Source organism: Pelodiscus sinensis, chromosome 9 (assembly GCF_049634645.1).
Source record: "Pelodiscus sinensis isolate JC-2024 chromosome 9, ASM4963464v1, whole genome shotgun sequence".
Lineage (NCBI taxonomy): Eukaryota > Metazoa > Chordata > Testudines > Trionychidae > Pelodiscus > Pelodiscus sinensis.
In genome coordinates, this window is record NC_134719.1 from 46,629,967 (window position 1) to 46,759,166 (window position 129,200).

General features: G+C 43.5%; 2 protein-coding genes and 1 long non-coding RNA gene across 11 annotated transcripts; 2 read left to right on the plus strand and 1 right to left on the minus strand.

The window, feature by feature from the left end:
• Positions 1-580: 580 nt before the first annotated feature.
• On the minus strand, positions 581-13,117 carry LOC112547032 (uncharacterized). 7 transcript variants are annotated; one of them, XR_012905995.1, is made up of 4 exons: positions 8,274-13,117; positions 6,211-6,255; positions 5,904-5,933; positions 585-2,354 (listed from the first exon to the last, which is right to left on the minus strand). It is a non-coding gene; the product is annotated as an uncharacterized LOC112547032 (long non-coding RNA). The 7 variants fall into 7 exon arrangements; XR_012905997.1 differs by having other exon boundaries at positions 595-1,162; XR_012905996.1 differs by having other exon boundaries at positions 581-6,255; positions 8,274-9,575; positions 10,505-13,117.
• Positions 13,118-13,509: 392 nt separating this feature from the next.
• Positions 13,510-43,857, plus strand: ZBTB41 (zinc finger and BTB domain containing 41). 2 transcript variants are annotated; one of them, XM_006130666.4, is made up of 11 exons: positions 13,510-13,848; positions 15,087-16,316; positions 18,295-18,502; positions 21,654-21,723; positions 27,876-28,023; positions 29,280-29,409; positions 32,218-32,313; positions 32,915-33,021; positions 34,709-34,814; positions 37,807-37,895; positions 39,195-43,857. In XM_006130666.4, exons 2-11 carry the CDS (start codon positions 15,200-15,202, stop codon positions 39,845-39,847), a joined length of 2,724 nt encoding a protein of 907 aa, XP_006130728.2. In that variant the 5' UTR covers positions 13,510-13,848; positions 15,087-15,199; the 3' UTR covers positions 39,848-43,857. The 2 variants fall into 2 exon arrangements, with proteins under 2 accessions (XP_006130728.2, XP_025044234.2); XM_025188449.2 differs by lacking the exon at positions 13,510-13,848 and adding an exon at positions 13,865-15,004.
• Positions 43,858-49,399: 5,542 nt separating this feature from the next.
• ASPM (assembly factor for spindle microtubules) lies at positions 49,400-111,180 on the plus strand. 2 transcript variants are annotated; one of them, XM_006130667.3, is made up of 28 exons: positions 49,407-49,784; positions 57,950-58,093; positions 59,071-60,424; positions 66,279-66,368; positions 67,619-67,765; positions 68,381-68,626; positions 68,793-68,860; positions 70,181-70,322; positions 70,411-70,541; positions 72,732-72,907; positions 73,000-73,145; positions 73,234-73,319; positions 79,596-79,814; positions 83,548-83,752; positions 83,841-83,986; positions 84,080-84,208; positions 88,751-88,945; positions 94,290-98,912; positions 100,908-101,074; positions 101,582-101,741; positions 103,930-104,139; positions 104,567-104,716; positions 105,721-105,912; positions 106,286-106,478; positions 106,987-107,141; positions 108,266-108,442; positions 110,589-110,761; positions 110,842-111,180. In XM_006130667.3, the coding sequence occupies exons 1-28, from the start codon at positions 49,485-49,487 to the stop codon at positions 110,945-110,947; spliced, it is 10,230 nt and encodes a 3,409-aa protein (XP_006130729.3). In that variant the 5' UTR covers positions 49,407-49,484; the 3' UTR covers positions 110,948-111,180. The 2 variants fall into 2 exon arrangements, 1 of the variants encoding a protein (XP_006130729.3); XR_012905991.1 differs by lacking the exons at positions 106,286-106,478; positions 106,987-107,141; positions 108,266-108,442; positions 110,589-110,761; positions 110,842-111,180 and having other exon boundaries at positions 49,400-49,784; positions 103,930-104,138; positions 104,565-104,716; positions 105,721-105,858.
• Positions 111,181-129,200: the final 18,020 nt, after the last annotated feature.

Below are 129,200 nucleotides of genomic sequence, written 5' to 3' on the forward strand. Positions count from 1 at the left end.
AGAGCCCAGTTTCTATTTTTTATTATTCAACTGTGATGGGGTGAGGTCACAGAAGACTCCTTGGGGGGTGCCTCCCGGAGGGCTGGCAAAGCCACTGACACTTACCTTCCTGGTCTTTGGGGCACCTCATTGCCTGGTCCTGCTGGGTCAGCTCCTCTGGTCTCCCCCAGCCAAGTCCCCAAGCGGAGTTCAATGTTCCTCTCCCGCTTCCCCCCAAGAAGCAGTGCAGACACTCAATCTCTTTGGACATGTCTAAACTACATCCCTCTTTCGAAAGAGGGATGTAAATTAGACAGATCGAAATTGCAAATGAAGCCAGGATTTGAATTTCCTGTGCTTCATTTGCATAATGGCGGCCATGCAGACTTTCAAAAAAGGGATTTTCAGAAGTAAAACCGCCGTCTAGATGCAGGTCTTTAAAAAAACCCTTTTTCAAAAGATCCCGTACTCCTAAGAGTATTTTTTTTAAGAATCGCATCTAGATGGTGGTCTTGTGCCTCATTCCTCCCTCACGTCCTTCCACTTACCCCTCCCTAGCCCCCCTTCCTAATGTCAAATAAAATACATGTATTTTCATAAACACATACTCTTTTTATTTCACAAAACCAGGGGGGGGGGGAGATGGAGAATGAAACCCTGGTGAGACTTGGGAAAGGAGGCAGGAGATGGGAGGAGAGAGGGTGGGAGAGGGGAGGGGGACACCTGGGAGGAAGGACCTGGAAGGGGGAGGCAAGGGGAGAAAAGGGGAGGAGAAGCTCAGGGTTGGGGGTGTTGCCCACCCTCCTGTCACAGCACTGCGTGTGCGGGGGCATCGGCGTCCCCGGGGGGAAGTGGGTATGGCAGGTGGGGAGGGAGGAGCAGGGGAGGAGCAGGAGTGAGAGGAGGAGTGATAGCTGGGGTGGCCACGGGGGCTGCAGCAATCTCTGCACCAGGGTCTGCAGGTGATCCCATATGGCACAGCCCTGGGCAAGCAGCTCCCGCAAGCCATCCCGCCACAGCTGCAGGTCTTCCTCCACCCAACGCTCCTGGCAGCAGACCTGCCTAACATATAGTGCCAGATGCTGCTGGTGGTACTCCTCCAGGTGGCAGGTCATCCTGCTGGCCCGGGTGCGGGAGGCTGTCCTGGGCGGGGTTGTGCGCCCTGCACTCGCAGCTGGTGTGGCTGTGGAGAAACCAGAGACATGCTCTGTTATCCCTGGGGACACAGTGGTTGAAAACCAGCCCCCCTCTGCAAGGCGAGGATGGCAGGTCTCCGCACCATCATGTCCTGCTGTACCCGGGAGTGTGAGCTGGCCCAGGACTGCACCCATGCCCCTGTGCTGTATATAGTGTGGGTGTGTATGAGGGAGGGGAGATGTACTCTGCCTCTGAATAGAGGAGGCTTCTGGAGGGAAAGCATTGTGCAGTGTCTCTCCCCGGGGTCAGGAGCATGTCATGTGCCTTCATACATACATGCGTGTGGGTAAGAGGCCAGGGCCCCTGTGTGGCAGGCAGCTGGGGCCACATGCCCCACCTGACGCGGCACATGCACAGGTTCCTGCATGATCCGTGGTCAGCAAGGCCCATGCTCGCAGTCCCTGGGCTCCCTCTCTCCCCTCACCCACCGCATAAGGCAGGGGTGTCCAAACTTTTTTCAAAGAGGGCCAGATTTGATGAAGTGAACATGTGTGAGGGCCGACCATTTTGCTTGACATTCTTTGAACCATTAAAATTAAACGCAAATTAACTATTTTATGCAAAGTTTATTGCAAACGGCATACTTTTCATTTCGTCACATGGATGCCAAATCTAAACAGGTGTTAAATCACTCTGCCTTTCATATCTGAAGGCCAGATGAAAAAAAAAATCCAGGAAGCTGAAATATATGTCAGGAACATTGTAAAGTACATTACATATTATTGGTAATAAAGGTTGTCTGTCAACTTTTAAGTTCAAAAAATATGAACAGGAACATAACACCAAGTATACATGTTGTGTCCAAATATATTTATAACTGATTTAGACCAACTGACATTAACTGAGATTTTACAATGTATTCATCTCAATACATATGGATTCGTTGGGGGCCATAAAAGATAGATATTGCCAAATTACCTGGGGGGCCGTTTTAAACCAGAACGCGGGCCGCAATTGGCCTGCGGGCCGGACTTTGGACATGCCTGGCATAAGGGGACAGTGATGGCACTCACGTGTTGAGGCCTCCCCGGTGTCGGATGACATAGGCGACAGGCTTGCTGGCAGGGCTCTGGGGTGCACAGCACACTTCCTCCAGGCTCCTGGGACTCCTGACCATCGTCCTCCTCCTCCTCCTCTGTGCCCTGGTCAGGGCCCTTGGCCCCAGGGTCGATGACCACCTGGGGGGCATGGACCATCTGATTCCCCCAGGATGCGGTCCAGAGCATCAAAATATGGGAAGAGGTCTGGGTCTGCCCCTGGTTGGGAGCTGCCCACTCTGGCACAGGCCTGCTGCAGCTCTTTAATTTTAGTGCGCACATACTCCCGGTTGCGCACATAGCCTTTGGTGACCAGGGTGTCAGCCATTCGTCGGTAGATGGCCGTGTTCCTACATCCAGTGCAGAGATTATGGACGTTGGAGGCATCCCCACAAACCTCAATCAGGTCCATGATCTCCGCACTGGACCAGGATGGCGCCCACCTTTTCCGTCCCCTGGGAGCTGCTAGACTGGTCCCGGGGAGTGGTGGAGGGCTGGCTGGCACTGGATTGCTGACTCATGCTGGCACCTGGGTCAGGGGCAGCGTCTGCGGGCTCTGAGCTGATAGGCCTGCAGCTTGCACAGGCCCTGTGGCCGAAAAGACTCTGCCCCTTGAAAGGGTCCGGGGCTGGGAAGAGGGAGCTGTAGAGTTTTCCTGGTTTGGCCCAGAATGGCCATCAGAGGGAACTGGGAAGGGCTGGAGGCCAGCTAATTCAGACTAAGCGTCTACACAGCGCTTATTCCAAATTAGCTAATTAGAGTTTGGCATTACTCCTTGTCATGGCTGAGGATGTTAGGGAGATTCCCAAATCTGCACCGTCCTTTGTGGGTGATGAATCTGAGGAACTGTCCCAGATTGAAATGTCATTAGAGGAGGTTTTGGAACAAATAAAAAAACTTAATGTTAACAAAACTCCGGGACCGGATGGCATTCATCCAAGGGTTCTAAAAGAACTCAAATGGGAAACTGCTAAACTATTATCTGTGGTTTGTAACCTATCCTTTAAATGGGCTTCCGTACCTAATGGCTACGTCTACACTGGCCCCGTTTCCGAAAGGGGCATGTTAATTTCAGAGATCGTAATAGGGAAAAGCGCTTTTTCCGGAGGATTGGGGCCAGTGTAGATGCTCTTTTCCGGCTTTTCTAAAAGCCGGAAAAAAGCGGCGGACATTTTTATTTAAATGCCGCGGGGGATATTTAAATCCCCCGCGGATTTCCCTATTACGATCTCTGAAATTAACATGCCCCTTCCGGAAACGGGGCCAGTGTAGACGAGCCCAATGACTGGACGGTAGCTAACGTGACACCAATATTTTAAAAGGGTGCTAGAGGCGATCATGGCAATTACAGACCGATAAGTAAGACCGATAAGTCTAACTTCAGTCCCGGGCAAATTAGTCAAAACAATAGTAAAGAATAAAATTGTGAGGCATGTAGAAGAACATAATTTGTTGGACAAAAGTCAACATGGTTTCTGTAAAGGGAAATCATGTCTTACTAATCTATTAGAGTTCTTTGAAGGGGTTAACAAACATGCAGACAAGGGAGATCCAGTAGATATAGTATACTTAGATTTTCAGAAAACCTTTGACAAGGTCCCTCACCAAAGGCTCTTGTGTAAATTACATTGCCATGAGATAAGAGGGAAGGTCCTTTCATGGATGAGAACTGGTTAAAAGGCAGGAAACAAAGGGTAGGAATAAATGGTAAATTTTCAGAATGGAGAGGGGTAACTACTGGTGTCCCCAAGGGTCAGTCCTGGGGCCAATCCTGTTCAATATATTCATAAATGATCTGGAGAAAGGGGTAAGCAGTGAGGTGGTGAAGTTTGCGAATGATACCAAACTGTTTAGTATAGTCAAGACTGAAGCAGACTGTGAGGGACTCCAAAAAGATCTCACCAAACTGAGTGACTGGGCAACAAAATGGCAAATGAAATTTAATGTGGATAAGTGTAAAGTAATGTACTTGAGGAAAAATAACCCCAACTATACGTACAGTATGATGGGGGCTAATTTGGCTATGACAAATCAGGAAAGGGATCTTGGAGTTATCGTGGATAGTTCTCTGAAAACTTCCACACAGTGTGCAGCGGCGGTCAAAAAAGGCAAATAGGATGCTAGGAATTATTAAGAAAGGGATAGAAAATAAGACACAGAATATCTTACTGACCCTGTATAAAACTATGATACGCCCACATCTGGAATACTGTGTACAGATGTGGTCTCCTCACCTCAGAAAAGATATTTTGGCCTTGGAAAGGGTTCAGAAAAGGGCAACTAAAATGATTAGGGGTTTGGAATGGGTCCCATATGAAAAGAGGTTAAAATGACTGGGACTTTTCAGTTTAGACAAGAGGATATGATAGAGGTATATAAAATCATGGGTGCTATGAAGAGGGTGAATAAAGAAAAGTTATTTATTAGTTCCCCTAATAGAATAACTAGAGGACACCAATTGAATTTAATGGGTAGCAGGTTTAAAATTAATAAAAGAAAGTTCTTCTTCACACAGCGTGTAGTCAACCTATGGAACTACTTGCCAGAGGAGGCTGTGAAGGCTAGGACTATAAGAGAGTTTAAAGAGAAGCTAGAAAATTTCATGGAGGTTAGGGTCCATAAAAGGCTATTAGCCAGGGGATAGAAATGGTGTTCCTGGCCTCTGTTTGTCAGAGGCTGAAGAAAGATGGCAGGAAAAAAAAATCGCTTGATCATTGTCTTCGGTCCACCCTCTCTGGGGCACCTGGTGCTGGCCACTGTTGGCAGACAGGATACTGGGCTAGATGGACCTTTGGTCTGACCCAGTACGGCCGTTCTTATGAAGTTACCTGCTGGTTTCAGTTTGGTAGGGCTAAGTGTATTAAAGATGGCTTATTGTCATGCTTGCTGCACCTGTTCCAAAATACCACTCCTTCTCTTGAGGAGAAAAGCTAAATATGTACAGTAGGAGGAGTGGGGAAGGGTAGGAAGGCCTTCACATTTTATATCCCAATGGGCAATACCAAGGGCGATTGCAATGAAATGCCAATTACCTAAATCTAAGGGGCTGAGAGATGGCATAATACCCCACTAGCCATTGATATAATTGGACCTGTCAGCCAGGGATAATTGGTTTCTGGTTGACTGAATGAAGTAACAATGGCATCACCTCTCTGTTACCCTTTATTACTGGAAATGTGTTGTCTTATAATAGGGCCTCAATAAATAGTTCACTTCTGTAAAACCATTTGTGGGTTTCTTGGTGTGCAGTTCGGTGGGGTGCCCAGCTATGCTGAGGCTTTTGGAGAGCCAAAGATTGTACAGTTTTGTTTCCATTATTAGAAAATGACCTCTTTGATACTAGGAGTATTTTCTCATAAAGAGCTGAAATCCCCATTGTGTTTGTGCCTCCTCCTTTCTGCTCTGCACCCCCAATGCTAGTTACAGCTGCAGGGGGTAGCTACAACATATAGTTCTAATAAAACATCATGAAGGGACATTAGCCTCGGTTTGCCATGTACACACTCTTTCCCAACCTGTTTCCTAACTCACCATTCCAAGGAGGTAGTAGCAGAATGTGCTGGAGTAGGCACCTTACACAGGATGAGTTCTCTATGAAGTGTGTCCTGACACAGTGTGTGTGTAGCACAATGAGAACTCAGCAGATACAAGAATCCAACCTGAGGACTGAGCTCAGCATTCATTACTCACCTTCACTTTTCAATGGTCTCTTGTGTAGATCTTTGAAAAGAAATGAATAATTATGGAGCGTCAGACCAGCATAACATGTGATAATGAAAAGGAAGAAGGTCTGAAGGGCATGTAAGCAAGCACAGGATTGCCACTGTTCCACACATGGAACTTCCATTGATGTCCAGGGGAGTTCTGAGTATTCACTAATGACAGGATTACCCCCAAATAAGCACCGCACACAGTATTAGTACAGTAATACAACACTGGGGTTTAATACAACACCAGCAGAGAGTCAGGCCTACAGAATTAGAGATTAATTGTTTACCTTGTCTAGTGACTGAATCTGTACAATGTACATTCGAGACACATACTGAAAAGACAGAGATGAGACTAGTTTCAGTTAGAGATATAAACGGGCACGCAGCAGGCAGTAACCAGCTGAATATATAGTTTAACCAGTTAACATTGTAAATGCTATTTTACATCCCTAGTTTGGTTTATTTTTCTGTAGGGGATTTTTACATTTTAAATTATACTTTCTGCTGTTTTTTATGGTCATTTTGGGGGCCATAACACTGGACTATTTCAACAGAAGAACGGCCTTAATAAAAAATATCATACACCAAGAGAAATCTACATCTATTGGGAGCGAGGGAGCAGAATACTGCTCAACTACCTCACTCTTTCCAGGCTCTTAGAATAGAAGAAGGTTTTTCTGAATGGAAATTAGCTGCTACACAAAGCACAGACAATTTATATAGGGTACATCTAGACTACATGCTTCTTTCAAAAAAGCTTCTTTCAAAAGAGATCGTCTAGACAGCCACAACTTTTTTCGAAAAAGCTATTTGCTTTTCCAAAAGAGAGCACCCAGGCAATCTGGATGCTTTCTTTTGAAATAGCCCAGTTTGCATTCAAGAACGCCTTTTTTCAAAAGAGCTCTTTCGAAAAAAGGTGTTCTTCCTCGTAAAATGAGGTTTACCGCTGTAGAAAAAAACACCGTATTCTTTCAATTTAATTTCAAAAGAACGCAGCAGCAGTCTAGATGCAGGTGACTTTTTTTTAAGAAAGAAACTTTCTTTCAAAAAACCCTGTAGTCTAGACATAGCCATAAAAAGAGGCCTGATATTTTCCAAGAGACTTTGTCAGGCTTTGATAAAGAGCAATAATGTCAAGGAGTAGGAAAAGTGTAGGAATCTTAAAACTATTGGCTAGAATCACTTAATGTCTGCAATGGCATGGGTACCAGCAGAAGAAAGTGTGTTTTCAGTGAGTCTGCAGTAGTGCAAAGCACCTGTAACTTCCTTTCTGACTGGAAGACTCCCTTGCTGGTCAGTGCAGCCTCAGGGGAGGACAGTTTCAGCTGAGGTTGTGCTTATTCAGCAAACAGCCAGGGCAGCCTCTGCCAGCTCTCTGAACTACTCTCTTTAGAAGAAATCCTGTGGGAGCACAAGCAGCAGTACTACTGTTAGTGCTCTCTTGATCACTTTGGGGGCTGAAATAGGCCAGGCTGGCGCTGAGAGAAAGAATCTGACCCTCATGTCTGCACACTGCTGTGGTTGTTGTGAAATAGGTGAGGCTTGGTCCACAGGGCGCACATGCCAGGAACTAACATTAGTATTCCAAACCTTCAGCTGATTAGTGACCCTCAAAGAACTGAATTGGAAGACCTAGGTTGCCTAGTTGAAATTGCATGTAGATAGCATTTTCCCCAGTAGGTTTAATTTAACACAGTTTGCTAGACAATTTGTTTAAGCCTCCAGCTTCAATTCTCTTTCTCTATGGCCTAGTTTAAAAGTTTTGTGTGAATGTGGGTATTAGAAATAGAAATCTTAGAAAAGATGACAATCCAAATTTCAGAGCTTTTTTCCTCACTCATTCCTCACTACTGAAAAGAAAGAATCATAAAACAAATGTACAAAAGAAAGTATGGGTCATTTAGAGACGTTAGGAAAAGCGTGACCATCAGAAGTTGTATATACTATGTATCTTCAAGATTTATAGGGATGAGAATACTTATATCAGATAAGATAGAAGCTATGGTTGAGGTGAAGACTCTTCATCAGATGTGGACCTGGACTTTTATTCTAGTGGTTTGTCATAGGGGCACGTGAGCTGCTGGAGAAAATATTAGTTTTCCCACAAATTAATGAAACTTGCTATTAACTTTTAAAAGTTTCATGCTATTTTTGTGTAATTTTGCTTCTCTTAAATTATAGTTAGATCTTACGACTAAGTGGAGTGCAGCACCTAACCGCTGTCCCCCACGGCAGATGGGGCTGGTGCCCGCAACTCGTCTGCCCACGGGCGCCAGAAGGGTCCCGCTCCAGGCTGCTTCCACTCCCCGCTGGTCGGCCCCCGCGGCCGAGCCGGTGCCAGTTCGCTTACCCCGCCGAAGACGTCGGGTCCGTCCCAAGGCAAGTCGCCAGCTGCTTGTGCCGTCTTTTCTCGCTGCCCGGGGTGCTGGATGTCGGGCACCCCTGAAAGCCAGGGTGACGGCTCCCTGTCCTTCCCCCTTCCGTGCGGGCCGCCACCGCCTTTGTAGGCGCCGGGGAATGATGCTGTGGGGGTAAGCCCCGCCTCCCCGGCGTCCTGCCCACGGCCCCGCCCTGCGAGGCAAAGCGTGGTGCTCTGGTTGGGCGCGGCGTTGCGGCTTGAGCCCCCCTCCTTGTCCCGCGGCGCGTGCCTACCCACTTCCTCCGGCGGGTCTGGACTGTCCGCACGCCGCTCTGCTGGCTGCCGACCTCCGCGGCAGCCGCCTTCCTGTGGGCCGTGGGGGGTCTCTCCCCCGCGGTCAGTGCGGACCCGGCCGGGTCTGTCACAGGGGGCACTCTAGCTCAGACAGGCAGATGTGATTTGTCGGGGAGCAACCCCCCACTCTATTTAATCAGTTCACTGGTTAAATTTGATATTTAACCAGTTAATGAACTAAACAGGATTTTACATCCCTAGTGTTTAGAGTTCTTTGTGGCTGATACACAAATGCAAATATTGAGCTCCATGATGCAAAATAAAAACAAGTTGAACTTTATCTAACTGTAGTGATGCATTTTAGTTTGACCTCAGTAGCATTTTTTTGCCTAAAGTCTTCAAGAGTTATATTGAGAGCTATACTAAGTTCAACTTCCACTTTCACTCTCGTTCATATCAATGCTTATCTGACATTAATCTCATTACTCTGTTTATTATTTTAGGATATATTTTGCTATTACTCATGAAGAGATGTTACCAGACTCGATGTCAAAAGGACTTATTATTTTTTATCAACAAATAACTGATTGTTCCTTAGTGTAGCAGAAGGCTTGGAGACCTGTTCCATGTACTCGCAGCTTGGCAGTGACAGATTATTCTCCTTTCATGATGATGATGTTAATAGTAATATGGCTGTAATGTTGATATATTATTGTGCTGTATATAGACCTGGTCAAACAATTTGTTTAAATAGTTTTTCAACTATTCAATGCAATATTGAAGTTTTGACTAAACAGTTTTTTGTTTGTGCAATGTTCCTGATTGCATGGAAAAATCAACATTTAATTGAAAAGTCAAACATTTTGCTATTGGAATGCCAGTATGGTGTTTCATTGAAGTTGTAGTACAGGTTCCACATGGGTTCATCTGGCTTTGTTGGCTGGGCTCCCTACGCAGACTGTATTTCTCATGATGTATGGGTGCCATCAGACTACTATGCTGTACCACAGTGGCTCACCAAGAGGGCAGAATGATGCAACACGGAAGATGTGTTGAACAGGGGGGGAGAGAGAGAGAGAATGTATTTTGCATGGACTGTCTCTTGATTCTAGATCTAGAGATAACTTTCAAAAGTCAAATAAATATCTGGTTGGCTGTATTACAGTAGTTTAAAAACAGATGTTTGTGACTATATTACTTTTTATTATACATAATGGACTTTGCAATACGCCTGACTGTGTGAATAGTGAAGATTTATGGCATACTCATATCATCTATTCATGTAGAATTTTTGCCTTGTGTTGCCTCCTCTTCTCCCATAAAGGAAATCCTAGACAATCAAGCTGCTAAAGTACAATCTCAATCACTTTGGTCTACTGCCAGCATAGCTGACTAAATTGGTGACTCAGAGGGGAAGCTGTGTTAGTCTGGAATTTAAAAACTTAAGAGTGGTCCTGTAGCACCTTAGAGACTACCAAAAATATATATACATAGTATCATGAGCTTTCATGGGCACCCACTTTTTCAGATGAGTTAAACAAGAGGCACAGAGGGACAAATTTAAAGCAGAAAAAGAGGGGAGGGGGGAAGGAGGAAAACTCCCCCCTGTAAATTAAAGTGTCTGTCCTAAATGAGAATAATAGAGTGGGCTGTAAGTGTCCCATACTTAGCTTTTGATGTCATTTGGGTGTGGAATATAACAGCCCATCCAGGAAAAGTCTTTGTTCAGTCCCTGGGTAAATGTGTCAAATTTGCATATGAAGGCCAGTTCCCAGTCTCTCTCTCTCTAATATGTTTCTCAAACATGAAGAAAAAATCTGCATAACTTGAAAGCTTGTATCTTTCAACAACATAGGTTGGTCCCATAAAAGATATTACCTCTCCCACCTTATGGAATCATAGAAGCATAGGGCCAAAAGAGACCTCACCTTGTCGCTCCAAAATCCTGGGACTGTCACAGCTATACCAACACTGCACACAAAGAAAATTAGATTTTTGCCTTTTGCACAAGCAAATCCACGATAAATAACTGATTATATTGTCATTCATAGGCCATTATTACATTTCAAGGCCCACATTAACAAATGGAAGAAAAGAACTGAGAAATATTTCAAGTATTATTTGAAAATTTAACCCTGTACTTTAAAAATATAATCTTATTTCATGCAATATTAATCAGAGGCTAAACAAAAATAGAACCAAATATAAAAAAGAGAATTTTATCATTATAAATAGAAGGGTTTAAAATATGAAAATGCAAACAGAAAATAAAATAACATAATGGTTAACGAGAGGATATACTGCTGATGAATACAAATGATTTGCCTACCTTTTCCAGTAATTATTCCTGAAAAACCTATTTTTCTAACTATGACTGGTAGAAATAATTAAAATATCATTTACAAATCACATCCATAATTACAGAGAAAGGATCCTATGGAATAAAGCTCATTTTCATTCATGCGATGGTATTTTATGCAGCTTTCATAAATGCATGATTTGTAGTCTAGATCATTTTGTCTAGTTCTTTGTGGAATAGTGAAATGACAATTAACAGAACTATAGACACTCTTGATATGCTGATAAATTGCACCCTCATGTGGCTATATGTTCTATAAAGGCTAGACAGTTATGTTCTTTGCTTTTTTGTCACTAGGAAAGTATTAAAACAATGGCGATTTCATTAATTTATTTTTACAAAGAGCTTTGAAACCCTAAGTGAAATGCACCATAAGGACAAAGAATTATTATGAGTGAAAGTATTTTAACTTTATCAGAAAGAACTTTCTCAACTTTTTTTTTCTTTAAAGCTGTGGTAAGGATCATACAAGTTTGCGCTTATAGGCTATGTCTACACTGGCAGGTTCTTGTGCAAGAATGGCCATTATTGCGCAAGAACCCACAGAGCATCCGCACTGCCCTCCTGCTCTTGCGCAAGATTTACAACGGTATCAGAAGACAGGGCTTCTTGTAAAAGAGCTATGCTCTTTTCTAACAAGTGTAAGTGTAACATGGCAGTGTGGATGCACTTCCGCAAGAAAGCCCTATGACTAAAATGGTCATCAGAGCTTTCTTGCACAAGAGAGCGTCCACACTGCCATGGATGTTCTTGCGCAAGAACCCACCAGTGTAGACAGAGCCACTGAGTATAAAATTAGAGGCCAAATTCTGTCTTTTGGATGCAAGTGACTTTTGTATAAACAAGAGTGCCACATGCATGTAATTCACTGTGGAAATGTGCCCATATACAGAGCATAACTTGAAACAGACATGTTAACTTGACATCTATAAATAAAGTTTTCATAGGACTCTCTTTTAGTAATATTTTTTGCATTGAAATTATACTTCTATCTGTTCCTGCTTCTCCAAAGTTATAGTCACACAATCTGTAATAGCTTTTCTTTTTTCAGTGCTTCATTTTTAATCTAAGCAGGTGTTAGGACTCAAGCAAACTTTTAACACTCATAATTGATGCAGCAAGCTAGATTTTCCCCAGATTATGAACTCTCAATCTTAGAGGCGCTGGGGCACATCCCTGCCACATAGGATGTCACGTTGTGTGTCAGCTGCTGCCATTTTTCGGCTCACTGGAATCAGTGGGATACACTGCTATCCTCATACTGCTTGCTTTGTAGTAGTACTGCACATGTAATTATCTAGATTGGCCCTCAACAGCTAATAGTCATCCAGGGAGCAACAGAGAAAGGCTGCCCCTGGGACTACAGATGGAGCAGGAACCAGAGCGAACCCAGACCTCACATTTTGGGGAGTCCTGCAGCAGCTGCCTCAACCTATGCATGGGGTGGACAGCAGAGGATTTTTTTGGTGCCTGGCAGCTGCAGGTGTTCTCCCTCTACCCCACCGCAGAGGCAGGAGCTGGAGTGATCTGGCAGCCTGCCCCATTTCCCATCTCGCTGTGCTCCACTGTGCGGAGGCAGCGATTACAGCATCTTGGCCGCGGGGTGTGCCACATTGCCGGGGTGAAGTAGAACGTGGCCAGCTAGGAGTTAAGAACTGGAGTGGGGTGGCTGGTCCAATCACTCTGGCTCCTGCAGTGAAAGCAAAACAAAAAGAAAAGAAAAAGCAGCACCAGGAAAAAATTCTGTCAAGGAAAAAAAAAGGAGACACCAAAGTTATTAAGCAAAACAAGTTGCACCACTTCCTTCACTTACCACCAATGCACCCACCCCTCCCCCGGAGCCAGGCCCCCCCAGTCTCCCCATCCCAATGCACTCACCCCTGCCTCAAACCCAGGCCCCTCTAGGGTCCCACCAGGGGCGGCCCGTCCATATAGGCGAACTAGGCAGTCGCTTAGAGCGCCAAGTTAAATGGGGTGTCAAATAGTGGCACAATATCTTCGAGGGGTTTTGAGGTGGGGCCGCCAATTGAATGGTTCGCCTAGGGCGCCAGTTGCTGGCAGCTAGTGTAGGACCGCCCCTGGGTCCCACCATCCCTGTGCACTCCCCCCCTCCTCCTGAGGCAGGAATCCCAAGCATGGGGAACCCCTCTCCACCACTTCAGAGCCAGGCAGGGAGGACCAATCTTACTTTTAAAATGGCTGCTCCTGCCCTGGCTTGCACTGTAGAGAGGGAGGCATCGCGTGGCCAGCTCCCGGTCTTTGCTGGTCATGTGGGCCAGAGCAGCATGCGCCCCATTCCCACCTCAGCCTGACGCCCCCTCCCCCCAGCTTAGCACCCAGCAACTGCCCCTTTCTGCCCCCTTCGCTAGACTCTGCCGCGCTCCCCACTCCCGCCCGTACGCCCTGGCTCACAGTCACAGGGCGCGCGGGGCGTGGCGGGAGCTGCTGCAGCCCCCAGGACGCCGCGGCGAGGGTCCGCTCGCGATGCTCTTTGTGACGTGAAGCCTTTGCCCCCGCAGGGGCAGCAGGCAAGGGGCGGGGCGAGGGCCGGAGGCTTGGTGCTGGCTAGGGAGCACGAGCCCCACAGCCAATCCGAACGCCGCACCCGAGGCCTGAGCAGGCTGGCTTCGCCCTGACCCCTGGGCGGGGCTCTCCCGCAAGGCGGGCAGCTAAGCGCAGCGCCCGAAGCACCACGTGCCTCAAGCCGCAGTGACGCATAAACGCCGCTCTCACTGCCAGCGCGTGCTCAGAAGGGCGACGTTAGCCCCGCCTCCCGGATGTTGCGTTTTTCTTCCTGAGAGCGAGGCTGCGTCTGACACAGGGGCGCCGGAACCCGGACATGGGGGGGAGGTGGCTCTGGTTGCGAGCGCAGCGGCGGAGGGGGAGCCCCGGGGAGCGGCCGGCCCGGGGCAGGTGTGTGCGGGCGGCTTGGGGGCGTGGCGAACGCTTTTCACCCCCTGTAGCTGGGCTGTCACACTGCGTGGCGGCCGGGGGCGCCCGACAGCCGCTGCAGGGTGGGGAGACGGTTCCCTGCCATTGGGACCCTTCCCTTAGTCCTGGGCGGGAATATTGGGGCGTCCGGGCCCCGGAGCGGGAGGAAGGGCGCGCCAGTCCCTCCCTGGGGGCTGTGAGGGCCGCCTGTCCTTGGCGACCGTGCGTCTGTGGCCGCAGCCTGTCTCTTGGGGGTAGGGAGTCAAAAGACTCCAGCGGGCGAGGTTGCTCCCCTCATCCTGGGCCGAAGCAGGGAGGTGAGGGGCTGGGGATTTGACAAGTGGAGGCAAAATGATCTGCCACCCGAAATCTCACCCAGGCTGTCTGACGCTGCTCTGCTGCAGGAGCACAAAACTCCCTAGTGGGATGTTAGTCGGAGAATAGAGTATTGCCCTCACAGGTGTCGAGTTCAGTGACTTAAGTCAACTAGGGAGGAAGATTCTGACTAATCAATTAACCAGTTAAACATTAGGGTGACCTGACTTAGTAGAGTGCTGGGTGGGCTTGCCTCCAAGACTTGGTCCTCCCAACCCCTATGCTGGGGCTACCTCCAGCTCCTGCCTAGGGCTGGGGCTGTTGCTGGCTCCTGACTACCCTGGGACTGGGGCTAATACCAGCTTCTTCCTCCTCTTCCCGCATGCACACTGGGGCTGCCACAGTGCATGGGGGCCAGGCAGGGTTGGAAGAGCCGTCTGCCCACAGTCTCTGTGAGGCTACTCCTGGGTGCTGATTAACCGGTTACCCATGTATTTTCCCCACTACTAACATCTGTGTGGAAAGTGCTGTTAATCTTAATATTGGGTTTTAATATTTAATCTTGACATTGGGGTTTGTTTTTTAACAAGATTTCTGTTCTGAAAAGATTTTGGAAAGAGCAAAACTAATCTATGTAAGGATAATATCTTCCATCTGTCTCAGTGTATTTCACAAACTATAGCAGCACACTCTTCTGCATATTAAACAAATGTGCCACATTTCTTCTGTTTGTACACCTCAATGTTACATGATAAGCTAGAATGAGAAGAGCCTAGGTTTTAAGTATTTAGTAAATGCTTAAAGTATGCAAACCCAATTAAAAGTAAGTAGAAGTTGTGTATAGTGTTAGTAAGTAATTGAGCTACTGTTGGCGAGAGTGTAATTTTTATTAATATCTTTTGCAGATTGATCAGAATATTTTCATAATCTGTTGAAAATTTCAGAACTGAATTCTGGCTTCACCGTAAATCTTTTCAGTTCCTTATGAAGTTTCTGATATTAAAGCTGCACTACTGAAATGAAGAAAAGGAGAAAGCTCCCTGGAAATCTAAATGAGAAGATACATCTTAGCCATGAGAAAAATATTTCAGATGGGATTTTTGTAGTAGATTCTGACCAAGAACCTGCCACCAAATCTGCAGAAGTACCTGTTGTAGACCAGGTTGAATGTTCCCAAGAACTTCCTCCATCACCAGAAGAAAGGAAACTCTTAAGTTCGCTGCAGTATAATAAAAATCTACTTAAATATTTAAATGATGATAGACAGAAGCAACCATCTTTTTGTGACTTACTCATAATAGTAGAAGGAAAAGAATTTAATGCACATAAAGTTGTTGTAGCTGTTGGCAGTAGTTATTTTCATGCTTGTTTGAGCAAAAACCCAAGTACGGATGTTGTCACACTGGATCATGTAACTCCCTCTGTTTTTCAGCATTTGCTTGAATTTTTGTATACTTCTGAGTTTTTTGTGTATAAAAATGAAATCCCTTCAGTGTTGGAAGCAGCAAAATTTTTAGACATTATAGATGCAGTCAAACTGCTCAATAATGAAAATATCTCCAGCTTACAATCTGAAGTAGTAACTGAAAACCCAATACCAGCTGAAACTGTCAATGAATTGACTGGTAAACTATCAAATAGTAATCAGTGCACTTTTTGTAGTCGAAGCTTCTGTTACAAGAAATCCTTAGAAAACCACTTGGCAAAAGCACACAGATCCCTTCCACAGGAAAAAAACCATGGACTAAAAATGGTTGAGAGAGAAGACTTTTCTACCAGAAGATCTACAAGGAACCGTAAATGTCCAGCTAAGTTTGATAACAGTGATAATGAAAGCAGTGATGTATCTGACAGCAACTTAGATAAAGTCTCTTCTGAGAGAGAAACATCTGTTAAAAATGAATTTGAAGATAGTGGAAGTGAGTGCAATGCAGAAGAAGAGGGTCAGGAAGAAGAAATATCAGATGAAGATTCTGAGACTGAAGAGCAAAGTAAAAAAGATGCTACTGAAGCGAGTCCTGAGCCAGTTGAGTCGGTAGGAAATATTCCTGAAGGCTTAGCTCCAATTATCATTCAGAGTAGTAGCAAAAAACTGTTGCAGTGTCCCAAGTGTGACAAAACATTTGATAGAACAGGTAAGAGCAATTAAAATTTAGTCTCCTTCACGGCATGATATTTTTAAGTGGAAAGAGTTTTCTGACTTTTATAGAAAATTAGTGTTTGTGTCTGCTAAAATTTAGTATTAAGTGCTAATTCATATAGATCTTGAAAATTATAAATTATCACTGTAGCACTAAAATTAGCAGTGAATTAAAAATGCTATTTTTTTTAAAAAAAATTTGCAAATGATAAATCTTTCTTTTCACTCAGTTTTGGTTCCAATGCTTAGTGTACTGAAGATGCTTGAAGAGAAAGTAGTAGTAACTTAGTAGAGTGTAAGGCATATTGAGATTTTTTTTTACAAACATAGGCTTGACTTTCCGCTGAGCAGTCCAATTTTAGCAGATTAAGGTAGCTGATTTTTTTCTCTTGAGGTTATCGTATAGTAAAGGCTATAGTGTATATAAGCATTGTCTCTTCAGCAATATGTAAACATATTGAATGTGGTAATAGCACATTGCTAACTTAACTGTAAACAAGGGTTGCCAGATACTTTCACAAAAAAAACCAAATATGGCAGGGGAAAAAATTGGTTGAGCAACCAAAAAAAGGAGGGAAGACCAAACTTGTTGAGCCCCTCCTCTTCTCCCCCCGCCCCCAAAAAAGAGGTTGCTGTGCCTTTAAATTCCTGTGCTCCCTGCTCCCCCTGCCAGCTTCCCGGGATTGGGGCTGCAGGTGGAAGCCAGCTGTTGCCTTGCGTTGCTGGCTCTGATATAAACCCTGGTTTATTGGTTAACCATTTAAACGATTATACTTTTACATCCTGTGGTGCTGCCTTGGATTCATCCAGCTCCCTGGGTGAAGGGCAGCAGGCAGGAGCAAGTGTGTGCTGATTTCTGAGGAGCTGGCTGCTGCCCTGCCTTGCTATCCCTGTGTCAGAGGCAACACTGCGGGGCAGCAATCGGCTCCCTGGATGCGGATCTGGCAGGCAGCAGCTGGTGTGCCCCCAGAGCTGCCTGCTGCCCCATACTGCAAGTGTATATAGCTGTGTGACAACCGAGATTTTCAGTGGTTACATTGTTACACAATTACTTGTTTTTAACATCCTCAGTATGTGTGTACAAATGTAGTAACTATTTTAAAAGATGTTTTTACATGTCTGCATGTCAGAATAATACTAAACTCAATTCTAGATTTATACTAAGTCTGATGGAGATTTTAACTGGTCTTGCCATTAAGTTTAAATTTGGTTGATCTGAAAACATACACTTTCTTGTGTTGGTCTCTTTACATTTTTACTTACAAGTCATGATGCACTGAGATTTTATTATAAAATTTAATTTTTATATTGTTGAGGGATGTGATACATTAAGATTAGCCTTTACAAAGAGAGGTTAAGTCCTTTAATCACATATTGTATTCTGGCTTAGATGAGAGAAATGTTCCTTGAAGTATCAAGACATTGCTTCAGTCTGTACTCCAAGCTTTCCCACTATCTTTCTAAGCTGACGTTCAACTCTTACCTGTTTTTTCACACAAATGGTCCCACTGACCTCATAAATTGGGTGTGTTTTTTTTTTTTTTGTCATTGGTATTTTTCATTTCAACTGGAATAGTTAATGCATTTCTAGGCTTCAGAGGTGAAGTGCTGAGCCTCTTTGGCTGATTGTGGAAGTCACAGAGCTTATTAGAGCAGCGCCTGCTTCAGTCCCCACTCACCTCGTGTTCCTTGAAGCACTTCTGCTTTTGAAATGTAGCAAGAGCCCCACGGAACTCTTGCTACATTTCAAAGGCTGAAGCACTGCAGCTGGAACATGCTTGCCCCGTGTTCCCCATGGTGGCTCTTCTACCTTTTTAATATAAGAGCCGTGGGTGGCTCTTACTACTATTTAAAAGGCTAAGGTGTAGCAGGATAGTGAGCCCCCCACTTCCTCCTTACTGACTGACTAATCGACATTTAACATCCCTAGCATGTATGATCATTCTAAGTTAAACTAATATTTTATTTTGTAGGGAAGCTTGAGATCCATACCCGTGTGCACACAGGTGAGAAGCCATTCGAGTGTGATATTTGTCATCAGCGGTATTCCACAAAATCTAACCTGACAGTTCACAGAAAAAAACACAATAATGAAACAGAATTTCATAAGAAGGAGCACAAATGTCCATACTGTAATAAATTGCATGCAAGCAAAAAGACCCTAGCAAAACATGTGAAGAGGTAAGTATGAGCGGGATTGTCTGTTACACTTCTGCATAATGTATTTTCCGGCCCCAAAGCTTGTATAGCACTTTGAAAATAGAAAAAGTTTTATATACAGGCAGTCCCCGGGTTACGTACAAGATAGGGACTGTAGGTTTGTTTTTAAGTTGAATTTGTATGTAAGTCGGAACTGGTACATATTGTAGGGGAAACTCTAGCCAAACATTTCTCCAGAGCTCAGTTTTATTCTCCCACACCTCACTTCCCTCAGTCCTTTATTCTCAAGCTGAGGTGTCTGCTGAGAAAAGCTGCTCCGCGTCTCCCTGGTCTGCTGGCGGGGGCACTAGCTTCGCGTCTCCCTGGTCTGCTGGGGGGAAGCAGCTAGTGCGGGGTTGCCTCACCCCGTTTGTAAGTAGGGATCCGATGTAAGTCGGATCCATGTAACCCGGGGACTGCCTGTAGATGCAACATAATAGGGTACTGTGTCAACATAGCTTTCTGCTATAAATTTTAACTACAGCTTGAACCTCTCTAATCCAGAAACATATGTCATCCAGAATGACTTTAGTTACCTGGATGTCCACTTTTGATGGTTGTGGCCAAGTTTCCCATGGTTCCATAAAGTTTGTTTAAAGGCAGCAGTTGTAGCTCCCAGTGTTTTGTGCTGTTATTTAGCTCTAATTTACCCCTAAATGTCCTTTAACAGCACAGTGAGTAGTGGAAGTATTGGTAATGCTGCTAGACAATATTGACCTCCCGTGGTCCAGAAAATTCTCTCATTTGGAACTGGTCAGGTCTTAAGGGTTCTGGACTAGAGAGGTTCAACCTGTAGTTCAAGAAAGCTACTTATTGAAGTTGTTGCTCTCAGCAATTATCACTCTCACTTAAGGAAGAATATGAGTTTTTGTGGCAAGGTATAGCTGATGATATCTGGAGTCCTTTTGCTTCCACGGTCCAGTTCAGTGTGTTTTTAGGGCTCGGCTTAATGCAGGGACAGCAGTGGTTTGGTGGCATAGGTGTATCTAGTGAATGAAGACAGACAAATGTGAATACAAAGTTTGGGATCTACTAGTGAACATTTAATTCGTTTAACAGTGAAGTATTTTTATTTACCTACAGGCCTTAGCAGGAGGGCCTGTGAGGTCTGGGAGGGAGTTTGAGTAAAGGAGGCAGTTGTGACCTGGGGCATGAGATTGGGATACAGGGGTTTGGGTTCTGACCTAAGGCAGGAGGCGGTTGTGACCTAGGGCAGGGGGCTGAGATACAGTAGGGGGTGTAGAGATTTGGGTAGTGCCAAAGGGCAAGGAATTGGGGTGCAAGATCTGAAGGCGGCATGGGCTTAGGAGAGGGGCAGAGGGTTTGGCTTATGTGGGGTAGGGGGACAGGAGTGGGGGGGGCAGAGGACTGAGGGGGAGAGGCAGGGACTCAGGTGCCAGAGGCAGGCTCGGGCCGGGAGACTTACCTGTGATATTCTCGGCCAGCAGCGTAGCATATTTCTCGGGCAGGAGCCTGCCCAGCCGCTGCACAGGCTGCAGAGCCTAAGGGGAGAGGGAATGGTGCTTCTCACACTGCCTGTTATTGAAACAGGCAGCTCCCATTGGCCAGAACCTGGCCAGTGGGATTGTAGTGGGTGTGGAAGCAGCCATGAAGTACCACTTCTCTCCGCCCTCCCCCCCCCACACCCGCCCTGGTTTATGAAACAAACAGCCCTGCATCCACTTTTCTGAGTGGGTGGAGAAAGCAGGGGAGACTGCCTGAGCTCCCTGTTACATCTGCATCCTGGATCTGGTGGCTTGACGGGGTGGATTTGGCTCGTGGAAGGTGTTTTGCCCAGTCTTGTTTTAAGATAATCCGTAGTGTAATTTAGCCTATGAACTAACGTGGGGGGGTATTGCAGGATTCCTTAGTCCATTTTTTATATGCTAGGCCTTCAAGAATCCAGTGTCATCAGTATACTGTTGACAGCTTTATCTGTCTTTTTGTTGGATTGGAATGACATGATTTGATGGCTTTAGCACTGTACAGCTAAATGTGATGCCTGCAATTTAGATACAAATGGTAGTATTAGAAGGTTGTATTTATTTGTAGGGGAAAAGGGAATAATGTGAACTAGGTCTATCTGTAAATTATATTTCTAGTTTCATTTTTGGCAGATAAAAATATATTTGAAGGTATACCTATATTTACTTGATCTTAATTTACATCTGGGTGGGCAAAATACGACCCAGATCTGGCCTGCCAAACTGCCCAGTCTGGCCTATAGACTGCCCGATCTAGGATCCCTAGTCACAGAGCAGCTTCATGCTGTTTTAAGTGACTGACTGCTCCCTGTGTGTGTGTCAGCTCCAGGTGCTGAGAGGAGAGGGGAGGCTTCATGGAAACTGTCCAATGGGAGCTGAGAGATTTTGCTGTGGGTGGGGGCAGTGCATGAAACCTTCCCTCCTCCGGTGTGCAGAGAGCCTGCTTCAAGGTCCTGCAGGGCTGCTGGCTTGGAGCCCTCTAGATAAGCGCCTCTGAGCCACAGTCTGCCTCTGGAACCCTAGCCCCTCCATCTACCCAACACTCTGCCCCAGGCCACCATTCAAACCCTCAGCAACACATCTCTCCTCCTCCTCCAAGTCACAGCTCCCTCCCAGACCATGCACATGTTTCTATATCCCTTCCCCAGGCTAGAATCCTCTTCTGCCCTTATAATTCCTCCGACTGCATCCCAAGGACCCTGCCCCAGATCACAACCCCCTCCTTTGACCCAAACTCCCTCTCAGATGCCACACCCCATCTTGCACCCTCAGTCCCCGACCCCGAACTCCCTTCTGCACCCAACCTCCATCCCAGACCCTGTCCCTTCTCCATAGGAAAGTGCAGCCCTTATCAAAATCTTGGCGTGGTCCCCCCCAGTCAAAAATTGCCTATCCCTGATTTATATGGTTGAATGCATATAACTTCAGAATTTGTCATCTCAAGCAATACATATTTCATATGTTGCATATTTGAACAAAGGCTATGAGAAAAATATTTGTTAAAAATGTGGAGCTAAGTAGACTTTGAAATGACAAGAGAACAGCATGCTAACACTGCTTACTATGCTGACAGTTGTTAATATAAATAACAAAGTAGCTACGAAACTTGTATCTTAACATTATTCATTTTCACTGATCTTTCCTCCTAGGTTTCATCCAGAGAATGTACAAGAATTTCTTTCACTTAAAAAGACAAAAAGTGAAGGCTGGAAATGTGATGTAAGCATTACTTTGATTTTTAGCAAAAAATCATACAACTTGTTTAGGTTCTCTTCTCTCCCCCCCCCCCCCCCGGGGGGGGGGGATTTTTTTAAAGTTTATACAGAAATTACTTGTTTAATGATTTAATGAAAAATTTATTTTCATTGCACTCTTCATCGTGATGTCTCAAACTGTAAAGGATCATATTTGTGCTGATCACGTGGATATAAATATTATATTTTACTGTGTGCATAAGGCTTTCTGCCAGTATAGAAAGTACCAGATGTCATTTTACAAAATAGCTGTGGCTATTTGTATATTTGCATATATTTTATTTAAATGGGAGTTTGAATATTGTAACTAGCAAAAAGACAAAAATAAAGCCAATGCTGAGAAATTAGTGGAATATTTTATTTTTAGAAAGGGGAATAAAGAGAAAATTGGGAAATTATAGACCAGTCAATTAAACTTCCTTTTGGATCGATCCTGGAACAAGTTGTTAGCCCAGTTTGCAAGCACCTAGAGCAGGCACCCTATTGAATAGTTAATAGTTGATGCAAAATGCATTGACTATTTGATTAGTCAATTACTTTCAATTTAACATCCCTTAAATCTAAGTCTGGGTCCCCCATGGCTTTGATATGCGAGGGGAATGTGGGGAGTCTTTGTCTTTCTCTACATCAGTGAGAAGTTTTTGGGTTTTTTTTCTTCTTGTGTGTGTGTGTGGCCTGTGACTGATTTTTTTTTTCCTGAGTCAGCAGCCCCCAACCCAAAAAATGTTCATCACCCCGACCTAGGATAAGAGGTCACAAGAATAGCCAGTCATTCCAGAAAAACCATACCAAGTCAACCTATTATAATGTTTGATAGGATTACTGACCTACTGGATAGGAGGAAATCTGTGGACATGATGTATCTTTATAGCCCTGCAGATTTGCAAATATCTACATATAATTTTTGCCCCTGCAGATACAAATTTTGTATCTGCGCAGGGCTCTATATCTTATTTTATTTTAGTAAGAGTTATGACACCATTTCAACTGATATTCATATGAACTAATGAAATGTTGGGTAGATGATGTTACCATAAGGAGGATACAAAACTAGTTGAAAGACTATACTCAGAATATTTATCATGATTGCCTGTCAAACAGGGAGACTGTATCTAGTGGAGTCCCACAGGGATTAGGAATGTAAATGGGTAACTAGATAATCGGCTACTCAGCAAGCATTTGCCCCTCCTACCTGTAACATGATGTGGTGAGCAGTTAACTGGTCAAACATATAGTTCAGCTTAGAAAAGAGGAGACTAAGGGTGGATATGATAGAGGTGTATAAAATTATGACTGGTGTGAAAAGTGAGCAAGGAAAAGTTTACTTATTCCCATAATATAAGAACTACAGGTCACCAAATGAAATTAACAAGCAGCAGGTTTAAAACAAACAAAAGGAAGTTTTTCTTTGCTGAGTGCACAGTCAACCTCTGGAACTCCTTTCCAGAAGATGGTGTGAAGACTAGGACTTTAACAGGATTCAAAAAAAGAGCTAGACTGATTCATAGACATTAGGTCTATCAATGGCTATTAGCCAGGATGGGTAGGAATGGTCTTCCTAATCTCGATTTGTCTAGAAATAGATGACATGAGAGAGATCACGTGAGATTATCTGTTGTGTTCCCTCCCTCTGGGGCATCTGGTATTGGCCACTGTACATTGACAGTATACTAGGCTAGGTGGACCTTTGGTCTGATCCAGTATGGCCATTCTTATATTCTTATTAAACGGTTAAAATTTTAAACACAGTTATACATGCCTAGCAGGGATAAGTTTTTAGTCTGGTACTGTTCAGTATTTTTTATAAATTACTTGGCTATTGGAATAAAGAGTGTGCCTAAGCTTTGCACATGAAAGCAGGTTAGGAAGAGTTGCAAGAATTAAAATTAAAAATGACTGAGAAATTGGAGCATTGTTCTGAAATCTACAAGATGCAGAAGTTCAATAAAGACAAGTACAAAGTACTATTTTTAGGAAAGAAAAAAAACAAATGCACAACTGCAAAATGGGGAATAATTAGCTATGCAGCAGTACTCCTGAAAAGGAGTCAGAGCGGATAGTAAACTACAAATTGAATGAGAGTCAATGTGATGCAGTTTTAAAAAAGGCTAATATCTTTCCAGAGTGTCTTAACCGGAGTGTCCTATGTAAGACATACAAGGAAATTGTCCTGCTCAGTTCTGCATTGGTGAGACCTCTGCTGGAATACTGTGTCCAATTCTGAGCACCATACTTAAAGAAACATGTAGACAAATTAGAGAGCAACAAAAATGATAAAAGGTTTAAACAAATCTGATATATGAAGAAAGTTCTTTTTTTTTTTTTAAATGGGCATATTTAGTCTTGAGAAAAGAAGACTGAGGGGGACCAGATAAGTATCAGGGATGTAAAATCCTCTTTAATATGTTAAACATAACTGGCTAACAGCTTAAATAGGGGGCAGGTGGGCTGTAACACCTATGGCGTGCTGGAGTAGCCTCCTGCCCTGGCCACTGGTTAACTAACTGGTAAGCATTGCTTGGTAAGGGTGATGCTTACCATGTACCTATTTACATCCCTAATAAATAGTCAGATAAGTTAAGGGCTGGTTATAAAGAGTATAGTGATCAGTTGTTCTCCATGTCAACTGGAGGCAGGACAAGAAGAACTTCTCATTTGTTTTATCACAATCCAACACTCCATATGCTGCCCATAATATAAATTTTTGGATATCTGCAGGGGAAAACAAAAAATGTAATTTAATATGGATGAAATCCTCCCGCCAAATACTTTCTCATTAGGCTCTATACTGATACCAAATGAACAATAATCAGATGCCAGTATAGGCTTTTAGTGCCCTAAAAGATTGTTCAGACCTCACAAATCTAATTCTAGATATAAAATCATAGGTTCCTTTTTTAGGCCTAGTAGGTATCAATAAAGAGTCTTTTTGACAATAAAGTGACAATTAGTAAGAGGGTTTTGACTGTGACTTTTTCTCCCTCCACTTCACTGCTGTCTCCACTTCTCTAGTGTCAGTGGAATCAGATTTTTTAATTTTCAAGTTGTGTTTTTACAAGAGGTGCTATATTTTAAGCAATCAAAATATTTATGCCAACAACACAGTGGTTGTACCTATACTAACTCTAACTTATGTCCAAAAGTTCATATCATCGCAAGCCATAACATGTTATCTTGCTAAGGCTTTAAGCAAGTATAGGCTTGGCTAGTAGTTGGATGGGAGACTCCTAGATGCTATAAGAAGCAGAAGTGTCTATTCTGTAGTTTTTGCTTTGAGTCTGTTATAACCCAGTGCATATCTTGGTGAGGGGCATTCTGTGAGAGGAGATATGTGATAGCTTTTAGATTAGATATACAGCTCTTTACAAATCCCATAGCAATAGCTAACTGTGAAACTTAAAAAAGAGAGCTTTGATTCTAATGGAAGCTGCTTGGAAAGCTTGATGAAGTAGATTTTATAAGTTCTATCTAAAAACCAAAAACCTTTGTGTTACTTAAAATTTCATTAACTTCTCTGTAGAGATGCACATTGGAAATATTGTTAGGAAAAACTTGGGAGCAGGAATGTGATTTTTATCTTGTATAACAGAACAAGAAAATGCGATGAAGTCCTGAAGTTGTGGCCTTGCTTGAAATAGCTCCTCCAGCCAATTGCACTAAATCATTCGGCTCCCTGATGTTGCTTGATTTGTACTAGCAGTCAGTGTTTGAACATAGGACTCTGTACATTTATGCTTTTTGGTTATGCAGTAATACTAGATAAATTCACAGACACACTTGAATACTAAAAATGGGAGCAGCACCAGTTATAAGTAGGCTTGAAAGGATTAGACCAGGGCAGGCAAAATACAGCCTGTGGTCTGGATCTGGTCTGTCATGATGCTCTGAGCCACCAGTGTCCTGCAGCCCAGTGGGAACCTCAGGCAGGCTTCCTTCCTGCTGCAGCCCCACATGCCGCTTAAAGTGGCCGGCTGCTGGAGCCAGTGTATGCAGCTGTATGGTGTGTCAACGGGGAAGGAGGGCTCCGCAAGCTGCTTGCATCTGCAAGCACAGCCCAGAAAATTCCCATTGGCCAGTTTCCATTTTGAGCAGTGTGTTGGGATGCAGCAGGCAGGAACCTAATTTAGGCTCCCAGAGGGCTGCTGGCCAGGAGCTGCCTAAGGTAAGTGCTTCCTGGCCAGAGTCTGCACCTGGTGCTCCACCCTTTCCTCCTTCCCTAGGCCACAATCCAAACCCCTGCAGCCCCTCCTGCATCTCAAACTCCAGGTTACAATAAATTTGTTCACTCAAACTCACTCCCAGATTCTATACATACTCCTGCATCCCAGTCCCCTACCCCGTGCTCCTTTCTGCACCCAGTCTGTCCCAGAGCCCATGCTCCTTCTGTTAATGTCATAGAGAAATACAGCCCTTGATTACTTACTAAATTCTTGGTGTGGTTCCCCCCAACAAAAATTATTGCTCGCCCCTGGATTAGACTATTGGTAAATGTTGATTTCACCATAGAATGCAAATGGAGAAAATATATTTCCTTTGATAATTGAAATTTACAGACCAGCAAAGTAAGACTTCTGTTGCACAGTCCAATGACCTGGACCAAGGGTGTGCAGTAATTTGTGATGAAGGGTCCACTCCAAGATTTTTGTAAGTGGTCAAAGGCCACACTTTTCTATGACGGTAGTGAGGGATCTCGGATGGAGGTTGGATGCAGACAGGAGCTCGGGGTAGGGAACTGTGGTGTAGGAGAGAGAGGTGGGGGTCTAAGAGGTAGTTTGGGTGAAGGAGAGGGTTGTGATCTGGGGCAGGGGATTAGGGTCTGGGAGGCAGTATAGGTGCAAGAGAGGATATAGGGTCTGGGAGGGAGTTAGGGGTTTGGAGAGGGTGGAGACAAGCTTTGGTCAGGAGGCGCTTACCTAAGCATTTCCCATCCAGCTGCACTCAGGTAGCCCCCCTGCTCACCAGCAGCCCCAGACTACTGGCCAATGGGAGCTGAGAGATTGTGCTGCACTGCCCCCATTCCCTGCAAAATCTGTCAGCTCCCATTGGCCGTTTTCCAGCCAGTAGGAGCTCAGAGATGTTGCTGGCGGATGGGGGCAGTGTGCAAAACCTCTTCCCCTTTCCCCCCACCTTCTCCACAGCACAAAGAGCCACAGGGAACAGCCAGCTTCTTTGAGTGGTGCTGCTCCCTGTTGCATGGATAGGCCTTGGCCCGGATTAAAAAGCTTAAATAGCCATATTTTGCCTGCCTCGATCTAGACTTCTGAATTAGGTTTGTTACAAATGGACTAGCAAATACATATTAAAAATGTTGATTTAAGGATTTTTACTTAACTTATTTGATGTGTGATAGTGTCAGCTTGTATTGATGATTTATAAAACTGAGTTTCAGCATCTACTACACTTGAACCCCTTTAATCCAGTAACCCTGGGAAATAGAGTATGCTGGATTAAAAAATTTGTTGAGACAGAGACAAGGCTCCATGCCCTCCACTGCTATGGGAGTGGCAGGGAAAAACCTAAGGGAAAGTGCATCTCTGTGCTGCTGTTCCTCCAGCTGGAATGGAAGGAGGAGCAGGAGCACACATGGACGCTTCCTTCTCCCCCTGCTAGAGTTTGTACCATAGGTATTTCTGGATTATGAACACCCAGAGCATAGCAGTTCAGGTGCATCATTAAATAATTGTCTGACAGCCACCCATAATTTCCTATATTTGTGAAAATAAGTTGATAAAAATATAACTTCTTAATACCCATAATTTTGTGTAACTGTGAAAACTTGATAATTTAAATACTTAAAAGTAAACCTTTATTAGCTATTAACATATTCAAATATAAATTTAATTTTTTTCAAGTCTAAGTATAAGCAAGCTGAGTTTTTTCATTTTCTCAACTACTGAGGTTTCTTGCCCTAGGATTTGAGTTGAGTTATTTGGATATCAATAAAGTGAAAATGAGCCTAAAAGTATAGTCTGTGGGGTTACACACACACCTGCCCCCCCCCCCCCCCCCCCCCCACCAATGATTTGAGTGTCTTTTTTTAAAGATGCTATAGAAAATTTTTAAAAATGTTTTGTTTGTTTCTGGCTAATGTTTGACCAAGTATTTTTGTCATTTTAGATTTGTAAGAAATCTTTTGCTCGAAGACCCCATTTGGAAGAACATATGATTCTTCACACTCAGGATAAACCCTTCAAGTGTACCTATTGTGATGAGCACTTTAAATCCCGGTTTGCAAGATTGAAGCATCAAGAAAAATTCCATCTTGGTATAAAACCTCTTTCTGACATGCAAACAATAGATTTGAAGTAGTACAGACTTCTTCCAATGAGCACCGAATTTGATATTTAACAGGAGCAAGGGAAAATATTTTATTTGATTTCTTAAGCTTTTGAAAGGTTTCAAAGAACAATAGCTTGGTTTATTTTATTTTATTTCATTAAACTGCAATAATATCTTAAAGGTATGAATCCAAATAACTATCATGTACAAAAGCCACATTTAGGCTAGCTGACTGGGAAATTCTGGTTATGGTTAAAAGCGTGGGTATGTTAATCACCTACAAAGTATATGTATTCACTTAATGATTGGTAGCCAGCACTATTACACAAATAATGGATAATCTTATGAGGGATAAATATTCCATCAGTATGGAAACTTTAATAAAACAAAATTCAAAATATAAGATTAATATAAAAGTCTATAGATATTCAAATTATTATGAACTGTTAAGTCTCTTGCACTAATTTTCTCATACCACAGCAACTGAGATGTAAGGGTATTCTTACACTTTGAGCTGCAGCTGTGATTCCCAACTTGGTGAAATACTTGCGCTAGATCTGATTAAGTTTTATAGATTAGAGGAAATAGTGTGTAGTCACAACAGCACAAAGGATAGGAGAGGCTAGCCACCTCAAATATATACCATCCAAGACCATAGCATATATTTGTGCCAGCTAGCACCTGCTGCAGCGATCAGAGCTAGTGTGGATACATCTCTTTAAGCTAGGAATTGTTGTTAGATATGGTAAAGCAATTGCTATAACAGGCCCCTAATTTAGCAAAGCGATGTCATCTTCAATAAATTGGTCATTAAGTATGAAGTCTAATTAACATTGTGGGTTGTGAAATACTATATTTGTTAACTTCTTGGGCATGCTGAAGAGCTGTGGATTCTTCCAGGCTTTTCCTAGAAAGGAGAGATGGTGGTGGTAGCTTTGATGGTCAGAATTTGGTTTTAGAAGAATCCAGATAGGTTCATGTCATATTACTGCTAAAATATGTCTTTGATAGCTATACATAAGTTCAGAGCATTAGACTATCAGACTTAAATTAGTTGATAGGCTGTAAAAAATTCAAATGTTTAAATTTTACATACTGAAGGAATGTGTAGTAATTATCAATAATTCATTAAACTGGCCTTTTCGTTTTGCAGCTTAAGGAATCTATCAGTGACCCACAATATACATGTTTGACTCAACATAATTACTCACAACTAATAGTAGTTCTGATTATTTCCTTTAGGCCCTTTCCCATGTGATATTTGCGGTCGTCAGTTCAATGACACTAGAAATCTAAAACGCCATATAGAATGTACTCATGGGGGAAAGAGAAAATGGGTGTGTTTTATATGTGGAAAATCAGTCAGAGAAAGGTAAGAAGGAATATTTCAATCATGGTCTGACATAATGTGAGATGTTGATAAGAAAGTAAATAAATTAACTGATTTTTATAAACTCAAAGCTAAGAGAAATAGTAAACCAGTGTATCAAAGAAATTGTATCTCTGATACAAACATACATTTATGATTTAAATATGAGAGTGGAGAGAGAAGGTGATTAACTGCAAAATACTAAATATAAAGTTTCTATTGAGGAAGTCTGTTGGCTGTATTGGAATTCACTACATCCTTTACTGTCTGTGTAACTGAGGAGGAAACAAGATTTTTTTTTTTTTCTGCAAAAAGTACATTGCTGAGAATAACAGGAAAAAGAGGAACAATATATTGGAGTGGCCAGGGAAAACTTGGAGAAGTTCTGGACTTCTTAAAATATACATCACCTGCTATTCCTGCCTACTTCAAAATTAAAAAAAAAAAAAGTGAAGGATTTTAGAAAATTGTTTGGGGGGGGGGGGGGGGGAAACTCTCTTCCTTCTCTTCCTTTTCATTTCCTAAATGGAACAAAACTTAATCAAATAATAGCTTTTGCTCTTATTATTAGAGCCCTGCAGGGATGCAAAATTTGTATCCCCATCAATATCCGCAAAAATGAGTTGAGGATATCTGCTTTATATCCACAAATCTGCAGGATTCTAGATGCAAAATTTGTATGTGCAGCTATATCTACCGACATCAAAAGGATATCTGAAGATTTGCATAGCTCTAGTTATGGTCATATATCTTTACCTTGTATTTAGTGCCTGGAATGGCAGATACTAACTTTCAGTGCAGAGCACAAAATAAGTGCTTTGATATAGCTGGGGAAGTGGACACTCTCATAGAAAATGTATAAATCTGTACAAAAGTAGGATTTTTGTTCTTCAGGAGTTAATGCTTAACTGTGTGTATGAGAAACCTGATGAGAGTTCTGAAACAGACTTTCACATAGGTTCAGAACAGATGCTTTGTAAAGCTATCTTTATTTTTTAAACAGTGATTGAAACATCTTACACTAAATCTGACATTAATTTATATTTCAACCTCGTGTTAAAAGGTATTCTTCCTACAAAAGGAAAAAAGTAATAAAAATCCTTCTTCTGACATGACATAAATCAGATCAGATTTTAGTCATTGAGCCGGATATGTTCCAAATATTTTAAGAGATCATACATCGAAAATTTCTGAGCTTACATATGTTTTCCATGGATTTATTCCAAATAACTTAACAGCTCCCACTGAGTACTGTAGGAAGAGGATTTTGGCCCCAGTAGAAATAATTTTGTTATAGTTTTTATGCAGATAGAAGGGTTAAGCAGAATATAGTGTGTAACAGCAGTCTCTCTTAAAATTTATAAAACTGATAGGCACGTATATACTTAAATACAATGTACAAATATAACAACAAGCCAGTACATAAGATACAAGAACACAGCACATTTTTTTCAATGTCCTGTAATTCATTTTTACTTTGTAACAAGCTGCTAGTAAAAATAAAACACAAAATCCTGTCCTAAAGTTTCAAAATAGTTGAATATGTGCACGGAAGTAAATATATTTGGAGTTACTGGTTTCAATAGCAGACTTAAAAACCACAGTACAACAAAATCTCTTATCTGGCATGTTGGGAGATTACAGGGTGCCGGTTAATTGAATATTATGGTTAACTGGGAGCTCAGCTTTACCAATGAAATACCAATCTTCAAAGACTGCAATAAAATAAAGTATAAAATATTATACATGTACTTACCAATCTATTAGTGTTGCACTGAAGAGTGGTTGGTTTCTTGAACCACTTAACTTTACCCTGTATATGCTTTTCTTTTGTGTATACCTATGTAATTAAACATATATAAATTCAGAAATGAGGCACTACATATCACTGTGGGCAACGCATGGTGTACACCCAGATCACTAAAAATACACTTAACACTAAAACTATACTGAATGTAATTTAATTTCATTCAGAAGACACTTAAGGATCTTGCAGTACTTCAGAGTCATCATCAGCATCAGTTATCACTGTAAATGCAGATGATCCAGGAGATTGGGCTGAATCAGTTATGACCCTATGATATACCCTGGTAGATTTTATTTTCAATAAATCCTAGATATTAGCTTCCTTATTTGTCTTCTGACACTTTCTATAAAAGCAAAGTGCAGAATATGCAGTTGCATAATATACTTGCCAGTATACTAGTCTTGGTTACTAGATTCAAGATTTGTATTGAGAGATGTCAGAAATACTGGTTAATTGAACTTTTGGGTTAATTTAGTGCTGGATAACAGAACTTTTACTGTCCTTCAAATATTTTTAGTTAAACTTAGTAATTCTAGATGTTACCAATAATAACTGAGAGGTTTCAGAGGTAGCCATGTTAGTGTGTTTCAGTGAAAACAAGGAGGCCAGAGATACCTTAAAGACTAACAATCTTGTTATGGCATAAGCTTTCAGGAGTTATAAATCTTTTGATTAGATGCAGGAAGGGAAAGAAAAAAAACAGATAGTAGGGGTACAGAGAGGGGAGTGTTGCATCAGAGCTAATTCAGTCAGGGTGGCTGTGGATAAGAAGGTGAGAGTACCTAAAGTGGAAAATTAATTATGGTAATGAACAAGCCATTCCCAATCTCTATTCTGACCCATTCCAATGCTGTCTGCTTGTGTGTCCAGGCTGTTTAAAATGTTCTCTCACTGTTTCTTGTATGTTACCATTCTTGATGTCTGCTTTGTGTCCACTTAATGGGAGTAGTAGTAATGCTGAGTTTCTAAAATATTTCTGGTTTTTTTTTTTTTTTTAAACCCAGGACAACTTTGAAAGAACATATGAGAATTCATAGTGGGGAGAAGCCTCATCTTTGTAGTATTTGTGGGCAGAGTTTTCGCCATGGAAGCTCCTACAGGTAATGAAGCAGATTTTGATTCTGTTTAAAGAGATTAAGCTACTACCTTCTTGATGGTGATCTAGATATCATCTTTGCCAACACACCTTGAAAAATTATATTGATAATGTTTTATTTGGGTTTTCAACACTAGTAAACAATTTTCCAAACTTTTTTAACATAAACATTTTTTGGGCATTTAGATTGATATTGATGTGTAAAAATCCTTTTTATTTTTAATTATCTAAATTTGGGGCTTTGATTCCTGGCAGCAAAATGTCTTTCTAAAAGGGAAGCCACAATAATAGTCATGCAGTCTTCCCCAGCAGTATGTTTTGGGTGTCCAAAGCAGTTGGCAGAGAAGTAAATCACTGGAATAGGGTAGGGGGTGGGACTAGGGAGGATGCAGCTGGTGGCTCCTCTGTTGTGCTGGGCTCAGCTGCTAGACCCAGCTGGGTTGGGGAGGATGGGGTTTCCTCTCCCCCTGCACAGTATCCAGGGCCATGTCCAATGCACCCCCAGATTTCTCCCCTGACTATAGGAAGCTCTGTACACTTCCCCTCTCCCACAGCCAAACATGTTAAACTTCAACAGTGACATAAATTTCTCTGTGTTAATATAGACTTCATCTGCGTGTTCACCATAATGACAAGAGGTATGAATGTGAAGAATGTGGGAAAACATTTATTCGGCATGACCATCTAACAAAACACAAAAAAATACACTCAGGTAGGCAATATTTTTGGAAGTGTGATCAAAGTAGTTAAGAAAAAGTGAGTAGAAAAATAGTGCTTATGTAACCACTACCAGTCGGATTTGAACATGGGACCTCTGGAATTTAGTACAGGCGCCTCTACCTTCTGGTTCTCAGCTCATGCTGTAGAGGTCTCTTATTCTTATCTGTTACTGTGGTCTAGGTGCTACTGCAAGGGACAGTGAACGACACTAGGTGTGTGGGTTACACTTATACTTTTTTAAAGGTTTTTAATGAGTGTTGTGTAAGCCTATTACCAATGTTAGTCTATTGCTTTGTGTCCTAAGGTAGAGCTTGTTTATCTTTTTAATCACTTGCAAAGTTTAAGAGCCGAATGTTTCCTCTCTTAATAGAGAGCTGAGGGACAGTCAAATGGTGTAACTTTTTATTTATGAATTTGTTTAACGAGCAAATGTGATAAGAGGATTTTTTGAGTTAAGATTTCTTTTTTAATAGCAACTGTTTGAAACATTAATACCATAATGACAAAACTGTCATTCACACAATCTCTGTCCAAGTTTGCACCCCGATCACTTTAATGTAGAATACAAATATAGAGAAGTAACACTTAACTGTCTGAGTTTATAGAGTTCCCCATTGTGGATTGGTAATTGCGAAATCCTAAATATGGAGAGAATCAAATCTGAGAGAACCAAAGCAAATGGAAGAACACAAATGTTTTTAACCTTATTCTCCCCACCTGTTTTTCATCTTGAGGCAAATAGGAAGGGGATCATATCTGTAGAAAAAAGAAAGCTTGGAACCATTGGGATTCCTTTATTCCTCCAGCATAGGCTCCAAAAGGAATATAAGATTCCCCAGAGGGTGGAAATTACTTTCCAAAATAGTATGAAGATATGAAAGTGATCCAAGGACTAAACTTTTTGAGCCCTTGTTTGTATAAGACAGCTTATTATTTAGTGTTTGAAACTCTAACACCCACTATAAAACCAAGAAATCAGAACTTTTAAAGATTAAAAAAAAATCCCCTTTTCTACTATATTTGCCTCTTTTCCTCTAGAAAGTTACATATTTTGACTGTTCAAACTCACTCTACTTACATCAGAAGAAATATTCTGCTACTTTGTGAAAGATCTCAAGATGACTCAAAAGAAACTTCAAGACTTTTAAACATCATAAAAGATAAAAGGTAACTATTGAAAATTAGGGGAAAAAAAGATGAACATTTGGATGTAGCGCTATGTTCTTAAAACTGATTGTTGACCTGGTATTGCAAAAGAAAGGTGGCCAACATTTATTCCAAAACTAAGGCTTTTTCAAGGCTCTTGGAGCTTAGATTTTTAAAGGTGACATTTCAAGTCTTATGAAAGAGTGAACTTTCAGTCATTCTGTTGATTCTCCTCTTCATAACTCTGTGGCTCTGTGGGGTCAGGTACCCCAGCCATGAAGAATAGTTAGCATGTAGGAGGAAAAACAAGCCAGGGAATGAGGAACTAAAAAATGAAGTGATGGGTAAAAACATCATCTCTGCTTGGATCAACCCAAAATCATATAAACAATATGGGTGATATTATCCTTTAAGATATGGAAGAGCTTTTGGTTGCCTGGAACCTTTGTATTAAATATGGTTGTCTTTTTTTTTTTTTTTCTGAAACTTGAATTCTTAAACTTAATTTATATTTGTTGTTGTTTTCTTTTAAGGTGAAAAAGCACATCAGTGTGAGGAGTGTGGAAAGTGTTTTGGCCGCAGAGACCATCTAACTGTCCATTACAAAAGTGTTCATCTAGGCGAGAAAGTGTGGCAAAAGTAGGGTGTTTTTTAAGTTAAATGTGTAAATATTTCCATAGTGTAAATGAAGTTGGACACTTTCTTAAATTGCTATGATAACATATGAAGTGTTAGGGTTGTTTTTCTCTGTAATTCCATTATGCCAAGGTCTCTAGGTGTCCCTAAAGCCAGTGCTAAGACCTGTGTTTTGAAATGGCCACATGGAAATCATAGCCATCTTGGCAATCCAAACAAGACCTTTTTCATACCATAGGCTGAATAACTTTGCGCTTCAAAAGCGGTCCAGTTCAGTTCTTCTGTCAATCTGTAATGTGTTGGTAGCCTGTTGTTTCCTACAATTTAATCTAATTACCATCTACAGACTGGGCAAATGACTGAATGATGTGGAATCCATTTAATAGTCTCTGATCTCTCCCAAAGTCCTTATACTTGACAATGGAAAACCAGAACTAGATTTCAAGAGAAAGGCATTGTTTTCAATATTTGTTCATATTTTGAGTAATGGTCTAGAAATCTTAACTTACAGAAGTGCATAAAAGCAATTAAAATGTTTAGCTTTTATTTTTTTCAGTTCTTAAAGAACTGAAAGTTGCTTCAGTCAACACATTTCATTGTCACTTCTTTCATCTTGGGAGGAAAGGAACGTCGTAAACTAGTCTTATGGCTTGTTTGGCAGCATAACTTGCTGCCAAACTGAAGAACGATTTTTGGATGTTGGTCCAGGGTGCTGGAACAATTTTTTTTTTTTTTTTTTTTTGTGCAAGCTGAACTTCTCTTAACCAGGGCTCGCTGGTCCAGCAACATCCCTGGTCCAGAAGGACCACGGATGTTCAGGACCAGAGAGTCCTGCGGAGGGCTCATGGCTGGGAGCCCTGCAATGGAGGTGGAGCCCAGTCACAGGGCTACTCTGTGGCAACGAAACCAACAGCCCAGCAGCAGCAGGGCTGCTACCCGGGGGCAAAATTACTGCTCCATGGCAAAAGCATCTAGGGAGGCAGTGGGGGTTATCTGGCAGTGGGGTCGGGAGCCGGCAGCGGGGCCGCCCTGCAACACAGCCAGTGCCTGGCAGCCCCATTACCATCCAGTGGTGTAGTTGCACGACAGGACCGGGAGGCAGCGGGACTAGTGGTGGAGCCAGGAATCCTGGAATGGGGCTGCCCAGTGGCACAGCAAATAGCTTGGCAGCCCCACTACCGGTTAGCAGAGCTGCCTGGTAAAACCAGGAGGTATCAGGGCTGCCAGTAAGGCTGAACCCCAGGCAGGGCTGCTACCTGGCAGTACAGCTTCCCAACAAGGGAGATGCCTGGCAGTGGGGCTGTACATGTACCTGGGGGACTGCCACAGTAGGGCCAGGAGGTCTGTGTGCAGAGACACTGGGAACAGGGGTTGGCTGGGAGGCTGACAGGCAGGCCATGGCTGGGAGCACCGGTGGTGGGGGAAGATGTAGGGGACAGAAATGACCTTCCCTGATCTGGCAAAGTCCCTGAACCAGGACCAGTCATGTCCCGCGAGTGCTGGACCAGGGATGTCCAACCTGCAGCGAGGGTGATGAGAGCTGTTGAACCCAACTGGAGACACTGTATATAATAGAGAACACTTCGGCTGTGTCTACACTGGCACCCTTTTCCGTAAAAGGGATGCTAATGAGACACTTCGGAATTGCAAATTCCGCGGGGCATTTAACTATCCCCCGTGGCATTTCCATGAACATGGCTGCTGCTTTTTTCTGGCTCTGGGTTTTGCCGGAGAAAAGCGCCAGTCTAGACGGGATCTTGCAGAAAATAAGCCCTTTTCCAGAAGATCCCTTATTCCTACTTGAAAAGGGCTTATTTTCCGCAAGATCCCGTCTAGACTGGCGCTTTTCTCCGGCAAAACCCTGAGCCGGAAAAAAGCGGCAGCCATGTTCATGCAAATGCCGCGGGGGATATTTAAATCCCCTGCGGAATTTGCAATTCCGAAGTGTCTCATTAGCATCCCTTTTACGGAAAAAGGTTCCAGTGTAGACACAGCCTTCAAGTCGGGGGGCGCTGCAACACCCCGTGCAACCTTAGTTCCAGCACCTATGTTTTGGAGAAGATTGCTCCGATCAGGACATATTTGGGTTTCAGTTATTCCCTCACACCCACACAAAGTACTAGACTATTCAGTTTGCAGTGAACAAAATGAAATAAACTAGATGGCCCTCTTGTTTTCTCCAGAGATGTTTTTTTTCTCTCTCTCTCTATATCTATATATATATCTATATATATCTATATATATATCTATATATATATATATATATATTAAAACTTTTCCTGCGGGATGACAGTGACATCATCCTGTAACTCTGCTTCCTCCCTCCCCCAAGCTTGAGCCCGACCTCGCTGTTTCCCCTTGCCATTTGGAGTTGCTATTTTAAACCAAGCCTCTACTCCCCTTTCTCAACCCCCACCCCAGAGGGTTTTCAGTGCCAAGAAACATGGCACAGTAGCCAGCAGACTCCACAGTCGGCAGGTGGGGAGGGGGAGAGGAGGTGGCAGAAAGGGTATGGTGCTCAGGACAGCAGCTCAAGGACAGGGGCTAGGAGCAGGGCTCCCAGCTGGTCTTATGTGCCAGCAGAGGGCTCTTGGCACAGCGGGTGAGGGAGAAGAGACCCAGGCTGCCATAGCATGGACGAGAGGGAGTAGGGGTCTGGGCTGGCTCCAGGGGAGAGGGAGAAGGGGCATGGGTTGGCATGGGGGGTGGAGAGAGAAAAGGAGCCTGGGTTGGTGCCGGTGGTGGGGAGAGGGAAGAAGAGGCTTGGGCTGGTGCAGCCGCAGCCCAGCTCTCAGGGTTACCTACCCCCGTGAGAAGGGAGTTAGCAAGTGAAGTGAGTGGGGGGCACAGCTCTCTAGTATATTGTAATATAAATGAGAAGGGAGACACAAAGAAATAATTTGACTCTTGTGCAGTTTGTGGAATCTTTAAAGGCTATGTACATATTTGAGACTGTAGAAAACCTGATCTTCTAAACCAGTTTACTTCTTTACAGATATAAAACAACATTTCATCAGTGTGATGTCTGCAAGAAAGTTGTTAAAGGGAAATCAAGTTTGGAAATGCATTTTAGGACACATTCAGGTAAAACTACAGGTTGCCCGGCCCATGGCTCAGCTGGACAGGGTGGGGATTCAGGAGCTGGCAGTGTCTCAGCTGGGGGGGGGGGGGGGGGGGAAGGAAGCTTAGTGCAGGACTGGGAAGGGGGTTGGATCGGCAGCAGAGGGCCAGAAATGACCTCCCCTGGTCTGGCAAAATTCTCATCTGGGACCAGTCAGGTCTGGAGGGTGCCGGATGAGGGAGGTCCTACCTTATTATTCTGTTACTGCCAAATTGGAGTAAAGCCAGATAACATTATCATAAGACTGATAGACTTCTAACTTTTCAGGCTTTATGACCCTTTAGGGCACAGGTGGGGAACCTTTTTTGGATCGGGGCCACTGACCCCGAGACAAGTAGACTTTGTGTGCTCCAGCCCCACGGTGGGATGTTGGGGGTGGGAGTGCCAACACAGGCTCCCCAATGCTGGCAGGGGGGAAGGTCCCAAGCCTCAGGAGCTGGATCCAGACAAGCTGGGGGCTGCAGATTTCCCACTCCTGCTTAATGCAGAAGTAGCAAGATAGGATAAATTGAGTTCTGTATTGATTGTTGTATGTCATGCCTTGTTGAGTGTGAATACTGCTATGTGAATGTACTAATTGGTTCCTTCTTGACTTCCCTAAGCAAAGGAGCTCCTGGTTTAGCATATGTTCTAGTGACACTGTGTATTCTTACCGATTTTACTTCTGCCTTCCATACAGGCTGGAGATTTAGGGAATGCTTAATTTCAGTTTGTAAATCAGGTTGCAACATAGATACCCAGCAGAGTCTTAAAACACTCAGCTTTGTATTTTCCGCAAGAAAGTAATTGTTCACTAAAAAGATCCAAAACAAATGACAAATTTAGCTTCTTTAACAATAGTACAACAACTTGAATGTTATTTCCCTGTTAGGTTTTTGGGATTGTGAGTGGTTAACTGGTTGACCAGTAACCCTCACCTTTACTGGGTGATGCGTATAGTTTACGGTTAACTGGCAGATCCAGCCTGTCCCGAGAAGCCCCCGCTGTGCTTCTGGCGAGACCAAAGGGTGGGGAAGGGTGCAGGCCTGACTCGAATTAACTGGTATCCACACAAGGCTGGGAGCCGGTAGCCTGCTTTTCTCCCCTGAGCTGGAGCCCCCATTTACATTTAACCAGTTAACTAATTAAACAGGATTTTATATCCCTATTGGGAACCATGTTTTTATATAAAATATCCCCCCACATCCAATCATATCACTTCTACATAGTAATACTTGACTTTATATTTTAATCTATAAATGCTGACTCTTTTTCCTCTACAGGTGAGAAACCATATGAATGTCAAATTTGTAGTCAGTCCTTCAGAATTAAGAAGACATTAACAAAACACATGGTTATTCATTCAGAGGCTCGACCTTTTAACTGCCAGCATTGCAATGCAACATTTAAACGAAAAGACAAATTGAAATACCATATTGACCATGTGCATGGAACAAAGGCTGCAGAAGAAATAGTAACCACATCTGAGGAAAAAGTAATCTCCTTACCGGTACAATATAGCTCTGATGACAAACTTTTCCAAACTGATTCTAAACCATATATGGAGCAGCCTGAAGTTTATGAAACAGAAGCGAAGCCTATGCTACAGAATGTACCAACAGAAGTATGTGTGCCGGTAACACTGGTGCCAGTTCAAATGCGAGAACCTCAAGCTGATCTAATACAACATACCACTACTCTCTCACCCCAGTCTCATGGCATTCTTCCCCCACAGGCTCAGCAGCCAGATTATCAACGAGCAACAGATCTGGCATTTCTGGAAAAATATACTCTCACTCCCCAGCCTGCAAATATAGTTCATCCTGTCAGACCTGAGCAACTGTTGGATCCTAGAGACCAGTCTTACCTTGGAACTTTATTAGGGCTTGATACTGCTCCAGCTGTTACCAATATATCAAATAACGAACATTCATGATCAGGTTGTAACATTCCACCTAATTTACTAAGCCATTGGTCACCAGAAAGTCAATATGGCTATTGAGTTTTTTAGTTTATTTGGACTTCTAGTCTTCTGAACAATTTTGTGTAGTGCAAGGAAAAAAATTGATTTGTTTACATATATGACCATTAAGACTATTTTATGTATATTTATAGTGTTTCCTGTGGTTTTAAAGACTTTTAAATCATATAAAAGGTCTTTTGAAAATAGGTTCTCGAATATCATTTAAGAATACTAGCTGCAGCAAACATTAATCCCTTACCTGGCCATTAATGAAAATAACTGTTCACTTTCCAAATAAATGTTTCTGTGGGTAATGGAAAGCATACTAGAAGACTTAAGGTTATGGCCAATTCATTAAAGTCATGATTGGAAAGGAACATGAAATTAAACCTCTTAATACCTCACCTTAAATTAAAATTTAATGTAATCCTAGGCAAACTTAGTAAAAAAAAATGTAATCATAATTCATATCTGTTTAGTGGAATTTGATTATAAACGATATTCGTGGTCTCTTAACCTTGGTTGTCTTCTAGAACATTTCCAACATTTGGGCCTTTAAAAGGTTGAGAAATTTCACCCTCAGGCAGTAATTAAAGATAGGAATAGTTCAATTGTTAAGGAGCACGGAGTCAAACCAAGCTGAAGCCCTTACAAATATACTGATTTCCACATTACTGCTGTGTAAAGTAATTGGGGGGAAAAAAACCTTTTCAGAAAATTAATGTATTTAAATTTATTAAGAGATTAATGAAATTGGCAATTATCAGTCTTCATTTGGCTTCTGGGAAGAATGTGAAAGGAAGTAATTTGCTTTTTCATGTTATGTGATATACATAATATATGTGACAAATAATTAAGAAGAAGAAAGGAGATTAGAACATGTAAGGGGTCTAACTATTCTTTTAGTGTTTCCTTACTGTTTTCTTAATGTAGAACCATATCTCATCCACTATCTAGAAATTTTAAATTAAATCCTGCAAATTCTCTTCTAAGTAGACGTGTGCAAATCTATGGATCATTTTTGCGTATTATGGATTGGATGCACATACAAACTTTGTATTTATATAAGGCTCTACTTCTAACCTCATTCTCAAAACAATACTTTCATTTTTGTAGACTCAGTCTTACGCCAAAGGAAATACACAAGTATGATTCTATTATATCTTAATTATGTCTCATTAGGAATTCTTTTTTAAATTAAACTTTCCCTGCATTCCTTAAAAATCTGGATCTCTCACTTATATTACTGTAAGTTATGTTTATCCAATTTCTAAATCGTGAAACTGGAAGTTCATTTGCTATGGTCAGTTACTGTTAAACGTTTTCATTTGGTAGGAGCATAAGTAATCTCTGAAAAAAATCATACTGTTACTACAAATTCTTAATGAACCTATCCTGTAAAATGGTAATTAACTTCGCATGAGGAATTTGAATGCTTTGCAGGACTGGGGCTAGAGCTGGGTGTCTGGTAATGTTGAAAAGCTTTTCAACTTGAGTCTCACCTAAGTGCACCAAAGATTTTCTATTTGCAGTTGCATTATAGTAGGATGCATAGAATTTAATGTATTATTTAAATAAGGACTTGTCCAAAGAAGCACAATAGAAGTCCTAGACATACAGATCTTTAAAATTCAGTACCTATAATAGAACTAAGAGTATGTTTAACTGTTTTGTGTTATATGTACAAAGCAAGATTAGAGATAAATACTTGGAGAATGTTCATACTGAGATGCTGTGCATATACGTCAAGTAAAAAGATGAGTACTAATTAATATACAAAAATATTCAAGCTATTGAATGCCACCTTCTAAAAAGACACTCTCAAGCACTGTACTCCCTGCTTGTCCTCTGAAAAAAATAAAGTTACGACCACCATGTTTACACCTCAATGGACAAAAATATAGTTGAATTTCAAATTTTCAAGTTGACAAGCACTGGATTATTTTACTCCTTTGAACATTGATATTGTGTATGCAACACAAGTCAATGTGCTTTCCAACGTTTATGTTCATATCTTTAAAGACTAGCTAACTGATAAACTAACATCAGTGCTGTGAGCACAGTTCTGAGACTGATAGTCTAACTGCATCATTTACTGACTCTTTGTCTGCAATGAGGAGAGGATTGCAATTAAATAGGTATACAAATATTTGTAGTTACGTTTTTTGTTTTTTTTAATTCGATCAGTCTGTAACACACTTAACATTATTTAAATGTTGAGATTGAATTTGGGGCATATATTACTTAGTGCTCTTTTAAGTCTGTTAGGATTGTGCCTATTTATACATGTACTGTTCACTTTAGTTGATTAATAATTAAATAAAACAAAGTCAATATTTTCAAAAGTGCCTAGTGACTTTGGGTGCTCAACTTGAGACACTTTAGAAGTGTTTAAGTTGAGTACCCCAAATCATTAATTCTCTTTAAAATGTTGGCCTAATAGTTCTTTAGTGCAGTTTTACAATTAGCCAGTTTGCCTCTTCACCATGTAGTCAGGCTCAATTATTTCCAGTGAAGGAAAAATAGTTCAGGCAGGAAAACTTACATAAAAGTGCTAGATTAAAATAGTTTGTTTTATATATGCTGGGTTTTGATTCTTATGGTGTATGGGTATAGTGAATTTGCATATGAGTTAAGTAAATCTCCATGGACTAGTACTTCATTGTGTAAGGAGGAATGGATGATCTTCAACCTGACAGAATAAAACGTCCGGGCCCCGAGAGAAGTATGAACCATCTTGACTGCATAGACCAGAACTCCTTTGGTCATGGTACTTTCGTATCAATAAACACATCTTTGTACCTATTTAACAAGAACATGTTCAGTAAGCATTGAAAGAGTTTTCAAAATTAAGGCTGTTTTAATTTGGTAGCATAGACTCAGCTCACCACTTAGAGCTGAAAGAGGAAGTGGATGTCTTTAAAAATGTCACTTTCTGATCGGTGCCAAAGGTTTTAAAGTTGTTTTTGTGGGTGGGGAAAAATTTTTTTTGGAGGAAAATTTGTGCTCTAAGTCTTTCTGTAAAATTTTCTTTATCTTACACGCTTGGCTGTAATTCTGTATAAATCACTGCATTTATATCTGTTTGAATATTGCATATCTTTCAAAAATTAACTTCCCTCATATTTACTTTGTCACTGGTTATTCCAGCATATCAAACCTTTCAATGGGTTTTATATATATATTTTTAATTTTTAAGAAATCCTTCCTGATCATTGCTACTTTTTCTACAATACTATCAATTTCCCTGGCTGTCCTCATTCTGAACAGCAGCAGCAATAGTGTACACAACAATATAATCCCTTTAAACATAAAATAATTACCCTACTTTTAAATTTGCATAATTTTTAGAGACTAATCATGTCACACATACCCTTCAGAAATAAAGGTCTTAAAATGTAAAGAAAAGACACTGTAGTCATCATTCCTGGTGAGAAACATGTTGAGAACTAGATTTTCCAGGCAGGTCATTTGTTCCAGTATCCAAATCATAATGTTCCAGAGCAAGTCAACAGTCTCTTTAGAATGTGTTTGTTGGAGTTTAAAATTCATTATTTTTTCCCCTTTTAAAAATGGAACTTGCTTGTAAAGCAGACGTGAACTGTGAGAATCTAGTTGCTGGAGAAGGGAAAGGCAGGTACTTTGATAAAAACCATAACTATCCTTTCTATTTCATAACTTTTCTGATGCATTATAGGAGACTGTTTTCAAACTGACGTTCCCCATAACAAACCATGTTTTAAAACGTTAAACTTTTTTATATCAAAAGCAAAATAAAAATATAATGGCAATACTTTGCCACTGTTGTATGAAATACTGCGTTTTGAGTGTGAGCTGTATAGGTTGATATTTTAGGTGGAAGTCTTTTTAAGTACAACTTGCCATTTTTTAGTGAAATCTCTGCTCTAAAACATTGTGATTGTAGTCTGTATAATTGTCTGTGTAATTCTGTTCAATATTAAATATCTAAAATTCCTTTGTGATATTGCTTTCATTTCAACATTTCTTGCGGAGTGATTGTTGCTCTAGATTTGTACTGACTTTAACACCATGAAAATGCACTAATTCTGCATGGTTTTTAAAATTAAAAACAATGGAAGATAAACTTTTTTTAATTGTCAGATTTGTGACTGTCTCATGATCTTATTTTATTTTGTAAATTTAATTTACGAGACCCCTTAGTTTGATCTTGTCTCTGAATGTGATAAGTCTTTTAAAAAAAAAATCTTAAGACTTACCAAAACAATTTATAAATTGATGAAGTTGACAATTGCAAAAAATATATTCTCTACCTAGTAAAAACTAGTATGTTCTGATGATATATTTTTCAGAATTGATAAGTATTCAATAGTTCCTAAGACAAGTGGATGGATATGTTGAATACTTAGTATTTGACAAACAGTTTTGACTAGGAATTACTGAGTGCTTTTGGAGTGCACTTGGTTTAGATGTCTTAAGGGGAGCAGAGCTCATCTGATAATCTGGCTTCAAGTATAGGTTCCAAATATTTCTGCGTATCTAGTCTGTATTCTATAAACAAACTACATAGTAGCTCTGTTCTCATCTCTCTCCCTTCTCTCCCCCGCCCCCATTAGCCTATTGTATAAGCCTAGCAGATATTAATCAATTTCTTTTGAAAGTTGAAATCAACAAAAACCTACCAGAGATATATAGAGCATTCTTAAAACTAAAATACCCACTCGAAGAACTTGAACCCCTTCCAGACAGACCCAAAGGAGAAAACAGAATTTCACTTGTCATCACCTACAGTCAACAACTTAAACCCCTCCAACACATTATCAAAAATCTACAACCTATCCTGGAAAATGACCCCTCACTCTCAGAGGCCTTGGGGGAGAGGCCAATTCTCTCTTACAGACAATCCCCTAACCTGAAACAACTTATTTCTGGTAACCATGCAACACAGCTACATCATAAGTATCCAGGAAATCACCCTTGCAATCAGCCCCGGTGCCAACTCTGCCCACACATCAACACAAGTGTTTTCATCACTGGACCCAATCATATCAGCCACCAAATCAGAGGCTCATTTAACTACACATCCAGTAATGTGATCTATGCCAGTAATGCCCCACTGCAATGTATGCTGGCCAAACTGGACAGTCTCTATGGGGAAGAATTAATAGACACAAATCAGATATCCAAAAAGGCAACACAAAAATGTGTTGGAGAACACTTTAATCTTCCTGGACTCTCTTTAATGGATCTCCAGGTCGCTGTTTTGTTTCAGACCAATTCCACAAGCCAAATACACAGAAAAGGATTGGACCTTAACCTCATTCATAAGTTTAATTTTTATGCTAATGGCTTGAAGTGGGATATTGGATGGCTGAACATTATCAACCAACCAACCAATTAAGGTGCTTGATACTTGTATAGCATCTGGTGTTGATCATCTTTCTTTCCAGGTGCAAACTAATGGTTCTTATCAGCCTCCTGTAATTTTTAGTCTGTGAGATGCTGCTAGATTAATTGTTTTTCTTGTTACAGACAAACTTGGCTACCCCTTTGAACACCTGGCTCATGGGCTGCATTTGCCCCACTGCTTTGTTTCCTCTAGTCCATGTTGCAGGCCAGAAGCCTTGAGCCTTGACCCCTCTGCATGGCTCGAGCCTCAAGTGCTGTTTCTCCAGCATGACCCTATGGCCCCTAGGCAGAATGACATTCAGGCAAGTTCAATATGCTGCTACCACTCCCAGCACCGTCCCTGCAGCACCCATTGGGTGGAAATAGGTCCTGTGAGTGTCACGTTTAACCAGTCAACCGATTAAATGTCAGGGCAGCATGCCCCTGCCTCAGACAAAACTGCTTTAGCCATCTGCATGGAGCAGCCCTGGTCTGTGGCACGCCGCTTGAGCGAGGCCCATCATGGACAGGGGCTGCGGTGGGCCCTGCAGAGCTGGAGCAGCTCCTTGCTTGTGTGTCCCCTCTACTAACCCGCCACAGTTAGGAAAGCCCTTTTCAGCAAAGTCAGCCACTAAGCATACTTGCCACACAGCCTTGCAGCAATACTGCTCCAACAGTAGACTTTACTCCAAACTGGCTCGCAACTGAGCAGTAGCCATTTGGAGTGGCCATCTTTCCCCAAAGCTTCTCTACTGAGAGAGCAGCTCTCATTCGGGTGTCCTTGTTCAGGGGCCAGTTCATTACAAAGGTCCAGGAAGGTTGCTTTATGCATCCTAAAGTTCTGGAGCTGCTGCTCTTCACCCCATACTTGCATGACAACCCTCAGAGTTGGTTTCCCTAACCCAAAAGCAATGAACCACTGAGTATATTGGATCTGCTATAGCTCAGTGATAGATCAATTCATCATCCTCTGAATCTGAGGAGTAATTGTCATTCGCTAGCAGGTTCATAATTAGGTATGCTGCAACACCATAAGGGCCAGAAGGCTGGAATCCATGTTTTCTTGCTGCAGTTACTCAAGTTGGTGCAAAAACCATGTCTGGGAAGAAAAGAGATGGCTGACAGGATGTTTTTCACATTCCCAACATGCCCAGCACTACGTTGCCCTTTCCTCGGGTTGAGTGAGTGAAGGTGATGCCAAGGCACTGAGATGCATACCCACAATACTTTAGTCTTCCTGTTGATGAGGGAGCTGCAGACCTGGCCTGAGTTGTCAACAATGGGTACCACAGAAAATCTGGTTTGGTGAGTTTTCAGTTTTGGTGACTTTTGCCTGTTGATAGTAGGGATGTTAGCTGTAGTTCCCACTAAGGTGTGCGCCTGCATGTCCACACACAAAGAATTCTTCCTCCACCCACCTCCTTTGGAGAGCTCCTCAGTAGAACTTATGTGGCAGGCAGCTGCTCCGGCGAGCAGGGCTTGCTGAGATGGTGTGGTGAGGGAACTGCCAGGACCTACCATAACTGTGTTGGGGGAGGAGAGGGGAGGCCTGCTACAGTGGCTGGGGCTGCCACATAGCAGGTGGGCGGGGTTCTGTCCTGGCAGCTGGGGCTGGGAATGGAACATGCCACATGGTGGGGGGAGGCGGGAACAGGGTCTGCTCTGGCAGCCATGACCAGGACATGCCACATGGCCAGGGGAGAGCAGGGTCTGCTTGGAAGGCTGGGAATGGAATCTACCGCATGGTGGGGCCAAGGGGTTTATGCTTTGGTGGCCAGAAATGTGTGTTAATAAATTAGGTGCTACGGTGGCACACATCCAGACCAGCACACATCAACTCAATATTGGTGCATAAGCCAAAACTCATTCTGCTCATGGTTGGAAAATCTTAGAGGGAACACTAATGTATTTGTGTATATGTATAACCACTGCATGTTTTAGCTTCCCACAGGCACTAGCTTCTCCCTCCTCCGCTTACTACCTCTGACAGAGGCAGCAAGGGAAGGGTGGGGGGCACGTGTAGTTGTTTGATAACCCTGGACTTTATTGGCTAATCCTGTTAATTGTGTAAAGGACTACATGCTAATATCCCTACTTGACAACACTTTCATTGCTAAAACTTGCAACTGCGGATATAGCCTCAGAATCTTCTTCGTTGAAAAGTTGAAAAGTAGCTCTGGTGCAATGCATGATGTCATAAGCACATTGAACACTGCATAGTGGAGAAGTCTGGAGTCCCTGATTTCTCAAGGCAGATGCTGGAGTGCACAGTAAGGACTGCCAGTTTAAAAAAGCACAAAATAAGCTGGAAGCCTGGGAAGGGCTGTGAAGCAAAGACCTGGCTGAAGGGATGTTTTTCACATTCCCAAAAGGCATTGCTCTACATTGCACATTCCATAGCGCTTAGCATTTGAATCTGACTCCAGGCACTGTTGGATGTATACTCACAGGCTGTGTCTAGACTGGCCAGTTTTTACAGAAAAACTTGTCAGCTGTCTACACTGTCTACTTGAATTTCCAAAAAAGCACTGATGATCTCATGTAAGATTGTCAGTGCTTCTTGCGGAAATACTATGCTGCTCCCGTTCGGGCAAAAGTCCTTTTGTGCAAAAGGGCCAGTGTAGACAGCTCAGATTTGTTTTCAGCAAAAAAGCCCTGATCGTAAAAATGGCGATCGGGGCTTTTTTGCAGAAAAGCGCATCTAGCTTGGCACAGACGCTTTTCTGCAAAAAGTGCTTTTGCGGAAAAGCGTTCGTGCCAATCTAGACGCTCTGTTCCGAAAATGCTTGTAACGAAAAACTTTTCCATTAAAAGCATTTCCGGAAAATCATGGCAGTCTAGACATAGCCACCTTGCTTTGCTCTGTCAATGAGGATCTAACAATGTGGTCATGAGATATCGACAAAGTATGGCAGTGTAAATGTGATTTGATGACTTTTGCAAGTTGACATTACTTTTGTTGCCAAAACTTCCTGGTGTAGACATAAGATTAGTTATATAAATATGGTAATGTTTAGTGTAGAATCGTAAGCAGTGTTGTAGCTATATTGGCTATAGGATATTAGAGCGTAAAAATAGGTAAGGTAATATCTGTTATTGGAACCAACTTCTCTTCGTTATCTCCTTCCCTAAAAGAGCTAAAAAATCTTGCCTCACCCAGAAGTTGGTCTGCTCACCCCGGTTTTAATGTGCAATTGATAGCACACTTTACACCTTATTTCATAACATTAACAGATCTGTATTTTGATCAATGTACAACATAAGTGATGTTTATTAACTGGGAGGGGAGGGGCAGAGTGCAGCAGCAACCATCAATACATAAACTGTAGCTGTCAAGGCCAGTTATTTACATTCGATATGTCTATACAGTAGTGTTATTTTGGAATAACTGATGCTATTCTGAAATAACAAAATGCACCCCTACAGAGCAAACTATTATTTTGAAATAATGTTGAGATGGAGGACTTCTTATGCTGACTCTTGTAACCCTCATTTCAGGAGGAGCAAGGGAAGTGGAAGGAAGTGTACAGGCATCAAAAGCCAAATTAAGCTATTCCGACTTCAGCTGTGCAATTGACTGTGCTGAAGTCGCCTACCTTAATTGGATTTTTGCCCTGCTGTGTAGACATGCCCATCCCTAGTTGTCAATTTCACAGCTCCCTGCCAACCGGAGCCAGACAGGAGTTGGGTTTTCTTGCCGACCCAGTCTCAGCTAGGACGCTGTCTGGACGGTCCCCCTGCCCAGGCCGAGAAGCTCGGGGTCTGCCCTCTGGCGAGAAGCCTGAGGGAGGGGGTTCGGCGGCGCTGGACAGGAGCGCAGGGCCGATCAGCCTCAGGCTGCGAGCAGCCCTGCCGGTAGCCGAGGCTGCCCGCCCGGGAAACACCCCGCCCCGCTAGCGCGTCCCTTACGGAGCGGACTCGGGCCGGTTCTCCCAAGACGCAACGGGAACGCCCCGCCACTGGGGCCGAGGGGACTCTGCCCGGCTGCTCAGGCGAACTCGCCTGCAACCGCCGCTCTTGAGCTGCTGTTTAAATAACGCGCCGGGCTGCGATTGGTGCAGGAATTAGGGGTGGGCGCTGGATGGCTGGGGAGCGCCGCTGATTGGCGGGCGAGCGGCCCGACGATTGGCTGGCCGGAGTGGCGCTAGGGATTGGCGGGGCGCTGGGTTTGAACTGGGGCGGGGCGGCCGGGCCGCTCAGTCCCGTGCTGTCTGTCTGGGCTCGCGGCGGGGGGACGGAGCCGATGGCCGCGGGGCTGCTGCACGGGGGGCCCGCCGCGGCCTGGGAGCTGAGCCCGGCGCCGGGCTCTGGACGGCGCAGGCGGCGCTGGGCTGAGCGGGACGAGGAGGACCCCGCGGTGCTGACTCTCACCCACTTCTCCCGCCCGCCCTTCGTCAGCTTCGGCAGCCTCCGGCCCGGCGCCTCCCGCACCCGCCTCCTGGCCGTGGACAACCCCAACCCCGAGGAGGCCGATGTGGCCGTCGAACGCTTCCCGGCTCCCTCCACGGGCTTCAGCTTGGAGCGCCGGCGCTTCCTCGTCCAGGTAGGGGCGGGGCGAGCCCGTGCGGCTCCCGGCTCCGCTCTCCGCGCTGAATGCCCCGATCACCGACCCCCAGCCCCGCGCCCGGTGCCGTGTGGGGGCAGCCAGACCTCGCTGGGGGCACCCCCGCGTGACGTGCTGCCGCTGCCTGTAACGCGGTGGCCACTGGCCAGTCGGGATCTACCGTAGATCGTGGGGCCCCTGACGGGATCCTGACTGGCTTGGGGTGGAAGCTAACAAGTGCTGGCACTTCAGTCCCTTCCCCACCATGCTGCTCCTGCCCTCTGCCTCGGCGCTGCCCCCCAGGAGCCTCCTGCTGCTGTGTGTGGGAGGGAGACGAAGGGGGGCGCTGGTGTCAAGGTGTCCTTCCTCCTCCCACTGGAGTACCCTGTCTCTGCATCTCCACACACACAGCAGAGGATGGAGGGAGCTTGACAAGGCAAATCTCTGTCCTTTTCATACCAGGTGTGTGTTTGTGTCTGTCATTCTCACAAACACACACGGTCCTTCGCTCTCATCTCCCCACCCAACAGTACTTGGTGGTTGTTACTACTTTTACTGCTTACAAAGTATGTTGTTTTTGGTTTTCAATGGTCTGTGCATTTCATAGCTTTCATTTCTCTCTTATGCTTAAATGTAATTCTTTGAGTAGTGAGTTCTAAAATGCCTAATTACTTGTGGCTGGAGTCATTATCCTCCTGGTAACTGCTGCTCCTGGAAGTGGCTGGCATGTCGCTGTATCCCCTGAGAAAGGCAGAGCAGGGGAACCCTGGCCAGTAGATCCTGTGGGCTCAGTTCCTTTAGATGAGGGGCAGCACATGGCACCATGGAACCATTGCTGTACATGCCAGCTGCTTTCAGGAGTGGTGCAGGGCCAGAGCAGGAATAAGCCTGCCTTAACTCCACTGCTTCACCACCTGGAAGCTGTCTCAGTTAAACAGTGCCCAGCCAGAGCCCGCTTCCTGAACCCCTGTCCAGCCCTGAACCTATTCCTGAGGGTAGCTCATATAATATTTAGGGAGAATCTTCCTGGAATTCAGGCATTAGCTCAACAAATTTATTCCAATGCCCTGTACCATCCTAAAGCTGAGCTAATGGAATATGAGGACACAAGTCAATTGACAAATAATGAAGATGATTGGTCTATCTTCTCCAAATACAAAACTTGGATACTTGAGGTAAATGAGAATCAAATTACATAGAAAATCTAAATATGGCTTGTTTTAACTCTTGCTTATGTTCTGTTCATTATTTAGGATGCTTAACAATATTAGGGTATGTCTACACTGGAAAGTTTTGGAGATTAAAGTACAGGTTGGACCTCCCTCGTCTGGCAGTCTTGGGGCATGACCCATCCTGAATGAAGAAATTTGCTGGATCAGGGAAGGTCCCCTGCCACCAGCCTCCCAGGACACTGCGTCTCCTTGTGCTGGCTCCGCTCTAGGCCCACTGACACTGGCTGGCTGGTATTCTCCAGGGATGGGGACCCCCCCCCCCCCAGCTACTACTGCCCTACTTTTCCCCTTCCCCGCCACGGCTAACATGCTTCTGGCATGCCTGGCCAGAGCTTCACAGGAACTGGGCTCTTGGCACTGGGGCTCTCTGGTCCAGGAACATCTGTAGTCCAGGAGGACCATAGGATATTATTGGACCAGAAAGTCCCGGATTTAGGGGGTTCAACCAGTATTGTTGACATGCAAAAGTTGCCAAAAAGAAAGTTGCCAAATCATTTTTCTACTACCATTTTCTGCCAACATATGGCCACACTGTTCTTTCTGTCAATGGTGGAGTTAACAATGCAATGTGCACATGCATTGCACAGTGCCTGGCATCACCTTCAGTCGCTAAGCACTGTGGGAGTGCACAACATAGTGCAAGGCATTTTAGGAATGTTGAAAAATATCTCATCGGCCACCTCTTTGCTTCACAGCCCTCCTGAGGGTTATGGCTTACTTCCATGCCACTTAAAACTGACAGTCCTGACTGCACTCCAGCATCTGCTGTGAGAAATCTTGGATCACAGACTTCTCTTCAATGTGGTGTTCAATGGGATTAGTGCATCCTGCAGTCTACCAGAGCTACTTTTGAACTTACTCTGATGAAGAAGACTCTGATATGGATAGCAGTATGAGTGACACTGATAGCAGTGACTTGGCATTGCATTTGGAAGGGATACTCCTCGATGGTGTCTGGACAGCAATAAGGAGCAGTTAAGCCGATGCCTCATGGTTGTTGAATGTTCCTTTGGCAGATTGAAAGGGAGATGGAGGCATCTTTAGGGCAGGCTGGACCTTATGGAGGATCATATAATAGCTGCATGCTGTTGCTTACATCATTTGTGTGTGAGTGAGGGTGAAGTGTTTGCCCATGGGTGGAGCACTGAGGCACCATGCCTTGGTGCATAGTTTGAACAGACTGACTCTTGGGCTGCCATCAACACCAGGGAAGCTCTGAGGAACCAATTCAACAGTAAGGGGGGTTGACACTTCTGTGTGTTGGGGTTGCTTCCCTGCCTTGACCCACTACTTACCTTATTTTCATGGGAATATCTTGCTCTGGATATGTTACAGGCATCCACAGGGACCAGAGCAATTCAAATGGGTTGTCACACAAACTCATTGACCCCTTCATCAGCTTTGTATTTATTGATCCCTTTCAATCATGGTCTCACACATTTGAATGATTGCTGGTAAGTGAGACAAGAGCTATTGGAAAACCTATCAATTGTGTTAACGGCCAGCTTTTAAAGTCACAGCTGCTATGGCAGAGAGAGGTGAAAAATCATTACTAGACAGTGAAAGGGAGTGTGTGGGCATAGTGGGAGTGTTGCTGGGTAAAGAATTCTGGATGTGCTACCAGAGAGGCCTTTGGTTCTGTTTGCTCTGCATCTTAGGCACTTCAGCTTCTTGGTTTGCTTCTTCTGTGAGCTTTAGCATGTAACCAGTTGCTTCTGTTCTGGCTTTCATCTCCCTGGCCTGCCTTTCTTTTCCTTTTTGTTTTCTCTTCCCCAGTGTACTGATCATGTTGCTGACACTTGCCTTTCTCTCCGAGATTCCCCACTACTCTGGCCTGCTAGGTAAGGGCCTCTGGTCTTCCCCTGACAAAGCACAGTGTTGAGATTACCACCACCCTGAACAGCAATGCAGACACTGAACCACTTCAACCCTGGGAGAATGGAGTTGTAGGGCACAGCATCTGGGAAATCAATCCCCAAAAGGGATCAACCCCCCAAATCAATCTTTGTTAAAAAGCTTTAAACAGGGAATACTCATTTGGGTGAGTCCCCCTTATCAATGAAAGGAACATTCACACTGGTTGCTCTGGCAGAGGTAACAATTATTTATACCAGGTTCCATTGTAAAATAAGTGTTTTTATTAAGCACAAACAGTAGGATTTCAATGGTTGCAAGTGAAAACAGATCCAAGTAAATTACAAAATTAAAATGAAAACACATAGCTAGTTCAAATTCACCAAAAAACTTGCTGCAAGCAGATCCTTACCCTAAAAGGCATTCTTATTTCAGGCAAGCCTTCAAGTCAGAGATAATCTTTTACTCTGACTTGGGTCTCCAGATTTCTTTGTTCCTATGCCAGACGAACCAAAGACCTGATAACTTCTTGCTTAAATAGTCTTTCTTCTGGGGTGGGAGCCCTTTGTTCTCCATTTCCACTTCCATGGAAAATTACCTATTCAAATGGAATCCCAGTGTCAGGTGGTATGGTTACATGTCTTCCTGGGTCCAACAACAGCTTGGAATTAGAGGACAAATAAGACTGTTGACAAATCATCAAATTGATTGCCCAGTCCTTAAGGGTTCCAGATCACCGTTGATGGGCCTCATTAGCACATGTAGAACTATAAACCAGGGGTGGGGAAACTTTTTTGGGTTGGGCCACTGACCCACAGAAAATCGGTGGGGGGGTGGGGAGGAGCACACAAGTGAGACGCACCAAAAACCAACATTGCCCTTGCACACCAGAGCCTAGATCAGTGGTCCCCAACGTGGTGCCAGCAGGCACCAAGGCACCCACCAGGCCATTTCAGTGTGCCCGCCAAGTGATCAGGGCTGGCCCTGCCCCCGGGTGCGCGGAGCATGGGCTGCCCCGCCGCTGGGTGCGCAGCGCATGGGTGGCCCTGCCTCATGGTCCACGGCAGAGGAGCGGTGCCAGCCCCGGGCGTGCGGCGCATGGGATGTTCCAGACTAGGGCGCCGTGGCGTATGGGTGCGCAGCGCAGGAGTGGTGCCGGCCCCAGGTGCATAGTGCATGGGTGGCCCTGACCCTGTGCGTGTGTGCATCCCTGCCCCCGTGCGCCCAGCGCATGAGCGGCCAGGCGCCCGGCAACCCCAAAAGGTTGGGGACCACTGGCTTAGATAGATTCAGGCTAGTATATTTTGTGTGTTCCAGCCCCACAGGAGGTTAGCAGTGGGAAGGGGGAGGGCTGGAATACTAACGTGGGCTCCCCAATGCTGAAGGAGAGCCCCACGTCTTGGGGACCAGATTCAGGCACGCTGGGGGCTGCATCCGGCCCTTGGGCCTTAGGTATCCCACCACTGCTATCAACAGTCAGCTACTTTATATTTCTAACTTTATGTACAAGAATGATAAGTGCACCATATTAATAACAGATCCAGTAGAGTGTAACATTCAAATTGATAGGTTTCATGAGGTATTTTGTCCAAAGGATATCCAAGTTTTGCATACTTATATTCATAAGACAATTTCATAAAGCATGGGAGTGGGAGGAGAACCATCACAGACAGAGCCTGTGGCGTGTGGGGGGGATGTTTACCGCCTTAAGGTCTGGTCTGGAAAAGTAACCATTAACAACAGAGTGACTGTACTGTTCCTGATAAAGATTGAAACATTGAACCAACATACACTTCTCTGAACAAAACTGGCCACTTTTCCTGTTACCCAGGATGCATGCAGATCTCTCCAAACATTCTGGTCCTGGTGAATTTAAAAAGGGAAGAGTGGGGAAGGACAGTTGGACACGGGGGCACAAGAAAGCACAGTCTGCGTTTGTGCAGGAGGTGTACATGTACACCATCTGTAATAATCCTACACTTGTCCAGAGGTTACCATTAATTCAGCTGATCTCTCCCTACTGAAGGTTAACAGGCAACCCAGGCCTTTGACCCTGGATGAGAAAGGGGAGGTGGAAGGTGGGCAGCCCAATTCTGTGCAGCCTTGGTTCTGGCAGCACAGATTGAAGAATGGTTTGGGAGAGTGTGTTGTACCACGGGGAAATGACAGGGAATTGTAATCAGAGAAAATTAATAAGTATTTCAGGAAAAGCTACAGCACCATGTCCCTGCAAGAGTCTATTGATATTTCTGTGTAAATCAATGCTCTATTTGGACATGATGCTGCTCAGAGCAGGGCTTAAGCCAGCGCGCGCACACAGTCACCCCGTGCTTCATCCCTCCCTGCTCCAATAGAGCAACTTGCCTTGCATCTCTTCCCTTGCTTCATGTTCCACACACAGCCACTTCTGTGACTCAGCCTGAGCCATGGGAACTGAGAACAGTTCCTGGCTGCCACCTGTACTGCATGACCCCTCTGTGAACCCCTTCTCCTTGTCTGCTTTCACCTCTTCATCGAGAACTTCTGCCTTCAGGTTAAGTCCTGTTTCTGTTGATTCTGGGAAATATCCACCGGGTCCTTGCTAAGGATGTGAAATTGTTATGCCCGTACAAAGCACACGAGATCTTTTATAGGGGAGAAGGCAGCACACCACGTTTGAGAATACAACAGTTAGCATATGCTTTTCACTCACCCACACACACCATGCACACAGTCCTGCCAGTCGATGTTATAGTTACCAGTCCAGAGTCTGGATCAATCTAGTGGCCAGCCAGATTGATTGCAGAGGGGAGCCGGGCTTTGTCGGTCGCGATCTGATGCTCGTGAAGTTGGTGGCAAGACCAACCCAAAGTCCCATGACAAAGCATCCTGTTCTTATAGTTCTTTTTCTCTGTTGAAGTCTATGGATTTTTCTGTAGTTTGTGACTGGTTACTCCTTAACTGGTGTTATCTTTTGATGTTGACATTCCAAAACACCTCTGAGAGGGTCATCCTGTCCTGGAATGAGTTAATCAATTGTCTTTAGGGGTGCCAGCCTCCACCTTAGGGTCATCAGTCTGCCCTTCCTTAATCATGGATGTGTGTTGATGGTTCTCGGCATTAATAAGTCTCATTAAATTTCTTCACTTCTTCCTCTCTTGACCATCTGGTTTTAATAATGGCCTTCACACCTTATCTTTTCTGATACATACATTTTTTTTATTCACACAGTCTTTTACAGAGACCTTCAAAGGTATACAATCAGCAGTGTTTTATATTGAGCAAAAAAACCCAAACATTGTAAATTAAACCTTACTGAATCTTGTAATCAAAACAGTTTACGTTATGGCCCTGGCTTTCAACATTCCTCTAATCTCGCTACCATAGACACAATTCAAGATCCTGTCTCTTACTTACTAAACCTTAAAACAAAGAAATGTATATTTAACTAAGGGGCCTAATGGTCTGTCCCTGCTTTACCATTAGTACAGATGCTGGCAGTCTGTAAAATGCGTTTCTACCAATGCCCCAGAGGGTCACAAAAAAGGGTGGCTGGAAGGATGAAATTAAGTCATACATTACTACATTATTAAACCTGAAATGCAAATATAAAGTCCCACTCCTACAATTGCATTTAATCAGCTAAATGTTGTATTTAACTGGTTAACTGCTTAAATGGGTTGGCAGGAGGCCGCTTCAGTCCAGCTGAGCTGGAGCAGCCCCACTGTGGCCAGGCTTCTTCACCTGGGCTGGATCACCCCTGCCTGTGGTATATCAGACTTGGAGCAGCCCCAGCTCACAGCAAGCTGTCTGGGCTAGAATGCCCCCCTACCTGCACTGGGCTCCGCAGGGTTGGACCAGCCTCCTGTCTGTGGTGGGCAGTATGCTGATCCAGTTTCTGCTGGTGAACTGTCACCGGTAAGCATGACCCTCGTCTTTGCCGGTGGATGTGGGATCTCCTCCAAGAATTGTATCCAGCTCTTGATAAAATGGCCTGTCGGGTGGAGCACCAAGTGGCCGATTGGCATCCTTCACCTTATGGTACTTGCGGAGTTCCTTTATCTTTTCTCTGCATTGCTGGGTGTCTCACTCATAACCTTTCAGGGCTTGAGGAAATGTGGCCATGTATGTCCTAGTTCCTATGGGTCACTTGCAGTTGTATTGCATCAATTCTTCACCCGTCGCACAGATAAGATCCAAAAGCTCTGCAGTGTTCCAAGCATGGGAGAGTCTTGAGCAATAACGACCCTTGTTTTCCTGATATGTTATGAAGAGCACTCCACAGGAAATGGATTTTTTTAAAGTTCTTAGGGCTTACAGGAGGGAGGGGTGCATTTCGGTCTACCTGTTGACCTAACCGCAGAGCAGCAGAGTTCAAAGTGCTGGCCAGAGTGGCTAATTGGGCATTGTGGTAAACATCCTGGAGGTCAATAAACTTGAGAAAAGCCTACCATAGTAAACACTGCATGATTGCAAGGACAGTAAGGGGAGGGGGAGGACAGAAGTCCCTCATGGAGGAGGAAGCTTTTTGTCCCAAAAACCGGGTTCTTTTTTGCAACAATTGTCCTGTTGTAATGTGAAAACTCACAGGGTTTCGTTGCCAAAAGGGATTTTTGGCGAAAAAACTTCCCAGTGTAGACAAGCACTTACTCTTGCATATCTTTAATTTTTCTTCTTGTTTACTGTGCTTATGCTCTCCTCTAGAGCTTTTCACAAATATATATAACACTACAGAACATAAATGTTAAAAAGTTCAGTACGTCAGAGTAGTATAATGAAATAGCTTTAGGTTTTTCTGTCAATGAATATTTCTTTCTTAACTCAGTTCTATCTCCTAACTTCACTATTGTATATTTTTCTACTTTCTCACCTGTCCTCTGCTATAACAACTGTAAACCCGTCAAATAAATCAACATTTTAAAGTTGGATGTGTACATTGAGTCACACAAACCCATATTCATATACTCAGTGGCTGAAAGTGGAAACGTTCACATACCCTAACAGTTCTGTTTGCTGGGTTTTTTAAAATGATTGTTTTCTATTAAGAATAATTGCATTTCCTTACAATGTTTTTGTTTTTAATGCTTCATTCTCTCATAGTCTGGAGAAAGAATCTTTATTTCTATTACATGGACTCCATTAGAAGAAGGAAAAGTTCGAGAGCTGGTAACTTTTATTGTTAATGGCATTGTGAAGCATCAGGCTGTGTTGTTGGGTGATGTTGAGCAGCCTCTGAAGAAAAAGGTAAAAAATGTATTTTTAACAAACACTAATTTCTGTCTTCTTTGTTGTTTGCTTGTAAACATCTGATACAGAGTCAGCAGCATAGGCATAGGGCAGGCGGCTCCCCAAGCATATTGGCTCTTGCTTGCCAGCTTTGCGTGACTCGATATGTGTGGGGAACCAGCTTGAAAGCTGACTTTCTGCATGTATCAGGGCCTACCTGCTCCCCTTCTTCTCTGCTGCCTCTTTATAAGAGAAGCAGCATGGTAGCGGTGGGGAAGGCGGCTCTGCGGAATCCGTTGCTTGTGGGGATCTGGCTTTTAAGCTGACTCCCTTCAGCACCAGTTCCTGTCTGTTCCCCAACTGCTGCATCTGTGGAGGGCAGTGGGGAGGGGGAACAGGCGGCTCTGCAGGAACCAGCACACGTGGGGAGTCGGCTTAAAAGCCAGTTCCCCACGGGCGCTGTCTTCCACCTCCTGATCATTTTGATTAACCGATAAGACTAGGCTTTATGGCTAATTGTTTAAAAGACTGAACACTAAAAATGCAATCCCCCCCTCCCCAATTAAAAACTCTCAATAAATTGGTGGGTGATGCACAAAAATTGTGTTAATCAAGATAGATGTATATTAGGGCGGTGAAAGGTTAACTGGGTAACTGGTAAGCATCACCTTAAACGGACGATGTCGATCAGTTAACCAGTAAACTGTGGGGACTGGAACAGCTCTGTGCCTGCTATAGGCAGGGGGTTGCTCCAGACTTTTATGGGGGCCTGCCACGGTCAGCGGCTGCTCTCATCTGGAGCAGTTCCTGTCTGCGGTGTGTCCAGGCACCCTACGATGCTGGATCCTGATGCAGTCAGGCCAGATAATAGTTATTCAGTTAAACAGGATTTTACATCCCTAATGTATATTGTGTATATAAAAAATAAATAAAAGACTATATTGTCTGGAAGCACTCTTATCTGTTTTCATATGTTTGTTTTTGTGGTTTTTCAGAAGAGTCTTTGGAATGTTATTAAAAAGAAAAACACTTCAGGAGGATCACTTTCTACTAGAGCTCAGAAAAAGCATTCAAATGTTAAAAATGTTAACAAAACCTTTAGTGTCAAAACAACAGATACCGCCAGAAGCCCACTCCAGTGTTGTGAAAATCTGGATATAATAGGAGATAGTGTGTCCCCAAAAAACAACTTGCTTATCATTTCAGAAAACAAACTGCCTATATCACCTATCAGTCCTGTATTGCAAGAACATCACAGTGCTATTTGCACACCACTTTCAATGAGAAGATCTACTACATACTCCGTTCTTGGAACAATGGTAAATGATGAATTATTGCAAGAAATACACTCCTGTAACACTCCTCATAATCCTAATGAGGAAATAAAATCCTCAAATATACAGAGGTCTCCTGGATTAGTACAAGCACACGGATCAAATACACGTTCACCTGTTTATGGTTCGGAATGGGCAGCTGAATTGCATTCTTCTTTAAGTCAAAGAAGAATTTTAAGTCCAGATTCTTTTATAAATGACAGTTATCAACTTAATATAGAAGTTGTAGCAGAGCAGGTTGCTCCAATATTGTCACCTGATCAATTTGTAAAAGACAACTTATCACCTACAGAATCAGTGTCTCAAGTCCATATATCTACTGCACCATCATCATTATCCTCCAGTGTGGAGGCTTGTGTAACAAAGAACTTGACATCCTCAAAATGGAAAGAAAATAAAAAAATACAGTTCATAAATGTATCTGTAGAAGGTGAGATTCCAAATGATGTCCTTGATGAGACACAAATAGTGAAATCTCAGTTACGTCATTGTACTGAACTTGAACAAAATGATCTTAGTTTTCCCTGCTCTGATAAGGATCTTCAGATTTGCAGTCGCTTCCAAAGAGAACAACCAAAAAAATGTCCTGTAGTTTCTGCTACTATCATCAAAAGTAAGGCTGCTCCTGCTGCTGAAAGAAAAGGAAGGGATGCAACCAAGCCAAAATCTAGAAAATGTCTTGATAATGCGATAAGTCAAAGTCTAAGTGTTGTTCCTAGACAATCAAAAGTGGAAATACTTCACAGCCTTCCAGTTATAGATCCCATCTCAGGTGAAACCAAATGTCACAAAGATAAAATACATACATCTTCCATTGGATCTGCTTCATACAATCGCAAGAGGAAGAGTGAGGTATACTTAGAAGATATTAAGGCTACAGTGACACAGTATGTAGAAGAAACAGAAACCAAGAGAATCCTTACATCTTGTGTTGACAATAAAATAAAAACTACTGCAAGACCACCAGTCTCTACGTACCTAAGCAGAGAGAAATTAAACCACAGAAAGAAAGCTGGTGAGCATTTTTATTTGTGTTCTTCAGCAAAAGAAAAATAACTTGTTTTCATATTTAGCCAAAAATGTTCTAAAAGGATTCCTAGAACTCTCAGCATTTCAGTACCACTTGCTGCAGCAGGTATGAAGATACAGAAGCACCTTCTCAAGCTGTCCGGTAGCAGTAAAGCATGGCTATAGAATACACTACCTGCATTCATTTAGTAGAAGCTTCTTAACTGGTATCTGGTAAATAGTCTTGTAATGTGCTGGAAAATGTGCCTTATTTAGTAATGTTGCTGGGGAATTGTTTCCTCTAAACTGTGCGGCTGGCTAATAAGCCCCATGCAGGGATGCCTCACATGAAGGTACTACAGACGGGGAGCGGGATCGCTTCCTTGGCTGCAGTAGCTCCCTGGTAGGTTTGGAGGAGCACACCTCCTCCCCAGCTGCTACAGCTAGGGTGAGAGCATCTCTTCAAAGTTCTGCTCCCCCCCCCCCGCTATCACCAGCCACGTGGATCTGCCGTAGCCAAGAGAAAGGTGCCCCATACCAAGTCTCACCTGAGCTGCTATAGCCATCATAATGGTTCCTCATCTGGCCGGGAGTTGCTGTGGTGAAAGAAGTGTGAGGGGAGCCCTGTCTCTGGGACGGGGGGAAGGAAGTTGGCTCCTGTACACAAAACCCCTCATCCCAATCCCAGATCCAACATGCTAGCTCTGTGCCCTCTCCCATACTCCAAACCTTCCAGCCCCACCCTGCAGCCAGCAGCCTAAGCCAGAGCCCTCATCCCCTCCCCCCACCCTAAGCCCACTTTGAAACCCTCAGTCTCACCCCACCACAGTTTGTCCATGTGCAGAATGAATTTTGTTGTGTGCATCAATATGGAGGTGATGTGTGTCACATCTCTGTGTTGGTACATATAAAGTTTTATGTTCATGTGCAAAACGATCATTAGAGGAAACACTGCTGGGTATGTACTCGATTTGTCTCCTGTGCTTTAGTGGAGCAAAGCCCTGGTTCTGAGCAGTTCATTTTAACAGGCAAGAAATTTGAGTCGAGATGGTGGATGAAGGGTATTTTAAAATGAGGAGAGTGAAAAGCAAGATAAGCTTTGGTGGGGCCGTGGAAAAACTAGCATAAAACGTGACATGCTGTCAATCCATAGAATACTAGAAATGGAAGAGACCTTGAGGGATTATCAAGTCCAGTCCCCTACACTCAGGGCAGAGTCAAGCACCATCTAAATCATCCTTGAGAGATGTTTATCTAACCTCTTCTTAAATGTCTCCAATGATGGAGATTCTACAACCCCTCTAGCCAACTTATTCCTGTGCTTAGTCACCCCTACAGGAAGTTTTTCATTATGTCCAATCTAAATCTCTCTTGTTGCAATGTAAGCCCATTGCTTCTTGTCCTATCATCAGACAAGAGAATCAGTTTTCTCCCTTGTAACACCCTTTTAGGTACCTGAGAGCTATCATGTCCCCTCTCAATCTTCTCTTTTCCAAACTAAAACAATTATTTCAGTTTTCCTTCTTAACTCATGATTAAAGGTCTAGGAAACATATTCTTGTTGCTCTTCTCAGGACCTTCTCCAATTTCTCCACATCTTTCCTGAAATGTGCCCTCCTCCCCACCAACAGAATACAATGTTCCAGTTGAGGCCTAATTGGTGCAGAGTAGAATAGAAGAATTATTTCTCATCTCTTGTTCACAACACTCTTGTTAATCCACCCTGGAATGTATGTATGTTTGTTTTGCAACAGTGTCACACTGACGACTCATTTTTAGCTTGTAACCCACTGTGACTCCTGGATTCTTTTTTGCTGTACTCCTTTCTAAATAGTCACTTCCCATTTCGTATGTGTGAAACTGATTGTTCCTTCCTAAGTGTAGTACTTCGCATCTGCCTGTGTTGAATTTCATCCTGTTTTTTCTCAGACTATTTCTCTAGTTTGTCCAGATCATTTTGAATTACCTCCCTATCCTCCAAAGCACTTGCAACCCTTGCAGCTTGATATCATCCACAAACTTTAGCATACTATCTATGCCATCATCTAAATCTTTGATGAAGATATTGAACAGAAACAGTCCCAAAAGTGATCCTTATAGAACCCCACTTGTGCCCTTTGAACATGACTGTGAATAATTGATAACTGCTCTCTGAGAATGGTTACTCAACCTATAGTAGCTCAATCTAGAAGATTGTATTTCCCTACACCATGTCTTTGCTCTGTGGAAGATCAACACTGCCACTAACAAACTTCCGGAGTTCAATTCAATAGAACTCAGAGGGCGCTCCCACTGGAGGCCAGTTCTCCTGCTCTTGTGAGAAGTAAGGAAAGTTGATGGGAACACTTGCTCATGTTGTCTTCCTGCGGGATGGCACTAAACTTGAATTAAGATAAACTGACTCCAGCTATGTGTTTTACGTAGCTGGAGTTGTATACCTTAGGCCTAGCTTCTGAGTGTAGTATAGATCTGGCCCTAGTTTATAAGAGGGTTGTGTGAGACTAGATCAAGTACTTAACTAAAGTCTAGTTATACCATATCTACTGCTTCCCCCCTCATCCACAGGGCTTGTTATCCTATCAAAGAAAGCTAATCGTTTTACACGATTTGTTCTTTAAAAATCCATGCTAATAGTTCTTTATCACCCTATTGTTTTCTAGATGTTTGCAGATGGATTCCTTAATTACTTGCTCCGTTATCTGTCCTGATACAGAAATTAAGCTGACTGATCTGTGGCTTCCTGGGTTGTCCTTATTTCCCTTTTTATACATGGTCACTATATTTGCCCTTTTCCAATCTTCTGGAAATTCTCACATCGTCCCTTAATTTTTCAGAGATGGCTAATGACTCATATACCTCCTCTATCAGATCCTTGAGTTATTCTAGGATGCATTTCATCATGTCCTGGTGACTTGAAGATGTTTAACTTCTCTAAGTAATTTTTAGCTTGTTCTTTTCCTATTTTAACTTCTGAAAAATGCCTTTTCTCCAGCATTTGCTATTTAGGCATCAAATCATCACCAAATTTCTTGGTGAAAACTGAAACACAGAAATCATTAAGCAACTCTGCCATTTCCAGATTTCTTGTTGTTGCTTTCCCGTCTAGAATGAACAATGACTTACCTGATTTTTGATCTTACATTGGATAGAAGCAAGACTATTTGTTTTCTTGTTACCCTTTATGTCTCCAGCTAGATTGAGCTCACTTTATGCCTTTGCATTTCTATTTTTGCCACTACATACTTGTTTGTATTCTTCCTTTGTACTTTGACCTACTTTTCACTTTTTATAGGACTCTTTTTATGTTAGATCATTCATGATCTCCTGGTTAAGACAGGGTGGCCTCTTGCCATCCTTCCTATCTTTTCTATGTAGTGGAATCATGTGTTTTTGCACCATTAATAAAGCCCCTTTGAAAAATGGCCAAATGTCTTCAATTGTTTTTCCTTAGTTTTGTGTCTCATGGGATCTTACTTACCAGCTTTCTGAGTTTGCTTAAGTATGCCTTTTTAAAATCTGTCTTGATTTTTTTTTCTGTTCTCCCTTACACCATTCTTTAGAATCACTAACTCTCTCATTTCAAGATGATTTTAACCAAGGTGCCTTCTACTTTCAAATTCTCAGACCGTACCTTTCTATTTGTTAAAATCAATTCTAGAATATCCTACTCTGGGTAGATTTCTTCACCTTCTGAAATAAAACATCATCTCCAATATATTCCAATACTTGTTGGATAATATGTACCCTGCTGTTTATTTTCCCAACAGCTGTCTGGACAGTTGAAGTCCCTCATCACTACAGCTCCTGTGCTCTTGATGACTTTTAGTTTTTTCAAAAAAGCCTCATCTACGTCTTCTTCCTGGTTAGATAGTCTGTATTAGACCCCTAGCATGCCATCACCTTTTGGTTTTTTACCACTTTTAATCTTACCCAGAGCCTCTCGACAAGTCTGTCTCCTCCTATGTCTATCTCAACCTCAGTTCAAGAGTAAACATCTTTAATATATAAGGCAACACCTCCTCCCTTCCCCCTCCTTCCTACTCTTCCTGAGCAACTGTACCCTTCTATAACAGTATTTCAATTGTGTATTATCACAGAGACTTGATGGGATACAAACTGTATCATTATTGTGTTTAATTACTAGCATTTCAAATTCTTTCTGCTTGTTCCCAATACTTCTCACATGTATAGAAACAACTAAGATACTGATTTGATAATGCATTTCAAAACATTGAATAGTGTTCGAGACATTTAAGCAATGGCTCACAGATGTGAATGCATTTCTGATACGTGATATAGAATCATTAGCCTTGGTTCTGTGCTGCTGCTGGTGGACCTCTGTCTTCAGAGCTAGGTGCCTGGCTAACAGCCACTTTTTCTGGTCTGACCACCTCTGAAAGCAGCCCAGAAGTAGGGGTGGCAATACCGTGACCCCCTAAAATAGCCATGTGACCCACCTGAAACTGCCTTTTGGGTCAGGACCCCCAGTTTGAGGTCTCCACCATGAAATCTGTAGAGTATAGGGTAAAATCACACAAGACCACATATCACAGAGTAGAAACAGATATCACAGTCCATGAAGCATTTTTCATGGCCAAGAATTGGACAGGTCTCTAGTTTTATCTCTGTTATCTCTTGTCTCAAAGGATGTTCGCCCTTGCCCTCATATGGTTATACAGATATAACAGTTCAGAGGCAGCATAAAGCGGACACAGTTTGTCGCAGCCATAAATATAGTTAAATTTCAATAATGAAATGTAACTTGAAACACTTACACCCAATGTAACTTATTTGAAACCTGGCACTGTTCTGTTTGATCAATGTTTTCACCTAAATATTGAATGGTGCCTGGCTGTGGGTAAATGCCAGTGTTTTAAAATTTTGAACTTTGGAAATTAATACCGTTGTGCTGGGACCAGAATGTACAGTGAACATAAGAATGGCCGTACTGGGTCAGACCAAAGGTCCATCCAGCCCAGTGTCCTGTCTGCCAACAGTGGCCAATACCAGATGCCCCAGAGGAAGGGAACACAACAGGTAATCCTTGCGTGATCCCTCCCCTGTCACCCTCCTCTAGAGAAACAGGCTAGGGACACCATTCCTACCTGTCCTGGCTAATAGCCATTGATGGAACTTACCTCCATGAATCTATCTAGCTCTTCTTTGAACCCTGTGAAAGTCCTAGTCTTTATCCCATCCTCTGGGAGTGGTTGTCCATTAGGGTGTGTATCTTTTGAGAACAATTACAGGTCTTTTCTCAGTGTGGGGAGGAAGCATGGAATGCAGTAATATTTTTTGACAACTTATTTTATTGTTCTTTCACTCTTTTTATAGTAGCCACCAAAGCAATTCATCCACATTATTCTAGTATTCATTAGCTAGAAGATTGTATATAATAGGCTTACATCATAATTAGAGAATTAATGTTTTTCCATCAGAAATGACACTGAAATACTGTTTTTGACTTTTTCCTAAAACAATTAAAGACTTAAAGATAAAAACATACTGCTAATCAACTCTAGGCCAGCTGCTTATGGAATTTTCTATGTCCTATTATATCTCTACACAAATTGACAGGGTTGCTCAAGAATGAATTTATGGCTATAATCAGGGCTCGACAAACCGCGGAGAAATCCACTCGTCAGCCCTGCACTGCGCAAGTGCCAGACCTGCACTTCGCATGCGGCCATCACCAGTAAACGGGGTAACTGGCTGAAATCTACTCGCCACAGGCGAGTAGGTACATGGATTTGTCGAGCCCTGGCTATAATCCTTAACTGTATCTTGTTCGTGGTAGATCTAAGCTTCAGTGATAATTTAGCTTTTGTTGCTGACCTCTAATGTTTTGTTAACATTTTTAGGTTCTTTGTCTAAAACAACAAAGAAATCTGCTAAACCCATTGATGGTGTGGCACAATCTCAGCTGACCTTCGTAAAACCATTAAAAACAGGTATAGAGATTTTTGCTATCCACGAAGTGAGGAATTTTGTTGAATTGAATGTTGTAGTTGAACTGGGCAATTTTTTTGGCTAATAGTTTTTAATGAAAACTGAAGTTCTTGTTGACCCAAAACTGTTTGTGAATTAATGTAGACTGCCAGATAATTATGACTGAACCAAAATGTTTTGGGTAAAAGAAAATGAAACTCTTTGTTTCAACATTATTGAAACAGCTTTTGGGAAGATGTTGGAGCCGCACAATAGTGTGTGTGTGTGGGGGGGGAGGTGAAGGTGATGGTGGTGGTGGTGGTGGTGATGTCTCAGTGCAGTTGTGGGCCACACGCGATCCTAGAGGATAAGAAGCTAGAAAGCCATCAAATAGGTTGTTTCTGTTGCGTTTGCAGTTATGGCTGTGTTCCACATTCCCAACCAATGGACACAGTGGGCAGCAAGTCCCACAGCACCCATTGGGCAGGGAATGGTGAACCCAAGCTAATGGGAGATGTGGGAGGACATACTTACGTACACAAGATAAAGAACATGTCTAGTGGCACGCCAGAGGCTCGTCAGGGTTGCTAGTTGCTCACCACTGGCTAAGTCGTTTGGGTACTGACCTGGGATGCGGAAGACTCAGGTTTAGCTCCAAATTCTAAAGTAGGAACTTGAACCTGAGTCTCCTATATACCAGAACAGTACCCTGCTATGGGGTACTTTGAAATGAGTCTTTCTAAATCTCTCATATTGAGGCTGTTTTACTTGGTATAAAATATTAATTTGGCGCCAGGACTGGAACTTGATTCTCCCACATCCAGCTGAGGAGAGCATTCCACTAAGGAGGAGGGGAGAAGGACCAGGGCAGCTTTGGGCAGTAGTCAGGCAGGGAGACGAAGAGTGGGAGCAGGGATGTAAGTGACTAGTCAACTATCCAATAAATATAAGCTTATTGGATAGTCAAGTAGTGACCTGACTAGTCACTCTTTCTCTCCCCCGCCCCCCCCCCCCATTCTTCCCTCTGCTTCTACTGGAGGCAAAAGTGTAGGGGAAGCAGAAGCTAGTGCTGGGGAAGCTAGCTTTATAAGCTGGTTCCCTGCAGCACCATCTCTGCGGGTGGTAGGGGAGACTGAGGTGTAGTGGGGGACCAGGAGTGAGCCAGGAATCATCTGGTTCCCATCTCGCACCCAGTCCCAGACTAGAGTGACGTAATTTTAATTTGATCTTCGTCCATGTAGATAATCTTTTTTTCCCCTTTTTTCCCTTTAAGTCATTCCTCGGCATCCAATGCCTTTTGCTGCTAAAAACATGTTCTATGATGAACGCTGGAAGGAAAAGCAGCAGCGAGGCTTTACCTGGTGGCTGAATTTTATACTTACGCCTGATGATTTTACTGTAAAAACAGAGAGTTCACAAGGTAAAATAGATAACTTGAAATAGTGCATTCCTGCTAAATCATAGGAATACTTCAATGTCAATATATAAAGCTAAACTTGCTCCATGAGTCTTTTGAATTAAAGTCATAGATGGGGAGTGAAACAGTTTAAAGCTAGTATCGTTTTAAGCTTTCATTACATTACATTACATAAGGTGTTTGTGTAACTTTTCCATAAGGGTAATTTTTATAGCGAGAGATTGCTGATCTATTTTTTTTCCCCTTTCATTTTTTTGGCCATGAGATTGGAATGAAAGGAAGTTCCATTTGCATCCCTGTTTTCAGAGCTGCTTTGATAATTTTAAAGCTAATATTTATTTAGGTTTCTGTTTAGGTAGAGGTGGCACTGAATGGTATTTTGTAGTTTATGTATTTCTCTGGGTTTTTTTTCATATTCTTTAACTGTGGCAGTGTGCTGTCTTCAAAAGTCTGACTTTCTCAAGAAGAGATGTATTGTTATATTACTATGTTGCCTGTCTATTTGTGTGCATTTAAACGAAAAATAAAATTATAGCAAAAATAGTGAATGCCTGTAGAATGGATACTAATTTACATTTGTCAGATTTATAGACATTTTTATTCTCTCTTTTCAATTAGTAAATGCAGCTGCTCTTCTTTTGGGATCAGAAAATCACCATAAAGCCAGTGTTCCTAGAGCACCAACAAAAGAAGAAATGTCCCTAAAAGCTTATACTGCTCGATGCAGGTTGAATAAACTACGACGAGTGGCTTGTCGTTTGTTTACCTCTGAAACAATGGTTAAAGCAATTAAGAAACTGGAGGTTGAGATTGAAACTAGACGTTTGCTAGTTCGGAAAGATAGGCATCTCTGGAAAGATATTGGTAAATATAAAATGTTATGTTTTAGTATTTTTGATAAAATAGAATTGAGAATTAACTATAGCAAGTAAAATAGAAAAACTCTTCTACCAATTGACATTGTAACAATGGAAAATGGTTTTAAAATATTGGTTGAATTTAATTTTTCATCATTTCTCATTAATTGCAGGAGAAAGACAGAAAGTTCTCAACTGGCTTTTATCTTACAACCCTTTGTGGCTACGCATTGGTCTAGAAGTAAGTAATGCTTTGCATGAATTTTCTATTGTTGTAAAGCCTGTGCCGAGAGTGGATCTCAAGTTCAATTGTGGCTGGCAGGCAGCTCTGATTTATTTATTAGAACAAAACAATTCCACATTTTCTTTGTAATTTATAGTTGTCTTGTTACAAAACAGGAAATTTACAAGTGATTTCCTTTGCAGAATACCGTGGAACTAGGCTCATGCTCCTTTGACTTTGCTCAAGTAACTTTACCCTTCAATAGCTAATAGGAAATTGATGCCTAGCACTCTCCTGCACTGCAGGCAGCTGTGCTGGTACTGGTTAGGGAGCTTCTGATGGAAGCAGAGGACAATTTCTAGACCCTGAAGAGCCAGTAGATCACATTAAGACTAATTTTTAACTTTTCAGAAGCTTCAGGGGTTAGCCGAGTTAGTCTGTACGGGTATGTCTACACGTGCACCCTAGTTCGAACTAGGGATGCAAATGTAGGCATTCGAAATAGTCAATGAAGCAGGGATTTAAATATCCCGCATTTCATTAGCATGATCTTGCCGGCGCGTTACTCCGATCAACAGCAGTTTCGAAAGTGAAAGTGTGTGCCAGGACATGTTAGTTCCATCCAAACCCCTTGGTTTGAACTGACTTTACTCCACATTTTTTGAGGAATAACGTTAGTTCGAGCCAAGGGGTTTGGTTCGAACTAACGTTTCCAGGCGCGCACTTTCACTTCCGAAACAGCTGTTGAGTGGAGTAATGCGCCGGCGAGCTCATGCTAATGAAGCGCAGGATATTTAAATCCCCGCTTCATTGACCATTTTGAATGCCTACATTTGCATCCCTAGTTCGAACTAGGGTGCAAGTGAAGATAAACCCTACAGGACAAATTTAAAAAACATCAAATGGTCTGGTAGCACTTTAAAGACTAACAAAATATGTAGATGGTATATGAGCTTTCGTGGGCACAGCCCACTTTATCTGAAGAAGTGGGTTGTGCCCATGAAAGCTCATGATACCATGTACATATTTTGTTATCTTTAAAGTGCTACCAGATCATTTCTTGTTTTTTTTTTTTTTTTTTTTTAAGTTTTAACTTTTCAGATCGGATACATTTGGGGTACCTTCTGGATAAAACTAGGAATGAAACTTTATTCACTGTTTTGCAGATTGATCTATTTTTTAAAGAAATGGGCTCGTTACTAATTATTTTTGCTAGTGAGGAATTCTTAAATACTGTATTGCTCTTTATTTTGAATATATCCTAAAGAAATAAATGATATATTTGTGACAAATTTTTAAATTTTAGAGTTTCCTTTATTTTTTGTTTTTTCTCTTTAGACTGTTTATGGAGAACTGATTGCTTTGGAGAGTAATAGTGATATTATGGGTTTGGCAATGTTTATTCTCAGTCGCCTGCTTTGGAATCCTGATATTGCAGCTGAATATAGACATCCCACAGTACCTCATCTTTATCGAGATGGTAATTCATTTATTATTAAAAAGCCCTTTATTTTCAAATTTTAACATCACACTTGTAAATAACATCTGTATGAACTTAATATTTTTAGGTCATGAAGAAGCTTTGTCTAAATTTACACTGAAAAAATTGCTACTGTTAGTTTGTTTTCTTGATCATGCCAAACGGTCTAGAATCATTGACCATGACCCTTGCCTCTTCTGCAAGGATGCAGAATTCAAGGTAAAGTATAATAGTCATTTCTTTTTAACAATGTTGTTTGATTGAACATGTGACATTGTATGCATGTAATATAAAGTTGCTTTTTCAATGCTAAGAGTTCCATACTGTTCACACTAGGGATGTTAGAGTGTAGATGTATACATGATTAATTGATGAGACTGGGCTTATTGGTTAATCATAATGACTGAATGCTTCGCCCACATCTTGATACCTCTGTATCAGTGCTAGCAAGGGGGAAGGAGGTGGGAGCCAGCTCCCGCAGAGCCTCCTGCTTCAGTCCCCTGCTGCCTCTGATAGAGAGGTAGTAGTACGGAGGGTCAAGGGGGCAGGCAGGAGCCAGCTTTAAAGCCAGCTCCTGTCTTTCCCCTACCCCCCAAGCGTACAAATGTGTGTGCACTGAATATTTCAGCAGATGCGTTTGTGTAAACGTGTATTTTAACAACCCTAATTCATACTTTACAAATCCTAAGGGTAAATCTTACAGCTAGTGACGTCCTGGAAGATTTATTAAGTGCATATAATCTACAGGGAGATCTCAAGAACCTTGTGTTACAAAGGTGCTTTCCTTCTTTTTGTAAGACTAAATTTTGCTCTGCCACAGCACTTGTCACCTGAAGTTAAACTTTTAAAATGCAAGAGTTCATTTAAGGGTTGTCCTACAATATTTATTGCCAGGAAAGCTAGGCTGCATGTCCCATCTGTCATGGCAGATGTTTGATTTGTAAATAGTGTCATTTATGTTGAACTAAAAACTATTTTTACTCTAGTCAGTTGAAGTCTTGGTATAAAAATTGCATGCACTGTTGAATGTGTTGTTACCTGGGGAACTGAGGTAAGCAATTGTTGTGGGAGCTAAAGCTAATGGCAATGACTAAGCCCATGGCCTAAGGGCGTCCCCCCTCCCAGAAGCCAGATTCGGCCTGGTGTTACGTATCTGATCACCGTTGGATTGGGTAACCACAAATCAGGCTAGACCAATGTTTAGGGCCAAACCATATATTTTGAACAGTAGAACATACACCAACAACAACAGTGTAAACCCACCCTATCCCAGAAGAAAAGAAGATAGATAAGTCCTGGATACAACAAAGGGGAATATACTTTACAAATCAGAGGCAGATGGCGATTGATGCCTGCGACCTTCCACCCTGTGGCTAGTGTAAAGCATTAGGGGAGGACAGCAGGGAGTCCTTCGCTGACAGGGAAAGGTAGTCCAGTCGAACAGCCCTCCTGCAGGTGGATCTCTGCCTCCAGTGAGTCGGGTAGATTCCCTCTGGGATTGGTGCTTGGTAGCCCTTCGACTTCCAGTCCAATCCAGCGGGTAAGGATGATGGTAAATGAGTTCAAGTCTATGTGACAGAAGCCAGTAATCTGTAAGTGGGGCGTTCCCACACTCGCGAGGCTCTCTCTCCCACACTCGAACAAATCCTTATACCACAACCCACAAACTAAAATGGATCACCACGGGAGACGAACAGACACTGACAGGACTTGGGAGAGCAGATAGTGACTGACAGGCTACAATACAGACGGACAATGGCGAACCCGAACCCTTCCTTGGTCAGGGCTTATAAGCCCTTCAAGGCGGGAAAAGGGTGGTAAGGGTGGTGTGCAGCAAATGGTGCCGTGTGCAGCACTCCAGTAGGGAGGGGTACACAGTTTCTGAGTGGTGTGCAGCTCATTTTAGTGCCTAGTGCACAGTTTTGGACTGAGTGCAAACGATAGTGCGGGGTGCACCGAGCAGGTGACTGTGTGCACTTAGGTTTTGGCGGGAAAAGGGTAACACAGGGAGAAGAAGGGAAACAAGATGGAATCTAAAGAGGCTCCATTTTGAACATAATAGCTTTAAATGTCTTTTCCCTGGCAACAGTGTCATGCACAAATAAATCAAACAATTTATTTGAACTCATGAGCTGGTATGACTGATTAATGCATAGCAATTTGATAATATTTGTTGACCACTGGAGAAGTTTTGAAAGCAGTCATTAGGAAAGCCGTTCTCTATATATCTATCAGCATTCAAACATTGTGGAAATATCTTAAATGCCATGAAGTGATATTAAGTATTTAAGTGTCTTTTGTATTTTCTGCATAGTACTAAACGGCAAGTAACAAAGCTAAAGGCATTTGGGGAGAAGGGATCAAAATTGTTCACTTGTTCTTAGTTTTTGTACTTTATTTTTTCCTTAGAGTAGTAAAGATGTTCTACTGGCATTTTCACGAGACTTCCTGAGTGGTGAAGGTGACCTTTCCCGTCATCTTGGCTTCCTGGGATTATCTGTTAGTCATGTTCAGACACCTCTAGATGAATTTGACTTTGCTGTTACAAATCTAGCTGTAGACTTGCAGTGTGGCATTCGTCTTGTGTAAGTTGATACAGAATTACTCTCTCTCTATTTTTTTAATCCTTCTGTAAGCTGATCTAAAACACTTAATATGAAATTCCTTTCATTGTTAGGAGAACAGTGGAACTTCTCACAAAAAACTGGAGTCTCTCAAAGAAGCTAAGAGTTCCTGCAATAAGTCGACTTCAGAAGATGCATAATGTTGATATTGCCCTTCATGTTCTTAAAGAGCGTGGAATTCAGTTGAAAGATGAACGTGGTAAGAACAGAAAAGTAACATTAGAATAACTGTGCATTTGAAGAACGGGAATACATGTTGTAGTAAGTTTCTGTATTTTGATTTTTAGGTGCTTCAATCGAGTCTAAGGATATCGTGGACAGGCACAGAGAGCGAACTTTAGCACTGCTGTGGAAAATTGTCTTTGCTTTTCAGGTATAGCATAAAGTTGTGTGTAGTTGTGAAGATTTTTAAGAACAGTTACAAATGAGAGAAGATAATGCATGGCTTTTAATGAAGGGGAGTACCTTGGAAATCTTAGTCTGGATAAATTCTGACCTGGCTGGTGACCCATGGGAATGAACTTTTGTAGATTCTCATGGTTAAACATCATTGTGGTCTTGTATGGTAAAGTGCTTTACAACTACTAAGTACATTGATGACTCTAAATGGAAATACTATTCAGGACACCTTTTAATTTGGCTCTGTACACTTGTTTCTTTGTTAGAATATCTGGCCTAAGTACATCAGGTTAAGCAGCGAAGTGGTCAGATACTTTGGCCACAAACTGACTTCTAGGCACCCACTGAGGAGTTTTTAGAGCTACTAAAAATAGCTTAAATAGATGGGTATATTTAACACCACTTCCAAACCCTTAAAGAATGTTCCCTTTGGTGGGCAATCATAGGAAGTGAATCCCAGAATTATGGCTCTTCCACCTAGTGTTCTCTGTCTTTGGGGTCAAATAGGGAAAAGCTGAAGAAATAAACATTTTTGGACTTAGTCTGGAGCAGCAATGGGCAACCTAGGCTAATGGGATGTGTGAATGGCCCTCCATCTCAGTGGTCCGCAAAATTGTTGTAATCAAAGTGGTCTCCAGGAATAGGGTAATCTTGCTAACTGCGTTTGTGCACCTAGAATTTGTAGGATGTGCCAATTGAACCGTTAGTAGCACTTTGATTGGATGCAGAGGGAGTGCATGGCTCGCAGCCATGCAAATGGGAGTTCTTATATGACTCTTCGTTGACCACTTGTTCTGAATTTTGATGTAATTTGGCTCTTTTGTTTGGAAGGATCGCTGATCCCCTGTTTATATAAAACAAGCAAGGGCTTGGGGCGGGGGGAGGGGGAGACAAGGTCTTCCCATCTTTGCCTCGAAGCCCCAAATCTTTGGCACTATTGTGTAAAGCACAAGATCTACCTGGAGGCCCAGTATCTTCCAGGGTTGCAGAGCACATTGGCATTCTCTCTCAGCAGGACCTTCATGGTTCATAAATAGTTAGTCAGAATAGATGTGATACATTCAATCTTCTGCAGGTGGGAGACTCCTTTTCTAGACCTGTTTGCCAGGTAAGAGAACAAGAAGTGCAGGGACTTCTGTTCCTTTCAGAATCGTTGTCAGGGTTCCAACAGCAGACACATTTGCACTTCATGGGAGAGAGGGGGTGTATGGTGAAGACATTTGCGCTCCTTTGGGGGATGAACTCTACTGTATGCATTTCCCCCAGATCTCCTGCTACATTGTATCTTACTCAGAACCTGCAGGGACAAGGTGTACCTAATTCTACTGGCACAGATGTGGTAGTGCCAACATTGGTTCTCCACTCTTAACCTGGCAACGGAGGTGCTGATGGCCCTTCCCCTGTACCTAGACATCCTAACTCAACAACAGGGATGTCTCAGATGCCTGGACCTGCACTCGCTCCATCTCATGGCATGATTCAATCCGTTAGGCCAAGTGGAAGAGGTTTTTTAGCTGGTGTGCAGAATAGAATCTCTTCCCCAGGAGTGCACCCACCCCAGTGGTATTGGATTAACTGTTGCATTTATGAACACCAGGCTTAGCACACTCCTCTGTCAGGGTTCATCTAGCGGCTTTATCCTCTTTTCACTCATGGTGCTCGTAACGTTCCCTTTTTGGTCATCCTATGGAAACCCACTTTAGAAAAGGGTTGGATGGGTTGTATCCATATTCTTGCTTACCTGTGCCCACATGGAACAGGATTTTAGAACAATATCATTTTGAAGGTCCAAAATCTCCAGTTCCACTTCTTCTGTTCTTACTTGAATGAGACTCGCAATTGATGTAGCCATTTCTGTTACCTCTATTTGGGAAGTAAAAGGATTCACAAGAAAGGCAACTACAGCTCAATGATGGTGAACTGTTGAAATCTCTTTTCAAATTGTTTGAATATGGATAACAAATGGTGATGGGTTAAAATCACTGTCACATACCATTTTCTTTATGCTTGGGAAATGTACGAGAGACTTTGTCTTCATATGTGACATCCACAAGATCAGTTTTGCTTTGAATGATTTTACAGAACTTATCATTTGAGCCACGTTTGTCTTTTCCCTGCAACTCAAGATTTAAAATGTTCAATTTGTCAGTTATGTCAGCAAGAAAAGCCAAATCCACGAACCAGCTGGAGTCTTCTAGTTGCTCGAAGTTCTGATTTGTGGACTTCAGAAATTCTTTGATCTATTCAAGTAGGCTTAAAAACGAGCAAGAACTTTACCTTTGCTCAGCCATCGTACTTCTGCGTGCAAGATAAGATCAGATTGTTTATCATCAATATCTTCCAACAGGGCCTTAAAGTCGGTGTTGCAAAGGTTTCGCTCGAATAGAGTTAATTATTTTAATAACGACATTCATGACATGTTGAAAAGAAAGAACTTTGACACAAAGCTTTTTGGTGGTTAATGCAATGATAAGACATACATTTCGGGAAGGATTCATCCTTCTTGCAGAGTGCCGTGAATCCATTGGTGCTGCCCATCATTGCTGGTGCCCCATCAGTGGTGATTGCAGACAGCTTGTGTAGTGGCATACTAATTGATGTTGCATATGATTTGAATAAATTATAGATGTCCTCACCCTTTGTTCACCTTTCATAGGCAATACTTTTAGTAACTCTTCTTTTACGGTGAAGTCACTAAATACCATCCTCACCATAACTGCCAACTGCGCTGTAGCCGATATATCTATCAACTCATTGAACTGCAGTGAAAACCAGTCACATATTTCCAAATCATCCTTTAGCTGAGTTTGCATGTTGCTTGAAATTACATGTATCTTCCTCATAACTGTGTTGTCTGATAACTGCAAGTCTTGTATTGCCGACAAAATCTCATGCTTGTTAGAAAATCCTTGAAACAGGCAATCGGCACCAGTCAAAAATGCTTCCTTCAACAATTTGCCATCTTGAAAGGATTTTTTCTTCTTTGCGAGCAGATGAGCAATTTTAAAGGAAGATTTAAAGGTGCCTTGATTTTTTTTGGGGGGGACGGACATTTGAGATGTGGTGTTCACATCCATTACAATACCCACCCTTCTTTCCCACTTTTGGTATAGCCGGGATGAAGGAATCAAGGGAGGGGTAGGATCAGCAGCACTATATATGCAATAATATAGTGGTGCTGCTCTAGGGGTCTCCACAACTGACCCTACAGGAGCTACGTGGTGGGCCCGGGAATGTCCAGTGCTCGTGAACGTCATGTGCATACATCTGATTGGAATGGACATAACACACATCAAAGAACACCAGTTACCTGAACAGGTAACTTTCTTTTTTTTCCTGCCTTTTCAACTCCCAGTCAAGTTTCTTAGCTTTCAGTGACTAAAACCAAACAAGGAAAATATTCTCTGTGTTCCTGCAGAGGAAGTCACTTCTGTGAAAATTTGGCTTAACGACCGAAGGAACACTGTTTCAAGGTGCCTGGCTAATGATTTCGACCAGTTCAGGGGAATGACTTTCACAACATCATCAGTAAACGTACTTATTACATTATTTCTCTCCACTTCTGAAACTTATGTCTGGCATAAGTGAGGAATGGTTTTGAGATGACTGTGCTGTTGTGGCAGTATCATTTTCAGAAGTTAGGCACCTACCTTTATATCTGGGATCCAGAATATTTGAAAGGCTGTACAATTAGAGGTTGATCCATTTGCTTCTTTATTGCCCGCAGTTTAACTTTCTGGTGAAGTATTTCTTTTGGCATTGCAGCTCATAGCGTCTTCTAAATTTTAACATGATTAGCAGCGCAGCAGCAATTCCATTGAAGCTTATTTTATCATGGTTTTCTTCAGAATGTTTTGAACAATTTCGTAAGAACTGGCCTATTTCATAAAACAATCAACCACAGAATCCCATGAAACTTCTTGAGGGAGAATAAGTTTGGATCTTCCCGCTCTCTTCAGCGAAACGAAAGCATAATGGTAGTTGTTGAAGTCTCAAAATACTTCCATATTTTCTTTTATTTCTGCATAAGACATACTTAAGTCTTTTGGCTAAAAGATGTATTAAATGTGCACCACTGCCATATATTAAGGAACATTCTTCTGTTTCTTCTAAGTATCAATTCATTTTTGCCACATTTACAGTATTGTCTGACAAAGCTATGCACGTCACAATTGAATTTTTGTTCACAGTTTATTGCAGCTTCCATTGCCACTTTTAAATATTGTTGTATGGGCATGTCCCAATGTGTTTGTCGGCTTCTGTAAGAGATGCAACCCATCTTCTATTGTCACACAGGCTCAAATAACTGGATCATTGTTTACATTGCTCCACCCATCAAAGCTTAAACTGTCAAATTTCCTTTTTGTGTTTCTTGCACATTTTTCCATTTCCTTCTCATACACTATCTAGCAATCTTCCACCAATGTCTTTTCTACTTGGTAGTTGACAAGATTGAGTCCTTATAAAGTTTTTGTTATTATAAAAGAGGAAAGGAGGATTTATGGAGTAAATGAATCAAGGAATCTTTTCATTTATGGTATCTTTCTTGTATTTGCTGGTCAATTACTACAAATCCATCCATGATGGTGGTTTTTGTGGGTGATTGAAATCTTCTGCTTGATACTGATACTTTGTTGTCTGTAATATGTTTAGTTGCAGCACTGCTGCTAAAAGTGCCAAAGGATGACTCTACAGTTGTTGTGGATAGACAGTCTTATTTTCTTATGCTTAAATGGAATCCTGAAACAAAATTCAAAAATTCTTTTGAATAGTCGTTCTTCTCACTCAAATGAAACTGAATGGCAACTGGCAACTCTAGATTTCTCTTACTTTAGCTTTCTATACTATACATTTGGGGGTGTAGATTTTAAGACTTAGCTAAGTTAAACTTTTTTTGTTTTTGTTTTTTTTAGTAACAGCATCCAACATAGCAAACAGCTTGGGAATTTACTTGTTAAATTAGGCTGTGTCCAGACTCAGGGGTTTTTTCGGGAAAAGTAGCCTTTTTCCGAAAAAACTTCCCCTGCGTCCAGACTCAAGCCACGTTCTTTCGAAATTAAATCGAAAGAACGCGGCTTTTCTTTCGATGGCGGTAAACCTCATTTCACGAGGAAGAACGCCTTCTTTTGAAAGTTCCTCTTTCGAAAGAAGGCGTTCTTCAATGTAAATAGGGCTTCTTCGAAAGAGAGCATCCAGACTCACTGGATGCTTTCTTTTGAAAAAGCAAGCCGCTTTTTCGAAAGTTCAACGTGCAGTCTAGACGCTCTCTTTCGAAAGAGGCTCTTTCGAAAGAGGCTTGCAGTCTAGACATAGCCTTAGACTCTTATACTGAAAGAAGAGAGTCTTGAAGACTGATGCATTACAAAGTTAATTTTTTTAAAGTTATTAAGCAATGGTCCACATTGTTCTTCAGACATCTTCCTCCACATCATTTTCTTCCAAAAAGCAGTTTTCCTAGTGATGTTTGATTCTCGCAATTAGGCTACACCTCTCCTTCCTGTACTTGACATGTTTTCCTTTTTTGTTCAGGAACAAATTTCTTCAAAATACTTTTAAATAGGGGCACATAAGCCATGATAGGTTTTTCTTTGGCAAATGTGTGTGGGAATTTGTGCAAGTACTGAATAATGACTTCCCCTTTTCTTTCCAGTCCACTCCACTATTCCTTTCTGCTCTGCCTCCATCCTTTCTTACATATTGTGTCTCTGTTTTAAGACAATATCTTAATTAACATCTCTGCCTTGGTTGGTCCATGTCCATCACCATATAAGCACAGAATACAATAGTCCTATCCAGCCTGCATCTTTCTTTGCGTGAGTGACTTTAGTCTGCTGAGAGATAAAAACTAAAAGCGCAGAACTTTCAAGAACCAAGAGTTGGTAAACTTAAAAAAACAACAAATGGTCTGGTAGCACTTTATCGAGTAACTCGGCTACCCCCTGAAGCTTCCAAGAGTTGGTAGTTAGGCTGGTCAGACTAGAGCTATTAATTCATGTTTATGAGACTGTAAGTGTGAGTTTAGCATTTTTGTGATTTTAATTGCAACTGTTATTTTTAAACCAGAGAAATTTAGTATGATTTTTTTGAAGTGTGTTTTTTTTAAATTAAAGGTTTTTATTTTAAAAAAATCTACTCTGCTCTCCCCACATCATCCCCTCTCTGTTTAACGACATCAAGTTTATAAGATCACTGTAAAGTGTGGTGGTGTTTTTTTTTTTTTAATGTCTTAACATTTTCTTTCCTTTATCAGGTGGAGGTTTCCCTTAATGTGGAGCAGTTGGAAGAAGAAATTTCTTATTTAAAGAATACACTCAATATTAAGACACAAATGGCTGCTCTAGCATCCTGCTCTAATCAAAGTAAAGTGAGAAAAAACAGCAGTACTTGGTCATCGGAACATCATTACAGTGAAAATGTTAAGCTGCTGATGGATTGGGTCAATGCTGTTTGTGGGTTTTACAATACTAAGGTAAGCAGTCCTTTCTTGTGTGCATGCATTTCCAGGATTTGTATATCTGCAAATACATTTTTTTGTAATGGAAAATGTTTATAATTCTATAAATCTTTCAAATCTAACTGTTCTGTCAAGTATATATTAATGCCAAGGTGGCTTGATGTATTTTATGGCAATTTAAATCAACAAGAAAAAATAATTGATTTAAAACAAGTTACTGACTGATACTACTTCACATATTCGTTAAACAATGGTGCAAATCTGATCACTAAAACATGTTCACTTACAACTCAATATAATACTTAACTTAATTTTTATCTAAAAAATTAAACAAATCTATTTAGGAAATAGTACATTATATTCATTATCCATGTCAAACTACAGATGCAGCAGCAGTATATTAGGAATGAATGATAAGAACTAAATCACACAAACACAATAGCACTTAAATTTAAGATTTAGCTTAATAAAATATACTGTAAATTTGAGAGAGTTTGTCTGTTCGTTCAAGAACTCCTTCTAACCAGTAAGAGCTAGGTTGACCAAGCTTCCTCTTATCATAACTTAAAGCAACTTAAGGATTTGGTTGTGCTAGGAAAATGAGATGTGCCTGCAATGGGATTGCTTCTGATGAAACCATACAGAAATGAGACCGAATCACCAGGTAGGAGAAAGGGGCTGGTTGGTCTCCTTCTGCCTATATCAGGGACTGTTCCAGTCTTGAGCCTCCTATCCCCCAAGTGCCCATTAGTGAGGGTAGGTAGCTGAAACTCCTCTCCCCCTTTTCCCTCCCCCCTGAATCATACGGGGACATTGCTGGCTGTTCTTGAGGGAACCAGAGGAAAGTGCACACTTTGCTGCATTCCTTGCTCTGGCTGCAGAGCACAGGGGGGAGATGAACCTGGATCTGCCCCAGCTGGGGGACATTCACTCCTCCCCTGGTTGTGCCTGCTGGAGCTGCAGAGGCCATGGAGAGCTGCTTCTCACCTTGCCACAAGCAGCTGCATTGAGAGAGGGCTGGGGTAGTCCTCTCTACCTGGTGCGGCTTGCACACTGAATGCCACAACCCCAGCCCAACACAATGCTTTGTTTAAATCATTAAAATTTTTATTTTTCAAGAAACAAAAATTGAGTTAAGGTCTTGAGCAATGCTGGGTAAATCTTAATGGAGTATTGTATCCAGTTCTGGGCCCCCCACTACAGAAAGAATGTGGGCGCATTGGAGAGGGTCCAGTGGTGGGCAACCAAAATGATTAGGGGGCTGAAGCACATGACCTATGAGGCGAGGCTGAGGGATTTGGGCTTATTTAGTCTGCAGAAGAGGAAAATGAGGGGAGATTTGATAGCATCCTTCAACTTCCTGAAGGGAGGTTCCAAAGAGGATGGAGAGAGGCTGTTCTCAGTATTTCCAGATGGCAGAACAAGGAGCAATCATTTCAAGTTAGTGTGGGAGGTTTTGGTTGGATATTAGGAAAAACTATTTCACTAGGAGTGTAGTGAAGCACTGGAATGGGTTACCTAGGGAGGTGGTGGAATCTCCATTCCTCGAGGTTTTTAAGTCTCGGCTTTCCAAAGCCCTGGCTGGGTTGATTTAGTTGGGATTGGTCCTGCTTTGGGAAGGAGGCTGGTCTCTTGCAGCCGTATGAGTCTAAGAAATCTTCTAGTGTTGCTTAAATGTTTCACGTTTGCAATTATAGCTCTCTCCTGAGTTGCTGGCTGATGGTGTCCTTAACTTTTTTTTTAAAAAAAAATTCAAATTATATTAACGTTAACAGACAAGTCCTCACAATACAAAATGTACCATTTCTTAAAACTTCTGCAGCTAGCTCTCCTCTTCCGCATTCCAACTATAATTTTGATTCATAGACTGAAACAGTTTTCCTGCTTTTTCAACTCCTAGTTGATTTCTTAGCTTTGAGTGAATAATGCCAAATGATGAAAATCTTCTCTGTGCCTGCAAAGGAAGCTTTTCCGGTGAAAAGTTGGCTTAGCAACTGAAGGAACTATTTCAAAGTGCCTGGTTTATAATTTCCACCAGTTCAAGGGAGTGACTTTATTCACATCATTGGTAAACATGTAGGTTGTCTCTAAACTACATCCCTTTATCAAAAATAAAACCCTTCTTCAAAAGAGCCTGTACTCAAAAAATGATGAGTACAGGTTCTTTTGAAAAAGAGTTTTATTTTCAATAGATCCCCGTCTAAATGGCCATTTTTCTTTTGAAAAGCCCCATTTCGGAAGAAAAAAATGCAGCTGCCATTATGCAAATGACGTGTGGGAAATTTAAATCCCGGTTTCATTTCAATTTTGATATGTCTAATTTGCATCCTCTTTCGATAAAGGGAAGTAGTTTAGATGTCCCTGTACTGATTAAATAGTTTTGCTCCAGCCCTGAAGGTGGGAGCCTTCCAGAGCAATTATGCCTTGCAGAATTGAGTGATTTTGAGATGCCTACTCCATGACAGCAGCAGCATCTTTAGAAGTTAGATATCTACCTTTTTATTTGGAGCTAAGAATTCTCACAAGAAAATGAGGTGGAGTGAAGTGTTTGATTCATTCACTTCTTTATTGCCTGCATTTTAACTTTTGGGTGAGGTATTTCTTTCATCAGTGTCATTTGAAGACCAAGTTAGTGAGGTGCAGGAACTGAATGCCTCACAGATGGTAGCACTATGGTCGGCCCTGTTATTGGGGGCACCTTCATCAATGGTGCCAATGACTGCAATGCCAATCATGATGGCATTACTAAGACAGCAGGGCTATGTACTTAGCAAAATGGAAACAGTTCTCCCTGGTGTCATCACATTGGTCTCTAGCCCCAGGTGACCTTCATATCTGTACTTAGTCTTAGATTACCACCTTCGGCTAAAGCAACAAGCTCTGGCACTCTCTTCCATAAGGGTTCATCTGACTGCCATTTCTGCATTTCACACATTACACCTGGACACTTAAGGAAAGTAAAATCTAAATTATTTAAGTTTTGGAGGCTTCAAATTCATTTCCCAGGCATTGCCATTTCTAACTCCCTAATCTCTGAACTTCATAAATTTCACCTTGTGTATCTTCTGTTTCTGTCTCAAGTGCAGCCATGCCTACAGCTATCCCTCAAACTATTTTTTTTAATACTGATAGATGTGGAATGTCATCCCTGATACTGTGTGTCACACAATCAGCCTCCTTTTAAATGCCTTTTGGTCCTACTCCGTTCCACAATCATTCTTTAACGATTTTAATTTATAAAAGAATGCTGGGTACCACCCAAGCAACTCCATAACATTTTGCACAATCCCTTTTCTATTCTGTGTATTTTGCTTTCCTAATATTGCTTCTCTGTGTATTCTTGCTTTCAGGCAGTTAGTTTGTTCAAGATTTATGGGCTACAGGTGGGATCTTATTCTGAAAATATTTAGCATGTTTCTGACATGGGATAAGCATCAGTAACTTACTATGTTATAGAAGGTCCTTTCTAGGGTCCTTCATAGAATTCTAGTCTGTTTGGTAACTTGAACTATTTTACTTTGGTAGACATCCCTTTATATTTTAGAATTTCAGAAATGGAGAACCATAGCCTAGACTCCGCAAATAAACATTACTTTCAGATACTTTGTGTTGCATATATTTAATTTCCCTTTGTATAGATTAAGACATGTGTAGCCACATTCCTGTCCAGATATGATTACATTTTTGATAAATTATATTAATTCGTGAGTGTGAAAAACTTCAAGAGTTCTATTTTTTTTTTAACCAGGTGGAAAACTTCACAGTATCTTTCTCAGATGGCAGAGTATTGTGCTATTTGATTCACCACTATCATCCATGTTATGTGCCTTTGGAAGCTGTATCCCAACGTACCACTCAAACAGTAGAATGTACAAAAGCTGGTACAGTAGCACTAAATTCTTCTTCTGAATCTGATACGTCTCTGAATATATTGGATGCAACATTTGACCAAAGTGAGTCATTCTTTAATGTAACATTAAGTTAAAAATAATCTTCACCTGATTTAAAAAACATGATTATATTTTTCCTTCTGTTGTAAAGCTATAACTACCTCAGTCCTCTATAAGGAACTTCTGGAAAATGAAAAGAGAAATTTCCAGGTGATTAACACTGCCGTTTCTGATCTTGGTGGAATACCAGCTATGATTCATCATTCAGATATGTCAAATACAATTCCTGATGAGAAGGTGAAAGACGTTTTTTTTATATTACATATAAACTGCCATAATTTCCTGGACAATTCCAATTCAGTGGTGTTTTTTTTGTGTGTGTTTCTTTAGGTTGTTATTACCTATGTGTCGTTTCTGTGTTCACGGCTTCTAGATCTTCGAAAAGAGACTCGAGCTGCTCGGCTAATTCAGTCAATTTGGAGGAAATACAGACTGAAAGCAAAGCTAAAACACCATCAGGTATTTTATCAAGGACCTCATGCTTTTGTTCAGTAGTAGTGATCACTCTTTGTGGCATGGTGGGGGTATACCAAATAGTTTTCAGAGAGTGGTATTTGTAATTACTTTTTGAGGACTTGATACGTTACTAAAGCAAAATGGATCTTTTCATTCTCTTTAGAATGAGAAGTAGTCAATATAAAGACTAGTGCTCTGCAGGTTATATTTTCAGTCTTTTTCCCCAAGTCAGGGCTGAGGCAGGTTTATTTTTCTTCATGAAGAATGCCACACTTCTTATTTTAAATTGTAAAGAAGCAAAATGAATATAAAAATACCACACTTGAATTAGGTCTAATGCCACTGTGCAATATATAGGATTTAACACACAACTTCACAAAAGCATTTTGAGGAAGAGGGGGAGAGACTCTTATTAGCTGGGTAAAGTCAAAGGTGCAGGATTTCACAATGCGTTGTTACTGCATGTGTAGCATAACATTTTTCTTTGAGTAGTGTCCCTATGGTTGCTCCACTGTAAACAACCTTGCTTCCCCATGGTACCCAAAGAACTTGGACAGCTGTGTCTGTTAGGCTGTCTCTCCTGTACCGCCTCTAGCATGATACACCAACAGCATGCCTCTTGGTTAGCTATACGCTGGGCCAAACAGATGATTTACTCCCCAATCCTGCCATAGACCACTCATGTTTCAGTACCAGCCTCAGTGCCACAAGCCACAAAGAGGGAAAAAAAGGTAAATTTCTCAAACAGAAACCATCTGGCCTACAATCTTCTCCCCAGGCCTCTGTTTAAATGTAGCTTTTGGCAGGTAGATCGAAGCATGGACAGTGCCCCACAACTGACAGCTGACTATTGTTCCACACCAATTTAGTCACTGGTTGGCAGTGTTATGCATTGCCCAAAAAAGCATAACATCCACTTGATGGGTCCTAGAAATCCAAACTGGGTGTTCCATTCACTTTATCTCTATCCCCTACACAACATTTTTCATTGTCCTTCAGGAGGCATCCTTCCCATGAGTGTTTAGTATGATGAGGGAGATCGCCTCCTCCAGTTAAGAGCCATGAACTAGTATCTACCAGGCAAGGGGTTTTATGCTCGTTATTTCTTAAAACCCACAAGGAAGGGAAGATGGAGACCTATATTAGACCTCAGCACTCTCAGCCAATTTGTCAAGGCTCAAAAATTCAAAACGGTCACCTTATCAACAGTCATTCCAGAACTGGAACAGTGAGACTGGATTTCAGGCCTCAACTTCCAAGACTCCTATTTTTCACATCTTAATTGACTCTGGGACACGAATGCTGCCAATACTGATTGCTCCCCTTCAGGCTATCATTGGCCCCAAGAGTGTTTTCCAAGGTTTTTTGTGTGGTAGCCACTCATTTATGGTTTCTGGGGATAATGATTTATCCATTTTCTTGGGTGATTGTCTCCTCAGAACCTGATCTCTCCACTATGATACATTTGTTTACTGAACAGAGCTACAGATCAACACCCAGAAGTCAACCTTGACCTCAGTGTGTTACCTCTTATCCTTAGTCATGATCATAGAAACATTCAAAGAAGCCCACCAATACCTGACATACTTTGCCTCCAACTGTTGGAGCAAGTGGCAGTGGGCATAGTAGTGATAGGCATCACAAAGGGATGTCTCCAAATGTGGTTCAGTTCAGTTTACAGGGTGAACAAGGGCAAGTTGGAGAAACCCTGTTACTGCCCCATCGGGCCCCCCCAGGATCAAAAACTCCTTAGACTGGTGGAAGGACCCAGGCAATATTATTATTATTTGTGTGTGTGTGTGTGTGTGTGTGTGTGTGTGTGTGTGTGTGTGTGTGTGTGTGTGCGCGCGCGCGCAAAGGATCCCCTTGTCACAAACATGACTGTTATTCCTTACCCGTCCATAGGGTGGCCTTCTTACACAATGCAGTTTGTCATTAATGGAGACATACTATCTGAGAGCTGTCAGCAATGCCGGCTTCCATTCCTCCCACTGATCACATGATCACACACAAACAGTCTAACAGGCAACATAGCCTCATCAATCAACAGGGGAAGAACCAGGTTGCCCTTGCACCAATTCCATAAGTTCTTCGCCTCTACACATAGCATCTCCCACAATAGTACACTGTCTGTGGCTTAAATCCTGTGCGCACACAACTTGACAGTGGACAGTTTGAGTTGCAAATTCCAACATGACCATGGATGGGAAATACACCCAATAGTGTATTACAACTTAGTCAGATGATGGGCAACGCTGTCCACAGACCTTTTGACCACTTATCAAATGGGAAATGTGCATGGTATTGCTTGAGAGCAGGGATGGGATAGCACTCCCAGGATGATGCTCTCCTCCTCTCATGGGAAAAGGAACTTCTCTAAGCTTCCCTCCATTTCCCCTACTGTTGAAGGTCCTACTGAAAAGTAAAAAGGGATGGAGCCCGCTTTGTTCCACTTGTTCCTAGTTGGCCAAGACATACCCAGTACCCTTGTGTCACAGTTTGCAATATGCCTGCGAATCTCCCTCCCATCTCTGGGACATACTGTACATCCTAATTTGAGGATTCTCTGCCTCCAGGCATGGCTCCTGCTTGGCATCTAGAAAGGTCTTGTTCAAAGTAAGTACAAGAAATTCTATTACACAGTAGAAAGTCCTTCTCCATTGTATTACCTCCAGAAATGACCACGGTTTCAGATTTGGTGCATGTCCCAGATAGATCTCCCTAATATCCATAATTATTCTACATCTGGATTATGCGTTGACCTTCACAAAGTCAGGATTATGATCTCTTTGGTCTATCTAGAACAGTGGTTCCCAACCTTTTCCAGATGGAGACCCATTTGGACAATTCAGGAATGATTGGTGACTCAAGTCAATTCAAAAATGGGGAGAAGAAGGGGCAGAGCCACCTGGGGAGACATTTGGTGACCCTTTTGAATTGTAAGGGCGACCCATATGTTGGGAAACCCTGATCTAAGAGCTAAAACATTTCACCATCTAGTAGAGGGGTAGTCAGTGCTGTCACACCCAACTGCTGAAAGGTTTCTCAAGGGCATAATAAACCTCTTACCTCAACCTTGACTTCTTAACCCCATTTGAGACCTAAATCTGGTACTGAAAGAGATGACTAAGCCTTCAGTTGAACCCAAGGCCACCTGTTCACTGACGTACCTATAATTGAAAATGGTCTTCCTGATTAGCAGTTACTTCGGCCAGAACACTTGGAGAGAGCAGTTCTAATGGCCATTTCCTGTTAACTGTATTTTTTTCTGGATGAGGTTACACTCAAGCTGCATCCAAAATGCATCCTTAAGGTAGCTTCAGTTCATGTGAATCAATTGACTTCCATTTCAAAAATTTTTTTGAGACACACCCAGACAACAGAGAGGCCATACTACATACCTTAGATGTCAGAACAGGCCTGACTATCTACCTGGCTAGGATGAAGGCTTACAGGAAGTTCCCATGGTTTTTCCTCCCCATTGCAGAATGAGCTAAGGGCCTAACAATATCATCCCAAAGGTTCTCTAGGTGGGTCTTGACCATCAGACCATGTTACTAAATTCACAATATGACTCTTCCAGGCCCTATTCATATGCAGTCCAGGCACTTGATCTCATCCATCGCCTTTTTCCACAATGTCCCTATCTCAGAGATCCATAGAATGGCAACATGGGTTAAAGTCCACACTTTCGAAAAACACTATCTGCTCACTGGTGACGCTTTCTTATGCCAGCTTAAGTTCCATAGAGATGTCATTCATCTGTAACTGATTCAGAATCACCCACAGTGGAGTGCATCTATAGGGATGCTCCTTGAAGTTACTCACCTTGTGCAGTTACAATGTTTTTTTGTGATGTGTGTCCTTAGAGTATTCTACATCTCAGCTTCCTCAACTACAAAAGTCTTGTTAATGACTCTGGTAGAGAAGGAACTAAGAGGAATTATCTCATGTGTTCTGACTAGTTCTGTGGTGCACCAACAGCAGAGACAGTATGTCTCCTAACAGGCACAGCTACCGGAGTTCTCTGAGCAGCAGAGTGGGGATATAAACACATGTTCAATGGTGTACCTATAGGGACATGCATCTCAGAGAACCATCGTTACTTCTTAAGTTAGGTAATTTCTACAAGGCCCTTAATATTGAAATTAAAAACCTAGAACTACTGTTGATAGTGAGAGCTAGAAAACCTGAAGACTGTGAATCAAGAGGGCAGATAGTTAGTTATTTCTAGAGATTTGTCAGAGGATGAGTTTCCCCAATAACAATCAACGTAGTTTTACTAATTAGTATTTATGTTAGTATTTACTAATTAGTGGGATCCCGTTTTGATGCTGAAAAGCGCATGAAGCTTATTTGAAAATTTTTGTTTTAGGGAGAAATAAATATTTTTACTCAAACTAAGATTCAGGCAAATGTGTATTCTAGTACATTTTACAATTGACACTCCCATGATATTGATATCATTTTTCTTCCAGAAAGGCTTTTTGTTTGGTTTTCCTCTTTTTGTTTTACTAAACTTTCCATGGAAATCACTCCTTACAGGAAAGAGACAAAGCTGCTCGGATTATTCAATCAGTTGTAATAAATTTCCTGTTTCGCCGGCGCACCCAGAAGAAAGTTAATGCAGCAATTTTAATTCAGAAACACTGGAGAAGACATTTAGCTGTGAGGAAAACTTTGAAATTAAAAAAGGAAAAACTGGAGGAAACTAAAAATGAATCAGCTACAGTCATCCAGGTACAACTAAGTTATCTGTATTTACCTAGCAATGAAGCCTTTTTAAAGGAGCATCTTTTTTTACTTAAAAGTTAAAGGAAAAGGTACATTCCAATGTCAAAGTTTTTGCTGGTGGAATCACAGTGTTTTCTCTGCCCTCAGAAACTGCAGCCAAACTACCCAGAACTCGAGACTAGTTCCTTTTTGAAAGTGCCAAAGGGGGACACAGCTGGTATTTGCTATTGTTTGTAATGTTTTCCATTAGTGCACTAAAGGGTTTAAAATAGTGGTTCCTACATCACTGATCACATGGTGCTATTTTTTTTTTTCTTTTCCAGCTGGTAAATCAGCGGTGGGCAAACTTGTTGGCCTGAGGGTCACATCGGGGTTCAGAAACTGAATAGAAGACCAGGCGGGGAAGCATAGGGGAAGTTGTGCTTCTCCAAGCATCCTTGTGTGACCCAGCTCCCCGCCCCCTATTAACTCTCTGCCTCACTACCTCTTCGGGACTCTGCCTCCTATCCAAGCCACATCCCACACTTCCTGACTCCTGACCATGGTGCCTGGAGCATTGGGGCTGAGGTTGCAGGGAAATGGGGACAAAAGGAGAGGGGTCAGGGGCTATCCAGCTTCCTTATTTAGGGGCCTGACAGAAGGGTCTGTTGGTCTGGATGTAGCTTGCAGGCTGCAGTTTGCCCACCTCTGTGCTAAATAGTACTGAACCTGAAACATCTTTTTTTAGAAATATATTCTCTGTATAAGCAAGTGTCACGGGATGCTGCTTTTAATAGGAATGGAAGAAGTCCTCTACTGCCTCATTCCTGATTGTGCTAATACAGAAGATATTTTCTCTGTTCTGATGTGGGACATACTTTGAATCAGTAGGAGAAGGCCTTATTGTTGCTTTTAATTCAGAACTCTTATAAGTCAGAGTATATAAATACTTGGCACTGGGTCACGAGGGTTCTCTCCTGAACCCTTTACCATGCTGTGGTGCCAGGAAGGGACTCTTGCCTTGCACCGGCACTGGACCAACTGTAATTTGTGGTTTTTATTTAAGTGCTTTGTTCACAGATTTCCAATTCAGGTGTGTGTGCATTGTGTGTATGGACGTTGGAATTTTTTCTCCCTAACAGTCTGCAAAACAAGGGAGCCCTCTGGAGTGGTGCCAGTATATGGCACTGCATATATGACTCTGCTGATTTGTCCCTCCCTCAGTTCTTCCTTACTGTCCATGGCAATGTTGGCACATTGCCTGCTTGCTCCATAAGGGCGCCATACGCGAACTTTAATTCATTAATCGTTCTTTTGCATTGTTCTTGGTGTAGTTAAGGTGATAGGTAGATATTACCACCTGCTTCGGGTGTTGTGCTATGCCACAATCCCAGGGCTTCAAGGCTTGCAGTTCCTGCTGTAACCCTATGCCCAGCAGTGATCTCCACAGCCTGTCTCCATTATCTGGGGGAAGCCCATCAGGCCAATCGCTGTAAAATCTGCAAGTCATTCAAGCAGCTTATGAAGAAAGAAAGGGACTCTTGCTTGTGACAGTTGTTGATGGCACCAGAACGGCTAGGCCCAAGTTCTTTGTTGCATAGCACTCCGGTGTGGGTATGTGATATGGTGCAGGCTAAGGACTGTTCCAAAGAGCCCCAGCACTGCAGCGAGAGACCCTGCCGTGGCACCATTCCAACTCCCCAGCCAAGAAGAGTGACAGGTGCTCCCATCTTAGGCTTGCTAAACCTGCTTCAGGTTGCAGAACCTTGAGGCGGAGGGAAGCATCTCCACTGACTGTGGTAGTTCAGGCGCTGTTGAGTCTGGTGCTGGGCAGGTCTCTACCCCCAACTGTGACGTGGTGGATCTGGTCAAGCTTTGGATGCCCAATAACTTTTAAAAGGCCAGTAACCTCATCAAACTTGTGGTATTGCAGCTGTGGTCAGAGGCATTGAGATCTCTGGCACTACCAAGGCACCCCACTTTGCAAGGCAAGCCCATGATCATGGTCCACACTTGCCATCTCCAGACTGACATCATATTCTGCACCAGTCTACTTCACCAAAGGCCCAGCACTGGTCTCCAACACAGGGTTCACACCAAGTGCACTCAGCGCTGGCTCAGGACACCTGTCTCTTCTTGACCCCTCGCCAGAAACCTTATCATGATGTGGTGCCAGAAAAGAACTCTTGCCTCGGACTGGACCCTGACCGCCCACCGACATCGAGGCAGTGACATCCCCTCTGCAGATGTGATGCTGGCACTGCTTGGGCTCAGAATCACAGCACTGCTCACCGGCACCAGCACCCCTTAGAAGCTGAGGTCACGTAGTGGACTTAGATCTATACATCACTCACCCAACATCAATCTCGTTCCTCTTTGGTTTGGTAACAACCTCCGGTGCAGGGCTCCTCGGCTCCTCCATAGTATTTGCTTTCAGCATTGTCTCTATCCAAAAGGGAGTCTGTTCATTCCAGAGGAACCAGATAAGTCTCCAGACACAGAGTGGACTGCCATATGTCATGGCAACCACAGTGGTCACCACCATTACAGTGGCCGTTCTGGACTCCTTGGTATACCATCAGTCCCAGGGAGCACCCTCCATGCCCTCTAGGTCAGATGTGTCTGGCCCACACCGCCCCAGGTTACCAGGGGGCTCCCTCCTTCACTGCTCCCCCCTCCCCCGCCTCATTTTCCAAGCTGTCTAGTGCAGGTGACTTGTCGGCTCACAAAAATCCCCAACCACCTGCTCAGTCACAGATTCTCCCTGAATACAGACTTTTCTGGGCAATCGTTCAGGGGACATGCATGAGACAGGCCCAACTGATGGTCAGGGAGATCCTCTCACTCTGGTATCTTTCTCCGTGTCATCCTCAGAGGAGGTGGTAGCAAGAGAATTCACCTCGGGGTCGCCTCCTATCAGTCATAGGACTCACTTCAAGTGCACTATCAGTTTTCAGTGCTTTTCATTGGCATCTTCCCAGTCTCTCGTGTGTTCACAAAGTGCATAGTGGTGCTGGCTGCATTTCTACACAAGAGGAGGAGGGTAGAGGTATATTCTTACCTCATCGATTGGCTACTAAGAGACTGCTCCAAAGAGCAAATAGTCACATGTTCACCACATCAGAAGCACTTTCCAGAGTTTGGGAACTCTTTTCAACCTGGAGAAGTCCATGCTTGTCACACCCACCCCCAATAACAAAGTCCATAGGAGCAAGCCTCAACTACTTAACAGGTTAGATGTGTTGGATCTTGGGTGGGAGAACCCATCTAGTTAATTTCTGGATCCAAGGGATGTGGACTCCAGAGGATCCAAAGATCCACATAAATGTCAAAGAGCTCAAAGGAGTTTGGTTGGTCTGTGCAATCTTCCTGTCTCAGTTATTGTGCAAGGTGGTGGAAGGGCCTCACAGATAATGCGGCCTCCATGTTTTACATCAACTGATGGGCGGGGGGGAAGGCTCCTTTGCTCTATGCCAGGAAGTGCTTAATCTCTGGGACTTTTGCATTAGTTATGATGTGTTGTGAGCAAGACATGAAGTCATTCTTCCACTCTACTCTGCGCAGCCCTCGGATGGAGTACTGTGTCCAGTTCTGGGCACTGCATTTCAAGAAAGATGTGGAGAAATTGGAGAGGGTCCAGAGAAGAGCAACAAGAATGATTAAAGGTCTAGAGAACGTGTCCTATGAAGGAAGGATGAAAGAATTGGGTTTGTTTAGTTTAGAAAAGAGAAGATTGAGGGGGGACATGATAGCAGTTTTCAGGTATCTAAAAGGGTGTCATAAGGAGGAGAAAAAAAACTTGTTCATCTTGGCCTCTGAGGATAGGACAAGAAGCAATGGGCTTAAACTACAGCAAGGGAGGTTTAGGTTGGACATTAGGAAAAAATGCCTAGCTGTCAGGGTAGTCAAACACTGGAATAAATTGCCCAGGGAATCAGTCGGGTCTTGCATCAGATCAAATGAGACACAGCTCACATGATCCTGATTGAGCTGGCGTGGCTTCGTCAATGCTGGTTTGACATGATCATGGCACCCTACTCCCCCAGGACCCTCCTGTACCATCTGGACATGCTATTGCAGGATCACAGTTGACTTTGCGTCCCAGCTGAGCTATAGTCAACACAGCCTTGAACTTCTACTTTCTGCCATGGGTACTGCTTTGAGTGGAATAGTGGAATGGACATGAGCAAGCGCTTGAAGAAAAGACTGTTACCTTTTTGTAACTGGTATTTGAGATGTTATTTATGTCCATTACACGTCCCATCAGTTTCTTCTTGCCAGAAACTGACATTGGGGAAGAATGAGGGTACGGTGCACACGGCACTCCTTATACCATGCCATAGAGGTGCCACTCCAGGGGTTGCTAGGACTGCTCTCCTAAGGGTACTACTGAGGGGAAAAACTTCCAGCACCAGTGCATGTGGTAAGTGTACACACCTATTGTGGAATGGACATGAGGAACCAAAGGGAAAGTGGGTCGGCAGGGTCACATATTGAGTGCCACTCCAGGGGGCTCCCCAGCTGTCATCATTGGAGCTGCTAAAGAAAAATGTTTCTGACATCCATGCACATGGTATGCACACACTTAATTGGAGTGGATGTGAACAACACCTCTCAAAGAACAAGTTATGGGAAATTGAGTAACTTTTTTTTTTTCTTAGGAATGCGTTGCTCATGTCCATTCTATCACCCACCCTTCTTCTTTACTGTTGGTGTTTCTGGTAAAACAAACAAACAAAAACCCTGAGGGATGGGGAAGCTTATGATGCTCCTAATATTGCACCATGTGGGTGCCACTACAGAGGGTGCCAGTCCTCTATGGATATTGCTGAGGGAAAGGGGGGGGGGGGGGGACACTTCTTGCATGCATGTGGTGAGCACACACACCTAATGTGGAATGGGCAGGAGCAACACATTTCTAACACAGTTACAGGACAGGTAATAATCTTACCTCAACCTAAATGCCAGTTGTCCTTTTTGCAAGAAAACACTGGGCCTTCATTAATTCTCAGTTTACTGCTTAACAGTTTGAAAGGGAATCTTAGCTGTTTCATAGATTGACCCTTGGGCACAGAATTGGTATTTTAAAAGAAATAACCTTAATTAATTCTGTATTTGTGGTCATGAGAAGTTCTGGGCAGTCTGTGGATAGACTTGGAGTGAATACATTGAAAACAATATATCAATAAGCCATAAAGTGAAAAATAATGTTGAAAGCAACAACCTTAAGCCTTGGGATTTTTTGTTCATTTTTTTTCTTCACTTCAATAGGAAGTGTAATTAGCTCTTGGGCTATAGCTTGCGAGCAAACTTGAATATTCATATAATCTCAGTTTAATCCATAAATTAATCATTCTGGGTTTTTTTGCAGAGTAACTGGAGGAGATTTTCTTCTAGAAAAAAATACCTTCAGCTAAGATACTACGTTATCCTTGTGCAAGCTAGGATAAGAATGTTGACGGCTGCTGCTGCGTATAAACGACTTATTTTGGCTACTGTTACAATTCAAAGACATTTCCGTGCTTCTCTGGTGGCAAAAGAAGATCGTAAAAGATATGAAACTTTAAAGTCTTCATCACTTGTCATTCAATCTGCATTTAGAAGATGGAAAAAACAGAAAATTCAACAGAAAATTAAAGCTGCAGTTGTGTTGCAAACTGCTTTCCGAAAATGGCAAGCCTCAAAATTAGTGAAGAGGGAGAGAGCAGCTGTCATCATACAGTCTTGGTATAGGATGCATCGAGATTTGAAGCAGTATTTATGTGTTAAAAAAAGTGTTATCCAGATTCAAGCCTGGTTTAGATGTGTTCAGGCTAAACATGTTTATGAGGATAAAAGGGAATGCATATTGATGATTCAAAAGTATTACAGAGCTTATCGACTGGGAAAAGTTCAAAGAGAAAACTACTTGCAAAAACGTGCAGCAGTTATAGCCCTGCAAGCAGCTTTTAGAGGTAGGAAAGCTCGTCTGTTATACAGACAAATAAAAGCAGCCTGTGTTGTTCAATCATTTTGGAGAATGAGACAAGAGAAGCAAAAATTTTTTCTCATGAAGCAGTCTGTTGTTATATTACAATCACATGTGAGAAAATATCAACAGCTAAAAAGATACAGAGAAACTAAAAATGCCATTTGCATAATTCAAACTCAATACCGAGCCTATGTTGCTTGTAAAAATGCTGCCTCTTCGTTCCAGAAAATACGCCTTGCTGCTGTTGTGCTGCAATCTGCCTACAGAAGAATGAAAGCTAGGAAAGAGGCCCACATACTGAGATCTGTGGTGAAAATTCAGTCAAGTTATCGTGCTTATGTTGCCCGGAAAAGATTTGAACATTTAAAATCTGCTGCAGTGAAGATTCAGGCTTTTATAAAAATGATACAAGCACGCAAACGTTATCATGCTTTAAGGCAGGTAGTACTCTATGTTCAGCGAAGATACCGCTCCAAAAAATGCATCCTTCAACTTAAAGAAGAACATAGGAAAATGAAGGGAGCTTGTGTCAAAGTTCAAGCAGTAGTACGAGGACATCTGATCAGAAAACAATTACAAAGATGGAGAGAGGCTGCAACCTTGCTCCAGGCTTACTACAGAATGAAAAGGGATAGGCAATGCTATTTGAGGATATATAGTGCTACTGTTACCATTCAGAATCGATATTATGCGTACCAAGAGCAAGTCCGTCAGAGACAGAAGTTCTTGAAAGTCAAAAAGGCAGCTGTCTGCTTGCAAGCAGCCTACAGAGGTTATAGAGTACGCAAAATGCTTAAACTTCAGTATACAGCCACTGTTAAAATTCAGACAGCTTTTAGAGCTCATTCTGCAAGAATGAAATATCAAGCAATGATTCAGGCCTCTGTTGTGATTCAGAGGTGGTACAGAGCCTACAGAATTGGTTACAAAGTGAGATTGAGCTTCTTAGAAAGAAGAGCAGCTGTGATTTCTCTTCAAGCAGCTCTTCGTGGCTGGCAAGTACGAAAACAGGTTCAAAGGCAACATGCTGCTGCTGTTACAATACAGAATGCCTTTAGAAAGTTCCAGGTTCAAAGATTAAGGCTTATAAACAATGCTGTGCTAACTATCCAGCGGCATTATAGAGCCAGTATTGTAGGTAGAAAACAGCGGCAAGAATATATAAAACTACGTAACTGTATTGTACATCTCCAGGCAGTTTGGAGAGGAAGAACTGTGAGAAAACAAATTCAGAGAGAGCATCATTTTGCAGTAATCATTCAATCGTTTTACAGAATGCATGCAAATCAATCAAAGCTGAAAACTTTGAGACAAGCTGTCTTAGTGATTCAGAGACACTACAGAGCTTACTGTATGATGAAGGAACAACGCACACTTTATCGAAAAAGAAGAGCAGCTGTCTTAGTCTTACAAGCTGCTTTCCGTGGGATGAGAGTGAGGAAACAATTACGGGAACTCAATAAAGCTGCTATTATTATACAATCAACCTACAAATCCTACGTAGTAAAAACAAAATATGCAGCATTTAAAGCTATGACTGTTATGGTTCAAAGACGGTATCGTGCAGTTGTTCAAGCTAACTATCAAAGACAGGAATATCTGTCTTTAAGGAATGCAGTTATTAAAGTTCAGACTGTTTATAGAGGCATAAAAGTAAGACGACAAATTCACCGTATGCATCAAGCAGCTATTTCAATTCAAGCCATGTTTAAGATGCATCGTATAAACATTAGATATCGTGCAGTGAAATTGGCAGCAACTATAATTCAAATTAGATACAGAGCATTTTGTCAAGGGAGAGTGGAACGTAAAAAATACCTACAGCTACGGAGATCATCCCTTGTCCTTCAGTCTGCCTATAGAGGCATGAAAGTTCGAAGAAAGGTAAGAATTCTGCATCAGTCTGCCACAGTAATACAGTCATACTATCGAATGTACAGACAACAAAAAGATTTTAAAAAGTTATCCATGGTAACAAAACAGATACAGCAGTGGTATCGTGCTTGCAAAGAACGAGATGCTCAAGTACACAAATACAAGATTATGAAGAGAGCCATACTCTGTATCCAGGCTATGTTTCATGGCATGAAAACAAGGAGACATTTGAAAATGATGCATATAGCTGCAGCCCTTCTTCAAAGGAGAATTAGGACCTTTCTTGAAAGGAAAAAATATATTTGTCTTAAGGCAGCTGCTATTATGGTTCAGAGAAAATATAGAGCAAAAGCACTTGCAAAGCAACAGCGCCAAGAATATCTTCATCTCCGGAAGGCTGTTGTTGTCATACAGTCTGCTTATAGAGGCTTTGTGGTAAGGAGGAAGATGCAACAGATGCACAGGGCTGCCACAGTTATTCAAGCCACTTTAAGAATGTATAGAATATATATTTCCTATCAATCTGTCAAATTTGCTTCAATAACTATACAACAACATTACCGAGCTTACAAGAAGGGAAAACATATGAGAGAAAAGTACTTAAAGCAGTACAACTCTGCTTTAATTCTTCAGGCTACCTATAGAGGAATGAAAACAAGACAGCTCCTGAAGAAAAAACATAATGCTGCAGCTATAATACAAAGTAATTATCGAATGTATAAACAAAGTTGTTACTACAAAAAAGTACAGTGGGCAACCCAAGTAATACAAAAAAGATACAGAGCCAGTAAGATGCAAAGACTTGCAGTTCAGCAGTACTCTTCAATGAAGAAAGCAGCAACTTGCATTCAGAGAGCTTTTCGAGAGATGAAGGCAAGAAAAAAACATCAAGAAATGTGCCACGCTGCCATTGTTCTTCAGACGCATTTTAAAATGTTTAAAGAACGACGAAGGTATCTTTCCCTTAAAGCTGCTGCTGTTGTCCTTCAGAGAAGATACAGAGCTTTAATTTTGGTAAGACAGCACACTCACGAATACTGTTCTTTTCGAAGAGCTGTTGTTCTTATACAGTCTCTGTACAGGGGTATTCAAACAAGAAGAAACATTCAGCATATGCATTTGGCTGCCAGAACAATCCAGTCAGCATTTAGAATGCATAAGATGAAAATTTCCTACCAGAGAATGAGAATTGCAGTTGTCGTCATACAGAATTATTACAGATCTTATGTTAAAGGAAAAGTTCAACGGAGTATATATCTGAGACTTCTGAAATCGGTGTTGGTCATTCAGGCGGCTTATAGAGGCACGAAAGCACGACAAGAACTGAAAATAATGCATGCATCAGTAACTGTAATACAGTCTCTTTATCGTATGCACATACAGCGTAATCATTATAGAAAGTTACGCTGGGCAGTCAGAGTTGTACAGCAAAGATTCAGAGCTAACAAGGCAAGAGAAGCTGAAGTAAAAAACTATGCGAAAATTAAAAAGGCTGCCATTTGCCTTCAGTCTGCTTTTCGTGCAAAAAAAACAAGGCAGTTGGCTACAACTATACAAGCTGCACTACGTATTCAGTCAGTCTTAAAGATGCACTTAGACAGGACACTTTTTCTTAAGAAGAAGACAGCAGCAGTAGCTATTCAGTCAGCCTTCCGATGCCACAGAATAAGGACTCGCTATAAAGCAGTTCGGGATTCAACTGTTGCAATTCAGCAGTGGTATAGAGCTTGTCGAATGGCTCATCTACAGAAAGCTGAATATTCTGTTCAAAGGCAGGCCATAATAATAATTCAGTCTGCTTATCGTGGAAAAGTAGCAAGAAAAATGGCAAAGCAAAAACGTTCTGCAAGAAAGATTCAGTCTTTTCTTCTCATGGCTGTGCATCGTAGAAAATTTGTTCGACTCAGAACAGCAGCTGTTACATTACAGACTTACTACTTGATGTATAAAACCAAATTACAGTATGTGAAGTATAGAAAAGCAGTGTTTGTATTACAGCAACACTACAGATCACATTTAGCTATGAAACACCAAAGAAGAGTTTACTTAAAAACCCAGAAGAGCATTATAATAATACAGTCTAGAATCAGGGGATTCATGGAGCGGAGGAGGCTTCAGAAAATTAAACAAAACACAGTGAAAATTCAGGTACATTTGAAAAGTCAACATGTGTTGTGGTGTTGTATAAATCCTTGGTTAAGACTATAACATCTGATGACACAAGCTGTAATAAGTTACTGTGTTTAAAAACAAGACCAGAAGTACAATTATAGATGCTAGTATGGGATAGGTTTATGAAGCACAACTGATGGGAATCATAGTCAGCACAGATGAATTGGTTATACTCTGTAAGATTACTTTAAAAATGGCATTGTTAGTTACCTTCCACATCCAAGATGATCATTTTACAAGTAATGCTTTTCCAAAATTCTAGCCCTACAAATTTACCTTGTTTCCTGATTTTGCAAGCAGCAGAGATTCTGTAGATTAAACTATGGCTAAGAGGTGCTAAGATACCCCTTACCATTTTACATTTCCTTCCCCTCAAGCCCCAGAAAGGGAAGATGGGTTTTTAAGGTTTCTTATAATACTCCAGATTTTTTTTGCCTGGGAGAAGGGAGAAACCTTCCAGTGTATTTTTCAGTAGCTACTGCCCCTGAGAGTTTCAGTAGCGAGTTGCCTGAGCTATTTGATCCTCAGTCCAAAATTCCAGAAATGTATATGCAGAAATAATTTGATTGGCCACTTATAAAAAGTGAAATAATTTGATTGGCCACTTATAAAAAGTGAAATAATTGAGCAGAGCCACAGTTTTTGGTAAAAGCAGAAGGAAAAGTACAGTACAAGTGACAATGCCAAGATTTACCATGGACTTAGTCAAAGACAACAATACCTTCATTATAATTTTCCTATTCTCTAAATACAGAAGAGCTACAAACACAGCTTTAAATCAAAACAGTTTATTAGGTTTCAGGTTGTTCTAGGATTAACTTTAAAATCTGTAACTTTTATCTTTAATCCTGGGATTTTTTTTTCTCTTGCTGAAATTTGTCAGTGGAGGTGTGTGTGTAGAACTCCCAATTTTATACTTTCTCTTTTTGCTGTATGCAGGAAAAACTGCCTATACAGGCAGTCCCCGGGTTACGTACAAGATAGGGACTATAGGTTTGTTCTTCAGTTGAATTTGTATGTAAGTCGGAACTGGCTCCAGATTCAGCCGCTGCTGCTGAAACTGACCAGGGGCTGACTACAGGAAGCTGGAGGCAGAATTGCTCTGTCCCCAGCTTCCTGGAATCAGCCACTGATCAGTTTCAACAGCGGCTGAATCTCGAGCCTGGGACAGAACAGCTGGGCTGCCAGGTAGGTCCCTGCAGGACCAACCCGGCAGCACCCCAGCTGCTCTACCCCAGGGTCCACAACAAAAGCCTGGTCTGCTGGGGGTAGGGGTGCACTAGCTGCGCTCCCCCTCCCCAGCAGACAGGGACACGGGGAGCAAAGCCGCGGTGGCAGGTTGCCGCGCCTCTGAGGCTTTGCTCTGGCAAAGCCTCAGAGGCGCGGGACCCCGCCGCCGCTGCGGCTTTGTTCCGGGTGTCCCTGGTCTGCTGGAGACGGTCTTCAGCAGACCAGAGGCACCGGGAGCAAAGTGGTAGCGGCGGCGGGGTGCCGCGCCTCTGAGGCTTTGCTTTGTCAAAGCCTCAGAGGCGCGGGACCCCTCCACCTCCCCGGCTTTGCTCCAGGTCTCCTTGGTCTGCTGGAGATGGTCCACAGCAGACCAGGGGCACCCGAAGCAGCTTTTCTCACCCCAGAGGTCGAGGTGGCGGGACCGCTGCGCTCTGGGCGGTCCCGCTGCCTGCGAGCTCCGGGGCGAGAGAGCCCCGTTCGTAAGTGCAGATCCGACATAAGTCGGATCCGCGTAACTCGGGGACTGCCTGTATACAAAGTGCTATCGGTACAAAGTAAAGAAACTGACCATTTCCTTCTGCCCCCCCCCTCCCCCCCCCCCCCCCAATACTCTGTGTGTGACTTAGAACTATAAGATTTTTAAAAGACCTTCAGGCAGAAGTGATTAGTTTTTTGTGGGATGGGGAGTTATCCTGGTTTGTCCCATTAAATAGAAAATTAACTTTTTTTTTTTTTTAATAGGCTTTATTTAGGGGTTTTAAAGCCAGGCAGTTGGCTGGTAAAATAAGAGCTGCACGAATAATTCAAGCCTGGTTCAGAAGATACAGAGCACGAAAGGAATATACAGCTGTGGTAAAAGCTACTTGTGTCATTCAAGGTTATTTCAAAACTGGACAGCAGAGGACCTGGTAATATACTATTGTTGTGTGACACACAATCTTTTCATTAAGCACTTTTTTATAATTTAGTACTGCTTTGTATTCTGGCAAATCTTGGTGGTTTCTTAGGCTCTTGATTCTTCAGAGATGCAAGAATATGAGTAATGCATTGATTCCTTGGGGCTAGTATGAATAGTTATTCATGTTTAAGCCTTTGAGGGCTGGTGCTATGTATTTCGTGTGAGTATTTGTCTTGAGACAAAGAAGATCTAAAACTTCTCTGGTCACCTTTTACTATTTTACTCCAATATTTCATGTTTCTGTTGACTTTAGCCCAGCTTTTAAGGCTCAAGACTAGTGTTCCATTTACACCGTGTGTCTGTGTAAACAAAAAAAAGTTATGGATTTGAAAACTTTACAATGAATTCCACTTGTCTTGCTTATCTGCTACTGATAGCAAGAAATAAATGCAACTAAAACATTCTATTTTTAAAACTCAAATATTTTTAGAAAAACTAAAATGTTCATTTACGTTAGGTTTTTAAAAATGAAGGCCTCTACAGTTACTATTCAGAGAAGATGGAGAGAGACTCTTATTGCAAGAGAAATTCTGCTACAATTCCTAGCAACCAAGCAAGCTGCAATTAAGATTCAATCAAGTTACCGAAGATACAGCACTAGGAAACTGATTAAGAAGGTATTCACTTTTAAATTCATCTAAGACAGGGTAGTGTTGAAAGTTAAATATTTTCAGTGTTTCCTAATCCTGCTTTCCTAATGTGGGAGCCAGCTCCATCCCTGGTATAACCTGTGTTGACTGTCCAGCCACTCCACAGGCACATCCATATCCCATGAACCACTCCAGAACCCACCACACATCCTACCTTCCCAATGCAGGAGTCAGCTCCATCTCTGGGGACTTCAACCCAGGTGAATGCCCTATCCCCTAGGGCCATTCCAGAACCCAGGCCACCTCCTTACCTTCAGAGGGTCCCTTATCCTGTGTTGGCTGTCCAGTCACTCCCTGGTGAGGGGGCATTAAACTTGTGTAATGTACTAAGCCAGTAATTTCTCTTTCTCTCTAAAAAGTGAGCCTGATCATTGCCTTTTATAACTAGCTACTTTTACTCAAATTAATTTTTCCTTAAGAAAATGTTCTTGATTGGGATCTAGTTTAAAACTGTACTATATTCATAAGCAGGGCTCACCATGCCGCGGCGAACCCTGCTTGCCAGCTGCATGGTTCTGCATGCTGCGCATGCGCAGACCGCACTTGCACGGCTGTGCCAGCTTGTACATTAATTGTTGAGCCCTGTTCATAAGGAACATTACATTAAAATGTTAAAGTTGAAAAGAGAAGTTCTTAAGTCAGAAATTGACAAAGTGAAGTGTCCCATCAGCAAAGCTTTAAGTACTACTTACTTTTTGACATTTTGAATAGTCCAATTGAAGTCAACAATGGAATATAGAAATCCTTCACTGTAGCTGTGTGCTTTACGTGTGTGTGTGTGTGTGTGTGTGTGTGTGTGTGTGTGAGAGAGAAAAGGTTTGTCACCAAAATATTTTGAAGTATGGGGGGAGGGGGGGGAAGAGAGGGTAAAACCAGAACTAACTTTGCATTGAGTTATGAGTGACACCAGAGAAATACCAGCATTTTTTTTTCCTTTTTGAGTTCTTCCATTTCCCTAGAGGTTCAGGTTTCCTTTACTTTGTGAGAAAACAAGATCCTAGACTTTTAACTTATGCCAAATATAATATTTGCCTAATCTACATTAACTAGCCAATTAACCCATCATAAGACAGGATTTTCAGGTCTTTTCTCCTGAACTCGTTCTCTCTCTCTCTCTCTCTCTCTCTCTCTCTCTCTCTCTCAGCTCTCACTCGCCCTTTCTCTTCTCCTCCTCCTGCCACTCTCTCCCCTTGATCTCTCCCTGCCCCCCTTCCCCTTCAATCCTGCCGTGAAGCTCAGCTGAGTGCTGCCTGCTCAGCCGGGCTGCTGCGAGGGAGGGGGGCGGTGCGGTGACATACATGACCGGGGGCGGGCCCGTGTACGTCAGCGCCCCGCCCCTCTTCCCCTCCCTCCGCAGGGGAGCCCAAACAGCCCCTTGCGCTGCTGGCTCCCCCGGTGGCCCGGCTGAGGGGTCAGCACTCAGCTGAGCGCCACAACAGGAGGGGAAGGGGGATGGTGACGTACACAGCCCCGCCTCCTGGCTCTGTATTTCACTGCCCTGCCCCTCCTCCCTCGCGGCAGCCTGGCTGAGTGCGCAACACTCAGCCCAGCCTCCACGGAGGGAGGTGAAGGGAGGCGGGGTGGTGATGTACACAACCGGGACGCGGGGTCATGTACGTCACTGCTCCCCCTTCCCCCTCCCGTCATGGTGCTGAGTGATGTGCCCCTCATCCGGGCCACGGCAGGGGAGCAAGTGGCGGCAAGCGTGGACCCCAAACGGCCGCTCGCCGCCACTTGCTCCCCCACCAGGGCCCAGCTAAGCGGTGCAGAGCGCCACAGCAGAAGGGGAAGGGGGGGTGGGGCGCTGACATGTACACCGCCAGGCCCCCTGGCCGTGTACGTCAGCTTTACAGACTCTCAGACACTGGGCTACTATATATATGATGATAAAGCCAAACTGCTTACAATAAAATCCATTGCCAACATTTTTAATTCCTTTAAGAAGGAAACTCCTTGTGAAAACTGCTGCTGCTATTATTTAATGCTGATTCTGTCTTATTGTGGTGAATTTAAATAAGAAATGTAGTGGCATCTTTATTTTATTTTTGATCCTTGGCCACTTTTTCCATCTTACAATAGATGGTAACTTGATAAATATGAAAACATATGAGAAGAGAAAGCACACTTCACTACCTACACACAATTCATTTTCTAGAAGCAGCATGCTGCATGTTTGATTCAGGCAGCTTACCGAGGCTTCAAAGAAAGACACAAGTTTCTTCAACAAAAAGCTGCTGCTCTGGTCATCCAAAAACATATACGAGCGAGGCAAAAAGGAAGATGCGAATGCATAAAATATGTCAAAACTAGAAAAGCTGCTATCAAACTGCAAGCGTTTATTCGGGGATGGTTAGTGAGAAAAAAGGTAAGTGTCTTTAAGCAACATTGCTATTTGGATATTTAAAATATTTCAAGGATAATGTTAATACTAATACAGATTAAATTTGTGTAACGACTCCTAAATTTCATTTTTCTTCATTATTAAAACAAGAATGTTGATGTTTTTAATAGCATAATAGTCTTTACATGGTGATTCCTTTTCTCCATTTGAAGTGATAGTGTCCTGGTATTGCTTACATTATGGGTCACAGATAATTTTAGAGATATTATCCAATCCTGGGCATAAAGTTTGATTAGAAGTTAGGCTACTTAGTTAATTATGATTACAGTGAAAAAGTCTGGCTTCAGAGATTACAATAACCCCAGCTGCTTTCTGTGTGACTCCATTTCTGAGTTTTAGTGCAATAGATTATGATTGTAGCAAAGACTTCTGTCTGTTTTTCTTTTTGCAGATTTTAGACCAGAAACGGAAGATGCAGCTCCTTTGTTTTTCAGCTGCTGCATATCACCATCTCTCTGCTATTAAAATTCAGAGAGCATTAAGAATTCATCTTCTATTGAAACGTGCACAAATGCAGATTCCGTCTGTCCTATGTATTCAGGTTAGCATTATGGGGAGGGAGGAGCTATTTCATACTATTCCTTTCTCTTTAGTGCAAGATTGTTGTAGTGGTATCACCACCTGTCACCATTCTCCCCATTGTGGATGTTGATGCCATTCCCTCCTACACTGTAGTCCTGCCAGGGACCCTGACTAGAAACCAGAGTCCTGACCCGTCTCTTCTTGATGCTGGTGGGAAGAGAGACAAGCTGAATGAAACAAGGAGTCACAAGGTGCAATGAGACATGGAGTCCTATCCCCTAAATATATAATGGGACCAATGTGCAAGTCAACCCCAATTAGTTTACAGGGACCTCATTTGGACATTTACTAATGCAGTGGCAGTCAGCTATTTTATGTCAAAGTCCAGACTGGAGAGAAAATAATACAAAAATAATAACTGTATTGATAAGTAAATAAGATTTCATGGTCTGTTCATAAGTGTCTGGTTGTCCAGGTTTGGTCTGAGGTCTGCCTGTTGACTATCTGTCCTAACCTAACTGATCACACAAGGAGCTGCTTGGCTGAAACAACTAAATTAACCTCCCAAAGTAAGACTCGGGATGCTGAGTGGAAGGTGAAAACATGCCAGAACAGGAAAATTTGCGCTATAGGAAAACATCTTTCCAGACCTCAACTTAGCCCTCATCATCAAAGGAGACCCTGAAACTAAGGATAGGGCTAGAAACCTCTCTCCCCATCCACCTCTGACAAAAGAGGGTTGATCACCCAACCTCATTACTTCATCCACAGTTAATGGCACATCTGCCCCCTCACCAAGCATTTCTTTAGATGCTCCCAGCCTCTTCAAAGCTACACCTTTGCTTGTATAGTTTTGGTTCCTGGCTTTGCATCGATTACATCCACAATACATTCAGATTTTAGTTCTTACTCTATCAGTTTTGAAGTTACAAGAAGTGCATGCATGCATATGTTTTGGTATTAGGCAAAGAAAGCAAGCTTAATTTGTCTTGTCTTTTAAAAGCTTTCTTTCATCTTAAACAGAGGTGGTTTCGAGCAAGACTTCAACAAAGAAAAAGTCTACAAGATCATCAGAAGGTCATTAAAATACAGCGATTGGTTAAAAGGTGGCTAAAACAGAGAAATGAGGCTGCAACCACAATCCAAAGAGCTGTACAAAAGTTCCTGTTCGACAAACACAGAAAGAAGCTGAAGAACGGAATAATTAAATTTCAGGTATAGTTCTTACAAAAGCCTGCTTCTATTTTATTACCACCCAAAGGTGTATCTTTCAGAGCATAGGTTGAGTGGTTTGTTGGTTTTTTGAAGATGAATACTAGATTGGAAAACTAAATATCAATTAGCCATCTAATAGTGAAAGACACTGTGTTTGTATTTTTTTAAACTGGGAATCTAGCAATCAGAGGACTGAATACTAAATCTGATCATTAGTTTGTTTTAGATTTCTACAACTGAAATATTTTGAGTCTAACATTTTATTAAATTCCTGTAAGGTTGATTGGAGATCTAATGAAAATTATATCCTAGAGCCACTCTTACTTGTTAGACTTGCCTATTTCTGAAATCTTTCTGCTATGTTTTCTCTTAGGCATTGTGGAGAGGGTATTCTTGGAGGAAGAAAAATGACACAGCAAAAACTAAAGCTTTACGACACAGTTTGGAAATAGCTAACAGAGAGAGCAAAGAAGAAAACAAGCTATGTAACAGAACTGCAGTTGCCATTGACTATCTTCTCAAGTACAAACATCTTTCTTTTATTCTTGCAGCATTAAAACATCTAGGTTAGTACTTTCTTTTTATAAATAAAAATTGGGCACTACCAAGACAACAGTGGCGTCCCAAACTTTTGAGAGGGACCAAATAATTATATTGATGCCTACACTGCAACTGGAAAAAGTGATGAAATTAAAGGATTCAATAGTATGCAAAGCTATTTCCTTCTGAATAGAATATGGCACTGATAAGCTAACAGAAGAGCCATAACCCTCAGAATGTAATCATGACTTTACTACTCTAGTTCCTGGCTTTCCCTTGCCCAGCAGTACTACTTATGATATGTAAAGCATAAAGGCAGTCCTACTTACTGCATATCAAATAAATGAAAAGTATTGCATACAGTGGATACCTTTGTCTTGCTGGAATGTTCAATATCCTAGTTTTTTAAAAAAAAAGAGGCTTGAAATTAATTTCATTTTTGTTGTAATATATTTGCCAAGCTTACTAAAGAACAATGTTACTGTTCTCAAACAAGTTGATTTAGCATTCATGAATGAACCCTTTTTATTTTAGAGGTTGTTACCAGGCTGTCCCCTCTCTGTTGTGAAAATATGGCCCAGAGTGGAGCAGTCTTCACTATTTTTATTCTAATCCGGAGTTGCAACCGTAGTATTCCCTGTATGGATGTTATCAAATATTCAGTTCAAGTCCTCCTGAATGTTTCAAAGGTATTTCAGTGTTTTCTTTTGTTTTATAAGTTTTTGGACTCTCTAATTTACAGATATTTACATTTATCCAAAGAGATTACCATGAACTTAATCTCATGTAATAACTGCTTGTTTTGGGGGCAAAAATATTTTCTTGAATATAAAGCAAATTATTACATTATTTTGAACCATATCATCAAATTATTTTTGAAGGAAAACAATTTCATCCTGCACAGTTGTGTATAAATTTAAACATGACTTTCAATGAATTTAATGTATTCTAACTAAAATGTGAGTGGTGCAGGGCATGCATGGTTGAAAAAAGTACCATCCTTTTATATTGTGAAATTGTTAAACAGTTTTGTACAGAAAGGAGAATAATCATTGGTAGGGTATTGCATCCGAAGTTTTATGTTTGTTTTGGAATTAAAAAAATTATAGAAAACACATCAGATTAAATGATGCTTTTCCAAATTTTCACCTTTTCGTATCTACAGATGTGATTAAAATATTATTGAAAGCTAATTAAGCACTATGTTGGGTTGGAGATGAATTAGTTATATTTATAGATCTAGCTTTTGGATGGAAATGTTTGCAAAACCAGAAAATTTTAGATGACTAACTTGAGTTTTGGCTAAATAATACAAATGTAATAATCTACAGTTATGAATAGTTATTCATTTGTGATGCACTGAAATCAGTAAAAATGTTTAGGCATTCAAGTCTAGTACATTTTGCTAAGTGGATATCTTCTTTTTTTAGATAGAAAAATATCCATTTAGTTACAGAACATATATGTTAATCAAATGACTTTCAATATTTTGTAGGCTTCCATGATTTTAAAAAAGGATGAAACTTTGGTTAGATAAGCTGCATTATAGTTGGCTAAATAATCTGAGAGCACAATATGTACTTTTGCTGTCTCAGATTCTAAGGGGGAAAAAAAGATTTTTAGTAACATTTATCATGGGGCAACTAGGCACTGCACTTTACTGCCCAGAAATGAATTGTTTTATCTGAACTGCAGTCTAACACACAAGTATCACCTAGTTGGCCTAAAAGAGAGTAATCTTTATTTTCTTAGAGCTTGAGAGAGTGCTTATTTTGAGATCTGTTTAGAGCAGTTCTTTTATCTTCCTTTTCAGTATGAAAGAACTACTCAAGTAGTTTATGAAGTAGAAAACTCTGTAGATACATTACTGGACCTACTGCAGATGTACAGAGAAAAAGCTGGTGACAAAACTTCAGCGAAAGGAGGAAGCATTTTCACAAAAACTTGTTGTTTGTTGGCCATTCTCTTAAAGGATTCACAAAGAGCTTCTGTAAGTTTTAGTACTTCTCTTTAGTAGATTGTTATGGCTTCTTCCAGCTGGTTGCTATTGAATTTTCCGACTGCTTACTGAAATATTTGCCTCTATCCCTCTACTAATATATACATGACCGCTGCAATTGTGCTTCTTGCTGTAATATTGTAATAAGGTTGGTAGTTCACCTTGAATGTGGTGCATGATCTCTGAGTTGCACAAGAGGGTCTTTCCACCCCTTTGACAATGTTTTTAAATATAACAATTACAGAAGTACAGGCAGTCCCCGGGTTACATACAAGATAGGGACTGTAGGTTTGTTCTTAAATTGAATCTGTATGTAAGTCGGAACTGGCGTCCAGATTCAGCCGCTGCTGGAACTGACCGCCAGTTCTGACTTACATACAGAATCAACTTAAGAACCCCAGGCGTCCCCAAGTCAGCTGCTGCTGAAACTGATCAGCAGCTGATTCCAGGAAGCCTGGGGCAGAGCAACTCTGCCTCGGGCTTCACGTAGTCAGCGCTGGTCAGTTTCAGCAGAAGCTGACTTGGGGACGCCTGGGGCAGAGCAGCTGGGGTGCTGCTGGGTTGCTCCAGTAGCGCCGCTCCTCGGTGCTACTGGACCAACCCAGCAGCACCCCATCTGCTCTGCCCCAGGATCCTGATTCAGCCGCTGCTGAAACTGACCAGCAGCGGCTGAATCAGGACCTGGGGCAGAGCAGCTGGGGTGCTGCCGGTTTGGTCCAGTAGTGCCCAGAGCAGCGCTGCAGGACCAATTGGCAGCGCCCCAGCTGCTCTGCCCCAGGGTCCAAAACAAAAGCCTGGTCTGCTGGGGGGAGGGGGGGCACACTAGCTGCACCCCCCCCCCCCCCCCAGCAGACCAGGGACACGGGGAGCAGAGCCGCAGCGGCAGCGGGGTGCCGCGCCTCTGAGGCTTTGCTCTGGCAAAGTCTCAGAGGCACGGGACCCCGCCGTGGCTGCAGCTTCAGTCCCGGTGCCTGTGGTCTGCTGGGGACGGTCCCCAGCAGACCACAGGCACCCGGACTGAAGCGGCAGCAGCGGCGGTTCCCCGCGCTTCTGAGGCTTTGCTCTGGCAAAGCCTCAGAAGCGTGGGAACCCGCCCGGTGCCCCTGGTCTGCTGGAGACGGTCTCCAGCAGACCAGGGGCACCGGAGCAGCTTACGAACGGGGCTTTCTTGCCCCGGAGCTCGCAGGTAGCAATCCGCCACCTCGACCTCCGGGGCGAGAAAGCCCCGTTCGTAAGTGCGGATCCGACATAAGTCGGATTCGCGTAAGTCGGGGACTGCCTGTATAGATTTCTGATAATCCACTTAGGCTTCTTTTTCTTGGTGATAGTTTATAAATATTGTCTTTGCCTTTGCTCTCCATTCCAATCAATGTTCTCAAATTGCCATACAGTAGTGTGGGGCCGAGGTGGCTCTTTGTAAGCTGGCATGCATGGGGAGCCAGCTTGAAAACCAACTTCCTGCGTGTACTGGTTCTTGCCTGACACCTCCCCCGTCCACTGCCTCTGTCCCCATGTGGATCTGCTCCTGCTTCCCCTGATGACGCCGCCTCTAACACAGAGGCAGCTGGGGTGGGGTGGGAGCATGCGTAACCATGCTAGTTTACAGAGTACACATTAAAATCCCTACATTACTTGGTGGTAATTTTGCTAGTATCCACCTGTGGCCTTGTCTAATATAACACTATCACAGGTGCAGCTATAAATGATTTAGTTCATATTTGCTGTATCTTTGGAACTATCATTAGAGAAAACTGAATTCAAGGAATAAAATTATTTTCTGAAAATAGTTTAGTTGGAAATATTTGGATATAAAGCTACTTTTGCATCATAGAATCGTAGAATATTAGGACTGGAAGGGACCTCGAGAGGTCGAGTCCAGTCCCCTGCCCTCAAGTTAAGACCTAGTATCTCAAGTGTCATTAATAGTCCAAATGTCTGCCATCCAGATATTGAAATGCCAACTGAAATTAAGTATCTATTGCTTTCAATTACATTTTAGTGTGTGTTTGTGGAGAGAAATGCTGCATGTTCTATGAAAAAAGTAGACTGTATTGAGCAAACGGAGTAGTTTTCCATTATTTAACTTACTATTAAATTGTCTTTTGAGTACTGATTATGTGAAATTTGTGTTTTGTAGGAGATCCGAAGCACACCTAGAACTGTTTCTCGTATTCATAGCTTATATAAACTTATAGCTCATAAACACAAAATGGATGCTGAAAGAAGTCTTTTCAAACACAAAATGCACACATCCACAAGTCGGAATTTATTAGTTCCCATAACTCCTGTACGAACAAAAGTAGTTTCAAGGTAAGAATTTTAAATTAATCTGCTTTATTCCCTGTGAAAATATATTGTCGTCTAATTTCAAGCAATTATTTTTTTCACAGAATTAAACCAGACTGGGTTTTAAGGAAAGATAACATGCAAGAAATTGTAGATCCTCTGCAAGCTATTCTAATGGTAATGGATACGCTTGGTGTTGCCTACTGTTAAAATGTAAATACTGTGTTTGAAAATATGTATATAAATGTATGTATTCAAAATGATTAAATGCTTTTGAGGGAGGTAACAAATTAGCGCTAAAAGTGATTACTTACATACAAATTTACTCTAAAATTGGCATTTTATTTTATTTTTTATATGTTGCATTATGTACAGTTTTTTATTTGTACTGTTTCTACTAATGTCTAAAGCAATTGTACAATAAAATACACAAGAGCTTCAAAGCAGTTTGGTGGGTTTTTTTCTTGCTTTGTTTCAAATGTACTGTTCTTACACAATTGTAATCTTATAAGAGACAAAGCAGCATATTTAACGTGCAGCTCGTCCCTAAGGCTTGAATGCGTTTTGACCGTCCATTTGACAAAGAGGAAATACTGTTATCATAGAACACTAGAACTGAAAGACCTCAAGAGGTCATTGAGTCCAGTCCCTTGCCCTTACAGCGGGACCCAGTATGATCTAGACTATTCCTGATAGATGTCTATCTAATCTGCTCTCAAATATCTCCAGTGATGAAGATTCCACAACCTCCCTAGGCAACTTTTTCCAATGTTTAACCACCCTGACAGGAAGTTTTTCCTGTGGTTTAAAGTAAAAGGTTTGGAAATGCGGCTAGTCCCAGGAAGGCGCAGAAACAGGCAAACTATTACTAAATATCTTTTAAACTTTTATTAAAGGGCTTCTACGTATAAATTATGATTTTATCAATTTCTTACATACGTAGGCACTAAATAATTATTAGAATGTCCAATAAGCAAAATGCAATACAGTGAAGAAAATTCTTTGCGGTTTCTCTAAATCCCACTAGTTGTTAACAAGGGACTAGGGATTATTAACAGTTACATTTACATTGTCTTACTTATAAGACTAATCATTTATCTAAAACTTTTAACACTACTACTTAACAATACCTCTAAACAATTTCAGATAACAATACTTACATTTAACAGACACACAAACTACAACAACAACATATTTGGTATTCGTTATGTTTGGTATACGTTATGCTCTACAGGAACTCGTTTGGTTCGGTGAGCGGGAGGTGGCCCTCGGGTGATCAGTCCTCGGACCTGGCTCATATTCTGCCATCCAATTTTTATTCGGGATTCCTCAATTTGATATAGGAGGGGTAGCTGTTTTATAGAGAGCTTTTGCGCACTTTTTGTGATAGGCTAGCAGACCCTGTTTGCTAAGTGACAGGGGTAAGGGGGTGAGATGGTTTCCTGTTTTTCCTTTCCTGCCTTATCGGGCATAGCACAGTCAGCACAACCAGCATGAACTTTACATGAACTTTTTAGTTTTGGTTCCTGTTCGTCGCTGACCTTTAAGTTACATAGTGTAAGGGTTTTCATCAAGGGGAAGTTGACCTTTTGCTTGGATGGCAATACGTGCGAGAGGCCTGGCCAGCAAAGAGCCTGCTTCCACATTTCCTAATGTTCAACATAAATCTACTTTACTGCAGTTTAAGCCCATTGCTTCTTGTCCTATCCTAGAGTCCAAGAAGAACAATTTTTCTCCCTCCTCCTTGTGACACTTTTAGATACCTGAAAAGTGCTATCATGTCCCTTCTCAGTCTTCTCTTTCCAAACTAAACAAGCCCAATTCTTTCAGTCTTCTTTCATAGGTCATGTTCTCTAGATCGTTAATCATTCTTGTTGTTCTTCTCTGGAACTTCTCCAATTTCTCCACATCTTCCTTGAAATGTGGTGCCCAGAACTGGACACAGTACTCTAGTAGAATTCTAGTAGATTGGTGCGATATCGTTTCCCTTTGCAGAAACCATATTGACTTTTGTCCTACACATTATGTTCCTCTATGTATCTGATAATTCTGTGTTTTATTATTGTTTCAACCAATTTGACCGGAACTGAAGTTAGACTTACTAGCCTGTAGCTGCCAGGATTACCTCTACATCCCTTTTAAAAAATTGGCATCACATCTACGAGTCGTTTCGAATAAAAGATGATTTAAAGCAGGGGTGGCCAAACCATGGCTCATGAGCCGCATGCAGCTTGTGAAGAAAAAAATTGTGGCTCCTCACGGAACTGGGACAGAACCAGGAACTGCTCAGGTCAGCTGCTCTCACGGCCGGGCCTCTGTGAATTGCATGCATGCTCGCTACCCGTGCCTAGTCTACTCACTGCTACCAGCACACTACATCATATCCTGCATGTGCAGGCAAGGTCGCACACAGAGTCCCAGCCTGCATGTGCTAGCAGCCGGCTTCTGAGCGCAGGCAGCGGCTCCAGGTGCAGCGCCAGCGCCAGCAGCGGCTCTGGGACCTGGGCAGAATGTTAGTGGGGGAGGGGGATTGGGTTAGAGTGAGGAAGGGAGGTGTCTGTTTCTGGGAAAGGTTGAGGGGGTGTGCACGGCGTGCCAGCTGCTCAGCACACAGGCGCCCCAGCACCTGGAGGGAGATGTACCGCTGTAGTGGCAGCTCCGGAACCATAGAATTAGGTTAGAGCGGGGTGGGGGTGGGGATTGGTATAGAGGCGGACTGGTGCCTAGCTCTGGGGGGGAAATTGGGTTGGGGTGTGTGTGCCTGGCTCTGGGGAAGGGGAGAGGGATTGAGTTAGAGCAGGAGAGGGGGAAGGGGAAGAACATCCAGCACACTTCCTGAGACCTGGAATCCCCAGGTATTGACTCTAGCTGTCTGTCTCCTCCTTCTGGACAGACTACCCCCACGAGCACTCTGCCCGAGCACCCTGTCCCCTACCCCCACCAGCACAATTGGGGCCACGTTAGTGAGGCTTGGAGGGTTTTGCAGCAGTTGTTTTTTTTGCATCTCACTTGTGTGGCCCCGACTAACTTTTCTGCAGGTCAGTGACCCCGACTCAAAACAGGTTTCCTGGCCCCCTCATAAATAAAGACAACGCTGAAACATTGTGTGTTTGATATTTTATTTAAAAATTAATCCCGGCCAACAAGCCCTCAATTGGAGCCAAGCTCCCATCTGGCTGCAGCATAACACTCCTGCCCTTTCCCTTTCCTCCCCAAACCTGAGTCTATCATACACTGGAACCCCCTGTCCTGAGCCTCACATCCCCAAACTCCTGCACCCCCACATCTTCAATCTGCCACAGCACTCCTGCACCATCGACACACTGCAAATCTGTCTTGAGCCCATTATACTCCCTGCCTTGAGCCCCTCATGCACTCCAGCCTAAACTCCTGCACCCTCACAGCCACAAGCCTGCAGCTTGCTCAGCACCCCAACCCTCCACCTGATCCCAACACTCTCCAGCCTGGAGCCCTCTCCCTGAGCCAGCATCCTCTTCTCTACTTACTCTTGCACTCAAATTCCCTCCGAGAGCTTGCACCTCTCACCCCTTCCCAGTGCTTCTTTTGAGAGCCACAATAGCAGTGGAGACCATGTGAAGAGCTGGGACAAAGTTGTTAACCCCTCCACCCCCCCCCCCAAAAGGCAGGGCTGTGAAGACCTGGGACAAAGTTGTTAACCCCCCCCAAAAAAAAGCCGTGCCTTGGTTTGGCCACCCCAATTTAAAGGATAGATTATAAGCCACAGTTTTGCAATTTCATAATTATGTTTTCAGAAATTTTGGGTGAATGCTATTGGGTCCTAGTGACTGGTTACTCTTTAGTTTATCAGTGTGTTTGAAAATCTCTGATGATATCTCAATCTGGGATAATTTTTCAGATTTGCCAGTTGAAAAGAATGGCTCAAGTTTTGGAATCTTCTTGACATTCTCAGCCATGAAAACTGATGCAAAGAATTCATGTAATTTCTTTGTGATGCCAGTATTGTCCTTGAGTCATCTTTTAGCATCTTGATTGTCGTGTTTAGCAGGCTTCCTGTTTCTGATGTAGAGGAAGTCCTCAATTTATGAATGGACTGTTCCAAATGTTTGTAATTTGGAATGCATTTTCACACAAACAGTTATAAATGGTAGCTAGGTTCCCAGGCAAGCCCACAAAAGCCATAGTGTAGCTGAAATACTGCATATTTGCAATGAAAAATAGTAGAAGTAGCTTACTTGCCTTGAATCCTGGTGATTGAGGAAAGACGGGTTTAATAGGAGGAGGTGGTACGTAGAGATTCTAGAAGGCAATCTGTGCATCCTCTGGTTGTCTTCCCTCCCCCTCCCATGAGCTGTGCATCAGCTCCTGCAGCCAGCCCAAGTCTCTGGTCACCCCCACCTCCTCAGGCTGCACCCAGTCTTCCCGCTCAGCAGGAGGTGGTGAGCGGTACAGGCACGGGCCAGAGGACTCCAGAGGAGCAAGGGGTAGCTGTGTAGCCAGTGGTTGGAAAGAAGTGACTCTTTGAAGGGAAAATATCTACTTCTCTCCATCCACCAGCTGCGTGGCTGCCCTCTGCTTCTATCCAATCCTTTGACCAGCATTACGCTGCTTGCTACCATATGTGCCTGAACATTTGGGGCGGCACTTGGTCTTAACGTCCACCAATGTCTTCCTACTCTGTGCTGTGGCTCTGCTTCCCTTGGAAGTCAACTTAATTAAAAGTGAAAAAGCCTGCCAGACCTTTTAGCAGACATTGAAACTGTGGGAGAGTCATTCAGGTGGTAACAAAACCATTTGACAGGCATTTGCCAACCCTAAGTATATACTGTCAGTTTCTGAATTTACTGTGTTAATCTACAGAATTAAATTTAAACATTTACTTTAAAATATTTCATTAGTGTGTTGCTGAAAATGATAAAATCATATCTCTTAAAAAAACTCATCTTCCATCCAGGCTGTTAGTGGGCATAAGGTCACCGTTAAACAGTACATTATAGAGCCCGATAAATCCTAAGGAAGTCTGTCTGAGACTGCAGGTGAGGTTTTTTTTTTATATATGTTGTAATGTTTGTAAATTGAATGTAATTCTAGAAATGGAGCGCCTGTACTTACATAAAAAGTAGCAATTTTTTTTCCTTCAGATTCCTTTTTTTTTTGTCTTCCTAATTATATTTATTTATTTGACCATTTATGCTTCTTTCTATTTTTCTCTCTAGGGGTACGTCTAAACTACACCTTCTGTCGGCAGAGGGATGTAATTTAGATGTATTGAAAGTGCAAATGAAGCCGGGATTTAAATATTCTGTGCTTCTTGCATAATGGCAGCCAACGCTTTTTTCGAAATGGGGTTTTTCGAAAAAAAACCAGACAGTTTAGACAAGGCATTTTCGACAGAAATGCCCCATTTCAAAAGATCCTGTACTCATTTTTTGAGGAGTACAGGATCTTTCGAAACGGGGCATTTCTGTCAAAAATACCCCCTCTAAACAGCCGAATTTTTTTTAAAAGCCCCATTTAAAAAAAAAAAGGTAGCCGCCATTATGCAAATGAAGCACTGGATATTTAAATCCCGGCTTCATTTGCACTTTTGATACGTCTAATTTTGGTTCTCTTACTGTGTTTCTAATGTAGGGTATACATTTAAGTTGAGCCTCTAATATGGTGTCTGAAATGTTTCCATAAAATTTGCAGGGTTTTCACTTTTGGCACTGTACCTTTTAATTTCTGTTTTAACTAGCCTCATTTTTGTGTAGTTTCCCTTTCTGACATTAAATGCCACTGTGCTAGGTTACTGTGGTGTTTTTCCTGCCACAGGGATGTTACATTTAATTGTATTATGGTCACTGTTTCAAAGTGTTTCAGCTATATTCACATCTTGAACAGTCCTGTGCTCCACTTAGGTCTAAATTAAGAATGCCCTCCTCGCCTTTTGTGTGTTCCAAAATAGCTGTATAGGAAGCAGTTATTTAAGGTGTCAAAAAACTTTATTTCTGCATCCTATCCTGAGGTGACGTTTACCAGTGATTATAGGGATAATTAAAATCTCCCATTATTATTATGGTTTATAGATATATATATATTCTGTCTAATCTCCCTTAATATTTCAGTCATTATCACCACCCTGATCAGGTAGTCAGTAATATACTCCTATTCTATATTCTTACTCTTGGGCTACATCTACACTGGCCCCTAATTCCGGAAAAGTCATGCAAAGCAGGTAAGTCAGAATAGGGAAATCCGCAGGGGATTTAAATATCCCCCGTGGATTTAAATAAACATGTCCGCCGCTTTTTTTCCGGCTTGGGGAAAAGCCGGAAAAAAGCGTCTAGACTGGTGCGATCCTCCGGAATAAAGCCCTTTTCCGGAGGATCTCTTATTCCTACCTTCAGGATCCTCCAGAAAAGGGCTTTATTCCGGAGGATCGCGCCAGTCTAGTCGCTTTTTTCCGGCTTTTCCCCAAGCCGGAAAAAAAGCGGCGGACATGTTTATTTAAATCCGCAGGGGATATTTAAATCCCCCTCGGATTTCCCTATTCTGACTTACCTGCTTTGCATGACTTTTCCAGAATTAGGGGCCAGTGTAGACGTAGCCTTAGGCTTTGTCTACACTGCAGGGTTTTTGCACAAGAAGCTTTTTGTGGAAGAGATCTTCCGCGAAAACTTCTGCTCAAAAGCATGTCCACCCCTCAAAAGCGCATCACAAAGCGATGTGCTTTTATGCAAGAGAGTGTCTACACTATTGGATGCTTTCTCACATATAAAGCCCCCCGGAACCAGTTCTTGCTGGGCTAGAGGTCACCGGTTGCTCTCAAGTGCTGTTGCCAGAGCCCTCCAGAGATGCACGCTTAAAGGGACCCCCCTGGAAAGCTGCTTCTCTGTTTCTGCTGCCTGCTTGCTAGCCTCTTTGGGAAAGTAAAGCTTCAGCAGTGCTTGCTGTGTGTGCCCTTTGCTTTTTTGGGGACGACACAGCTTTTTCTTCTCCCTTGTGTGCTATGGAGCCGGAGCTGCCTGTGGGCATGCGACTGACCTCCAGGGCCATGGTGTGCACTCTGCAACGCCTACTTCAAGCAGCATTCCTGTTCCAGCTGGAGTTGGACTCCAGGATCCTTTTCATCAGCCTCTGTCTGGCTGCGAGTGCTCCACTCTGGCTGCTGCACCCCATAATACAGAGAAAATTCTGGAGGCTGGAGACCAGCTTGATGGGAGCAGCTGGTGTTGGAGCGGTGGAATGACTGGCAATAGGTACAGAACTTCTGGATGCGCAAGGCCACCTTCCAGAAGTGAGTCACAATCGCGCTATGGAAACTGGCCACCCCAGACAGCTACCACTTGGTGGGCAAACAGTTTGGGGTGGGGAGGGCCACCGTCAGAGCCATCCTGATGCAGGTAAGGAGCTCATGGGCTGGGCGGTGGGGGGGGGGGGGAAGGGTGTTGCATAAGGGGGACCCTCAGGACCGGGAGCTGGGGACTGTACAAGGTGGCATGAGGGTGGGGGGGGAAAGCCCTTGCCCCAGGGGATTATGTCTTCTCTCCTTCATACAGGTCTGGTTCTGGGGTGGGGAGGCAGCCACAGGCTTACATGTGGGGGCGGTTCCTTGGGGGGCACAGGAGGAGGGGCAGACACCTCCCACTGAGAGCGCACAACCCTCTATCATTCTTTGTTTTGTGCGTTTTTCTCTCCTTCTGCAGGTCGTCCGGGCCATCAACTCGCTGCTGCTGCACAGTCGTCCCAGTGGAGGACCTGGATGCTACCATGGCCAGCTTTGCTCCCCTGCAGCGGGGAACCGCAGGACAGCAACTGACGGCACACTCATCCCCATCTGGGCCCTAGACCGTCAAACGGCCCAGTTCATGAATTGCAAAGGCTACTTCTCCAAAGTCCTGTAGGCCCTGGTGGAGCCACCAGGGCCAATTCATGAACATTTACGTGGGGTGGTCGGGCAGGGCTCCTGACACCTGAGTATTTTGGAACTCCAGCCTGTGCTCACCTGGAGGTGGGCACCTTTTTCCCCTGGCGGGAGTCTCTGGCATTTCAAAGTATGCTACTATTGAGGTCCTGGATTTCAATCTCTTTCCTAGCAGCCTGAACGTGGCCTCATAGACCTCTCTGCTATTCTTCCCTATGTCATTTGTACCTATAGGTAACACAAACAGCACTACACATACATGTATCTAGATGTCTCAAAGTGTTACTGCGCTGTAAATGCAGTGCAAAGTGACCTGGTTGTGTCTGAAAAGTAAAACCATTAAAAACTATTTGAGTCAATGAATTGTTTTGTGAGATGAATGCATTCTAGCCACAGTAAACTTAGCAACAAAAGCAAACCTACCAACGCTACCCCTCCTCTAGTACATTGGAGGAGATAGGTCGTCTTGATTTTTATTTATTTATCTAATTTCCTAAGTCTCACTTCATAAAATCACAGGGCTGGAATAGACCTTGGAAGGTCAAGTCCAACCCCCTGCCCAAAGCAGGACCAACTCAACTTAAAACATCCCAGCCAGGGCTTTGTCAAGCCAGGACTTAAAAACCTCTAGAGATGGAAATTCCACCACTTCTCAGAGTAACCCATTCCAGTGCTTCACCACGCTCCTAGTGAAATAGTTTTTCCTAATATCTAACCTAGGCCACCCCCTTTTGCACATTGCTAATTTTATAGTATGAGTGCCTGAGAGGACTTTTGGGAGTTCCTTTATTAAAATATACTTACTTTGAAGGGAAAAGATGGGATGATTTTTTTATAATATGTAAGAAAATTGCTGTCTCTTGGGTACTACTAACTGACCTTGGCAGGGAATATTTCTTGGGGTTGTAATTATTTCTGAAATTCTCCAGTCTGACTGGGTGCCAGATAGTCCATCTTTAGAGAGATCTTATTTGCTTTAATATCAATATATGGTACTCTATCTTTTAGGGGGGTGAAAAGGTATAAATATTTATAGGAAAGGGCATAAATTTAAATATTGTGATGTCTCCTTGTTGGTTATCAAAGAGTATTTTTTCCTTAAATATGGAAACTAATGAAATAGATCATTCAGTTCTTCTTCGAGGGGTTGCTCATGTCCATTCGAAGTAGGTGTGCGCACTGCGTGCACCGCGTCTTCCGGAGCGTTTTCCCTAGCGGTACCCGTAGCGCCGGCAGGGCGCCCCCTGTAGTGGCGCCGCCATGGCGGGGCATAAGTACCCCTGCTGGCGCTGCCCCATCTCAGTTCCTTCTTACCGCCGTGACGGTCATTGGAGTGTCTCTATCTCTCTCTCTCTCAGTTAGCTAATGGTTCCCGTTCTCACAGTTGTCTGTAAATAGTTCTTGTAGTTAGATAGTTAGGTTCTTCTTCGAGTGGTTGCTCATGTCCATTCGAAGTAGGTGTGCGCACTGCGTGCACCGCGTCTTTCCGAGCATTTTCCCTAGCGGTACCTGTAGCGCCGGCAGGGCGCCCCCTGGAGTGGCGCCGCCATGGCGGGGCATAAGTACCCCTGCTGGCGCTACCCCATCTCAGTTCCTTCTTACCGCCGTGACGGTCATTGGAGCGTCTCTATCTCTCTCTCTCTCTCAGTTAGCTAATGGTTCCCGTTCTCACAGTTGTCTGTAAATAGTTCTTGTAGTTAGATAGTTAGCTTCTTCTTCGAGTGGTTGCTCATGTCCAATCGAAGTAGGTGTACGTGCCGCGTGCACCACATCTTCCGGAGTGTTTTCCCTAGTGGTACCCGTAGCGCCGCCAGGGCGCCCCCTGGAGTGGCGCCGCCATGGCGGGGCATAAGTACCCCTGCCAGCGCTGCCCCACCTCAGTTCCTTCTTACCGCCGTGTTGGTTGTTGGAGCGTCTCTCTCTCTCTCTATAGCTGTGAGGCTTAGATAGTTAATGGTTCCCGTTTCTCACATTGTAAAGAGTTGTGTAGTTAGTTAGGTTTTTTGTTTTTTGTTCTTTCCCCCCTTGGGGGTAAGGAATGCCAGGGCCGCAAGGCTTCAAGGCGTGCGCTGACTGCAGGAAGTTTATGCCCAGGGGCGACCCATACGACAGCTGCCTTAAGTGTCTGGGTGAGGCTCATTTGGCAATTGCCTGCAAAATCTGCAAATCTTTCAAGCCTCGTACGAGGAAAGAAAGAGTTTCCCGCTTGAAGCTTCTCCTCATGGAGACGGCGCTTCAACCGGCATTGCCAGACCAGCCTGCGGTGCACAGCACACTGGCCTCTACGCACGAGGCCGCACACCGGCACCGGGCATAAACGTCAAGATCCCGGCACCGGTCTCACTCTCCACCATCTAAGAAGCTGACGTCAGCTGGACACCGCACTGGCAGTTCACCGGTCTAGTGAGCCCTGGTCGCCTGCCCTCTCATCACCCGTCTACGCCGGACACCTTTGAAGCGGCGCAGGACCTAAGAAGTCTTACAACCTCCCCGCTGTCGGCTGTTGACTCGGACGGGTCGAGGTTGCCCCCGGTGCAAGCTCGGAGGGCACCACCGTCGCCCATGCATGGCCAGGGTCAGCATGCTACAGTGGCTTATGCGTCGGAACCAACCCCGGTGGGGTCAGCTCCCGCTACTACTACAGCACCCTTCATGACACTGAATCGTCATTCTCAGGGAGCGTCGAGCCATGGCAGGTCGTTGCTCTCCAAGTTGCCAGAGCCCCGCTTGGCCGTACAGGTGCCATATCCTCATGGTCATGTGGCCTCCCAGGAGTCGGCGTCCGTCTCCGTGCTGTCATTGGCACCGGCATCGACCCAGTGGTCTACCCTGGTACCGGGCCTTGGCACCCCGGTACCGTTTCAGTCGGGCACGGCTCAGTCGGCATCGAGCCTGAGCACCTTGGTGCTGTACCTGCTGGCCACGCAATCGGCACCGGGCCTACGCACCCCGGTGCCGCAACTCAAGGCATCGCAACCAACACCGAGCCTGAGCACTTCGGTGCCGCAGTTACTGGCAACGCAGCCGGCACCGGGCCTAGGCACCCCGGTGCCGCAACTCCAGGCATCGCAACCAACACCGAGCCTGAGCACTTCGGTGCCGCAGTTACTGGCAACGCAGCCAGCACCGGGCCTAGGCACCCCGGTGCCGCAACTCCAGGCATCGCAACCAACACCGAGCATGAGCACTTCGGTGCCGCAGTTACTGGTGATGCACTCAGCACTGGGCCTACGCACCCCGGTGCCGCAACTCCAGGCATCGCAACCAACACCGAGCTTGAGCACTTCGGTGCCGCAGTTACTGGCGACGCACTTGGCACCGGGCCTAGGCACCCCGGTGCCACAAACGGTGCAGCCGGCACCGAGCCTGAGCACCTCGGTGCCGCAAATGACGTCACAAACGGCATCGGGCTTGGGTACCCCGGTGCCGCAGTTTCTGATGGGGCAGCCGGCATCGGGCCTGGGCACCCCAGTGCCGCAGTTGACTGCTTCAGCGGAGTTCGCCGCACCGGGTCTGGGTCCCCCGGTGCCGCATTTATCAGAAGCCCTTACGGCACTGGACATGGGTCCCCCGGTACCTCAGGCGGCACATCCTCGCCGCACCCACATGGGCAAGCCAGAGTCGATGGCCAAGTTTGCACCGCACTCCTCGTCGGCTCCCCCTTGGCCCAAATCTGATTACTCTTTGGATTCAGACGCGGTGTCGGTGCGGTCAGGGTCTTCGGGAGCTTCCTTGACCCACAGGTCCAGATCCGGGCACCGGAGGGACCACAACCAGCAGATGTGGCCCCCTCATCCGCAGTGGCCCTTTTGGACTCCCTGGGCCTATCATCAGTGGCAGGGACAATCACCACCATCTATGGGGTCGGAGGCTTCAGGGCACCATTCCCGCCCCTCTGCGTCCCTGTCTAGGGCGCCCCCCTCCCCCCTTCGAGTGCCGCAACAAGATCCTGCGGCACCACAGCCACCGGTACCGGAGACAGGCCCTCCGGAAGCTCAGAACATCCAACCGGCTCCGCAGTTGGTCATGACCGCTCCCCTGTTGATTCAGGAGTCGTCGTCGTCATCCTCCCCCGATGAGGCACTGGCAGACCCAGCACCCGGGCTACCATCAATGGATGCCAGAGCACATCAGGACCTCCTGCGGCGCATGGCTTCCAACCTGGCTGTCCCGGTTGAGCCCATAATTGAGGATACTGATCCAATGGTAGACATCCTCACTGAGGACACCCTTGTGCGCTTCGCTCTACCGCTCAATAAAACTGTTACAAAAATTACTAGTGCCCTGTGGCAAACACCAGCAACTCTGACTCCTACCCAAAAAGGGGTAGAAAGGCGTTATTTCATCCTGCAGTCGGGTTGTGAATTTCTTTACTCTCAGCCCATCCCAGGATCATTGGTTGTTCAGGCCGCGGCCCAAAAAGAAAGGCTTCCCCAGCCCGGGCCTTTGCCAAAGGCAAGGGAGCCTATGAAGCTGGACCTGTTGGGCCTCAAGGTCTACGCTACGGGTGCTCTGCAGCTCCGTATCGCTAACCAACAGGCAATGCTGAGCAGGTATGCTTTCGACACCTGGCAGGTGGTCGAAAAATTTAGAGACCGACTCCCGATGGAGGACCGCCAGGAGTTTGCAGCTATGGCTTCCGAGGGTAAAGTCATTACTCGAACTGCCCTCCAAGCAGCTTTGGACACCGTGGACTCGGCAGCCAGCACCATGTCGTTATGCACGGGTGTCGTTATGCGCCGTGGAGTGTGGCTCCCCGTCTCGGGGATTCCCTCGGACGTGCAGCATACCATACAGCACTTGCCCTTTGAAGCGAAGGCCTTGTTCTCGGAGCACACAGATTCCAGGCTCCATACCCTAAAGGACACTAGGTCAACTTTGAAGTCCTTAGGCATACATACGCCAGCCATGCAGCGGCGACAACTGCCGTATAGGCAGCAGGGTAGAGCGCAGCCCCAGGTCCCCCGTGGGGATTCACAAAGGGTATTCACCAAGGGTATTCACAAAATGTATGGCTGTGGCTGCCGCCTTTCTGCGCAATCGAGGGGTACACGTGTTCCCGTACCTCGACGATTGGTTTATCCGAGGTCGCTCGTACGAGCAGGTAGAAGCTCACGTATCACTCATAAGAGCTCTCTTCCTAAGGTTAGGGCTCATGATAAATGTCAAGAAGTCATCCCTGACCCCCTCCCAGCAGATAGAGTTTGTGGGAGCCTCCTCGATGCGAAGGTTGCAAGAGCGTTCCTGCCCCACAGCAGGTTCCTCTCCATAGTGGAGCTGATTTCAGAACTAATCCAGTCCCCCATCACGACTCCTCGGGTCTGCTCCAGGCTCCTGGGACATATGGCGGCATGCACTTACACGGTGCGACATGCCAGGATGAGGATGAGACCTCTGCAGGCTTGGTTGGCGAAGGCCTTGTGCCAGTCCAAGGGTCTATGGGACTCCATAGTATCAGTGCCCCCGGACATTCTGGACTCCCTACTCGGGTGGACCCAGGAATCCGTGGTGCGCAGCGGGGTTCCCTTCAACGCCCCTCCCCCCTCGCTAACGTTGGTTACCGATGCGTCCGACCTGGGATGGGATGCACACCTCGGGTGCCACAGAACTCAGGGTCTCTGGTCCCCTTCCGAATGGTCCCTGCACATCAACGTCCGGGAACTGTGGGTTGTGAGGAGGGCCTGTGAAGCATTCCTGCCGAGGCTCTCCCACCACTCCATCCTGGTACGTATGGACGACACAGCAGCAGTTTTCTACCTCAACAAGCAGGGAGAGGCGCGTTCGCCACCCCTATGCAAGGAGGCCCTGCGTCTATGGCATCTGTGTGTCACCCACAATATCACGCCTCAGGCGGAGTACCTCCCCGGGTGCAAAAACCTACTTGCAGACACACTGAGCAGATCCTTTGGAGCCCATGAGTGGTCGCTCAAGGACTCTGTCCTCAGCCAGGTTTTCCGCAGGTGGGGCTATCCCCACCTAGACCTGTTTGCCTCGGCACTCAATGCGAAGTGCAGGAACTACTGTTCCCTGTTGGGGCTGCGGGAATATTCCCTGGGGGATGCCCTGACGACCGTGTGGCCAAAGGGCATTCTCTATGCCTTTCCCCCATTTCCACTAGTTTCCAGGGTTTTGACCAGAGCGAGAACTTTCAGGTCCTCGATCATCCTCATAGCCCCCAGGTGGCCCAGGCAGTTCTGGTTCCCCATCCTGGTGGACATGCTGACCCAAGACCCTATAGCACTTCCTCCAGTTCAGGATCTGCTAACCCAACCTTGGGACGGGGGAGTAATGGTTCACCCGGATCTCTGGTCTCTTCACCTAACGGCCTGGTTTATCTGTGGTTGAACCAACCAGAAAGGGAATGTTCCCGACAGGTACAGATGGTGCTCCTTAGCAGCAGGAAGCCCTCTACTAGACGGTTGTACGCTGCCAAGTGGCGGCGCTTCTCGTCTTGGGCGTCCCGGAGAGGAGTACAACCGTTCTCGGCCCCTATTCCAACTATTCTCGACTATCTCTTTCAACTCTGTTCTTCTGGCCTGTCCTTTTCTTCTATTAAAGTCCATGTGGCATCTCTCTCCGCCTTCCATGTTGGTACGGCAGGAACCTCTCTTTTTTCTAACCAGGTGGTTAAAAGGTTTCTTACTGGTTTGGAGAAATTGTACCCCTCGGTGAGGGCTCCATACCCTGAATGGAACCTCAACCTGGTCCTTCACAGGCTGATGTCCCCTCCTTTCGAGCCTTTGGCTACATGCTCACTGAAGCACCTTTCATTGAAGGTTGCTTTCATAGTAGCCATTACGGCTGCTAGAAGGGTATCAGAATTAAGGGCGCTGACTATAGAGCCGCCCTACCTTGTTTTTTCACATGATAACGTAAGGCTACGGCCTCATCCAACCTTTCTCCCAAAGGTGGTTTCTCCTTTTCACCTATCTCAGGAGATTTATTTACTGGTGTTCTTCCCTAAACCTCATGCATCCCCTAAGGAGCGTGTTCTACACTCCCTGGATGCCAAGCGAGCGCTGGTTTTTTATATTGACCGAACCAAACCCTTCCGTAAATCCCAACAATTGTTTGTTGCATTTGGGGATAAGGGAAAAGGTTCACCTATTTCTATGCAAAGGTTATCAAGATGGGTGGTGCAATGTATAGCAGAGTGTTATCAACTGGCTGGTAAAACCCCACCCAGGGTGAAGGCACACTCTACCAGGGCGCAGGCGTCCTCGGTAGCCTTTGGTGCCCAAGTACCTATCACAGAAATTTGCAGGGCAGCCACCTGGTCTTCCCTCCACACGTTTGCAATGCATTATGCGCTACCTCAACAGGCCAGGGAGGATGCAAGGGTGGGCTCTGCAGTCCTCGAATCTGTGATGTAAATATGTAAATATATAGATCTGGTTGTCTTTGTTCTGGGTTCGTGACTTGTCACTGTTTATTTGTTCAAATAAATCTGTTATTGTTCACCTTCCTTTATGACTCTGGTGCTATCACAGTTCCAACCCCTCCTCCTTGGGGTTAGCTTGGTAGTCACCTACTTCGAATGGACATGAGCAACCACTCAAAGAAGAAAAGAACGGTTACCTACCTGTAACTGTTCTTTGAGATGTGTTGCTCATGTCCATTCGACTCCCACCCTACCTCCCCTTCGTCAGAGTATCCAGCAAGGAACTGAGGTGGGGCAGCGCCGGCAGGGGTACTTATGCCCCGCCATGGCGGCGCCACTCCAGGGGGCACCCTGCCGGCGCTACGGGTACCGCTAGGGAAAAAGCTCCGGAAGACGTGGCGCATGCGACACGCACACCTACTTCGAATGGACATGGGCAACACATTTCGAAGAACAACAGTTACAAGTAAGTAACTGTTCTTTTCTTTGTTTTGTTCCTTCCCCCTCGGGGGTAAGGAATGCCAGGGCCACAAGGCTTCAAGATGTTCGCTGACTGCGGGAAGTTTATGCCCAGGGGCGACCCACACGACAGTTGCCTTAAGTGTTTGAGCGAGGCTCATCTGGCAATTGCCTGTAAGATCTGTAAGTCCTTTAAGCCCCGCACGAGAAAAGAAAGGGTTTCCCGTCTGAAGCTTCTCCTCATGGAGACAGCACTTCAACCGGTGCCACCGGAGCAACCTACGGTTCGCAGTGCACCGGCTTCTACACACGAGGCTCCACACCGGCACCGTGCATTGGTGTCGAGGTCTCAGCACCGGTCTCACTCTCCTCCGTCCAAGAGGGCGAAGAAGTCCCGTGGAAGGTCCCCTTCAAAGAAGTCAACTTTGATCGGGCACCGCGGCGCGGGCTCACCGGTGCAAACATCTCCTGCGGCGCACCGCCGGTGCCGAGGAGGCCTCGATAGTCCTGGTCGCCTACCTTCACACCGCCCATCCACGCCGGACATGTCTGAAGCGGCGCAGGACCTTATTAGCCTCACGACCTCCCCTCCGTTGTTGGTTGACTCGGAAGGGTCGAGGTCACCCTCTCTGGAGGCTCATGGATTCCCTGGGGCTTCCTCGTGCAGCCCCAGGTTACCTGCCCATTGGTTGGAGTGTTGAAGGTTCTTTTGGTGCCCTCAGCTAGCCATGTGCATGCTCACTGAGGCAAAAGGGCCAGTTGTGCCAAGCTTCGTCTTTCTTGTCACCAGATGAGGCAATAATGGAACCTCCAACCATGGTCCTGCCTGATGACATGAAGGCCCATCGGGATCTTTTTAAAAGGGTTGCTACCAACCTGGACTTCCAGGTGGAAGAGGTGCAAGACATCTCAGATTCCCTCTTTGGGGTACTGGGCCAGGCAGGGGGCTTTGCTGCTGCATGATAAAATAGCCAAGATTGCCAAGGCTCTATGGCAGACTCCTTCCATTCCACCTATATCCAAGAGGACAGAGTGGAAATCCTTTGTGCCTGCCAAGGACCATGAGCAGGGCTCGACAAATAATACAATCTACTTGCGCGTGGCAAGTATATTGTAACCTGGAAGAACCGGGTTTGGGCGATCTGCGCATGTACAGATTGCTGGGCAGCGCAGCTGGCGAGCAGGGCTTGCCATGGTTTGGCAAGCCCTGACCATGAGTATCTCCATGTTCAAGGGATTGCTCACGTCCATTCCATGTAGGTGTGCGTGCATGCTTTGTCAAAAATGTTACCCTTAGCAGTAACCATTGGGCCATCACGAGTACATCTACACAGCAACGTTATTTTGAAATAACTAGCGTTATTTCGAAATAACTTAGTCCACGTCTACATAGACGGCAGTTATTTCAAAATAATGTCAAAATACTGTCAAGCTGGAGGACTTCTTACTCCCACTCCTGTAACCCTCATTGTACGAGGAGTAAGGGAAGTCAGAGGACGGGTGCTCTATTTCAAAACAAGTGCTGTGTAGACACTTCCAATTTCGAAATAAGCTATGCAATTGACCTATCTCAAGTTGTGTAGCTTATTTCAAGTTAAGCCCTCCTGTGCAGATGCACCCCAGGGAGCTCCTTGGAGTGGTGCTGCTATAACCCCTGTTGGTCCTCCACCCCCTGAATTCCTTCTTACCACTCGTGATGCTCATTGGACCATTCTTTGCTCTTGCTTTGCAAGTGTCTCTTAGCAGTTCTCACCTGTTCTTGTAGTGTTAGTGGTTTTCTAGTTGATTACTATTTACAAAAAGATAAGAACAAAGTGTTAGTAGTTAACTTCAGCACAGGACTCTTCCCTCCCACCCCCCCCCAAGGATGTGAACCAGTATTTGAGTAGTGATAGAAATGTAGCCGTGTTAGTCTGGGGTAGTTGAAGCAAAATGCAGGACAATGTAGCACTTTAAAGACTAACAAGATGGTTTATTAGATGATGAGCTTTCGTGGGCCAGACCCACTTCCTCAGATCAAAGTATTTGAGTAGTCTACTACCTGATAAGCAGGAGCTTATCTGGTAGCACTGTTGATTACTCGATCACGCTCTCTGCTGCTCTACACTCTTAAAGGGACAGCAGAGCCGGCATGCAAAGATGCTGGCTCAATCTCTGGTCCCACGCAGGGTCTCGGGACAACCCTCCCCCGCGCTGTCACTCTACATTCTGAAAGGGACAGAGCAGCTGGTCCTGCGGGTCTCAGCACAAGCCCCCCTCTCTTCCCTGCTGCCACTCTGCCTTTTTGAAGGGACGGAGCAGCCAGTCTCAGCACAAGCCTCCCCCTGCATTATTAAGGACAGGAGCACCTGTATGCAAAGATGCTGGCTCAGTCCTGGTTGCCCACCTGTAGCATCCCAGCCTAGCAGCCAAGGGACATCCCTGCTGCTATACCGGCAGAGGAGCATCCCATTCCAGGCAGCCCCCATTGGGCTGGCGGGGGGCTGGGAGAGCCTGGAAGTGAGAGCGGCAGCTGTGCTAAGGCAGCAGGTAATGGATAGTCCACCTCAATTTCTGCCCACTTGGCTGGAGGGCAGGGGAAGGTTACCTAGTAAGCCTACTGTGACTTTCTTTGTGAAATGTAGTGAAACCAAGAAAGGTTTGCCTTATTCCGCAGGGCTCTGGTCTGCAGCATTTGCAGCGTGTGGGTCCAACACACTGAACCAGCGTGCGCTTGCTGCCGGCTCCCCTGTCCTTAA

Coding starts and splice junctions, on each gene's coding strand:
- ZBTB41 (XM_006130666.4), top strand. CDS start 15,200: ATGAAGAAAAGGAGAAAGCTCCCTGGAAATCTAAATGAGAAGATACAT. Junction 29,410..32,217: donor GGAAAATCAGTCAGAGAAAG/GTAAGAAGGAAT, acceptor TTTTAAACCCAG/GACAACTTTGAAAGAACATA. Junction 37,896..39,194: donor GCATTTTAGGACACATTCAG/GTAAAACTACAG, acceptor TTTCCTCTACAG/GTGAGAAACCATATGAATGT.
- ASPM (XM_006130667.3), top strand. CDS start 49,485: ATGGCCGCGGGGCTGCTGCACGGGGGGCCCGCCGCGGCCTGGGAGCTG. Junction 49,785..57,949: donor GCCGGCGCTTCCTCGTCCAG/GTAGGGGCGGGG, acceptor ATTCTCTCATAG/TCTGGAGAAAGAATCTTTAT. Junction 66,369..67,618: donor CGTAAAACCATTAAAAACAG/GTATAGAGATTT, acceptor TTTCCCTTTAAG/TCATTCCTCGGCATCCAATG.